At 39.9% G+C, this 144,179-nt stretch overlaps 1 protein-coding gene across 8 annotated transcripts; it reads right to left on the bottom strand.

Annotated features, from left to right (window-relative positions):
• Positions 1 to 31,725: 31,725 nt before the first annotated feature.
• Positions 31,726 to 138,197, bottom strand: ENPP2 (ectonucleotide pyrophosphatase/phosphodiesterase 2). Of its 8 annotated transcripts, none has more exons than XM_059901622.1 (27): positions 137,919 to 138,197; positions 106,149 to 106,251; positions 96,418 to 96,573; positions 92,117 to 92,242; positions 89,884 to 89,944; positions 87,714 to 87,811; positions 87,420 to 87,499; positions 86,550 to 86,669; positions 79,282 to 79,337; positions 74,341 to 74,406; positions 73,327 to 73,399; positions 68,775 to 68,930; positions 66,646 to 66,754; positions 63,276 to 63,401; positions 59,774 to 59,805; positions 58,936 to 59,063; positions 55,844 to 55,931; positions 55,592 to 55,679; positions 54,286 to 54,470; positions 51,679 to 51,730; positions 45,825 to 45,899; positions 44,374 to 44,510; positions 42,953 to 43,088; positions 42,187 to 42,264; positions 38,883 to 39,015; positions 36,863 to 37,019; positions 31,726 to 32,300 (listed from the first exon to the last, which is right to left on the bottom strand). In XM_059901622.1, the coding sequence occupies exons 1-27, from the start codon at positions 137,937 to 137,939 to the stop codon at positions 32,130 to 32,132; spliced, it is 2,811 nt and encodes a 936-aa protein (XP_059757605.1). In that variant the 5' UTR covers positions 137,940 to 138,197; the 3' UTR covers positions 31,726 to 32,129. The 8 variants fall into 8 exon arrangements, with proteins under 8 accessions (XP_059757605.1, XP_059757603.1, XP_059757604.1 ...); XM_059901620.1 differs by lacking the exon at positions 137,919 to 138,197 and adding an exon at positions 106,471 to 106,653; XM_059901621.1 differs by lacking the exon at positions 137,919 to 138,197 and adding an exon at positions 106,471 to 106,653 and having other exon boundaries at positions 54,298 to 54,470.
• Between the last annotated feature and the right edge of the window lie 5,982 nt (positions 138,198 to 144,179).

The following is a 144,179-nucleotide window of genomic DNA, read 5'->3' as shown; positions in this document are numbered from 1 at the left end:
AACGGACATTTATATTCTCATTAATATAACATGTCTGAGGGTATCTGAGGTCACAGACTTAGAATAAGCACATTCCTACAATGACAATTTTACTTGAGGATTTTGCAGGGCTGGGATTACAGGTTGGGGGAGGGTGCAAAGTGGAATATTTTAATTGGTTAGTATTTAAAATATTTTTTATGAAAGCAAGCACAGATGCATGTAAGATATGAATATTTATGACAAAATAAGCCATGTTGAAGAAATCACAAGCCACTTCGGGCAGATCCCTCTGAGATATGCATTCACATTACTCTGTCATTAAAGATATATTAATAGCAACTTTTATGAAACACTAGTTATGAGGTTAAGAATCCGCCTGCCAATGCAGGGGACACGGGTTCAAGCCTTGGTCCGGGAAGATCCCACATGCGACTGAGCAACTAAGCCCGCGAGCCACAGCTACTGAGCCCACGTGCCCTAGAGCCCATGCGCCACAACAAGAGAAGCCACCGCAGTGAGAAGCCCGCGCACCGCAATGAAGAGTAGCCTCCGCTCGCCACAACCAGAGAAAGCTCGCATGCAGAAATGAAGACCCAACACAGCCAAAAAAAAAAAAAAATTTTTTTTAAATAAATAATTTTTTTAAAAAATTAAAAAGAAACACTGGTTATGAGGAGAAGACCTGGGGGAAACTCGGTTAAGCTCACCACCACCTCCCAAGCCCACTCGTGTGCAAACAATCTCCGTGTTTCATGCTGGAGTTTCCCTATATTGGGAGAAGGTAAAGAGTTGATGACTGCCTGGAGAAGCCAAGGCACTGGGGAAACTCCCTGAGAGTGCCATGCCAGCCTCTGGAAAGAATGGAAACTGCTAGAAACAAAAGAATGAGTCAGAGGCCCATGAGTATAATGGAGGAATAATGAGATGAAATGCAGCAAAGGCAAGCTTTGGCTTGGGGTCAGGACAATTTCCAAGCAGTAAGAACAGTTAGGTGGCCAACTCATAGAGGAAGAAAATGAGATTCCCCCAACACTTAGCTCATCAAACCCAACAGGACTAACTCAGGCCGCCTTGTCTACAGGGAACCATCTGTACTGACTCCGGAAAGGCAGGATGGCCAAGCAGGTCATTTTCAGCTCCTATTTCTGTTACTCTATGGAACAGGGGTGATTCAAACCGTATGTCTTTAAAACCACTCTTCATTTTGGTGGTTTGGTTGTTTGGGTTCTTTTAAAGTACCACGTGACTAAGGCCCTTGTGACAAAACAAAGCACTTTCACAAACAAAGTTTGTTTCAAACCTAACTCACTTATCTTCTTTTCCCTGTGCATGTAAAGTAATGTGCTTTCTTTTAGAACTCGTTCCAGGCTAAACTGGATTGATGTTGTGCTTTATGTAAACCGTGAGGCCAAAGAACAGAAGAATATGAAAGATCCCACACTGGCTAGGATCAAATTTCAGGGCAGCCTGGGGTTCTGAATCTGTCAGTGGTACCCAGGGACATGTGGTTAAAAAAAAAAAAACAAAAAAAAAAAAACACGCTGGTTGTTGTTAACCTCAGAAAGACAGGGATGAGCCCTAAGCAGACAAACATGCCTATCTTGTGGGCAGATGTTTTATGACTGTCTTGTTCCAACTCTAGTCAAAACAGTAAAAACAGCCTGGCCTTCAGAATCAGACAAAACTGGATTCTGACATCATGGCACACAGAGAAAGGGACTTTGAAGGGTGACTTTATCTTCTCTGAGCCTCATCTGTAAAATGGACACAATAAAAACTACCGCAGAGTGGCTGAGAGAATAAAATGAGAAAATGTATGTGCCGTGGCTGGCTTATAGCAGGTGCTCAATAAATTTTAACAAGTAATATGATGGAGGTTCTGTCTAAAACTCTCTTAATACTATATGTTTTCTGAAACTGAGTTATTTGTAGTGAGGTGGATGGACCTAGAGTCTGTCATACAGAGTGAAGCAACTCAGAAAGAGAAAAACAAATACCGTATGCTAACACATATATATGGAATCTAAAAAAAAAAAAAAAAAAAATTGGTCATGAAGAACCTAGGGGCAGGACAGGAATAAAGACACAGACCTACTAGAGAATGGACTTGAGGACACAGGGAGGGGGAAAGGTAAGCTGGGACAAAGTGAGAGAGTGGCATGGACATATATACACTACCAAATGTAAAACCGATAGCTAGTGGGAAGCAGCTGCATAGCACAGGGAGATCAGCTCGGTGCTTTGTGACCACCTAGAGGGGTGGGATAGGGAGGGTGGGAGGGAGGGAGATGCAAGAGGGAGGGGATATGGGGACATATGTATACATATAGCTGATTCACTTTGTTATACAGCAGAAACTAACACACCATTGTAAAGCAATTATACTCCAATAAAAATGTTAAAAAAAAAAAAAGACTATATGTTTTCTCAATTTCTGGTGCATTAATACTATAGTTTAGTTGTATATGAGGCCCAAGCCATTCTTATAATTACATGCCTCTAATGAATGATTTCCTACCTCACCAAGAGATACCAGCTGTCTTCCTAGCTGGAAATTGTCTTACTCTTACTCTGCTCAGGCTGCTGTAACAGAATAACACAGACTGGGTGGTGTAATTAACAAACATTTATTTCTTATAGTTCTAGAGGCTAGAAAATCCAAGAGTGAGGTGCTGGCTAATTTGATTCCTGGTTAAAGCCCTTTTCCTGGTTTGCAGGTGGCCATCTTCTGGCTGTCTCCTTACATGGCAAAGAGAGCAAGGTCTCTCAAGTCTAGGGCACTAATCTCATTTGTAAGGGCTCCACCATCATGATCTAATTACCTTCCAAGTTTCCCACCTCCAAATACCATCACATTGGGGGTGAGGGTTTCAACATGGGAATCTGGAAAGGAGGGTGAAGGGGGCACAAACATTCAGTCCATCGCAGAAGGGAATGTTGGTATTTTGCTAACAGTGCCCCAAATTCAGACTACAAGGAGAGCTCTGCTCTGTTAATTCTTGGTCCCTAGGGTGGTCTTTACTGCTCAGACTTCCTTTCTCAATCCCTTCCTGAATCCTAAGGGATTAACCTCTGCCTTACTTTCCAGATGTTATGAGTTAACTTTCCCCTTTTATAGGTTTACCTAAACAAATATAACGCTCTCTAACATCTGCCATTTAAATAAGAGGAGATTTATTACTTACTTGTTGCCATGAGAATGTCATAAGAGTCAAGAAGAAATCTGTAACAGCTTGTGGTTGCCTTGCAGCTTCACCGGGTTTACCAAGCAACCTCTTTTCTTACCGTTGTTATGGTAGCCACAGATCAGGCATAGAGCTTTGAGAATGCATCTGAATGAATGAATTAGGGGACCACTCTGATGGGAGAAGGTCTACGGCTCTAAAGTTTCTGACTGCAGGATCCAACACATTTCTTTGTTCCTGCCAGTTTTTTAGGTGCTACACAACTAGAAAGGGGACTTTAAGATGGCCCTGGGCCACTTGCTCAGAGATCAGTCCAAGTCCATGAAACAGCTATTATTCAATTTGCTGGTAATCACTTATAAATAAATTCAGCATTTTGTTCATTTTTAGGCAGTGGGGGTATCTGAGATGTATCCCTGCCAATGCAAAATGCCCTAGTGTCATAGATAAACATGGAAAACAGAGAGCAAAGAGTACAAGGAACAGAGTCAAGGCCAGTAGGTCCCTCTTGCTTATATTTGCTGGGCTATCACAGAGTCATTTCCTTCAGTGTACAGACCCAGGCTGCTTAGGGCAAAGAACAGGAAGGTTGTTTCATCCAAGGATGTCAGTAGTGGAGACGTGCTTGTTTCCCCCTATTTCCATCTACTTTGCACTGATTTGCCCTGAAGTTCAAGTGTCTGAACTCCTCGACCCCATTAGGTATCTGTGCTCCTATGACTTATGAGTGCCCTGGGATATTCAGATACTAGTTAGAGTTTGGGATGCAAATTACAGAGACAGAGTCTGGCTAATTGACACAGAAAAGGAATTGATTGCACAGGTATTGGACACCTTACAGAAATGGCAAGAAGATGAGAGAACCAAGTATGGCAAGAACCAAGGGAAACAGCCTAGAGATGGTCTGCTATATTGCCACTGTTCTACATAGAATATCCCTCAGCCACCAAATTCTTGCTATAGTGACACTGGACTCATGAATCCGCCACAGCCTGCAGGAATAATTGTTAACTGACGATGTTACTTGCTTGCATAGTTTCTTCAGCATTCAAAGTTGGATGCTGGAGAATCTGATTGGCTACACATGGGTCACATAAAAATGCCCAGCTACTAGAGCAAAGCTAAGGAGAGAATAGCCCTCCCCTTTCAGTTCTGTGGGAGAATAACCTCCCACCTCTCTTAGGACTATCCCCAAAATACAAAGGACATTTTAAGTTCTGGGGAGCCAAAATGACTAACATCCATCACAATGCTCCACTCTGGCTAACATCTCCCTAGATCCTTTTTTGCTTCGTAACATTTTCAAAAGCAGTGCTCCTGTCTAAACACAATGAAATGCTCCCCAGGACAACCAAACTCTCAGTCTTCTGATGGGAGCAAAACAATGTCTCATCTGGTACTGTAGCGAGCCCGTTTCAGGATCTTTCTCCTTCCTGATATTCTTCCACTTTGACTAAACCAAAAGTCATTCCCCAGTAATACATGATATGTACGTACATATAAAATGGGAGAGAAAAAGCAGAAAAGGAAGGAAAGTATATGCACACACACACGGGCACACATATACCTATACACACACACCAAGGAACGAAATATGGGTTGAGACTATATTCCTCATTTTTGTAATTGAGGTGAGGCTATAGCTGATGTTTCAGATTGGGTTCTTTGGGAAGAAGACTCTGAGGTGGCGTTTAAATTTCAGGATATTTATTTAGGAGAGCCCTTGGGATCAACGCCTCTGGAAAGGTGGGGAAGGAAGCAGCGTAGACAAAGGGCAGAGTCAAGCTGCAATGCGGGCCGTTTGGAAGACCATGGTTAAGCAATGAGTGGGTGAGTCATACATAATTAATCCATTTCAACCCTCCTATCTCGAAAGTCTTTGGTTTCCGTCTCTACAATGAAATTGGCATCTTTTTCATGTAGGTCCAGATTTCAGTCAGCCAAGTGAAAAAACAATTAGAACCACTCCCAGATGTTCAAATGTGTACAATGTACAATGAATCCAAAATAACCTGAAAATAGACCAAAATCAATAAATTGGGCCTGAAATAAAATTATCTTCTTTCATCCTTAATCCAACACCCTCAGAATCCATTCCTGCACACATATCTCAGATTTTTGTTCACATGAATTAGTAAATTCTTGAAATATTTCTAGAGTATAAAATTTCTCTTCTCAGATTTAATTTTTTAAATGTCCCCAACCCACATTTTCCAGGAGCAAACTTTTTTTTATGGACAGAGAGTCAGTGAGGTTGGTGGAGAGAGGACAACGGGAGAATTGCCTTTCCCCTGCAAGAGTTAGGGAGTTGGTTACAAAGACTTCCAGCAATCTTGGAAAGAGGTGAGCTATTTCAACTGGCCATGGAGGCTCACTGCAGTTACAAGTGTAGATATTAAATTCTCTCACATGGTCCCATTCTAATTTATGGGGCCTCACCCTATTTCATTGTCTTTTTTTTTTTTTTTTCAACATCTTTATTGGAGTATAATTGCTCTACAATGGTGCGTTAGCTTCTGCTGTATAACAAAGTGAATCTGCCATACATATACACATATCCCCGTAACCCCTCCCTCTTGCCTCTCCCTCCCACCCTCCCTATCCCACCCCTCTAGGTGGTCACAAAGCACCGAGCTGACCTCCCTGTGCTATGCAGCTGCTTCCCACTAGCTATCTATTTTACATTTGGTAGAGTATATATGCCAATGCCACTCTCTCACTTCGTCCCAGCTTACCCTTCCCCCTCCCTGTGTCCTCAAGTCCATTCTCTACGTCTGCATCTTTATTCCTGTCCTGCCCCTTCATAGGTTCTTCATAGGTTCTTCATAACCATTTTTTTAAAAAATATATATTCCATGTATATATGCTAGCATACGGTATTTGTTTTTCTTTTTCTGACTTACTTCACTCTGTATGACAGTCTCTAGGTCCATCCACCTCACTACAAATAACTCAGTTTCGTTTCTTTTTATGGCTGAATAATATTCCATTGTATATATGTGCCACATCTTATTTATCCGTTCATCTGTCAATGGACCCTTAGGTTGCTTCCAGGTCCTGGCTATTGTAAATAGTGCTGCAATGAACATTGTGGTACGTGACTCTTTTTGAATTATGGTTTTCTCAGGGTATATGCCTAGTAGTGGGATTGCTGGGTCGTATGGTAGTTCTATTTTTAGTTTTTTAAGGAAGCTCCATACTGTTCTCCATAGTGGCTGTATCAGTTTACATTCCCACCAACAGTGCAAGAGGGTTTCCTTTCCTCCACACCCTCTCCAGCATTTATTGTTTGTAGATTTTTTGATGATGGCCATTCTGACTGGCGTGAGGTGATACCTCATTGTAGTTTTTTTTTTTTAAATATCTTATTGGAGTATAATTGTTTTACAATGTTGTGTTAGTTTCTGCTGTACAGCAAAGCGAATCAGCTATACATATACATATATCTCCTCCCTCTTGAGCCTCCCTCCCTCCCTCACTATCCCACCCCTCTAGGTCATCACAAAGCATAGAGCTGATCTCCCTGTGCTATGCGGCTGTTTCCCACTAGCCATCCATTTTACATGGGTAGTGTATATATGTCAGTGCTACTCTCTCACTTGGTCCCAGCTTCCTCCTCCCCGCTCCGTGTCCTCAAGTCCATTCTCTACATCTGTGTCTTTATTCCTGCCCTGCCACTAGGTTCATCAGTACCGTTTTTTAGATTCCATATATGTATGTTAGCAGACGGTATTTGTTTATCACTTTCTGACTCACTTCACTCTGTATGACAGACTCTAGGTCCATCCACCTCATTACAAATAACTCAATTTCGTTCCTTTTTATGGCTGAGTAATATTCAATCGTACATATGCGCCACATCTTCTGTATCCATTCATCTGTTGATGGACATTTAGATTACTTCCAAGTCCTGGCTATTGTAAATAGTGCTGCAATGAACATTATGGTACATGTCTCTTTTTGAATTATGGTTTTCTCAGGGTATCCTCACTGTAGTTTTGATTTGCATTTCTCTAATGATTAGTGATGTTGAGCATCCTTTCATGTGTTTGTTGGCAATCTGTATCTCTTCTTTGGAGAAATGTCTATGTAGGTCTTCTGCCCATTTTTGGATTGGGTTCTTTGTTTTTTTGATATTGAGCTGCATGGGCTGCTTGTATATTTTGGAGATTAATCCTTTGTCAGTTGCTTCATTTGCAAATATTTTCTCCCAATCTGAGAGTTGTCTTTTCATTTTGTTTATGGTTTCCTTTGCTGTGCAAAATCTTTTAAGTTTCATTAGGTCCCATTTGCTTATTTTTGTTCTTATTTCCCTTTCTCTAGGAGGTGGGTCAAAAAGGATCTTGCTGTGATTTATGTCATAGAGTGTGCTACCTATGTTTTCCTCTAAGAGTTTTATAGTGTCTGGCGTTACTTTTAGGTCTTTAATCCATTTTGAGTTTAGTTTTGTGTATGGTGTTAGGAAGTGTTCTAATTTCATTCTTTTACATGTAGCTGCCCAGTTTTCCCAGCACCACTTATTTCATTGTCTTAACTTTAGACAAAGTCTAATAAAACTTTGAATTGGACTGATTTTGTAATATGGCAAAGCCCAGAACCAAACTATTTGTTTGGTTTTGGGCCATCTCTGTCCTAAGCCTCCAAGAGATAAGATATTCTTTTTCCATAGTCATAGAAAATACCTCTCTTTCAGGCTGTTCCTTGAGCCAAGAATGTTGTAGGAATTTGAGTTGGTCAATCTCTTGAAAGCTATTTAGTGTCATTAGAAGTAGCTGCCCTGTGAAAAATAGTCTCCATTTGCCCACCCTGACCTACACTACATTATTTTTTTCCTTGCTTTTTGCCCCAAAAGAGTGATCTCCATGTACTGCATCGACATGTACTTCATCGACAAGGTGAAATTAACCTTCCAGCTTCAGGTTGAGTCCAGCCAATGGGATGCATGAGGGGGAGAACCAGATTGAAGAAGATAAGGGGAAATTTATTTCCTGGTCCCCAGACTGCCAGGCCATGAGATAACATTGGCTGGATTCTTTTACCAAAGTCCATAGTTCCTGTTGGAAAGCCTCATTATACAGCTACAGCTGCAACTACAGCTGTCTCTAGGTTCTGGTAACTGCTCCTTCCCCTTGCTCTTTCAGGCATAGCGGGCAGTAAGGGATCTTGCAGTTCAAATCCCTAAGCTGCTTCACCATCTTTTGTTGATTTCCCTTAGCCTTGCTCACAGTATTGTAAATAAACCCTTTGTTAAACTTTCCTCAAATACCCCATTTGAGTGTACCATCTCTTTCCTGCTGAGACCCCAAGTAATACACACCCCAGCCAATAGCTCTCAGATCCTAGGAGCCTTTATTCCATTCTAGGGTGTTAAACGACTCAGTCCACCAAATCCTTGCCTTATATATGCATTTTATTCCAGACTGACAGGGATGATAGCTTCATTAGCAGACTCTCAACTATGTGTCATGAGCTTCTGGATTCTCAAGACTGAAATTGAGCTGCACTTCCATTGCTTTTCATTCTAATTGATTCAAGTAGCCTCATATTTCTCACATTTTCCTGAGATACACCTGCATATACTACATGTACCAGTATCTGCACTAGTCAAGTTCTTGTTTACAAATGACAGAAAGTAACAGTGAATAACTTAAGCAAAAACAGTGATTTCTTGGAAGAAAATTAGCAGCTCACAGAATTAACAGGAGAGCTGGAAAATGATATTCCAGATGGAATAAAAGGAGATAAAATGTAATCAGAACACCACCACAGCTGTCACTGAGGTCAAAGCCATAGAATTCTCACTGCCATCCTTGATGGCACAAAAGCCACTGGACTTGAACCCCTCTGCCTTTGGCTACTCAACTCTACTGCAGCTGTTCCGATAACCTCTAACTTCATGGCAGTTCTTTCTTTAGTCCATTGGCTTCAACATTTTCACATCAGCCGCAGACCAACCCTGAAATTAGTGTCAGCATGTAGTTTGGCTTTTTTATCCTTCTTGGACTCAGAGCTCTGCCACCTCATCTTTGTCTGTTTCTCCCCCTATTATACATTCTAATATAAGACATTTTTCTCCCTTTCTCTGAAAATAAACTGAAATGTAGCTTGAGTAGAGATTCACAAGTCAGATGTTCATAAATTTATTATTCCTATGTAATTTCTTAGACTTCTTTCTTAGATCCATTCATTATTCAAATGTCAGGGCAAAGTCCTGTTTCCGTACAGAAGGCTTATCTAAATATTTGTATCACACAAGGCTTCAACTTTTTTAGTAGTCTGGGACACTTATATCAAGTTGCCTTGATAGGAAAACATGAATAAGTTCTTGGTTTTGCTATGTAAAATATGTTGCAGATATATCCTTTTGACTTCTTGGTTCCACAAAGAATCATTCAAAATGCCTCTCTTAAATATGTAAAGATAAGGCAAGAGTTAATTGGAATCATTTTGGGGTATTTACTGAAACCCCCTCCTGACACTCTTCGTTATGGCAAAGACATTCCTGTGATTAGATGGCAAAGTTTGCATAGAGGTTAAGGAACTTTTGGATACCTAGGTGGTAGAGGCTTCAACAACTTCCATTCTGATATTCAACATTAAACCCTCTCTGATAGATTGGGATGATGTCAACGTAAGTCCACCAAAGGCCTTCGAAAGGGGGCTCACAAAGATGGAGCATAGACAGAAGGTCTAGGTTCAAGGCCAAGGTCTACTGTTTACAGGAAGAGAACGGATTCTAGCTGAGCTGGCAGCTGATGTTGAAGTTCTTCCTGATCCAACAGCCATTGTGAGCACTTTGAGAATAATACCTTTACATGAGAAGAAACCAAAAAACTATAACAGTGGTAAGTTCTCTGGCAGCAGATAACAATGGGGAAGTCAGATTACTGTCCCTTGAAGAACCACTGTGGCAGGTGCAGAAATCTGGACCAGCAGTGTCTTCTACCAAAGCAACTTCAGATGCAATTAATTTGAATATCAAAAAAGTTAAAGAAGGATCTTCCTTTGTACCAATAAGCTGGTGAGGCAGATCGTCATAGTTAAATGGAATTTCTACCCACAAAAGATTCCTGTTATAATCTCCCCCTATTCTTTGTAGAGCCTTCTTTGTATGTCTCAGGAGGAGGTACTTGGTATATGTATGATGATTTGGACTAGTGAATCAGTAAGACCACCATTGTGTTGACACAAAGATGCATCAAAGTCCAAGCCTTGAAGAGCAAAGCTATGGTCTTTAGTACCTTTTCAATCTTCATTATGCCTGCCTACCTATACCTATGGTATGGACATTATCTGATGCAAAGACTGAATTGTCATTCATTCATTGAGCATATTTAAAAATCTTACCAAGTAAAACCACATTGTTAAGTATATTAAGCACTAGACTGGGAATGAGCAGACCAAGTTGATTCCCAGACCTCATAAACATTTAATTATCTGTGCAAATATGAACAAACAAGTTACTCTCTTTAAACCCAGTCCTCATCTGTAAAATCCATAAAATGGAAAAAGTAAGACTGCTCTTGACTACAACCCAGAGTTAAAATGAAGATCCAGTGAGATAAAGTATGTAACACTGCATTGCAAATTGGATTAAACAATGCATAAATGTGAGAGATGACTTAATTCATCTTCCAGTTTTAACTGGTAAATTTAGGATTGGCAAGTACTCATTTGAAACAACATTTCTAAGAGGAGTTCAGGGCCTCTCCATCATCAATTCTCCAAGGCTTTTAAAGAGAGTCACAAGACTGACTCTCCACTGCCACATTCAGAGTATGAAAAGCCCATTTAGCTGTCATCCCCTGCTCTTGGCAAACTCTCAGGGAATGCCAGCAAAACGTCTGAAATTGGAACGGCAACCCACGAAGTACATCCAAATCTTTCATCAAACTGGGCCTAGTTTAGAAGTAATATTATATTAACATTACCCCCACTGTGGATTATTTCTAATGAAACCAATCTGCCAAGGTGAAATGAGAGTATGTGTCACAGAGAAGCATAATTGGATTGAACTGAAAACTGCCTTGAAAAGTAAATATCCTTTCAATTAAAGATGAGCAAAGAGATTCCAGAAAATATCAAGATTTCTGACTCCTTTAAATCTGTGGCCTGTCCCTTAGACCAAAATATAATCAAATCTTTTAAAGTTTCTGAATGGAATTAGAATAGAAATTTGTAATTCTGTTTGTTGAGTCAGATTCTTCTGATGGCTAAACTCTCTTAATTGTAGCTTAGCAAACTTCAAAGGCAGAATCAGCTCTTTCAAGCTGACATGGCACCATCCAGGATGCAGAAGGTACCAAAACAGTCTTTAAGTTCAACCTCTGCGTGGTCATCATTTCCTTCTTCTCTTTCATTGCTTCATCATCGTCTACCTCCCTTTGCAGCCATCTCCTGCTACACCCCAGAATTCTGTGGTCGTTCTACTTTCTGGACACCATAATGGGCTCTAGGAATATAGAGATGAGTAAGACATGACCCTTGACATTGAATACTCTGTTTTCACCCCAATCACCTTCTTAGTTCATTCTTTCACTCTCAGATCAAAGACCTCCTTTATGATGTTTACTTATTCATCCAGGAAGACTTAAAAATTCTTTCTTTATGATTTCACTGCTCTTTGAACATAGGTCCATTCTAATTTATATGGTATTCTTTATAATTATTAATTTATATATTTCCTTGAAATCAATGATCAAGTCTTTTCATCTTTGTACCCCAATACCCCACATTGTATCTGGCACAAAATAAGTGTGAAAATATTTATTGAATAAGTGATTCCCCAACTCAATCATTCCCCAGACACCAAACACTTTCATTTCTACCCTCTTACTGGTTCTTCTCCCCAAGTCCCTTTTCTTCACTACTTTTATTGCCCAACTTCGGCCGTTCATCACCTTTTACTATATCTGTTTCAAATAAGTTTTTCATATATTATCCTTACACATCTCAGATGCATTTTATGTTCCTACCAAAGTTATCTAAAGTCTGTGTCCTACCATCTTACTCCATTCATCAAATATTCTCTCCTAGATATACAGTAAAAATATACTGTTCTAATTCTGCCCTCTCCCACCAAGTTCCTTTTGCTCCTAAATAATCTATGTACTTTTGATATCTCTGTGACTTTGCTCATGTGTCCCTTAAGCTTAGAGGGCCCTTCTACTCATGTCTTCCTATTGAAAACTTAACCTATCTTTAATGTTTTAGCTTAAAGATCACACAAAAAAATCACAAAATCACAGGCTAATAAGAATCTAGCCCTTCAAACCTACTAAGGTAACTTGCAACAATCACATCTAAAGGCAGAACTAAAACAAAAACCTAAACTCCTAATTCCAGGCCTCTTTACACTGGTCCTGCTGCGTCACCTGTAAACAGGATGTTCAGATCATGTATGGATCAATGTGGGACACTTCTGAGAGTTAAAGAGGGTACTAGTAATAATTGCACCATTCATAATTACACCTAGACAAAAAGTGTGAATGAGGACATATGGTCAGTCTGCGCAAATCGAATCCCCCTTAAACTATGGTCAAATTACATGGACCCCGTTCAACAAAGTGCTCAGCTAGATCTTTCTCCTAGTGACAGCTCATTAGATAATTAAGATGATTTGAGCCTTTAACAAGTGATTTTGCACTCTGGTTCCCTATTTTAAAACAATAGCAACAATAAACACACACACATGCAGTGTGACTTGTGTTCTTTCCTTAGTAATTGCACAGCTATTCTATACCAGGTATTTCTTGGATTCTAGAGTCAGACATACCTGTGAGAGCCACCCAACTCCATCCTTTATTGTGTAAGCCTCATAATGAAGACAAAATGAAGACAATGGGGCCTTTCTAATGGGATTTTTGGTTCATTCATTCAACAAATATTTGCTGAGTGCTTCCCAAGCCTGAGATATTGTGCTGGATACTGGGAATACCATGAGCAGATCACTAATCTCCATTACAGTCTAGTCAGCTAGGAAGATATTAAGCCCAAATGAACGTACTATCCCAAGCGAAGACGAGTGCTGTGATACTACACTACCACAAGAGAATCCGAACTACGTTGTGAAGTCATGAAATGCTTGAGGACATGATGTTTATCTTGATACCTTAAGAGTATGTGCAAGTTAACTAGGCAGAATAAGAAAGGAATTTTATTCCAGGAATAGGAAATAGCATGTGAAAAAGCCTTGTGTCCATGTAGAACCCGGCCTAATCAAGAAACCCAAGAAACGCCTGGGTGACAGGAGCAGACACAGTGAGGGAGAAAATGGTGGCAGATGAGCTGGAGAGGGAAGCAGGGACCAGGATAAGAAATGACTCCATCGGCTGTGTTAAGTAAGGGTTTCTGTTTCTTTGCAAAGAGCAATGGAGCGTTAAAAATTTTAAGTAGGTAGGTGACTGGTGGAAAAGATTGGTACCCACAATTAAATTTGCATTTGGAAAAGTCACTCATAGAATAAAGAGTGGATTACAAAGAGGGCCAGAACTCATGCAGGGAGAACAAACAGGAAGCTCTTACCTTGGTGAGAAGCAAGAGTGGTTTAGACCAGGATGAAGACAGACAAGGTGTGAGAAGAAAAAAAATAAAGAGGTGAAATTGACAGATTTAGTGATGGTAAAGCAAATTGAAGATAACGGCCAAAAATGACTGCTAAATTTCTGGCTGGATGGTGATGCCATTCACTGAAACAGAGAACACTAGAAAAAAAGTGGGTTTAGGGAAAGTTTTTACATTATCCTGGGTATGATGAGCCTGAGGTGGCCTTGAAACATGCAAGTGGTGATACTGAATAGAAATTTGGATATACAAGTGTGAGGCTCTCAGGGACAATCTGGACTAGAGATTGAGTTTAAAGTCATCCTTGACTTGGTGGTAATGACAGCCATGTGCATCAATGGGATTCCTGAGATAAAATACAGAAAGGAAGAAAATGGAAGAGAAGGGGGTCTAACACCAAGCCTTGAGAAACATTAATATTTAATGGCAGGTTAGGAGGAAAATAACATTGCAAAGAGAAAGAAAACTTAGCCAAAGATGGAGGAAGAAATCCAAGAAGGTGTGGCATTTTGGAGTGATCATGAAGGAGGCAGGTATCAGTGGTATAAAATACTGCTGAGAGGTCGAGAACTAAAAAGTGGCCTTTAGATTAAGTGGCATGAAGGTCATGAGTGATCTTAGTGAGCGACTTTGGAGGAGTGAGAATGCAGAAGCCAGATGGGGGTGGAGAGGAAATGGAGGCCCCACGTGTAGACAGGTCTTTTGAGAATTGGCTCTGAAAATTGGAAAGGATTAGAAGACTGTTTGGAAGAAAAATAGTTAGAAGCAGCTATAAGAGGATACAGGTATAATGTAGGGGAATTTTTTTCACAGACTGAAGAGAGTGAAGAGTGTTTAAATATTTATGGAAAGATCCAGTTGAGGGGAGTCATTGATAATGTAAGGTCCCTGTGAAGACAGAAAAATGTAGAAACTAGAGCACAAGGAAGGAGAGGTTGATCTTAGGAGGAGAGACCTGCCACCACCCCAATAATGTAACAGGAGGTAAAGATGGGTTTTACTATAGGGACAGGTATACACTTGCTAGTCTGCGTTTGAAGAACTTCTGGTCCAATGGTTTCAATTCCCTCTGCAAGAAAGAGGAGATGTCAGCTGCTCACAGCAAGGGGACACGAACCATGATCAGATGTCGGGACAGAGTGACGGTTGTTACTGTGGAGGGTGGTGAGACAGCTGATGGGCCATATGAGTGTGACCATGAACTAATTGTGATACCACTGTGTCCTATTGTGTGGCTTTCTCCAGTATCACCACGCTATTCAGATAAAAATCTAGAAAAGCAGAAAATAAGGTTAGGGTTTTGCCATATCAATGTCAGAACAAGAGAGGCGGACAAGCAAGTGGCAAGTAGAGACGAGCAGGTCTGAGGACTGACACCAAAGCTCTCTCTTTACAAGTAGGTGTTACAGGCTATGGAATGGCCCTTTTCCTGGCATCCCAGAGTTGCAACTGAGGCCAAAAGCTGAGGGCCGAGTTGCCACGTACAAGCCACATTCTAAAGGGAGCCTCCAATGCTGGTTGCCTACAATTAAAGCCTGTGCCCACTCCCTTTCCCTTACTTCTACCACCAGGATTTACTAAGATGTAGAACAGGCCTTCTGACCACAGAACTTCACTCCAAAACCCCCATCACTACCATCAACTGTACACAAGCATCTACAAACACCTCATTATCATTTTAAAAAAGAAAAGAAAAAAAATGACTGAACAGGAGGGGTATAGGCTTTCTGGAGGATGCAGAAGTGGTCAGCAAGATATGTTCTTTGCTCAAGACCCTAAAGGAAAGGAAAGAGGGAAAGAGTCACCATGTGTTTCTTGCCCTGCGTGTTATCTCCGCCTTACACATCAGTTACTTTCACCTCACAGGTGACCTGTGACATGTAGTTACCGTGAGTTCACACGGAGAAAGTGTTGTCTAAGGAACTGTGGTTTTTGCTGAACAGCTCCGTCTGTTGTTTTTTTTCCATCTCTGTGCTGGCATCCCTCTCTCATGCTTCTCAATCAATAATTGGGCTTTCTCACTGCCCAAACTCAGCAAGTGGAGGAGAGATAAGGGCCTAGGGTGGAAAAGTCTGACCAGATTCTCTCTGACAGCTGCTTTTCTGCTACAGCTCACATTTGCCCAGACTAATCAGGCGACAGACACTCCTCCCACCTCACCCTTGCCAACGTCCTGGGACAGAAGGCAAGGCTTGTCTCCTCTCTGTCCTCAGGGAATCGAGCCTTCACTTCAAGGGCACAGCACCTTGGTCCTTGGAGACACAGAAAGTGTTATCATGGGAAGGCTCAGGCTAAATGTTTTCTGACTGCAAGTGCGTCACCCTGCCCCTGAAATCTGGGAGACATGGCACCTCTCCCAGGCTCGGAAAAGAGCAAGGGATTCCTGCCAACGTTTCAGTCCCACTGGTGCAATGAGATCTTACCTTAGTGCAAATCCATTCCTGAGCTCCAAAGCAGTGACTTCCTCTCCCTTTTCCAAAACCAACACTTGACTGTTTGATGAGTCATTGGTTCCCTGACATTTGTAGAATATGCTTGAAATGCTCCCAGAGGGAGGAAAATTATACTGTAATCAAACCACATGCTCTCTCTCCTTTGCTCTCTCCAGCCTCTACAAGTGAAGAACCCACAAGCTTAACAGTGGAGGCCTCTGGAATTATGTCCCTTTCTCATCTAATTCAGCTGAATGAGCTGGTTTGTGGGTTTTCAAAAAAGAAATAAACTAGGTCTCCCCAGCCTCACACAGGAACAGGACACTTGAATTTATCCTTGTAACTGAGAAAGCTCAGAAGGGATAAGACAGGAGCAGCTGTGAGGTGAATATTGGTTATGTATTTGTTCTTTGCTGCACTTAAGAGGTGCTGGTAGCCAGCTTAGAGTCTGTCAAAGACCAGCAGACATTAACAAGGGAGACAGGCACTGGGAGGGAGCTAGTGAGGAGAGTGTGGGGACCAGGTGGGCAGGGAGGTTTGTGACCAGGTGGGACATAAAGGAGATGAATTAATGGAGGTGCTTGTGTGGCAAAAAGTTAGAAGTTGAAGCAAGACCTTTGAAACAACAAGGCTGATGATGGGAGGGGTGGGAGGGGTATGTGTGGCTAAGATTGTTTTCTAGGTTGTGAATGGGTTCATAGATCTTAATCTGCAGAAGGAAGAAATGACCAGCTCTTGTGCAAGTCAGCCTTCTGTCAATTATGTGCCAAATTCAAGGCCAAACTAACTGAAGCACAAAAGACATTTGCTGGCCCATGTTACTGGAAAGCTTGGCTGAAGTGTCTACCTACATGCTTGGCTGAGGCAGGGGACCCAATCTGTCTCTCTTTACCTTGTTCTGAGTCCACTGTAATACCCTGTACCTGGAGTAATCTTCCCTCCTGGAAGAAAGAAGAATATCGTTGTCCAACTTTACATCCTCCTGGGGTCCAGTCTAGTGGGAAGAAGCATCTCCTTTCGGGACATTCCAGCCAAAGTCCCACTGTATCTGGTTGGTCCTTATGAGGTCACATGCCATTCAGAGTCACTCACTACACCGAGGGAAAAGCAGGTCTATAATTGGTCAGATCTGAGTAACCCGCCTGTAAAACGGGGGTGGATCTATATCACTCAGATTGCATGAACTCAGAGAAGGGTAAAGAAAGGTGATTTTTTTTTTTTTTTAACTGAGCTGTGTGGCATGCGGGACCTAAGTTCCCCAACCAGAGATGGGGAACTTAGTTCCCCAACAATTTCCTGCAGTGGAAGCTCAGAGTCTTAACCACTGGATCCCCAAGGAAGTCCTGAAAGGTGATTTCTTAGAAGGAAACTGGAGTGCTGCTATCAAAAGAGGGGTGCAGTGAATCCCAGCAGCCAAACACACTGCAAATGTCCTTCACAGTTTACTGAGACTTCGTGATAATCTCTATAGTCTGATGGCTTCAAAGAAGATCAACAAACCAAATTAAGTCTGATTTATGTAACAGTGTGAATTTTTCTGCAATAAACATTGCTAACCTTCATGCCAGGTTTATCTGAATTATCTTATATTATTCTCACAATGATTCTGTGAAGTCCGTGCTTTATTACCATATTTTACAGACAAGAAAGTGAGACTCAGTGAAGTTATGTGACTTTTGCAAGGTGTCATTGCTAATCAGTGCGTGAGTCAATAGTCACAGCCAGGCAGACTTAAGCCAGAGAAGCTGCTTGAAAGTTTTAAAGTATCATAAAATCTGGCGGAGAGTTTTCACTTTAGAGATGATTAAGAAAAAAAAAAAAAAAATCCCTGAGGGACAAAATATCTTGCCCATAGTCAGCTAGGGAAGATGCTTATAAGAATTTATATAATTTTAAATCACATACAAGAGCTGTGGTGCCCAGCTCACTTCCAAGAAGGCCTTAAATTTATTTTCTTTTGAAGTTAAATGAAAGCAAAGTTAAATGATTGCAAAGGAAAATGTCACTGAGGTCTAGAATTCAGCCCATCTTGCTGGGTTCTTCAAGTCTCTTCAAACAGCTAACCAGGGAAGGAGAAAGGCCAGAAGAGTAGAGGTCAAGGGGAAGTGTGAAGAGAGACGGGTTTAGAAATGCCCAGCCATTGGCAATGGCCCTGGGCAGCATAAACCCAAAAGCCACTTATGTTATTTTTGGTTAAGTAAGGTAATTTGATGTTCCTTCCCTCCCTCTGAGAATCATTTAAAACTCCTTGTTCTTACATTCATCTAGTCCTCTGACATTATCAAGTTCTTGGTAGACACTAGGAATACACCAATGCATAACAGAGATTATGGGCCAAATAGTTTATAACCCAGCCAGAGAGGAACCAGTGGCAATCAACTAACTAAAGAATATAGAGATAAATGTTATCTCTTACTTGGTTAGACAGCAATGGGAGTACAAAGATGGGAGTAAATAATCTTGACTTTGGAACAAACTATTGGTGAAGGGCACAGGAAGAATTCTACATTTGAACTGAGTAGACAGATTTAGAAATTAGGAGTGGAGTGGGAGGGAAAGTTTAGAAACTCAAAATTACAAGATTCTAATCATTGTATTAATCCAGAGATCATCCAACTCACTCTCATTCTGCATGTGAGAAAGTTGAGGAACAAACTGAGCAAGGTCCCTCCAAAAATTATTGACAGTGTAAGACTAGAACCCTGATTTTCAAATTCATGATTTTACCTGGAGCTCGTCTTGCTGCTTTAGTCCAATACTACTCAATTAGTATGCTCTGAGTATCTACTGAGGTTCAAACATGGTGCTGAGACTTGACAGTGGAAGTCTAAGTCGACAGACTTAGAAGCGATATCATATGATATTTGTCTTTGTCTGGCTTACTTCACTTTGTATGATAATCTCTAGGTCTATCCATGTTGCTGCAAATGGCATTATTTCATTCTTTTTTATGGCTGAGTAATATTCTATTGTATATATATCACACACCAAAAAAATGAACTTATTTACAAAACAGAAATAGACCCACAGACATAGAAAACAAACTTATGGTTACCAAAGGGGAAGGTGCAAGGGGGAGGGATAAATTAGGAGGATGGGATTAAAATATACACACTACTATATATAAAATAGATAACCAACAAGGACCTACCATATAGCACAGGGAATTATACTCACTATTTTGTAATAACCTATAAGGGAAAAGAATCTGAAAAAGAATATATATATATATATATATATATATATATATATATATATATATATATATATAACTGAATCACTGCTGAATAACTCCTGTATACCTGAAACTAACAAGACATTGTAAACCAACTATACTTCAATTTTTTAAAAAAAGAACTTAAAAAAGAAACTTAAAAAAGAACTTAAAAAAAAAGAAATCGTTGACTAAAGCACAGTCCATTTTCCTGAGGAGCTTTAGAGTAGAGGCTACCCCAGAAAAAGATCAGTAAATAGAGCTACCAGGGGGTGAAGAGAACCTGAGAAAGGAGTAGCAGCCCCTCTTCTAGAGGAGGTGTTCCGTTGAAAATTAGCCTGGGAAAGAAGAGACATAAGGATACTCCATGGAGAGATCAAAGACACACCTTCATCGCTGGAAATTCTGCTCTATGTCCTCTGTTTGCCTCTGCATCTCCACTCTCCACTATTCTTCCTGTTTGGTTCAACAGGAGCTGTGGACTTATCAACCGGATCCCTTGTCCTCCAGTGTTCAGTAGGGTCTGACCAATGGGAGACACCAGCAGGAGAGATACAGATTCACTGCATTTATCTCTTGGGTCTCTCCCTTCCAGGCAATGGTTCGACATGGCTGCATCCCTCTTCTGAAGGTCACAGCTACCACTCGAGGACCATCTCTACAACCACAGCTCTTTCTCCAGGTTCCAATAAGCTCTTTCCTTGGCTCGTCAGACCAAAAGGCAGTAATTCCCCTTTGCTACCACAAGAGAGCTTCACTACCTCTAGCTGGTTTGCCTCAACCCTTGCAAACTATGCCTTCATTTAACTCTCTTCCATCACCCCCTTTGAATGTGCCTTCTGTTTCCTACCAGACGAATAACAGAAACGAGTAATCCCCTCCTCCTCCCCAGGGAGAAATCTCAAAAGAAGACCTCAAGAAGACAAGAAGAGAAAGAAAAAAAAATGCAAACCTGGAGGTGATTTTCTTCAGTTAAACAAAATGCTGGCTTCCCATTTAGAAGTCAGCAATGGTTTATTTTGACATGTAGAACGTAGTATGACAGCTCAGGTATCATAAAATAAAAACAGTCCTGAATCTTCCTCATACATTCTTGACTACAAAGATCTTACTGGTCACCCCAAGTAGAAATCCACCTTGGGTGAGACAGGAAGGAGTGTTATTGCCCCGTCACTTATGGAAACCAAGACCTAAACTAAACTAACCCAAGTCCAGCTCAGCTTGTGGAAGGATGGGTTAGTTGGAACAGAAGCAAGGATTTTCCTGTCAACACATTCTCAAACATAGTTTTTAATAATATTTTAAAGGTAATGAATTATAACAACAAGCATCTACTGTATAGTGCAGGGAACTGTACTCAATATCCTATGATAATCTATAGGGAAAAGATTCAGAAAAAGAATATATATATATATATAAATATATATATATATATATATGTATATATATGAATCACTTTGCTGTACACCTGAAATTAACACAACATTGTAAACCAACTATACTTCAATAAAAAAATTAATAAATTAAGGTAATGTATTGATGTAATTATTGGTAAAGACAACAGAAGAAGCAGTGTAAAAGCAAGACGTGGATACATACAGAAAATGTAATAGAAGGGAGCGTCTTTTTCATGAGAGATTTTACTTGATACCAAAATATAGGCCACTGTCCCCCACCCGGCCACACTCCCGGCTCCGGTTCCCAGGTGGCTTTGCTTTTTGGTACTCTGGAGAAAACGCCATAAAGATTCCATCTGCCTCCTGCTCCTCCAGATGCTGTAACTCTTTGGAGCTCTCTCCAAAGTCACTCTTGTTTGGCCTGTCTCAGGTCCAACACATGAATGAAAGGCACATCATATTAGGGAATCCCAAGTATTACCCACCCGTGGATCATCCCCATTCACGGGCCTATGACAGCTGCCTTTTCATTAGTATTATTGTTAATAAATATTGCTCAGGAACAAAATACTGTTGAATTCAGGAGGGTTCATTTTACCCTCAAATACCTGGACTTTTGTCACGATGAATGTGGATGTCACGTACACGTGTTGTCAGAGACAAACTGACATTTTTATATTCAGATCCTGTAAAACTATTTACATCTCTCTGGATAAGGACTTCTGACTTGTAAATGAAGAGAAAAGAATTCTTTCCCCAGATTTAGAGCAACAGAACTCCTCATTATGTCAGCAGATATATGTGATGTGGATTTGTACAAGCCACAGAGAGCTGTTTACTGTGACCTTGACAGAACTGAGCTTATTTTGCGCTTTTACTAAAAGTGTAAAAAAGAAGAGATCAGACTCCACCTCTGCTCTCATGCCCCACCCCCAGTTTAAAATGCTTTCCCACCAGGAAAAAAAATGTTTTCCTTCTGGTGTTAAATAAAGGATAGAACTCAAACCAGCCTTCCTTCAACTGCCCCCCACCCTCCCCCCCAAAAAAATCCCAGGCTTCTATGAAACTGAGTGCTCAGCCAAATTCCTACTGAGAACTGACAGCTTAACTCTCTTACATCCAGTAGAGCTGGAGGAAAGGAGAAAAAGCCTTGGGTCACGATGGAGAACTCTGGATCGGACCTTGTACAGCTGTGGCTCGGGATCCCAGCTCTGCCACAGATGTACCATCTTCGGCAAGTTCCTTAACCTCCTTAAACGTTAGCTTCCACATCTATAAAATGGGCCCAGTAATACACTTAACTGCTGGGCTTTTGGGTGACCGATTTGTCCCAGCCTGCCTGCGGCTGTTCCAAATGTTAGAGCTAAAAGTCCTGTGTGCCAGGAACACTGTCATTCCCAGGACAGTAGATCATGTTATTTTTGTAAGGATTAAATACAGTAACTCCTGTGAAGTGCTCACGCAATGTCTGAAACACGGTACGTTTTCAATATATTAATATGATTAGTATAGATCCCCATTGTCACACCTCTGGGTTTTTCCTTTTTTTCCCATGGAGATACTAAATGTTCATTGAACTAGGCATAATGCTAGGTGTTGCACATTCATTATGTGGATGAAGAATATCACCTGCCATATCAGTAGAAAAAGGATGTTGCAGCCATCAAGCCAGCAGTCGCTGTGGCGACCCCCAACTGTGCACTCTGAGGAAATCTCGGATGGAAAAAACCAAAACAAAACAGGATACCAGTCTTAGACTTAGATAGTTAAGGTGCATATCAAAGGAATGATTTCAATGAGCCAGACTCTTGAATCTTCCCATACATAGAAAAGCACTAAATTCCTTAACTTGAGATGCCTGGCTTTCTTTAATGAACAGTGATCTTTGATGTTCCCACTACCTGGTTTTTGTTGCAAAAACTCCTCTATATCCTGGCTCCTCCTGCCTCTTCGGAGCAGTCCCCCAGAGGGATCTGAGAGGCTGGCCTCTTGTCTTAAGTCCTCAGAAAATCTGCCGAATAACACATAATTCTCAACGTTGAGGTTGTGCATTTTTTTTCAGTCCACAATTATCTCTAATTTTCTTAAATATCCAAAGAGGTACGTACAAGCATTCCTATTTTACAAATGAGCTGGCCACAGGTGAGAAACATGACCAAGAACTAGTACGTGACAGAGCCCATGCTTGAACCTACATCTGATTTCAAAGCCCCAAGGTCTTTCCTCATGTTGCAGATTCAAGCTGTTTATGTGAAAGGGCACAGCAGAGGGATGGGGCTCATTTGACCAGGTGGGCAACTGAGTTTTAGCAACGTGGAAGAACAGGACAAAAACTGTAAGTCCCTGGCTGGGGTGTTATCATAGTGCAGAGTGAATGCTATCAACACACAGAAGAAGCACCGTTCTCATTTCAGGCGATGTGGGCCTCTGGATTACCATTGTATCTTCATCTCATCCTAGAGCTTTTCGGCCACAATGACATTATCTCAGAGGGTTGAAGAGAGAGGAAGCCCCATCAGTCACTCATCAATCGCTTAATGATAATCAAATCTATATGAGGCACTAGGCAAATGTCTCTGAATATAATGATGAACAAGACAAGATCCCCTACTTTTGAGGTAGAGGAGATAAATATATTAACGTACAACACTGGTTGGAGTTACTATTGAAATGGCAAGCAAAGCCCTAAGGGAGAAAGAGATAAAAGATTATTAAGATTTTTAAATCGGTTAAGGAAAATGACAATGCATTTTCTGTGGCAAAGTAGATAATAGAAATGTAAAGTAATGTAAACATAGGGACATTGTGACCAGCTCATCATGGTTTGCCCAAGACTTTCAGGTTTTAGCACTAAGTCTGTCAGTCCAAGGCATCTGGTCACCCTACATGGGGGTCAAAATCAAATGCCTAAAGACAAGCAAAGTAAATTAATGCAGTAGGATAAGTACCAGCACAATAAAACAAAAGTACCAGCACAATAAAAAAAAAATGGCAACTTGTACTTCACCTGGGGTGGAAAGAAGGACAGTAAGAGAGGTATTAAAGAAAGTAAAGCCCATTCGTTTATGTAGTGTCTATGGTTGCTTTCACTCTACAATGGCAGAATTGAGTAATTAGAGGCTGTATGGCAAAGCCTTTTACAGAAAACTTTGCCAACCCTGTTCTAGAGAATGCTTGCCCTGTCTAAAGGCAACCAAATAGGCTTCCGCTGATGGTTGACAAGAACTATAGCCTACAAACAATGACTAAGTAAAAAACGCTTAATGTTTTAAGAGAGGTCAAAAATCTGCAATCCGTTGATTCTAAATTTTGGCATCTAATGTATTTTTTAAATATCATGTGGGCACAACAAAGCAATCTGTGGTCTGTATCCAGCCTGTAGGCCACCATTTTGCAAAGTACAATGTACATCATATGTTCTATACTAACACTTACCCCAAGAGGAAATTATATTAGTTCCTTAATTTGAAGGCAAATCTATGACAGAGGACTCTATTCGTTCATTGCTTTCCATTTCAAATTTGTTTATAATTCAGTTGCTTTACCCATGAGGGCCTTTCCAGGGTTATCAAATCTTCTCAACAGCCTATAAAAGCTTTCTTCCACCCTAAATAGCATGAAGTCCTCCCTCAACTCTACCCACCTCTTGCAATTATTGTCTATTTCTCCTACTTCCTATCTTCAAAGGGCAGTCTCCACTCACTGCCTCTCGTGTGGTCTCCCATTCTCTCCTCGTCCCAGTACAGTTTGGCTGTTTCTCAGTGCATTCATTGAATGTGCTTCCAGGAAGGTCATGGATGACCACCTTATTGCAAAATCCAATGGATTCCTTCAAATTCCTGTCTAATTTAACTTCTTTCTGGCAGCTGACATCACTGACCACTCCCTCCATTTTGAAAGTGTCTCTATCCTTGCGTTTCACAATACTCACTCTTTCCCCGTTCTCTCCCTACCTCTCAAGCTGCTCTTTCCATTTAAAAGAAAATTTTTTTCCTGGCTCATTTTTATTTAGACAGTATTCTTGAACACCTGACATGTACCAAGCATGGTGCTAAGCATTTTCCAAATGTAGCTGGTATGTATCTCACTCCCTAACTTTATTTCCCTAAAATAAATTTCATTTCTAATCTAAGATCCCAGCTAACATGGCTTACATGATGCTTTAGTTCAGTCTTTATGGAGAGTTCCATCTTCCCCTCCAGGTTACACCAGAATCTAGTAAATGGAGAACAATGAGAGAAGGATTGGGTTGGCCAAACTGTTGGTTCGGGTTTATCTGTAGGATGTTATGGGAAAAAACAAACAAATTGTTTGGCTAAACCAATACAACAGGCATGGATATCTTCACTGTGCATATCCCCGGGTCCCTTGAGGTTTGCCCATCTTCTGTTTCCAAGCCACAGCCAGGACCTCCAGGACCTAGGGCTCCATCTCTCTAAAAGGATCATACAGCACATCCCAGAGTGTAACCACCGCTCAGATCCAGACTTCTCTCGTCCTGAATCCCAGGAATGTTCCCTTTCTCTCTTGGAACTCTAAAGACTATTTCTTTCCACCTCTTCAGTGGGTTTAGGTTTTCACAAAAGACAGGAAATCCATTAATTTCAGACTACTTCTGCTTCCCACACCCACTCTGCAAAAAGCCCCAAAGCCCAAAAAACACTTTAAAAGGGGATGCCTTCCTTGCTGGGAAGTGGACAGAAAAATGGAAGAAAAATGGATCAATTTGTATTTCAGCAAGGCTTCCTGCCATAATTCTTCTGCCAATGCTGAGAAGAGTTATTGTCACCATTTTATAGATGAGAAGCATTAGACGTAAAGTTGCCCAAAGCCGTATACCTGCAAATCTCCAGCATTTATCCCACTGCCTAATACGGCCTTGTCTTCTCTCCTCTGCCCTGAAATGCTGGCATCCTTCCTCTATCTTGGTTTTTCTCACTCTGTATACCTTACAAGGGTAGTGGGGCCCACACGTATTGTATTAACCAACACCTACATACCAGGTGTGCAGATTTTTCCTTATCTTGAGTCTCCTACTTCGCTTGCTTCCTGGTCACCTTCGCCAAGATGACTTGTTCACACTTCCATTTCAGCCCTAATAAATGAATGACTTAATTTATTGTCTCCTTGTTACTCCAGCATCTTTCCACCTGTTCCTTTTCCTAGAATTTTTGGGTAATGGCCCCATCATTTCCCCAACTGACCGAATTAAAAGCCTCTGAATTATGCTTATTTTCCCTCTTTCTGTCTATTGAACCTCCTATTTATCTGTCAAATCTCCCCCTGCTTTCCATCGCCAAAACTATTGAAACTGTCTGGGCCTCCATCCGTATACCCAGTAACAATAAGACTCTTTACTGGATGCTTACCCAAATTATGCTATGCATTGAAGGAAGATGGAGCTTCCTAAGTCACAATCTTGAGTGCATTGGTCTTCATAGTAAACAAGTTCCATCAGGATGAAGCCTAAATCCTTTCAGCAAGCTCCTTTGTTACTTGAACTCAGCCTTACCAGTCTAACTTTTAGTCTCCACACCCCAGTTCCAAAGCCAGCACGAGCATATGCTCCATGAAACTAATTTCCATTCCCTGACAGTGTTTCGAGCGATCTTTCAGAATTCCTACTTCTGCAAATGTTTGCTAGAACTGCCTTCTTTCATTTTCTCCCTGAAAGACATTTACTAATTCTTCAGGTGTCTTGCCGCTTGAATGTCATCACTTCTCAATGTCTTTTCTGATCTGCTCCTCCCCTCTTCCTACCTGAAAGGCATTTTGGCATGCAGGAATAGCATGGCTCTTGGAGTGAGAGAGGGATTCAAACACTGCCTTTCTCCTCTTTACCTATGTGGCCACAGACAACTCGTTTTTCAACAGTTAGCCTAATCTTTCTCAGCTATAAAATGTGGGGTTTTGTACGTACCTCAGGGCTGTTAATAGCAGTGAAAAACATAACATAGGTAAGATCACTAGCTCAGAGTCTGGCATATCGTAGGTGCTTAATAAATGCTACTTTCCACATCAAGGTAGAGTGATTCTTCCTTTCTGTTCTCACTAAATGTATGTTGCATTGTAACTATATTTTAACATAGATATGATCCACTATACTGTAAGACTTTTAAAGTTAAAACTATTTCTCATGCATTTTTGTATAAAGAACATTGTCAAGGGTCTCAAATGTTCAGCTGAACATTAATCAGCACCTGAGTTTCCACTGAAAGGCAGGAAAAGAACCACCTGAAGGAATTAGAGGGAGCAGAGTCCAGGGGGAATTAGAGGGAACAGGGATTGGAGTTTTGCCTGTTCCCAAGAACTAGAGTGCAAAATTTCATAGGACAGGGACACAATTTCCACTTTCATATTCCAGCCAAAACTGGACATCCCTGCCAGGAATGGGGGCAAGAGGGATCAAGGACATGCGCTTCCTAGAAGTGCAGCCCAAACAGGAACTACTGCCACTCTTGGCTGAGCCTCTAGCAGTGCTCTGTTTACCCCAGCCTACAAACTCAAACAGCTAAATCCTGTTCCTCACCATCCCAGACAATCCCTCTCCTCCTGGGAGAATTCCCGTTGCCTTTACCACTTCCCACCCGCAGGGCAGCCCCGTCCTGACTCAGCAAAGAGATAGGGAGAGACAGCTGAAGTCAGAGGAACACAAACAGGAGGGATCAAGACCTCATCCACAGCAACCCTCTCCCCAGCCACCGCAAGGAATAATGGGCACTGGAATCTGGGGCAAACCCAATTGACACCAAACACTGCTTTTGCTTAGATTTCTTTTTTTAAGTCAACACTCCTAAACACAATTCAGAATGTTTTTACCCTTGAGAAACTATGTGGCTGCTTTCTTGGTTTACTCTATTTACAATGAGCTCGTGTTAGAGAGTCACCTTCTGAATCCATCCACTAGAACAGGACCACCATGCTAGCAAGCAGTTGGCAACTTGCTCAATGAAAGCATGAATGGACCAAGGTCTCAATAAAACAAAAACAAAAACAAAAAAACACCCCAACTTAAAATAGTCTTCCAGACCTCATTTTAATAGGGCTCCTGTCCATTCAAAGACTTTCACGAATAACCCCACAATTAATGACATGTGTTTATCGGCAAAACCACTCACTTGAAATATACAGTGGTCGGTATGGAGTTTATTTATGAGAAAGAAAGACTTGACCTAAGGATTAAAAATAGAGTAACAGTTCTCAACTAAATTTGCAGCTGCTTTCCCCAAAAGCCTCAGGTATAACCTATTTTTAGAAGAGTTCAATCTGAGGTGATGTGCAAATCTAGCTAAGCAAGGAGCTTGCAAATATTTTTAAAAAGTAGAATTAACACTTCTCTCTTGTAATGCTACTTTTGGGAGTATTAGTGCAGAATTACTGCACCTAATAGGTGTACCCTCTCATATCAGATGTATTTTATGTGGAATTACATTTAGAGCATACTATGTAATTATTGAATATCCATGCCAATACACTGAAATCTTAGATTGAATGTTGTCATACCTTGGCTTGAAACTTCTCAATTATTTTCCTTTGCACTTAGAATAGAATCCTCAACCTAGAGTCTGTCATACAGAGTGAAGTAAGTCAGAAAGAGAAAAACAAATACCGTATGCTAACACATATATATAGAATCTAAGAGGAAAAAAAAAAGGTCATGAAGAACCTAGGGGTAAGACGGGAATAAAGACACAGACCTACTAGAGAATGGACTTGAGGATATGGGGAGGGGGAAGGGTAAGCTGTGACAAAGTGAGAGTGGCAAGGACATATATACACTACCAAACGTAAAATAGATAGCTAGTGGGAAGCAGCCGCATAGCTCAGGGAGATCAGCTCGGTGGTTTGTGACCACCTAGAGGGGTGGGATAGGGAGGGTGGGAGGGAGGGAGACGCAAGAGGGAGGAGATATGGGAACATATGTATATGTATAACTGATTCACTTTGTTATAAAGCAGAAACTAACACACCATTGTAAAGCAATTATACTCCAATAAAGATATTAAAAATAATAATAATAAAATTAAATTAAATTAAAAAAGAATAGAATCCTCAGCAAGGCCCATAAGGATCTGCTGACCTATTCCCAACCAACCCCACCTTTGTGTTTGGGCACATCTATTTTCTTTCTGACCATCACGCACCCCAAGATTTTTCCCCACCCCTAGCCCTCGGCTCTGCTCTTCCTTCTCATTCTTGTTCTTGAGGCCAATTCTTCTCATCCCTCAAGTGTTGGCTGTAGTGTCATCGAAGGCTCTTCTCTTTCCACCCCCTTGTCCCTCAGCACCTGTTCTCTCACAGCACACATCACAACTAAACCCTGGGGTCTTTTAAGGGGTCTCGTTCTCCCACTAAACTGCAAGTTCTGCGACAGCAGGAACCATGTTTATCTTATTGAGTTTTAACCTCAACAGCAAGTATAGGTACTGGCATGCAGTAGCTGGTCAATCAGTCATTACTGAATATTAAATAAATGATGAGTGATATCCCAATTCATTTCTATCATACTTTTGTTACCAAACCAGGTTTGTTTTGCCTGACGTGCAGCAGACCACAACACTGAGACACTGGGTTTTGCAGCAGAGAGAGAGGATTTATTTGAAAGGCAGCCAAGTGAGGAGGCATCTCAGATCCGCCTCCCAGAAGGCAAGGAGCTCGTGGTATTTATGGGATTAAAAAATAAAGAAGCAGGGTGGTCTGAGGCTTAGGGAGCACAAGAATTGTGTGGAAAGGTGACTGGAAATAGATGCAGTAGTCAGTCATCATTCTGTGCAGGGGTAACTAAGCCACAGGCCTCCGCACGTTAAAAAATGGAGGCACTTAGCACGATCTGAAGGTGGAGTTTTTGGTCCTGTGATGTCAGAAGGTCACCGAGAGTGGACACTCGCGCGTGCCCAGTTGGAGGGTTGGTGGTCCTATCCAGTCTTAACCAGCTCAGCTCAAACTAGACAAAGCTGACTCCAAGTTCCGGGAAAACAACTTGGGCAAGCGTCTTACTGTTTAGGCTACATGCCGCTTGGAGGACACGCAAGTATTTTTGATTCATGAAGGCAGGTGAAATGAATTTGACTAATGATTGCCCACGCTTTCGCTTCCACACTACCTACCCCAAACTACGAAACCCAATTCAGGCCTTCTCCATTCCCAGCTTCATGCTTCCTCTTTCCAGAAAATCTTCTCTGAGCTCCTCACTTTTCAATATTTACAGACAAAGCATATGAAGTGCCGGAGACGTGCCTGGACTATAGCAGCTGCTGGATAAATACAGATGTCAACAGTATTACTATGTTCACTTCTTCCAGTGTATTCCTGTAGCTGTGTTTCCCAAACATCGGTTTTTCTCATACCACCTTCATGATTTTTCGCATATCCCCACTACTGTCTGTCCTACTTTTGTTATTATGTATTTTTTATTTAACACAATGTCTTTCCTCTTTTTTTTAAAATAAAATTGTTTATTTATTTATTTATTTTTGGCTGTGTTGGGTCTTCGTTGCTGTGCACGGGCTTTTCTCTAGTTGCAGCGAGCAGGGGCTACTCTTCGTTGCCACGTGCAGGCTTCTCATTGCGGTGGCTTCTCTTGTTGAGGAGCATGGGCTCTAGGCACACGGGTTTCAGTAGTCGTGGCACACGGGCTCAGTAGTTGTGGCTTGTGGGCTCTAGAGCGCAGGCTCAGTAGTTGTGGCACACGGGCTTAATTGCTCCACGGCATGTGGGATCTTCCCAGACCAGGGCTCAAACCTGTGACCCCTACACTGGCAGGCAGATTCTCAACCACTGCGCCACCAGGGAAGTCCTCACAATGTCTTCCTTCTTAAGCAGATTTACTTTTCTTTTTTTAAAATTTTATTTATTTATTTATTTATTGTTGGCTGTGTTGGGTCTTCGTTTCTGTGCGAGGGCTTTTTCTAGTTGCGGCAAGCGGGGGCCACTCTTCATCGCGGTGTGCGGGCCTCTCACTGTCGCGGCCTCTCTTGTTGCGGAGCACAGGCTCCAGACGCGCAGGCTCAGTAGTTGTGGCTCACAGGCTTAGTTGCTCCGCGGCATGTGGGATCTTCCCAGACCAGGGCTCGAACCCGTGTCCCCTGCATTGGCAGGCAGATTCTCAACCACTGCGCCACCAGGGAAGCCCAGCAGATTTACTTTTAAAGGAGAATTTATAGAAATTAAAAACCCATTTCACTGACCATAAAAGGTGGCTACTGTAAAAATTAACATGATAAAAAAAACATGCTGATCTTTTTTTTTTTTATGGGAGATTACTAACTGTTAGAGACATGGCAATACTAAGATGCACCTTTCTCCCTGACACAATCAGAAGGACTGAAAATCTCTGAATGGTTCCTCGCTTTGTGCTTCATTATTACTTAAAGCCACAACTGGGTCCATCAAAAATCACCCCACCTATCATTCAGACCCTTCTGTCATATTGCATGATTACTAACACTTTTCACTTGGCATTTATTATTCTCAACTTTGATTGGTTAATTACACATTTATGTCTATATTTCATCCCAGTGTCTTATTTCTCTTTATATCCTCCCTGGTTCTTATGTTGATACTTATACAGAATATAGCCTTAATATAGTCTCTGTTGAGTCTAATAAAAGCTTTGAAACAACTTGATCAAAAGAACCTGTTCCTCCAAACTTCAAAATATTTTTAAAATAGATAGGTGAGAGAGGATATTCAGGAGTTCTTCTGGTTCCTCTTTTCCTCTGCCCTTCTGATTTCCCATAGATATGTACCTCGTCTATCTCATCCAGGCCACCACAGTTGAATATTAAGGATGTCCCTTTTTCTATGTGAACTACATCCAACTAGGAAGAGGGTCCAATACAAGAAATGTATACATTTTATGCATGAAATATACCAGAAGCAAACACTCTAATTTATGTGAAATAAAGACCAAATAAAACCAGAAAAAAACTGAATGTGTGATTTATTATATTTAAGATTGGTCTATAAGGCTTAAATATGTCTGTCATAATTAACAGTAAGTGAATGCAACTTTACAAAATCAGTATTTCAATACAGTACAGGACTAAATGTGGCAACTGTGCATTGAAAAATTGATATTTCCTCAATGCAAATATCAAATGTGCAGCACCATTTAGAAGCTTCCACTAAAAATGCAAGCTGCAGTAATTATTACAAGCTCTACTCAGAACACAAGACTACCTATATCAAGCGTTAGGGGAAAACAGTGGAGTCATTCAGGCGTAATATGTCAGATTTGGTACAGGATTAAAATACTAACATTTTTTTTTAATGTCCTGGTTTCAAATTAATAAATACAAAAATAATATAAAAATATACACCAGTTGATAAGACTGCACCGCAGAGGATCAGAAAGTTAAATCTCGCTCTCATATGTATGCAGGTATGTCTTTAGTGTCAGAATTTCTGGATAGCTGCGGCTGGTCTTGCGGAAGAAATCCAGACTGGTAAGATGTTCAATGTCCCGCACCCGAGCCGTGTGCATCTTTATAAGCTCTTCTACCCATTTCGACTCATCCTCTGAGCTCTGCAACGGAAAGGGAGTACAGAGTCAGAATTTTCCAAAGGAGTTTCTCTACACGGTCCATTTGCTTCAAGTCCACAAATGACCTCTACATACTCCTGCACCCAAAGCCAAGGCGTGTTATGCCTTCCTGGCCTCCCTGCCTCTCTCCCACAGTGCTGCTGGCAATGGGCCACAAATACTGGCCCTTGGCTGTGAACATTTTCAACAGCAACTAGCTGTACCAAATAAACGAGATGTGTGGTGCGAAACGGCATTTGATGCAATACGTTCTCCTAACATAAATCAAAATTGGGAAAACCAAAGGCCCTGGAGAATTCAGTGATTCGTTTCTTTCCCCTGCTGTCAAATTGCAATGAGAAGTACAGAGCATGAGGAATTAGGAATGCTCCTCTGCCTCCCAAGGAAAGGAAAGAGCTTGTGCCCATTGTACAAAATGATGTGTGTGCATTTCTAGTCCTTCAGAAGAATGTGCTAGGTCAACGACATCATCTATTAGATGGCAGTGAATTGATATTTGAATGAGTTCGACTCTAAGCAGCTCAGTTGATACACCTGGCACTTTGGGGCCCAAGAGGCCTGAGTTGGAATCGCAACTCTTCCACTTCCTGGCTGTGAGACCTTGCTGAAGCTGCTTGACCTCTCTAGGCCTCAGTTTCTTCACTGGTTCACAAGAATAATAATGCTTACTTCAGCTCCCTGGGAAGGAGGAAGGAGAGGAAGGAAGAAGGGGGAAAAAAAGAGTAAAGTAAGGAAACAACATCACGGGTTTTCCCATGATGGGAAGGAAGGAAATCTCTTTCTGTCTTAACTACTTGCCAAAAATTGCCTCACTGGCACAAATTCGAGATGAAAGACATTTAAATGTCCCACACTAAACAATTTATTTCACATCTAAGTAGACACAAAAAGGCAGTGCAGATAAAGCAGTCCTTTACATTTAAAAAATACCTTCTTTCACTTTTGAGGGAACTTGAGAGAAGGAACGAGATCTGAGAACCTTGAGAATATGGAGGAATGTCTACCTTCGTCAGTAGACATGGGGCAGGAGGGCCTTTGCCAATAATTTTATTCCCAAATGCCCCCGGAATTGCAATGGCTTCCAAAAGTCTTTCTACAAGTCGAAGGGTAGCTGTGCGTCCCAGGGCTGAGAATGTTCAGGCATGCCCTCGCCCAAGTCTTTGACTGCAAGTGGTCTCAATGAACTACCCACCAAAGCCCAAGAACCTGCACTGGGTTTTCTCAGAAAGCTCCGACCCACACGGACCTGGACACGGAGCCCCAGCAGCTTGTGCCAGTGCTAAATATGTACAGGAGGCTGTTGGTTCAGGAAACTGATGCCTAGCCATCCCAGGGAAAATGAAGAAACAGGAAGAAATTGCTTTGCAGGCTGGGGGAAATAAGGATTTTAACCCTCCACGCCCCACCCTCCTAACCCAAGCTAACCAAGATCTCTGAGAGTCATAGGAAAGAACAGGTCTAAATATAACTCTACCCACAACGGTACTGACCAATCCTCAGTGTGACCATATAATTAACGAAGTAGGAGGTCTCCAAATGGGTCGGGACCCCCTCAGAGTAAGCAGAGTAAGCATGAAGTGATATTTTCGGGAGAATTTTCATATTCAACTCATTTATTTTATTTTTCAATGGTCAGTAAGTCTAATGTTTCCTTTGTAAATGCAGTCATTTGAGTGAGTGGACATGAAGTAAAAAGGTTTTTCCTAATATAAATAATGGCTAGCTGGGATTATACGAATTTGGAGGAAAATCTGTCTTTTGCTATTTCTTTCCTTGGGAAGTGATTTGCCAATTTCATTTGAGAGGCATTCTCCTCTGGTTCTCACAGGCTAAAATCCAGCCTCCGATTAGTCAAAATACTGGGCTATGTTACACATGAAGAAAATGACTTCTGCCTCTTGCTAGCTAGCAATCCACCGAAGTATTTGCTGCAGGAAACTCTAGTACAAAATGCAAAACTAATAAAAGTCGAATAAAAGTTCATATGCACCAAGAGAGGAAAAGAAAAACTTTAAAAATAAATTTAAAAAATAAATAACTTTACACATTAATGCAAACGAAAGCACAGTCCAGGAACTTGCTTAGTGTTTTCCTTGCTATGGACATTTATCCTTCACCTGCCTTTTCTCCCTGACTTCCTCCCAAGTGAGTTTGTGAATTCAAGTCCCAGAAGTCTTAAGGTGGACTTTAAGGCAAGGACAGGTGTCTACGTAGGCAGGGGGTTCTTCAATAAGAGGCATGCTGGCCTTGAACGCTATAAGAAATACCTCTAAGCTCTGTGCAGAGAGGAAGATGTATGAGGACATCAGTGGATTTCATTTGTCAGATGTAACATCGGGGTGAATAAAGAACTGCCTCTGAGCTGAGTTCAGAACAATGTTTTACAAACTCCTGCATCACCAAATTCCCCTAATGACAGGGAAACGTGAACATACATCTCCCAGGAATTGAGGTGTCTCTTAAATGGCCTACTTTAAGTCTGAAATGTCTTTGTAGTCTCTGCCTTATCTTAAACATATATGGCAATTTTGAATTTAACTCCATAAAATATGTGTTTACTGTTTTGCAAAAATTTTACCTCCCCACAACAAGATTTTAGTAAAACTGAAGTTCAAAAAAGTACATCATGTTATCCAGAGGCATTACATCCCTCTGGTACACCATTACCTAGTCTCGTGGGCTGTGAACAATCAAAATTGAGAAAGTCAAGCCAATAAATTGAGGACAGCTTCTCTCTCACTTGAAGTTCCCTTGCTTCTCCACCTCCCATCCAATTATTTCTAAGATCTTATTTATCCTTCCAGTACAATATTGCTGCCTTCCACCTTCCTTTAGAAATTTCCAAGACCACACCCAGTTCAAGTTCTGTTCCCTCAATCCTAGGAATCTTGCCAAAACGTTTGAGGACCATGCTTGATCCCCTCCAATTCAAATTTATCTCCCCAAAACAGAGTCTGCAATGTTGCTTTTATGCCTAAACATTTTCTGTGGTTATCTAATGTCTGTGCGATGAGAAAAAAGTCTTAAGGCCCCAAGCTTCCACTATAGAAATCTGGTAAGTTTGAAAAAAGATGGGCTTTTGGAATCAGAGGCCTTGAATCTAAAGTTCTACTTTTCTACTGACTAACCAGTAACCATGTTACACACTTTTTCTTTATGAGCTACAGGTTTCTCAAGAGTTAATAAAAGGGGAGGGGGAGGAGCTCATATATACCTGCCTAATAGGGTAATGAGATGATTAGAAGTAATGAATGAGAGGACCTGCACAGTACTTGGATAGTAACATGGACTCAATCAATGGTAACTACTACTACTATGGCCGCTATGACTACTACCACGACTACTTTTATTTTAAATCTGATTCCATGCAAACTTTAAAACCTTATCTCCCACTATGATCCTCATTTCCAATATTCTAGCCAACTTAATTAGCTTTTTCAGCCATATTTCAACTTTCAATTTTTTGTCTGCATCTGTTATTTTGTTTTGGATGGTCATAGCTTCAATCTTCACCTGTAATTGAAGCCATAGCCCCAAAGCTGCCTTGTCCATGAAGCTGAAAATCTCTGTTGAAGCTATTCTTAAGGGTCTTTGCCTTTTAGTGAAGCAATTTCTGTGCTTGTTTCATTTATTTTCCCCCTTGAAGGTTGCCTGGCGTGTGACTATGTTAAACACACCATCATTTTTCCCAGGGTACCTTACATAATTAAGGAATTTGAGTACTGCTTTTTGACTAAAAATCTTCCTCTGTAGATTTTATCTCCTATTCTATTATATAAACAAAAGCATAAAGACTATTACTTCCAAAATCAACCTTGGAGCACAGGATTTCCATCACGTTAAAGAAACCTGGAGTAATCATGTGATTTGTCCCCGAGTGCAGCATTAGTACAGAGCCAGGAGCACAGAGCATGGATCCTGTCTGCCTTCCTGAGGCTTTTTCATCATGCCGTCCTCCTTTCACGTTGGAATAAGTGAATCAAGAGTCATCTGTGCTATTTAAGAATGGGGTGACCTGTTACATCTGCCCTCATAACTAGTAGCAAATGAAACTCTGATTTCTAAAGTATATATTCCTGTGTGTGTGTCTTTTTAAAAAAGTTTTTATTAATGAAATTTTCAAACATCCACAAAAGTAGAGCGAATGATATAATGAGCTCCTGAGAACTCTTCCCTCATTTCAGTAATTACCAAAATTGTGTTACTTTTCACTTTTTACAAAATATCTATGTCTTTTGCAAAATGGAAAGCATGTGGGCACTTCTATCATTTGCCAAAATCAAACACAGAAATAGAACAACATTAAATGCACACACATCCCACACACCCCTATGTTGAAAAATAAAAAGCCATTAGAGCACAAAGTTCCCAAGTGTTATGCAACGTTTCCTTTGGGTCCTTTCTAAAGACCCAATTTGTATACCCATTTGTGTAGTGCAAATGTTTTATGATAAGTATGTCCTAGTTCAAGGGTGGGAATATAAACTAAGACACAAAGATGAATTCTGTCAGCAAATCCTAAAGGACGCTGTTCTTGAACTCACATTGCAGCTTTCATCATTGTCCGGTCTGTGAGGAAGGATGAACGAGGACACGGAGAGGGGGCCGTCACACTTGTCGGCGGGCTGGGTGAAATCCAGGCAGCTGGTGAGGATGATGTAGTAGTGAGTTGGAACAGGAATGGAACTGCCTTCCACGTACCTGAGACAGGAAGGCAAAATCAAACTATAGCTGAGGTCGTAGCTTTCTTTTTTAAATGGTCGCCAGTGAATATTGCCCAAGTCACTAAAGTTAAATTTCACTCAGTGGAGTCATTTTTCACTTACAGGTGTTAACCCACTTCTATATCTTTGAATATCATGTTTTCAATGCCTGGAATCTCCTCTTTCTCTCAACCTGGTAGAGTGAAAAAGATACTCCAGACAAAGAAAACAGCTTGAACCAATTCTCAGAGGCGGGACATAATGCATAGGTCAATGGAGTAGAAATGTAAGTCTGGAAGAATCAATAAAAGCCAAAGTAAGGGGGGTTCTGAGTGCCAAAGTTGTCGAGTTTGGGCATTATTTTTCAGGCAGTAATGCTCCACGGAAGGTTTCTGTGCTAGGAAGTGCCATTATGAGATCCATGTTTCAGGAAAATAACTTTCATAGACTTGTATAAAATGGACCGGAGGCAGGAAACACAGGAGCTAGGAGAGTGATAGCTCTTCAAGCCACAGTGAGATCCTGAACTTGGTACAGTTGGTACAGAGAATTCATTTACTAAAGAAAATTCTAAGAACTGAGTGCTACTGATGAGTTACAAAAGTATAAAAAAATATTTTGAGTAGAGCATAGTATAGAAATTCATAATTCCTTACCTGGTTTTCTATTATCTTAATTTTAATCATTTCAAAATATTGAAATTATGATTGAACTAACAATATAATTTGGGCTGAAAACTATGACAATAATCAGCAATAAAATAAATGTACAAGTAGGATAAAATTTCTCTTATGGATGACTGTAAAGGGGGTAGGATAACACCTATTTTATTAGTTATATATATGAAAAAAATTAGCGTTTTGTGTCTGTCTGTCAATCACAATGAAACCCTCTCATATTTTGTGTTGCTCTCTAATTGTTTCATGCATGTATAAAATTAAATGAAGAGGGCTTCCCTGGTGGCGCAGTGGTTAAGAATCCGCCTGCCAATGCAGGGGACACGGGTTGGAGCCCTGGTCCGAGAAGATCCCACATGCCGCAGAGCAACTAAGCCCGTGCACCACAACTACTGAGCCTGCGCTCTAGAGCCCGCAGGCCACAACTACTGAAGCCCGCGTGCCTAGAGCCCGTGCTCTGCAACAAGAGAAGGCACCGCAATGAGAAGCCCTCACACCGAAACGAAGAGTAGCTCCCGCTTGCCACAACTAGAGAAAGCCTGCATGCAGCAACGAAGACCCAACGCAGCCAAAAATAAAATAAAATAAATTAAAAAAAAGAGTTCTTCAAATATTAGGTATATCAGCTCCTTAAAAAAAAAAAATTAAATGATGACCTATTATGAATTTGTTGTATTTATATCCTCTTACTTTCTCCACCAGACTGTAAGTTCCTTATGAACAGAGTATGCCTCATCCTTTTATATCCCTAATAGCACCACAGAGAAGGATAGAAATGAGATTTGACCAAAGTTTATATGTAATTTCCTATTGAAATGTACTGACTCAGAAAACCTAAGGAATTCTAAAAGTCCCCCCCCAAATAGTGAACACAAGTGAAAATTATCATCTTCCCACTAAAGAGTTGTTGAAGAATAAAGTTAAAAAAATTTCTAATCTTTTGATACATTTTCTTTCATGAAAATGAAAAGTGCATTTATTTACCACAAATCCTAATTCCTTTCCAACCACCAATGCCTCGTTTAATCACAGGTCCAAAAGAACTGAAGAAATCACACGGAGATTCAAAGAGCAACAGGTTTAAGAGGTACCAGCTCTTCTCTAGTACGTGAATATTTGAAAAATATTCTTGAGTGAGATCTTGGAATTTAAAAGCACACGTTGCGTGGAAATGAAAAGCTTACTGTTTGATTTTGTCTTGTGTGTCATGTAAGCCATCGTAGTCATAGTCAAAAATTGGTCCACTTATCACATTAACTCCATTTCTTTCTGAAGCATATTTCTTCACCAGAACTCTTTGGAAATAATTCCAGACTCCTGTACAAAAACAAAATCAGTTCTCCATGAACAAAACTCCTTGCTTTGGCCAAATTCTCTCTCGGATGCATTAAACAAGCCAAATGTCACAAGCCAAGAGACAGTAGAGCTGTTGTGATTCTTAAGAGCAATCCATCCTAAAGCATTAGCTGTGGGTGTGTCATTTATGAACCGGCCAAGAGAAAGATATGCAGACAATGGTAGAGGAGTTTAACGTAGCCCAACCAGTCAGGGAAGGATTTGCAGGTGAAGTGGCTACTAGGCTGAGATCTGAAGGACAAGTGGGTGTTTCTGAGACAAAGAGGTGGAGACAACATTCCAGGCAGAGAGAATAGTGTGTGCAACAGGGGAAGTATGGTGTTTGTGGGAAATTGGAAAAAAGGCTTTAATCTACTTTCTCTTCTTTCATACGTCGTAGATAGGCTAATTCCCAAGTTTATGTCTCTAGCCCTAACCTTTCCAGGCAACTCCAGACACGTTATCCAAACAGCCATCTCATGGTGCACCTAATAATCATATCTAACAAAAAATTATCCAAACAGAATTCTTGATTTTTCTTCCACTCCTGCTCCAACTCTTGGCTTCTCCATCATAGCCAGTGGCACTCGCACTCACCCAGATGTTCAGGTCAAAATCTTAGGATTCATCCCTGACTTCTCTCCTTACTTCGTGTGCATGTGAACAAGTCCTGTTAGCGCTACCTCCAAAACACATCCCAGTCTTCCAAATCTGACCACGCCTCACAATTTTCACTGCATCCACCCTGGTCTAAGTCACTATGCTCTTTGCAATGAACTACCACAAAAGACTACTTGGCACCTTGGGAGAAACTCTTCCTTCTCTGTAGCCCATTCTCTCTAGAGTAGCCAGATGGATCCTTTTACACTATAAATCAGATTGTATCACATTTCCGCAACACCCATCTCTAACACTCCAGATGATTGCTCACCGTAATTAGAATAAAATCCCAACTTTCCACCATGGCCCTTGCCTCCCTCCATGACTTTTCTTCCTATTCCTTTCCCCCTCAGGTACATGCCTTTCTTCCTGTCCCCCTACTCGCTAAACTTGTTTCCGAGTAAGATTTTGCATATGCTTTTCCCTTTATCTGGAAAACACGTCCCCTGACTAGGCATGCCTTGTTTCTCCTCCACTATTCATTTCTCACTTTCACGGTCATCCTCTAGAGAAGATTTCCTTGACCTCGCTAGCTCCAATTTACACGATGGTCAATCACAGGGGAAGGAGAGGGGCAGAATGGAAAAGGGAAAAGGCAAAAGAAGGGAATAACAGAAGAGGACAGGAAAGGCAACCCAAAGAAGTTGGCTCTAACATGTTAGATTTAACTTCCAATGCTCTATTCTACATGGGGGTTTTGAGGTTCAGGCTGTTATCATTTCTTACCTCCCCTTATTAAAAAATGCTTGGGCATTTTTCCCATGGTGCTTCAACTGCCGATTCTCTATTTGAAATGAGAAAGACAGAGCAGCCCACCAGAGCCAAAATACCATGGATAACTATTTGCAATAAAGAAAGGAGGACAGTGGGGAAGAAGTTCAAATGTTAACTTAAGCATAAAAATTGGAGAGGCATAGAGGGAAAGAAATAACAATGAGAACAGTCAAAAGGCCAAACCCGCAGAAATGTGGCATGTGAAAAACACCATTCCCCTAGTGAAGAAGAACAGCGGGCCCTCTGTGAAAGGCCTTTGGCCACACCAGCCTCAGGGTGGTACCGTGTGCTTCCTTTATTGCTGCTTGGTCAAAAAGGCATCAGTAAAGGATAAAGAAATCCAGGAAACCCTGATTTGTGGAAATTCAATGAAGCTGCATTCCATGTAATATTAGGACAAATGGATCTACGTGGGTTTATGAAACATTTCTCAACTGGGGCTGAGAAGAAACCAGGAACCCTCCTTCTAAAAGCACACTTTAATTTTTCACTCATATGCAAGAGATTCTACCTTTGAATAAGCCTTTATTTACTAGCTTAGGACATCAAATAAACATTTTTTTTTTCTCTAAACCGTGTTGGCCATTTCACCAATGTCAAGTTGAGGAGGCCCAGCCCTGTAGATGACATTCCACCATCTCGTGTCCTATTTTGAGACTTTATTTCAGCCCTGAGAGTCATGTAACACAGCCCAATACTCCTTTAGAAAGTGGAGTTATGTAGAAGTGTTTCCTTTTCCTACCTTTCCTATAAGCATATATGTCTGCTCACTGTAAATAAACTAAAGGGAGGTCAAAGCTACTCTATAATGCTTTCTCTGTCTTTGAATACATGGATGGCTGGATGGATGGGGGATGCATGGATGGATGGAAGATGGATGGATGGGCAAATGAACGAATTCTTTGTTAGCAGAAATAGGAAATGGATTGTTTCTGTCATTGGACAGTTAAGTTACAAATCCATATAAGCCATAGAAGTCATGCAATCAAATCTCATAATTTTATAAATGAGAGGCTAAATGGCATTTCTATGATCACATAGCCAGTGTTCACACTCCAGAGACCAGAACTCAGTTTTGGGGCTGGGGCTCACTGTGCCTATACCATTCATTTCATCACTATCATCCACAAATATTTATGTCATATACAAAGAAATTATGAGTGTATGTAATTTGCACAGCCCTAAAACCCACTGAACTTAATTCTCTGATGATTCAGAAGACCTTTTAAGCTCTTGCTGGTTTTCAGGGTCAATATTCAGAATACATCACCATCCCCCTAAAGGAAGAAGGTGTTAGTGGCTTTTACTGTAACATTCTATAAATAAATACAGACGCTGTTAAATGTCAGGTAGCCTCCAAAATACAGAGAAGACTCTTTTAAACCACTGAGCATTGAAATAGGGAGAACACTGGATTAGAAGGAAAGCACAAACTTGGTTTAGCTCAGCTTCTGCCATTCATGACCTGGGTCACTTCTTGTGACTTCAATTTCTTAATTATAAACAAGGGATAAAAAAACCTGCCAAGCTCCCTCACAGATTCATATTTTGGCTTAGCAGTAGAGAATTTACATTAAAGTTCTTCAAAAATTATAAAGGCTAAACACATGAAAGGTATTATTATTATTAAAATGAATAGAGAGGTAGGAAAGGTAAGTGGTAAATTTAGAAACATTTCTTTCCACAAATAATAGTCTACTAGGTAAATATTAGACTTACGCTTGAAAGCAGGATACATTGGAACCATATTGGTTACAAGGAATGCATCATATTTAGCTTCTGGTAAAGAGCTCAGATCTAAACATTGGGAAAACAAATAGTGACCATTACATAATAAAATCGACATCAATAAAAAAAAGGAATCTTCTAAAATGGTCCAAACAGCATGAAATGCATGGATCTACTCTTTTATTCCTACTTATCCCATTCTTTATATATCATTTCCTACTTCCCTTCCCACTCAATCTCTTTTCTTCACTCAATAGTTCTCCTTAAAAAAATTTTTATGATTCTTTTTCTTCCTACTTAGTCGTGGGTCTACTAAGTATTTTGTAAAAGAATTCCTTGATTTTACTAGCATAATTTGGACTTTTAAAAAAATGTCATCAAGGTAATGAGAGAGAATTAAAGGGCTTCATGTATTCTTAAGAGATCACCTCTATAGTATTATTTAAAAGATTTATGTCAATAATTTCCTATTTCACTTTCAGATGCTCAGTTAATGATGTCAGGTGACACACAGAATATTCCCTTGCATTTTAGAGTTCCCTGGGAATAGGATTTTTGAAAGCTGGTCTCTTTTCTGGCTGCTTTTGGAAGGCTCCCAGAGAAGTTCATCTCCTCAATCTCTTGAGCGCCCCTCTGGTTTTTAGGTTTTTTAGAAAACCTAAAAACCACTGAAATCCTAAATACCAAGTTGCACACGCCAGACTCCACAAAATAACATCCCTCTAGAATGGTCAGATCCTGCTATTCTGTAACTTACAAGGAGGAAAGAGGAATCCATAGGACATCTGTTTATCATTTTTGTAGGCCAAACAGCTCTGACTGAAACTCGGAGAAACACGGACATCAGGCCGGACGCAATTGGTCAGGTGTTCAGGGATGCCAGAGACCTCAGCCTGCATGATAGTCACAGGTAGTCAGCAATGCCATGGCAGAGACAACACCAAACCAACAGGGAAATACTGAAGCCAGATTGTTTGGTTCCAAACAGCCAGAATCAAAACCCCATTAGCTTTCACTATAGCTCATATTCTGATATTGACTCTTTTTTTTTTTTTTAAGGACCTCAGTTTTAAATGCACTAAGCTAGTAATTTTTTAACTCTTATTTTTTTAGTAGCAGGACTCTCTTATCAGTCTTAGGTAAAACAATAATACGTAAGGCAGAAATCTCACTGTTGATATAATGAATGAGATTCCACAGAAGACAGCTTAAAAAATAATATTCTGAGAAATAATATAGACATATCTCCTATTTTTAAAAGAAGACTATATATGTATTGTATGTGCCTGAGTACAAATTAATAAGAAGCTGTGTTTGGGGCAGTAGAAGTAGTCATTTGTATTCAGAGTTTAAAAACATACTTCAACTGCCAAATGAATTTTTCTAATTCCTGATATAAACTTTCCTACCTCATCTTTACCAAAACTGAAACCCCAACATAAAACCTTCATTAGAAAAGAACAGGGGCTTCCCTGGTGGCGCAGTGGTTGCGAATCTGCCTGCCAATGCGGGGGACACGGGTTCGAGCCCTGGTCTGGGAGGATCCCACATGCCGCGGAGCAACTGGGCCCGTGAGCCACGACTACTGTGCCTGCGCGTCTGGAGCCTGTGCTCCGCAACAAGAGAGGCCGCGACAGTGAGAGGCCCGCGCACCGCGATGAAGAGTGGCCCCCGCTCGCCGCAACTGGAGAAAGCCCTCGCACAGGAACTAAGACCCAACACAGGCAAAAATAAATAAATAAATAAATTTAAAAAAAAAAAAAAGAACAGGCTGTTGGTAGTGGGGCAGGCTATACATGTGTGGAGCCGTGGGTATATGGGAAATTTCTGTCCCTTCCATTCAGTTTTGCTGTGAACCTAAAACTGCTCTAGAAAGTAAAGTCTATTAAAACAAATGGCCAGACACTGGTGGCTTCTGTAGCTAGTGGGCCATGACAAGCAGAGTAAAAAAAAACTAAAAGAATTAGTATGCTATGCTATTTCACCTATTACCATGAAGTTTTTAGAACATTGCAGGAAGTCTAATTCAAAATATTTTACAACAGATCCAATATAGGATTTCTTTCATCAGGAAAACTTAAAATCTTTTCTAAGACAATTCTGTTCAGCAAACAATCATTATATTAAGGCAAGGAGCGTAATGACATGAAGAACATGAAACCCAGTTTTCTCAATGACCTGTTTGGAAACAGTGTACGATGTCCAGAGTGGCATTAGGAATATTTCACTATAACTGCTTTCAAAGTCAGTGTGATACAAGATATCATATCTAGTCCGATAAAGCACTGCAGGCCGTCCATAGAGGAGGTGTCTCTCTAGGAAAGAAAAAAATAAACTGTCTTAAACATGTATTAAACTGTACATCAAATGTTAAAGAAATATTGGAAGGGAGTCAAATTGTCCACAATTTGCTTGCTTACTTATTAATAATGTAGCTCCTTCTCCTTAATTTAATCAGGTTAGTTTTCCTAACACTTCTGTGGTTTATTTGATCACCTAAGCGTGGGTCAAGGCTTACAGATATCAAAACTGTAATGTAAATACCATATTTATTTTAATGATTTTTTTTCCAGTTATAAAGAATTTCAATCTGTATGGGAAAGAAAATTATTTATTAAATTTTGAAATGATTCAGCTGAATGGGAAGTCAAGACAATTAGATTTTATAGAATTAATTCATTTGACCCTGGAAAGGCTCATCAAATTAACCAATGATTTAATTAAGAGGAAGGTACTCTTTGATCATTATTTGTAAACTGCAACTCAAATATGTATTATTTCAGCATAAAAAGTGAGTACTAATGAGCATTTAAAGTAAGTAGCTTTGTGACATGGAGGAAAACTCTTTAGGTAAGAACTTAAAGGAACATGTATAGATAAAATAAGTGGCATTCAAGGGGGCCCTTTAAATACAAAAGGGAGGTCATCGTTACCAAAGAACTCAGTTAAGACCCCAGAATGTAGATTCAGACCCCTAAGAGAAAGAGGTGGTTTGAAGGTTTGAAACTTTACTCTTCTAAGAAGAAGACATGGGAGATTAATGTGCAAACCTTCATTCTACACCCACAATAAATGCCTCAAGCTTGATCTGCCCATTTTAGACAGGCTAAAGTCAGAACTGCCATAGATTCATAGAAATTGGGGTCCTGCAGACCAAAATATTTAGAGACTGAGGCTTTGGCAATTCACGATCCCCTAAATGATAATCAAAAAAAAATTTTTACTATTATTTCTATTAGAAAAAAGTCAGTTCTGGCAATCACTTATTAAATTATGTATACATGTTGCTTTAATTAAAGTATTACCATTCTACACAAGTAACAGAGAAAACCCTTTGTAGATTACTTTGCAAGACCCTCCCAAGTAGAACTGCTGATTTGAGGCAAAACAGCCCACACTGTTAACAGCACAAGCCTGTTCTGGGTAGTTGGGCTTTGTCAGCATTGCAGTAAATGTAGAAGTCTTGGTAAAGCTGCCAAATTTGGGGACCCACCCCTAAGAATTAGAACATAATATGCTAATATCATATAAATGAAATATAATGAACAAATAAAAAGCCAGCAAATCATAACAGTAGTACTTGGGGGCAGTTTACCAGGTCAGACTTTCCTTCAAAACTCAAACCAAACCTTTTCTAGGTTCAAAATTTCCATTAACGTTTTCCTTGATTTCATTTTTGCTGCCTCTGAATTTCCTGGTTTCAGCTGGAAGCAGAAGTATCAAGATTCTTTGAGAAGCTATTCTCTTTTTATCATTCAAGTTTTAATGCTTACCCAACACATTCCTCCAAGCTCAAATGCAAACCTGGCATATTATCCAATCTATCCCATTAAGAGGACAACGAAAGGGCAGCCATATTCCTCTATGCAACATTTAGAGCAGCCATCAATCAACACTCTTAGACAATCTATAGACTCCACCAACTCTGGTTCCTCCTTATTTCTCACCATTCCTCAACATAGCACTCCATTCCATGAAGGCTGATTGATTTGCAATACTGCTCATAATCATTGTCAACAACTCTATGCTATTATATATATATGACTCCTTTTCTCTACTGGGAATAACTTCTCCACCAGTCCTGTCACTTATCTCCCTCCAAATTTTTCATTAATGTATTCCCCCCTCATCAAACATATACTGAGTACCTTTTTTGTGCCAGGCCTTGGGCTATGGAATAGAGATACTTGGAAAAGACAATTAAGATAGAGCTCTTACCCTCAAGAAGCTCACAGTTCAATGGGAGAGACAAACATGGCATAAATAACTCAAATGCAATATGCTGCTCACTATATCAGAGATATCTACATAGTGGAACAGGAACACAGAGCATGAAGCATGCCACAGATGGGGATGAGGTGGCATCAGTACGGTCCTTAACAGAACTTATGAAGCTAAGCCAGAGTCACCCCACGTCCCATTTATGCCTGTTGCCCTGGCATAATTGTCCTTCTCACCTTCAAAAGAGGATGACAAATAATATGGTCACATAGTTCAGCTCCCATGAAAGAGACGTGGGGAGGAGAGGGAGAAAAGGACAAGAGGGGAAGAGACATCTTAAGAGTCACTTTCTCCTGAAAGATTTCTCCAGTTAAGCTTCTCCATCTCTACTCATGCTTCTGCTCTGCATGTAGAAACTCAATTTTCTTTTGAAATGTGGGTGTCATAGCTCCCAAGATATGCACAACTGCAGTTTTTGGCACACAGTTGGAGCCCAAATATATCATTATCTGACTAACTTTTTCTCAATTGTTAACTGAGCATGTATGACATGAAGAAAAAAAAATGTAGTGGCTTTGGCAGTCTCCTAATATCCAACCAAGTTCCCCAACTGACCCAAAGAATCTACTTGGGTCTTCCTGTTGCATAATAGTTTCATCTAAGAAAGAGGTGAAATCATCTTTGCAGTAAGAAACACTTTAAGGTCCAGAAACAAAATTTAGATTTCCCTTTTTCAGTTTATCAGGGTATCAAACAATCACACGTTCTTGGTCACAGCCTGCTACTCCATATGACATCTTAGACAAGTCACCCATTGCATTTCTGTTTAGCAAAAAGTCCCTTGTTGAGCCACAAAAGTGTACTTGAAGCTCAGTCTTTGGACACATAAGTGCTTCATCTAGAGACCAGCCACCCTGGAGATGAGCCTGCAAGCTTCTGCTTTTGAAATATGTTCCTCGTGATTTGTTGATACGGATCTAGTATAGCTTGTGTCTTCCCAGGCTGGGTTCCTACTCCATGAAATTCCAGACAGAGCCTCCATTCCACACCCCAGTTCCCTGTTTACAATAGTGGCTGGCATTTTTGGTACATGCCACGGTTCTCCTCCAGATACCACGTTGGCAAAATACTGTGAGGCAAATCTTTTTAAGTGGTGTGGACTTCCCCAGCGCTCATTCTTTTTGTCTTCCAAAACTTGGTCATCCAGACTTGAGTGTGTGTTTCTTTTCCCTCTTCAGCTTCCTGATTCATATTCCCACAGATTAGCTGGCTGACTTGAGAGCCACATGAAAATCTCTCCTCTTTTTTGTTTTTGTTTTAAACATCTACTCCCACAATAATATGCTCTTACATTTTACCACAAAATCTCTACCCAAGGTCTTTCCTTTTCCTACATCCTTTCTCTTCCTTTGCCTTAGAAGTGTCTACTAGCATTTACTGCCATGTCAACCTCCTCTGGGATTAGATTTGATGCCTCTGGTAGGGTCCTGTTCTTTCTTACCTCAACCCTTAAAACACTACGCTGTAATTCATCAACTGGCTAAATCTCACAATAAAATAATAACTTAATGAGGACACGGATTTTATCTATTTTGTTTACCATTGTATCTCTACCTCCAACAATGCCAAATATCTATGTGGATAAATAAATGATTGTTTTATTTTTTAAAAATACTGTTCTTTATGATTTTCAAGAACTGGCTTTCTAGGTATGACCTGCCTAATATTCCCTCTCTAGCTATTCAGGACTGCTTTAAAGTTAACAAGAATTACTAGTGTTTAAGTCGTTTTTCTAACCAAACTAATTTCTCATGGTGTGTGATAAGGAGCCAAACACATAGGTGTTAAAATGATGTTTAATTCCCTTTCTCACAAAGATGATAGTGAATGCCGACCTGACTAAGAAAATACAAAACATGGTTTAGCAACGCTAGTAGAGAAAAGACTAAAGTGAAAATAAATAGTGCAATTATTCTTACAGTAAAAATTACACCTGGCTCTAGTGCCAGAATTGCTTGCTGTGAGAAATTTAAATATTTCCATTTCATTCATTCATTTATCCATTGATTCATGGATTACAAAATGAAAATTCAATAAGTTTGCCAAGACATTACATACATGTGATCCAGAAAAGCAGCCATGCAATTAAGATCCGGAATTCACTACAAATGTAGAAATATTAAAGCTTTAGCAAGCATTTTAGATCACAATTTTTGAAGCTCATATTTATTCTTCCTCTTCATTTTAGTAAAGGACTTGATTCTGTAAGTTTAGTACTTATAATACTAAATCTTATAATAGCCTAAGATTAATTTAATATACCACTGTTTTGTTACCTCAAATTTACCCTGGGTTGTTTCACTGTTGGAATGCATAGCTTTTACATGTGTGTTTGGTACAGATGTATGAGTGGTTTTATGTCACATGACATTAAAACAGTTACATATGAATGTTACAAATGGAATGGGCAGGGCCTGTGGTTTATTCTGAAAAAATCAGCTACCTATAGGTGTATTTTTTTTAAAAACTAGGCAGGAAAATAATACAACTTTACATTTGTATAGAACTTGAGGTCTACAAAATGGTTTAAAAGCCTCAATATATATTAGAGATAGCCAGAAGGGGGAAATGATTACTCTGAGCATAACACACCTCGAATTCACGAGGTTCTACTCCAGCAGAGCAGACATTGACTATTTCCAGTGGGGGACTAGACTTATGACCCAGGACACACCATAAAGGCCTGAAAGAACTCAGACCAAGAAAATGTCACTTTGCAGTTGAAGAAATGACTGAGACAAGACCCTTAAGGAGACAGACACCAAGAGACAGAGAGAGAGAGAAAGAGACAGGAGAGAGAACACCGAGGCTTACCCTTATCCTAGAATCTAAACGAGCAAATGCTTTGCACATAATAAGACAATGATATATAATTATTTGAATTTCATGTAATAGTTTTAAAGTCTATCTTGTATCACTCCAGTTATTGGCAATTGCAAATAGCCATTATTGTGCACACATACAAAACAGTGCTGTATAAACTTAAACAACTTTACCAAAAGTGTATTGAATATTAAACTGTTAATTATAATAAAAGTAAATAAAGTCTCTCTTGTATCATTAGAGACTGTCCCATTAGGCCATGAGCAGACCAAGAAGGTGTGCTACCATGATCCTCCCCTAACATTTTATGTCACCGTTGTGAAGTCACATGCTGGAAACTATTGGTGACACAGCTGACAGAACCAGACGTCTCAGAGAAATCAGCTCCCAGCCCAGGGTAGGCGCTCAACAAATACACATGAGGGTCCGTTTCCATGAAAGTATATAAACTTTAAGCCTCGGTGACATAAAATCATCTAGAGATAAGACACATATTCACCTCTGAGCAGGTCAATAACTATGGCTCTTTCCAGCCCTGAGAGTCAGTGATTCACCTGGAAGATGCCTCTTATTTTCATGCTCAGAAGTTTGAGGCCACTGCTTATGCTGACTTGTGGGACTGGTTTTGTCCTATGAGCACACTGCCACGAAAAAACTAAATGAAAGATTTTTTTTCCCAGATGGAAATGTTTTAGGACCATGAATAGTCAGAGCTTGAATCAGCAAAAACATTAGAGTCCATTCAAAGTTATCATAATTAACTATTTCATTAGTGACTTTTAGAAGAGAAACATCTCAGTAATATTTCTCTGCCTTGGTGAGTGAATATTTGAAAAACTCAAATCATGAGACTCCATACTCCTTGATCCTGGCAGCATTGTAATTTTTCCAATTCTAATGACACCGCAGTCCACTAGAGGTTCGATGTCAAACATTTCAAATCACTTCTAGATTTGTGAAGGATTTGTGTACCTTCCATCAACTAAGTCCTATCTCGAAAGCCGTGTTCATCCAATTACATGCCAAAGAGTCTGTGTGTTCTATCGTCAAAGAGAGAAGAGGGAGGGTGGTGATGCAGAAAGAGAAGAAGAAAAAACATGAAGATCTTTATAAAGAGGGGAAATAAGTCAAGTAAATAAAATATTCCTCTGGTTTCCTCAACCTTTACTTAATCAGATTGGAAATGGCACGTATGATAAATAGAACCATATGTAAGCTAATAACTCAAGTAATGTTCTCAAGAGAATTTGACTACGTGCATCTTTACTGCGTGACTTGGGCTGCTGTGCTTGATTTCTGTCTTCTTTTTAATACACTTTTGGTCATTCCCTTGCTGTTACAAGATGCTATCCCATCTGCTGTAGTAACCTGTGTAGGAGCCTTTCCCTCTTCTTCTAATCTCTTCTAATTTTCCTTGGATTTCAAAACCAGAAGGAAGAGCTTATGTGGTAGATTGCATTATTGTTCCTAATTATTTACTGCTCTTTTGTAAAGGATTGTGTACTTCTACCCATTGCCAAGTGACTTGTAGGACAGTGTCCTTGTGGAAAGAATATACTTCCCTACTCCACCGGTTTCATGTGCCCTATTTTCACCAATGAACTGGGAATGGAAGTGACAGATGCCTCATCAAAGCAGAAGTGTTGAGACCCATTGCCTGGTTCTGCCATTCCTCTTTTCCCTCTGCCACGAGAAAGGCATGTCCCAGCTAGGGGCTGCTCCTTCAGCCTAGATTCCAGAATAAAAAGTACACATGGGGCAGAGCCATACTTGGCCTAGAGTCAGCATCCTGAAATATGAACGAGAAATGCACAGACCACTGAGATTCTCTTTTTCATCACAAGCTTGCAAAAGTTGACTAATACAAGAGGGTTATTATTGTACATAAAATAAGAAAATGAGTTAGAGCTCAAGATAATCCTTCTCTGAAGAGAGATTTCTGATTTGGTTCCTTCTGTGCATCCCTTCCCGTAACATACACACTGACTCTGCAGGTCGGTAAGCTTCAGTAGAGGTACCAGCTGTTACCATTTATAATTGTGACTTTCATTCCCTTCATTGAAGTCCCCATCAGCACCTTAACTTATGACCCATCAGATGCACAATGGTATATTTAAGCCCTCTGCTTTTCAGAGGGCTTAAAAGCTATTGAGGAAAAAAAAAGGTAATGGAACTTTTCTGACTTATTACACAGCTGGCATCCTGTGTACATAGAATAAACCAATACCTTTTGCCAGATGGTATAAAAATCACTTTGCAATCCAAATTCGAATTTTAAAAAAAATTGTGCTTACACTATGAAGTAAATAAGAAGTTTCTCCAATTTTTGGAAGCTAGAAAACAAAACTTATCTGGTTGTTTTTTCCATCAACTCCTTACCTTCTGTAGACCCTTTTATATGAAGGCGTTTGTTGAGTTCATCCAATTTGTTCTTCATGTGTGAAAACCAAAAAAAAAAAAAAAAAAGAAAAGAGAAGACAAAGCAAATCAGAAATGTTTTTTTCTTTCCAGCACCCTTCTCTCTATTTAGTACCCAGCTAAATTCAAAACAGGATCCTAAACTTCATTCTAAACTCTGTAGAGTATTACTACTTTATCTCAAAATGAAATTTTAGGCTCCACTTCCTAATGATCTATGGTCACGAATATGTTATTTAATTTCTCCATGATTTTGTTTCCTTTCCTTAAAAGTGTGGATAATCATGTTACCAACCTCCCATGTCGACAACAATGATTAGGGCACATATATGTAAATTAATTCGAATATTGCCTCAATATTTCGGATTAATCTCTAGGTACACTAAAGTGATTCCCAAACCAAGTTATGAAATTGCTTTTTCTAAAGCTGAAACATAACGACTCAGCAGTTCTGAAAAGTCACGGCTCAGCAACTCCATCTCCCACTATATATTCTAGAGACACTCTAGCGTACGTGTACAAAAAGACGTTTGCAGTAAAGTCTACTGCAGCGTTGTCTGGAAGAACTAACCATTGGAAATTACCAAATGTTCTCAGATAGGAAAATGAATAGAATCATGATGGTGTAATTATATAATTAAATATTAATTATTAGCGGTAAAAATGAATGAGCTAAAACTTCACATATTAACATGCATAAATCTCAAAAATACAAGGATGAACAAATAAATGCAGGATACATATAGTAAAACAGCATTTACATAAAAATATAAAATATCCAAAGCTATCCTATAGGTTATTTTAGGGAACTATATACTAAAAATTAGTTAATACATTATTTAAGAGATACATATGTATGGAGTGAAAGTATAGAGGCCTACATGGCAATTATATACACTATATTCAGGATATTAGTTACCTTTGGGGTAGAAGGGAAGTGGGATTGGGGTGTGGGATGTCACATGGAGCTTCCATTCGATCTGTAATGTTTTCTTTCTCACAATGTGTGTATTGAAGTATCCATTTTATTAATCTCTATACCTTTTCAGTATGTCTGTATTTTTTTTTTAAGAAAAGGAAAATAGTCTTTTGGAGAAACCCACTGACAAAATAAAGGTGATCTAGAATCCCTCTAAAATGGTTTAAGATAAAATAACCAAACTATTTCTTGCTTCCTAGAAGAAAGGTAATTCAGAAAACAAGATACAGTTAATAGATGCATCTAAAAATATAACTAGAATTCACTTCAAAGACCACTTCCTGTTGACTTTGGCAACTCAACTCCTCCAGGTGAGGTCTTAGAATTACCTACTTTATACTAATTAGCCCTGTTATTTCTTATCAGGAGCTAAAGTAGGAAGGATTAATAAAGGGAAGGAGGTAGGGAAGAAGAGCAAACTTCCTCCCATGGTGGGCCTCCCAAACTGTGGCTCCTAGGCCCCTAGGAATCCTAGAAGGTAGCAAATGGTAGGGGAGGGGGATAGACCAGTAGGAAAATTATTTTCTGAGGTCTAATAGAAAGATCACACATTTGCCTGTAATAAAACCACACATGCAAAAATAAAATTGCTTTGCTTTGTGTTGGAACCCTCTCAACCACTAACCAGTGTTAGTGGTAACACTGGTTGTATCTTCCTGTCAGAAGCACTGATGGGCAACTCTAAAAGGTCTTTGATCAATATAAAATTCAATAAGCAAATTATTACTGAACATGTGTAGTTTGCTTGTTTCAATAACTGTCCAAACACGAGGTGCTGGGTAGTCCCTATCAGCACCCCCAACGCCCGCCCTGCCACACCCTTCCTTACCCTGCTCTGTGCCCTGGGAGACTGATCTCTAGGGACTCATCAAAGAGCGAGCTTGCCCTCCAGCTGGGCTCCAACGATGAGAGGTACCAGCAGGGGATTGGGAGGGGTGGATTTACTCCCCCAGCTTCCCCTCTACCAGGTTGCAGTGCGTTTGCTGCACCCGTCTACCAAATTCCGTCGTTCCTTCCTATATAGCTCTTTCTCCATGTGCCAGTAACTGCTCCCTCCCTTTATTGTTGAGACCTAGGATTGGTACCCTATTAGCCCCAGGGTACTTCAGCATCCCTCATTGATTTCCCTCTACCCTGCCAGCCTTTGAAATAGTATTCTCATTAAATGTGATTGAAACAATCCCTTTCAACCTTCTTTAAAAACCTCTTCTGCATGGGCCATCTGTTTCTTATTGGGACCATGACTGATAGACATGTGACCCAGGTTGAGAAAAAAAAGAAAAAAAACCATTTCGGTTGGGAATTGTGACTCCACAGAATAGCATTATGAATTTTACTTTTTGTTCTTCATTATCTATCCCTGGGCTGTCCAATATGGTAGCCATGAGCCGCATACGGCTCTTTAAACTTAAAGTCACTAAACGAAATTAAAAACTTAGTTCCAAGTGTTCAAAAGCTACATCTGACCAGTGACTACCATTCTGGACAGTACAGATGTACCATTCACATCATCACAGAAAGTTCTATTGGACGGCACTGCTCTACACCCAAAAGGCTCCTCCATGATAAACATTAAAAATTATTTCTACCTTTGGCTCTACCTTATCATCACAGGTACAGCCCAGGTCAAAATCAGACTGAAGGTACATAATCCCTGGGTAATTGGGTCTGGTAACTTCCTCTGGCATGGTTGGTCTGAAAGTGTTAGTGCGCAGGAGATGGTTCAAACTTCCGTGAGTCCCATTATTAGGAGCTGGTTTCAATCCCAGGAGATCTGATGAGAAGAAAGAAAAGAGCCAGGTACTTTGTAAATATTTTTGATGAGGTATAGGGAGAGTCAAAACCATTCACCTTCCAAGGGCCTGAAAACTTGGAACACGAATTAGAATAGAATAAAACCAAATTCAGACTGTAGGCTCGCTTCTTACTTCCTAAATCATTCTTGCCTGATCATGTCTTGGCAACAACTTTCTGAAATAGTATGTTCATTGCTTGATTATAAAGAGAGACATTTCCAAAAAGAGAGAGTGAAGAAATAGGGCCTTACTTAGCTACTGCCTGTGTCTGTGATAGTTACAACCCAAGGACCATCAGCGTCAGTATCATTGCCCTTCTGCTTCTCTAAAAGTCTAAGGAGACTTTTTATCCCGAATTTTGAAGTGGGACTTATAATCAATAAATAACCTCTAGTCTGCCCTCTCATGCACTCCACAGAAGTACGGGGACAAGAAGAGGTTTTGGCCTTGGGCCCTAAAGTGCCGCTGTGAAATGAACAGGCTGATTTCACAGCAAGTGAAATGGTTGCCAAGCGAGCATACAGTGACTTGCCTAAGCTGAGAGGTGGGGCAGGGGAGAGCCAGCAGCCAAGATGGGAAAAGAACCCAGGAGACCCGACTTTCAGACTCCCCCTCTAACCACCAGACTGGCACTCCCTTACTAAATAGGAAAAGTTGTCCTCATTCAGCAACTAGAAACTCAAGGAAGAAAAATAATTAGGAGTACATAAATAGCTGGCCAGGATACAAGCTGGCGAAATTTTAACTGGACTGCAATGGGAGAGATGGAGGTGGGAGAAAGCTCTGTGCTGAACTCTTGCTTTACCCAGCCTCTGACCATTGGTGTCAAACTGTAATGCTATGTTAGATCAGCCAGAGACTGCCAACAGCAACACTATGAAAACTCCCCGTTAGTCAACTGTTGACGGAAGACAAAGAAGCCTTAGAAGGGGATGATATTCTGTCTCTTGAACCAATGGGCAAATTACCACATTTTTTGTGTGTGAAAAGATGAGGTGATCCCAGAAAACAGACACCTCATTTCTTTCTCTGACATTGAAAGAAGTTCATACGTTAACTCAAGATTGTTTTCTTGGTTTTGATGAAATAAGTGACTTACCACACATGACATTGTAAAGTTCAATGTTTTCAAATGGAGGCACTTTAGTCTTGTATTTAAATGTTGGGCCATAACCTACGAAAACAGTCTTCCAAAAGAAAAGAAAACAAACAAAACAATTAGGCATTGCTAATATCTAGTAGCAACCCTTCCTCAATTTCTAAATGTTTTGCAAGCTTCACTCACACCACCATTCCCATCCCTTCTTGGAGTCACTAAAACACACTTCGATTCACAGTTCCAGGAGCATACCTGCATACTGTTGACCTTGTTATCAAATCCATGGTCTCCCTGGAAAAAACATTTTCCCGATGGTTTCTTATAAACATCCAAAGGTTTCCTAGAGTGAAACAATTGTACAATCAGTCAGGATTTCTCATGAAATCATTCTGATTTTTAAAAAAAACAAAAAACAAAAACAAAAACAAAAAAAACCAGTGCACAAAAAATATCTCTAAGGAGTGGATCTTACAAGTATATTCTTCTCATTGTAATTGTATCATTCCTGTGGTGATGAAAACATGATGCTGTTCTTTTGCCCCAAGTGCTTTTGCTTTGACAATCAGCCCAGGACAAGTTGGGACCTGAAGTCCTGGTCCCCTCCTCATGCCTCGTGCTTGCAAAGCACGAGGTCACAGGTACAGACACACCTTGTAGATACTGCACGTTCGATTCCAGACCACCACAATAAAGAGAACATCGCAGTAAACTGAGTCACATGAAGTTTTTGTTTTCCCAGTGCATAGAAAAGGTATATTTACACTATACTATATTAAGTATGCAATAGCATTATGATGTCTAAAACAACAACACACATACCTTAATTTAAAAATAGTGCTGGGGGCTTCCCTGGTGGCGCAGTGGTTAAGAATCCACCTGCCAATGCAGGGGACGCGGGTTCGAGCCCTGGTCTGGGAGGATCCCACATGCCGCGGAGCAACTGGGCCCATGAGCCACAACTACTGAGCCTGCGCGTCTGGAGCCTGTGCTCCGCAACAAGAGAGGCCGCAATAGTGAGAGGCCCGCGCACCGCGATGAAGAGTGGCCCCCGCACCGTGATAAGAGTGGCCCCCGCTTGCTGCAACTGGAGAAAGCCCTCGCGCAGAAACGAAGACCCAGCACAGCCAAAAAATGAATAAATAAATAAATTTAAAAAAAAAATAGTGCTGTTGGAAAAATGTCACCTATAGACTCTCGATGCAGGGCTGCCACAAAGCTTCAACTGTCTGCCTATGTGCTTCACTAGCTCCAGGACTGTAAGACTCTCCACTCTGGGGCCGTGTTTGTCTGGTTCATTTCTACATACCCATCACTATGCTTCATGCTAAGCACACAGTTGGCACTTGAAAAATATGTGATGTTTAATCAATGAATGGAGATCTGTATTCTATAAAAATGTTTGCATACAAATTTACCTGTCAACAAATTTACCTAGTAATACCACTAGAGAACATAACTGAGTCATAAGCTTAACATATGTAATAGTGGCATAGCTAATAAGAGCGAAGCCTCACCTAGACAGTACCTCCATTTAGAAATAGAAAATGGAAACCTTGCTCTCTAGACATCAAAAGCATCTGAGCTTCTTTGTTGGGACAGGAAGATGCCTTTTGCTTAGAGTCATGCAGCACTTTTCCAAAACACTTTCATGTTTATTAAGACAAATATTTCCTAAGTACCTATAGGTACATTGCACTGAAGTAAAGTGCTTGGGGGAAAACAAAGAAATTAAACTTTGGGGTCTTTGCTCTTAGGAAAAGTACTTTCAGCTTGGGATAATAAGATATGTGCATATAATAACTCAACAGTGCAAGATATAAGTTGAAAAGATTTACTGCTAATTAAAATGCCTGGCTTTGGTCTACACTCATTTGCTCAACTATCTTCATCTTTTACTTAACTCCTACTCAACTCCCAAGTTTTCTTCGTTGAAACCTACAAACGGTACAAATTTGCTCTCTCTTCCAAGCCATCCCATACTCAGACATACTCAGCCAAGCCATTTTGGTCACATTTTTGTAACTTTTCCTTGAAGACTCCCCATGTCTGTTCTAAATGATCTCAATAATTTCTAGTTTACATACGTATCTCTTCACAATCCTACATATTTAACTCTATGTACCCCCTGACAATTACGGTAGGATACTTGTGTATTTGTCACATGTGTCTCTCTAGATGTTCCATACTGATGCAAGCTCTTAGAGGACACACATTTTCTTGTTATCTTCTCTCTCTTGTAAATTCATTCAAGTACCAAGCCAGAGTACATCTAGTAGTTGTTCAATTATTACTAAGTTAATTAAGACTGAGTCTCAGCACTTTTCTTAAGGAGAAAGTCAGAGCAAGACTGAGTGGGGGACTTCCCTGGTGGCACAGTGGTTAAGAATCCGCCTGCCAGTTCAGGGGACACAGGTTCGATCCCTGGTCCGGGAAGATCCCACATGCCACAGAGCAACTAAACCCGTGCACCACAACTACTGAGCCTGCACTCTAGAGCCTGCTAGCCACAACTACTGAAGTCCGCATGCCCTAGAGCCCGTGCCACAAATACTGAGCCCATGTGCTGCAACTACTGAAGACCCCGCCTAGAGCCCGTGCTCCGCAACAAGAGAAGCCACCGCAATGAGAAGCCCACACACTGCAACGAAGAGTAGCCCCTGCTTGTCTCAACTAGGGAAAGCCCATGCGCAGCAACGAAGACCCAACGCAGCCAAAAAAAAAAAAAAGATTGAGTAGGAAAGGGCTGCCCCCAGATCTGTGTGAAAGTGATTCAGCTTTGGATAATTAACTCTTTGGAACTGGTTAGAGCTTCCAGACACATCCTACATCAGATTCAAGAGCAAGGAATAGTCTCTTCCATATTGGAGAGTCTTGTAGTTCAAAACAAGGCAAACAACTGAAATACTTAAGGCAATGTAAAACACGCCTATAGTAACAGAGGTTTTAAGATTAACAACATTTTCTGAACTCTTCTATAAATGTCGCTACAAGCTAAGTCTCGTCAATGGAGGCCAGACCTGTCCAGTGTGGTAAGGCAATGTCCCAGGTATATGTTTGACTTACTCAAGTAATAAGAATAGAATGTAAATTTGAAAAACAGAACAGAGAGACAAACACACAAAGATGCACTGAGAGGCTACAAAGAGCCACCAAGATGCTGAGACCAGGAACACAGAGATGTATTGTCTCAGGGCTAATTGTTTATCCAGCACACAAACTCTTTGCAAATGATGAGATTTCCAACTGAGATTTCTTTTCATAATGGCTAAGGAACTTAAAGCACTCCAGCTGCCAAAGGGGTGGTTATGAAGATGAGGATCAGGGACAGCCTATCCCCAAGTTACCTTGCGACGTGCCATCTTCGGTCCACCAATAAATGGATGTCCTCAATTCTTCTGTTGTTGGCATAGTGCAAACGTTTGGGAAGGTGCTGTTTCATGTAAGGCTTAAAGTGCTGATCTGGTTTTTTACACTGAAATAGAAATGAATATTGAACTTTAGATGGGGTGTCTTCTAGAAAAGTCCAAGACATTCTCTCTAGAAAGAGGAAGGTTTTAAGTCAAACGAAAGGTTAATTACTGAATAAATGGCATTTGTTACCCCTATCAAATGATAAAAGCTGAAAACAAATAGATTCAAAGGGGATTAGATAATGTTGAAGAAGACATAGAAGGTTATCAGAGGGGAGTTAGAAATTTTTAAGATACATTCCTGACTCGTGAGACCATCACGAAGAGCAACTCAAACTCCAAGGCTTTTTCCCAAATGCTTCAAATCAAGGGATGGGGAGGTGGGGTGGGAAGGGAGGAGGAGGCATGTTCAGGACCATGTGATTACAGTCTCATGTGCCTTTAAGGTCCCTATCCCAGATGGGAAAACTATGGAACAGGGTGGTGGGCGGATCTGGTTCAGAAAGAGTAAGGATCTGTTTAATCATGAATGAATACTTGTCAGCCCTAATGTCAAGGTCAAATACTCTCATTTTGTATGGTTACCAAGACCATTAGGGAGCCTGCAGCTGTCCATGGGCCAGAAGTTTTGAAAGCTCTTAGGGAAACAAATATACAGGATGGCAGGGCAGTGAGGAAAATATTCCTGTCACCCTACAGGGGACTTGAATACAAGAGAAGAGTGTGTGGAAGCTACTCCAAGGGCAGAGGCCTGGTGACATGCAATACTTACCGTGAGATTAGCAATAATGACTTTAGGGTCATCTGTTCAAAGAGAGAAGGAGAAAGGTTTCAAAAGAGTTGACAGTATTCACTGAGAGAAATCATTTTTGCAGCGAGAGACTCAATTCTTTTTTTTTTTTTCCTCCTAGAAGACCTATCACTTTAGATTTTGTTTAAAATATATGTAAAACTGTGTGTGGATATTTAAAATTTCAGTAAAGTGGAATGTATCTAAATGAGAGGAACAATTCCTATGGTAAATGTCCCTGCTAGGTCCAAGTCAACCTTTCCGGAAGGGAATTCCTCCTTCCAGAGCACCGGGGTACTGCTGGGTAAATTGCTTTTTTAAAATTCTCCCAAATGGTCCCTCTGGAACCTGGATTGAGTTTATTTGAAATTTAACATCAGGAACTAAACTGGGCATTTGGGGCTTTTAATGTAACTTCCTATGTATCTGCAGATCTTTCAAACAAGCGATCATCCACTTTTAAGATGAATCTTCGAATCCATTATTTTTTCTAAAGGGAATTTTTTTCCTCAGTAATATCACAGGGCTAATTACATAGGTGGTTGCCCCTTTCCAGCTGCAGACACACACATGTATGCACCTCCTTTATTTTCACTACCAGCAAACAAAGGATATTTTAGTCAATACCCTGAACTAGCTAAAAGCAAAACTATGTAAGTGATGGCTGTGTATAAACTGTGGACAGGAATATATTATCTGAAGGTCCCCTTTTAGGGGGGTGGGTGTGGGGAGAAAGAGGAGATTGTAGGTTGGTTGGATTTTGTTTTGTTTTCCAAAAATTTGCTTCAGCATGTCATTATAGAATCAGCAGAAAAGGAAAGCAGCATTCAGAAGAGATACCGACAGTCATGAGGCAACCGTCCCTGGAATATAAACATCAGTAGAGCAGGTCATGTCTCTGTCATTTCCTGCTGCATCCCCAGGGCCTGGTAAGCACTCAATAAACATTTGTTAATAAATATAAATAAATATTTGTTCATGTTTGTTGCAAATGCATGAATAAGCTTGCCTTGCAGCGTAAATATACACTCTTCAAAGACAATGTTCAGAATCTTAGTTCTAAAGCTATGAAATTCGAAGATAAAAAAATGTGGATTCCCTTCTACTTAAATTGGGGTTAAAATTTAGTTGCATCTTTCAATGACAAGCAAATAAGTAATAATGGTAGCAATAATAATTAACCCAAATTGTGTCCATACCATGTTCGGTCTCTGTAAGGGCTTTGCAGGCACTGTCTCTCTGGTCATTCACAACTACTCTGCTGGAATGTAGGTGTCATCAGAATCCTCACTAAGCCAACTGGCATTTAGAAGGTGGAGGCGAGGGAAGAGGGGAACGTGCACACTGGGACCCTGCTGGCAATCTGACTGAGCAAGCCATGCTTTGAACCTCTACATTCAGTGACCTCATCAACCACAGTCCTCAAAGGGACCAAACAGAATGAGTTCATGTTCTTCGATAATGAAGAAAAATAAATAGCACAGGGCAGTCTTGTACTCAGATAAATCCCAGAGAACTTCTAGGAAATAACAAATGCCTGAGTCCATGTGTGGGACACCAATCCTTCAATTCTGAAATACTCAGCCCTCTCATGCTAACAGCTCCCAGAGAGCAGGGGAGGCCCCCAGTACAGGGTAGTGGTTAAGAGTCAGTTAAGCATCTGTGTTTAAATTCCCGCTCTGCCACTCACTAACTGCCGTCCTCTTAGCCAGTTACTTCACCTCTCTCTGAGCCTTGATTGCCACTGTTTATAAGAGGAGATGATAATACCTAACACACAGGCCATTGGAAGGATTCAATAAGGTGTGTGTACATCTGGCTGAAAGAGCGATGTGACGAAAATATCATCGTCATAACTACCATTTATATAGCTTTGACTATGTGCTAAACATTAATCTAAGTGATATGTAGAGAATCTCTCATTTAATCTTCCCAACAATCCTTATGTTACAGATGAGAAGACTAAGGCACAGAGTGTTAAAGTAGCTTGCCTTAAGTAGCTTAAGGTCACAGAGTGAAGCAGCTGGCAAAGATTTGAACCCACGCATCCTGCCACCATTGTTTTTGTCTTAAACACCCCGCTCTCCCATCTCTCATAAAATGTATGAACGTGTTTTTTAAAATACAAGACATTTCAATACTATGACATAGTATGAGTGTGTTTCATGTTTGGTAATTGCAATCATTGTTGCTTTTGTTGTGGTCATCCATGTACAATGCTTGGTGTCAGTCGATTTATCTCTTGTAAAAATAAAATACAGTGTGTGTGTGTGTGAAAAAAAAAAATAAATAAAAAAAAATAAATAAAATACAAGACATTTAATTATTGGTAGTTATCATTTCATTAGCCTTAGGCAAGTTTTCCTTCCACTCCTAAAACAACCTCCCCATTACTTTTACTGATGTTTTGAAATACCTTTCAGAATAGACAAAACCTTTCTTGCATAAGCCCTAGAATGCACATACTAAACCAAGAGGTACTGTAGTGACTCTGCAGGCCACTCTGGCGAGGGCCTGCCTAGCTCAAGTGAACAGAGAAGACAGGACATGGAGGATAGAAAAGGCATGGAAAAGAGAAGGCAGAGACACCAACGTTTTGTTTATTTCACAGCGTTGCCTGGAGCTGACCTTGGAACAGTTCCCATTTCTGTTGACTCAGTAACATCGTTTGGGAAAAACTTAATTTTCCAAAGCTTTATGCTTGGTGCCAATGGTTTCTTATTCCCAAGGCTAAAAATGCTAAAGGATTTTTTTCTTCCCCAAAATGCAGCATGCCTCCAATAAAACTATACACTTCTCCAAAGCTAGGCGGCTGGGCAGCATGTAAGACATCTTAGCCCATAAATCAAAGTTCTCGTCAGTGGCATATCATAACCCAAACGTGTAAAACAGAAGTGATAAGACTATTCCTGTTTATTTTATTTCTAATCTTTCAAAACAGCTGCCCCTTTGCAAGGGCTTAATAGTTTCTCCTGCTGGGTTCTGTCAATCACTTTTTCTAAAGGTGAAGATTTCCCTTCAACCAGGCTCCTAGGAAGGTTTAGGGTCCGAGGGCACTTTTGCCAACCCTGTCATGGACTCCCCCACTTGAGCTAAAGAGTAAACCTGAACCTCTTGTTGGAAAGTTTGTCTCTTGTAAGCAGAAGTTTATGGTTATACACATGCCTCAAATTAAGTGTATTTTCCACATGATAAAAACAAGAGCAAATATTTACATAATGCTACGAGGGGCCAGGAACTATTCTAAGTGATAAACATAGGTTCATTTTCACAACAACCCTATGAGCTAGTTGTTATTTATCATTCCTTTTTTCAGATGAAAAAAACTGAGGTTTAGAGAGAGTTTCAATGACTCATTCAAGTTCACTCAGCTAAGCAGCAAAGCTAGGATTTCCACCCAAGTAGTCCAGCTTCAGAGAATAAGCCCTTTCTCACTCCACTAAATTACCCTTCTAACAATTTAGTATTTTAAGAGTCAACTTACATTTAGCATTATTGCTAAATTTGGGTCGAATTCTTCCTAGAGTTCCTGGCACTAAAGTAATGTCATCCACATTAGTTAGGTAATTGCTCAAGAATTCGGTTCTATCACATGTGACATCTTCCATTCCTATGGGGAGGGAAAAGAAAGTATTTTCAGGCAACTGTAAAATTAAAATCTCCACACAGACACTAAAGGTAACATTCAGGCCTCTCCTTAATTCGTTTTTCACAACTTAACATGAGGAGCCCCCTCTTTTGAGGCTTCTTAACTTGACTTTGAATTTTTGAATGCTTCATTATATAATCTTTTCATCAGACATTGCTTGAGTCATATCATCTTGCAGCACGAGAAGGCTGAAAATGCATCATCTCAATTATATTTTAAGTCATTCAGCAAGACCAACAAGATAAAGGAAGTAACCGTGATCTTTTAGAAACAAATCTATTTACACTGTCATTATGAAAAAGATCTATTCTTTAAAAAAAAAAAATCCCAGATTGCTTTAAACTCTTCCCAGCTGGGGGTGGTGTAAATAGCTGTGTCTCTTTTACAAAATGTCATTTTCCAACTCTCTAATGTATCTCGCGACTTGAGTACAGAATCACCAGCCCTCACTCTGCCTTCACTGGTGGCCTTGGATGTTGCTGACAAAACAATACTGGCAACAAGAGAGAGAAAGAAAAATGTCAGCCCCAGTGACCACCCAAACTGAAAAACAAAATAACGCTGAAAACAAGCTGTAAACAATATAATCTGTTAAAACTGAAAGCTAGCAACTAGAATATAAAAAGGGTCTTGGGAGGGAATTTTTTCACCAACAAATATTGCCCCCTCCCACCCATGATTTGTTTCCTGCCTCCCATTAAGGAGAATTTCTTGATCAATATTAAAAAAATAAATAAAAACAAAAACAAACTCAGATCTTAGAATCACAAGTTATGGAGGCTGGAAGAGAACTTTATTGTCATTTCAGAATTTATGAGATGAGATGAAGCTATAAAGGTTTAATATATTGCTTTGTACAATCCAGTATCCAAATATTTTTTAAGTGGGGAAACTTAAATGATTCTGTAAAGGATTCCCTAAGGTTTTGGAATAAAGAAATATAACTCAGAGTGGCCCAGGTATGGTGAAATTCCAATTATCACCTTCTGGGATCCCAGATCCAGACCCCTCTTTTTTAAATACAAATTGGAAGGAAGAGAGAGAAAAACATATCCCAACATAGCACAAGGGTTATATATCTTGCCTTTTAACATTTAAAATCTCAGGAGGAAAAACTGAAACAATAAACAGCTATTATGTTCAAGTACAATGTTAATCCAGGAAGGGGAAGTCTCTAAATACATGTTAATGGAAGACTAGAAGGATCTTTCATTTGCTGCCTTCCTAAGTCACTTAAGCCACCCCAATGGTGAACCATCTCTCTTGCTTTCAAAGTGCTTCTCAAGCATCATCACCCTTCACCCTCCAGACTAACTCTGTGTCCGTGGTGTTAGTGTTCTCATTCTACAGATGAGGAGGCTGAAACTTGGAGAGGCTTTTAAGTGGCACAGTGCAATTTGAACTCCATTGCAACTCATTCTTACTCCAAAGCCCAGGCTCTGGAACGCTAGACAATACTACCTTTTAAGAAAGAGATGTTGTGCCATCTATTCATCTCAGAAGCCTGCACACTGGCCAGACCAGATTGTAATCTAGCCAAGACTTTTACAATGCTCCAGCATGTGATTCATTGGAGCCCATCTACTTCTTAGACATATGGCTCCACCATGTAAGCAAATGTTCTTGACACCTCTGGGCAACTTAAATCAAATCAGCTGTGTCACAGGCGCCAGATTCTCTGTCCTATCTGCAGCTCTCCACCAAGTCAAACTCATGGAACATGATTTTGCAGCTGGTTACATTTAGTCCCTGCAAAAGAGCATGTTAGTTCTAGGGTTTTTTTGTTTTTTTGTTTTAATTTCTCATAGATCTTCTAGAAAATTCTATAAAGAAAACTTCAGGCCCAGAGCAGAGTTTTGATTAGGGAGAGTTATCTGCCCTTCTTTTTTTTTTTTTTTTTAAATGAGTTTCAACATATTTCTTTAGCCCTGACAGTTGCATTTCCCAGTCTGCTGCTGCTTAAGAAATTCTTAATTGTTTTTTTTTTTTTTTTTTTTAAGTTTTAATATTTATTTATTTACGGCTGTGTTGGGTCTTCGTTTCTGTGCGAGGGCTTTCTCCAGTTGTGGCAAGTGGGGGCCACTCTTCATCGCAGTGCGCAGGCCTCTCATCATCGCGGCCTCTCTTGTTGCGGAGCACAGGCTCCAGACGCGCAGGCTCAGCAATTGTGGCTCACGGGCCTAGTTGCTCCGCAGCATGTGGGATCTTCCCAGACCAGGGCTCGAACCCGTGTCCCCTGCATTGGCAGGCAAATTCTCAACCACTGCGCCACCACGGAAGCCCCTATCTGCTCTTCTTAACAGAACTACCAAGTCAACTAATTTTCTTCTTCCAAACCCTCTCCTAGAAGGGAGCAGCCCCATATTCCAGAGTCATGATTTCAATTTGCTAGTTCTGGAATGCAGCAGGCACTCTCAGTCTGCACACCTGTGAAATAAGAATGTTCTCTGATGCACCCTCCCACCCCAGCTCTATAAACATATATGTTTATGATGCTCTTGACCCATAAATTTTTCTACTTTATACAGTGATTTAGAAAACTGCTTCCTAAACTGCTTCTTCCTCTCTTTAACAGTCTTCTCTACTGAAACAGGGTTCTCTGATTTGGGTCTTGAATTAGCTCAGTGAATGCATGGAAATCACTTTTCTCATATGCCACTTCTTTGACAAGAAGCCTATGTCTCCACCTTTTTTTAAATCATATTTAGATTTATTTTTTAGCCACATGAACTCTGTGGGGATGTGGCTAGCAGGGATATGTCACATTCACAGAGGAAGCTCTTAACATCACAAGGGAATTGTCTGCAATCTTTTTTTTTTTTTTTTTTTTTTTTGTCATGCTGCACAGTGTGAGGGATCTCCGTTCCCCGGCCAGGGATTGAGCCCAGGCCCCAGCAGTGAAAGCGCCGAATCCTAACCACTGGACCGCCAGGGAATTCCCTGCAACTTTTTAATATGGGACAGATTTTTGTAGGAAGGCTTTTCCTGCAAAGAATAGGAAGATACAGGAATTCCCTGGTTTTGATCAAAATGTATGCAGGGTCATCTCAGGTCGTCTCATAATTTTGAGTCACGGCTCGATTTCTTTCCCCATCCTGAAGAAAGGGGGATGGAGGAAGAAGAATACAACCTGGGATTCTGAGAGCAAGGGTTTCCCCAGCACATCAGAAACGTTATCTATCTGGATAAAGAAACAAAGCTTTACCGTGGTCTCCGACAAAGATGACATTTACACAGCGATGCAGCTTTAATTGTTTCAGTCCATCCATTAATTGCCCCACTGTTTTGTCAATATCCCTCAGAGGATTTGTCATCTGGAAAAAGGAGCAAATTAGTCCCTGAAGGTTTTTTTTTTTTCCTTTCAGTATCTCATAGATCTTCTACCCCTAGAACATTCTGGAAAGAAAACTTCAGGCCCAGAGGCAGAGCTTTGTCTAGGGAGATTTTCCTGCCTTTCTACATGGAAACATGGTCTAAGCATTTTTATTTGTATTCTTTTAGGAATGTAAAACCTCTCCTCATTCAATCCCTTTCAAGATTCTTTGATATAAAAATAGAAAAATTAAGGGCACTTCTTCTTTTAGAGATAAAATAGCCTTTCTAAAATGTAACAATGTTCTTTAAGTCCAAGAATTTTGAGAATGAGAAGAAAGTCAGATGGACAGTTTAAGCCTCTTGTTCCCTACGTGAAAACACCTAGGCTTTGAACCATGGCAAGAAGATGGAGGCTAAGTGAATCAAAAGCTGTTCTGAGGTTAAATGGTAACCTTCCACTGGATGCCAAATTAGAGCATCATTAATACAAAGAGATTCATCTAGTGTTCCAGAAAACTTAACTGTCAATTTCTGACAACAATAGATTCTTAATAGAAGGACCACTTCTAAGAAGCAAGCTACTACTTCCCAATGTAGTCCCTTTCAAGCTGATTTTGAGTAAAATAAAAATCTACAAGAGTTCAAACTTCAACAGAAGTGAATCATTGAGCTTGTTCTAGAAGGTTTCTTAGTTAGCCTAACGAAAAATGAAAACTCAGTTCTCTGAAGAACATTCCCAAAGCATAAGAATCATAATCCATCTCTCATGTTCTTGTTTCAAATGGAAGTTTCTGATAGCATGAATGCCACCACCTACTAGAGATTTCCCTCTCCCTCTCATCTCTGTGCAATGGAAAGATTTTCAAGAAACATCCCATCAGACAAACACTTGACAGAACTTTAGCTGAATTTGACAGCTTAGCTACAATCACACATATCCACTCAAAATGACAGATAAGAACGGAAGGGATCGGCATATCTTTTTTTCCTCAGACACATAATCTTATCTTCCATTAGCATCTTCTCAGATGACTCTTGACCTCTCCTCATATCATGTTATCAGTAAAATCAGGTATAAATTTGTTTTTCTTCATGACAGGAGTCAGTATTTCAAATTCTGTCCCAAGGAGTAAGTCACAAGTGAAAGTTTCATAATGACGTGTGCAGCATAATCTGAAGAGACTAACAGAGGGTAGACTTAGTGGTATTTGCTTCTGAGTAAACCGTGCTCTCCTCTAAGACCTTCACCTAGACAAAGAAATACCAAACGCACAACCTATCTCAACCCTTGGCAACAAATTCATTTTCTTTAGTCAGAAAGATGACTCAGGTTAAAATCCAGAACCTAGTTCTTAGTGATTAGTTCAAACAATCATAAATAAGATAGTGCCTTGGAGGTCTCTGGAGGTTTCAAGAAAAGTAACAACCTATAGGCTATTCTGAATGTAATGAAAAGAGTACACATTGCTCATATCTCTATAAGAAAACACACCCAACTCTATCTACCCATTGTTTTCTCTCTCCTTCTGTCTCAGCTCTTCCCTTGTCTGTCATCTAAGACCTCTTCTGAACTTGGAAGGTACAGACCACTAATCTAATCCAATATACTATTGAGCTCTAATCTATACCATCTCTCAGGATTTCCCCGACTACCTTGCTGGGTTGTTCTCAAGAACCAAGGCTACAAGAAACTGTGACAAATTCTGTGAAAAAGTGCAAGCAAAACCAATAGCTTTCTTAACACTCATTCAAGCCTAAATATTCATACTAGTTTGGGGCAACTAACTCTAAAGAAAGTAGAAGGTGTTTTTTTTTTTTTTTTTTCCTAGCTGAAAGATCAAGAAGTCTTCACATCAGTGTTAACCTCTGAAGGAGCAGATTCTTCTGGACTCAAAGCCAAGGAAGACACACCAGACTTTTTCTGAAACATATTCAGCTGATTTTCAAACCAAGGCACTGAAGGAAACCTTCAACTCAGACCTGCCCGCCACAAAGCTTTGGAACAATAGATAAACTTACTTTGTCCTGACGAGTTTCCGCAGCATAATGATCCATCCTATGTAATTTTCTTCTTCTTTTCTTTGGAGGAGTAACTGGTCTTTCCTGTCTCCTCTTAGGGGTAACCTTCCTCTTAGGTCTCTTAGCCGGAGTAAAAGGTGAGCCATAACTACTCTCCTGTACTGGCGGATAGAGATGTCTGGACTCAGAAGTCGTCTGTCCTTCTGGGTCAGATCATAAAGCTCACACTTTGCCATCTGGGGTCAGCAGAGTCTTAGTTAAAAAAAACTAAGACTCCTTAAGTGAGAAAAAGTTGGTATGAGGGATGATTCGGGGAACTCTACAGAGAGAAGCCTCCTAGATCAAACTTGATACTGCTGTTACGGCTTCTTCACTGAGAACAAGAATATAATTTAAGAGAATCTGGTCATGTGGGTCTCTTTTGGCTGAGGAGCCTACTGTGGATAGACCTGAAGGTGACACAGAATTCTGCATTCCATAACTCCTGCGTTACGGAGAGACTGGTCCTTGGCTATGAAAAGCTCTCCATTTATAAAGTATTAGCTGAAAACTAAATAGAATACTAGTCACTTGGTCATTTCAAGGTGCAAAAGGATTCATGGAGGTGGTTCCAATTCAGATCTAACAGGTATCTGTTCAGACCACCAACTATATCCAAGCAACTGTCACCTTCATTGGAAAGGATCAGGAAAAAAATTTTTAAACCAAGGATGGAATGAAACGTAAATACCAAGCAGTCCTCCTTGGTCATGAATGTACTTCCACACATCAGCAGAGAGAACTTCCCACTGATAATTTAGGTTTCTGGTAGAGAAGAACTCTGAGCCAAGAGGTAACCATAAATAGAACTGTCTTTTTAAAAATCCTCTTGTAAAATTAGGTGAAACGTAAAAAGTCATCGAGATCTCTTCATCTTGGTATACATATATGTATCAAGAAAGAGTCTACTTATACTCTTTCTGTTAGACATTCCCCTTTTAGTGGTGGTTGGGGGGTAGTGGCTGTACTATGCATTTGTTTTGAAAATCTAGCGAGCAGTAAAGGCTGACACGTAAACTGTAGATAAGGAAGATAACCTTTTGGGACTTCCAAATGCTGGAGAAAAACAGGCCCCTGATTTGCTGATGGTGCAAAGGTGAATTAAAGCAGCAAGCCCTGCTGTCTACCTAGCTGATTTCTCTCGGTGGGACTGTTCGAGACTCATTCAGATGCAAGAAGGGCCAGGAGGAGGAACGATGTTAGTGTATCCAAAAAGGAGGCCACTGCCATGCGATTTCACTGTTTCCAGAGCAAGCCACTGCAAAGGCATCGCCACAGCTGTCTCATCCTCTCTCTCCAGCAGAGCGATGGAAGGACACAGCCCCACGGACTCTGGTTTGGTTTGGTTTTTTTTTTTTTTAATGCCTCTAGTTTTAGCCAATTCCCCATGAGATGAGAAGCAAAAGGAAAAAGAGGGTTTACCATTTCATGGTCACCAAATTCATTCAGCTAGCGCTCAAGTCTGCCCATCAGACACTCGGCCATTTGCAAGAGACCTCAACATTCCGAAGGCTCCAAAGGCGAGCCCTTCTGATTGCAGCAGGTTAGAGGAGTAGCAGGAGAAACAGCATTTTAGTCAAAATGAGTTTTCATCCAGGGATTATATCGCACGGGTCTCCTTCTTCGAATGTTAGAGGTTGACAATAGCTAAGTTTTCACTGACCAGCCATACTTTAGTCTGACTTTAGAAGATTTAGCCTGAGGTTATTAAAAGGATGGGAAGGAGAGGGGCAAATTTCCCTGCTTTTCAGAAGGATACTTTGCCGTCTGAAGGTAGTAACTAGCCAGCCAAAGCTCTGCCTCTAGGCCTGAAGAGCAGCCGAACGGAGAGTCACAGGGAAAGCATAGAAGCTCAAAGAGAAAAAGGTTGCGCCAGTAACCAAAAGCAAGCATATTTTCTGAACATTCACCGTTACACTATGAAACCAGGAGCAATACGCCATTTCTTGAAGCTATTAGCCCAATGTTTGCGAATCGTCCTGCAAAAAGTATACTCAGGTATTAAGCGAATAAAGCACAAACTTCAAGTGTGTTGGAGCACACAACATTTTGCCAGATTGAATCCTTTCGATTAAATTTCAAATGCAAGGTGTAAAAGAGAACATGTTACTGATTTTAAATATAATATTTCAGCTACATGCACAATAAGTGTAGATGAGGGATATATAGGTAGATAAACCAATTCATCTACCACTAAAAAGAGGTTTTGCTGGCTTTGGTTTCATGTTTTAAACTGTTTTGTTTTTCTTTCAGTAAAAAATAAGATTCCTAGAACCAAATGAGAAATAGTTGAAATCTGAAAACACCCCTTGCTTTTTTGGGAGAAAGTGACCAAGTTCTCAGGTTATCATAACTGAAGATACATCGTAAGTGTTTTACCCCGTAGATATACGAGAATATCCCAGTTATAAGAAGCATTAATACTAAAAAGAACTAGCATGAATACTTCCAACTCTTAATTCAAAAATACTCAGGAAAAAATGTTTGTATATTTATGAGAATCCTGAACATAGAACCATCATTACAGCAAATTAAAGCATCCTATATTATGCTTCATTTATCACTGCTCAGGACTTAAAAAAAACCTTTTAGTTTATTTCTCGATCAAAAACACACTTTCAAGTAAGTAATTATAACTGAACTACACATATTAGAAATCCAGAGATGTTAATGAATAAAGAACATTCATTGCTAAGCCATATAACTTTTAAGGAAATGAAAATTATAAGAATTATACCTCCTCTGTGTTGTAAAAAGCCAACTTTTGACATAAAGAAAACGTTCTGTGTGGTTTGAACATAGTTATTAATGGACCACTTTGCTTATCTCCTGGACTAAAGGAGAGTTAAATTATTTCCTAGTCTGGGAGTCAGAAGTTCTGTCTCCAAGTTCACTTACCAGCTGAGCAATTGGAGTAGCTCCTAACCTCTTAAAGTACCAGCCTCTGGCTTTTTAAAGAACGGCTATACCAATCGCTGTTTGCCTATGCCACAGGGTCTTTTAGGGGATACTATTATCCAAGCAAAATTGAACCTTTAAATAGGGTACATGGAACTGCTTAGGGTTTGGGTTTTTTTTTTTAACATCTTAATAAAATAAGGTTCCTATTGTTCACTTTAGATTAATCTCAAAGAAAATCATCCTAAAGACAAAATAGTCATGCTTGCTCTGGCAAGAATAAGATTTGTGTTTCATGTATGCAGATGTTTATCTCATTTTATCATTTGTGTTTCATAGTCATGCACCAGTGGTTAAACATCAAAGGAATAGGAAAAAGAGCATCAGACTTATATGACTTCAATGATTTAAGGCAAACTAGGAATGGGTTCGCACAGCATCTAGTTTCCAGTGCTTAAGGAAATCATCACTGAATTGATGTTAAAGCAATCAGAAGTATTTATGGCTCCTTAGTATTTACTGTCTTTGTTTAAACATGCTGCATTTTGATCAGAAATACTTAAACCAAGACACACTTATCTGTATTTCCTTAGTCATCCTTATGCTGAACATAACAAACTTAATTATAGCCAACAGTGTTGCCATCGGCTATCAGAGAATAAGAGGTAGTTCCCATCATCAAAGAGTTTATGAAACAATTTCTCATCCAAAATCAAGTTTTATTATGTTGATGTAGACCTCACCACCCTAGTAAGAAAGAGAGGTGGAAAACATTTAAAATATTAAAAGATTTAGATTTGCAAATCCCAGCATATTTTAAAATGATCTATGCTGAAGCACTGGGAAAATTTCCATCTCTCGATAAAAGAGGAACATAATAAAATATCCCCATCCCTTTCCCACCTCCTGAATTTGAAGTTATACTGGATACTACTACCTTATAGACAGATTGTCTTCTACTAAGAGCCCTGAGTGATACAAGGGTGTCACGTTGCTCTGCTAAACAGATTCATTCAACAGTGTATTTCTCCCAGTTAAGAATTTGTTTCACTTAGGGGGGTGATGGATATATTCATACTCTTGATCGTGGTGATGGTCTCACAGGTATATACCTATGTCAAGATTTATCAAATAAAAAATGTCCAATGCTATCAAATTTTCCAGGTTGCTTGTACCTGCTAAGGCTAGTGAGCTGACCTATCCTCTCTGAACAGCATAACCATTTTAAGGGAGTTGAAATTCAGTTGCAATGCTTCATATTGCAGGTTTCATCTCCAGATTCTTTTCTACTCCTTTCCCAGTGATGGCAAATGCCAACCCTTCCCGATCCTTCATCTTTTGACTGATGCCTGCAGGGCTGGAATACATCCCTTCCTATGAACACCAAGTTTAGGATACGTTTGAATAGCAAATCAATCTGAAATGAAGTTCCTGTAAGAAAACCAGGTATGTTTAAGATTCTTTTCAATGTTTTTACTCTTGTAGTTCTTTGACTCTGTATCCACTTTGCACATACAAACACCCTAAGAGACTTGGTACAAATCCTGAAATAAGGTCAGTAGATTAGGTGGCCCAGGGACACAGGTTCTCCTCAGGCAGAAGATAAGCTACTAACCTCAGGGCCAAAAGGGCCATATTTGTGTCCAGAGAAATCAGGTTGTTCGGAATAGAAGGCATAGACTGAAGGCCTACGGGAAAATTGGAAGGTTCAGAATCTCCCCCAAACCACACATGACAAAGAATATCAAATATCCCTACACATTACCAAAAAATCCTCTCAAATCAAGTTAATGAATCGCCCAACCACTGTTAGTCTTAGCGTGAAAAAAGTCTCTTTCTTGTTTTTTTTCTACAGGAAAAAAACCACCCACCACCCCCTACACCATCCCCGCTGGGGTAACTGCCTGATTACTACCTTCAGGAATAAAAAGTCATGAGGAAAATCTGAACGCAAACTTTGGTCTTGGATCCTCAAGATAATAGAGCCCAGTGATCATTCACAGGGGCCAAGCAATCTGCAGCCTGAAAGAACAACTCCATTCAAGTGACAAGTCAGTCTTCTGGACTGAGAGCTTGGGATTAGCAGATGCAAACTATTATATATTGAATGGATAAACAATAAGGTCCTACTGTATAGCACAGGGAACTATATTCCACATCCTGTGATAAACCATAATGGAAAAGAATATGAAAAAGAATGTATATATATGCATAACTGAATCACTTTGCTGTACAGTAGAAACTAACACAACATCGTAAATCAACTGTACTCCAATAAAATAAAATCTATTTTAAAAGTCAGTCTTCATGCTTCCCCAATCCTTGGGATGCTGCTGGTTTATTTATCAAAGCCGGGAACTCCCTCGAGCTCTGTTGTGGTGACCAGGATTAATAGCTGGAGTAATTCATATAATTAAATGGTCCTCAATAACCTACGTCCATTGTAACCTAAGTCCTCCTTAGGGAAGCCACGTTTCAGGCTCAGAACCACAAAACTTGTAATAATACCAAACCATGGCTGTGCTTCTATTGCATAGTCCATCTGGTTATTCACCCAGTTCCAACCTAAAATGGAAATGTACTAAAGAAAGAAGAGGGAGAGCCAGGTGGGATGGGGGGAAGCAAATACCTTTCGTCGTCCGGCAGGGTGAGCCACTGCAGGATGGTTAATATCCTCCGCTCATGAGGGATCATCCTGTAGGGTAGCAACCGGCAAAGCGTCAGGTTAGGTTGCATTTCTACCATCTCCAGCCTGATGAGCTCTTGCTCCTGCACCCAGGCCAGGGGCTCTCTATTTACCACCATCTGTTTTCACGTTGTCGTAGTAAAAGATCCCCTTTCCAATTAGTGTTTAAACGTCCATTTCTATTTGCAACATGTCATGCTGCTCAGCCTCTGCTACAGAAGACAACACTGGAAACTCCGATTCACAGTCAAATGAAGAATCTGCCATGCTTATCAGAGGCTCAGCTACAGGCAGAAAGGACCCCAGACTCAGAATCATTGCTGTTTAGTGGGTAAAGCCATTAGTTGTAGCCACCGAGGGGCCAGGACTTATATCCCCCATCTGCCTCTTGCTGGTGTGACCTCTCTTGACCTCTATGCCTCTCGACCTCTCTCAGCTTCAGTTTGCTCATCAGTAAAATAAAGATGATAGCAAAGCACACTGAACAGCTTGGTTGTAAGGAGGAAATGAGACAAGAAAGGCAAAAGGCATGTACAGTGCCTAGCACATAGTGAGTGCTAAAAATAATCCCTATTTTCATTAATGATCATGATTAGTTATCATTCTATCTCTAAATAGCTATATGACTTGAGAAACATTATTTAATCTGAAACTTTAAGTTCCTCGGGTATAAAATCAGGGTTTAGGAAAGGTATTCTTGAAATTCTCTTCTAGCTCTATAAAAATCTATCAAGAATAGGCACATATAATTATGAGACTGACAAAAAGGGTATAATCTTCATCCACAATGACTTTTGTGTTTAAGTCTCATTCCTCTGTTGAAATATAATTACCCTCAATCTGGCACTCATTTCAAGAGCTCTTGGCTAACGTGATAGCTTTGTATCATGGGCTGAGTTACATTAAGATGTTCACAAGCTGAGTGATGTCTTTATTTGTGGGGAAATTTGCTTATTTTTTCCTAACAAGGAACACAACATACTTTTCTGCTTCCCCATCCAAGACCAGGCATTAGAGCATGTTTATGATGAATTTAAACCGAAGCCTAAGTTTAATGGTAGATAGTAAAAATTACTGTGGCCAAGAGTGAACCCTAATATAAACTACGGTCTCTGAGTGATAATGATGTGTCAATGGAGGGTCATCATTTGTAACAAAGGTACCACTCTGGTGAGGGGTGTTGATACTGGGAGAGGTTGTGCATGTGTGGGTGCAGGGGGTAGATGGGAAATCTCTGTATCCACTGCTCAATTTTGCTGTGAACCTAAAACTGCTCTAAAAAAATAAACTATTAAAAATGTATTGTGGGATGTTGGGTGAGCCATTTCAGCTTTTACTTTTGGTAGACATGAGCATGAGAGAGCTAGGAGGAAAGACAAACCTTCAGAGCCATGGTAGATGGCTAGAGTTGGCAGGGACCCTAATCAAGCAGCCTCCCCCTATTTCCAATCAGTAGGGGATTTGTCATTCTTCTCTCTGGCCCCTTCTCTGTCTAGAACTATCCTACCAGCCCAAAAAAAGTCATGTTTACCATAAAACAAGGTCTCATTTAAACAAATTCCAATGCTATTGAATAAATGCGATCCTGTTTATTATATCCTATAATTGAATTTGAAGTAGGCATAGCAAAGCCAGGTTAATCGCTGAAGGTATTTAATTCTTCAGCCTTAGAAATCCCCTGTATCTGAACAAAATAATTACATATTTTGAATTCTTTCCTAACTTAAAAAAAAGTGAATGTTGTAGCCTTTTCATTTTACCTTACTTCACTACCTACCTACAAGCTGCTCTATTTTATGTAATTGGTGTTAAGTCACAAAAATGGATTCTGATGGACTCACTTGATGCTAATGGAAAAATACAAATTAATAGAATTTGTTTCAAGCTCCAAATGTTCACCCTTTAACGCCTTCTTTGGATGGGGTACTTGACAAGTAGGGAGCAGGGGAAAAAAGCGTCAGCTCTGAGGCCAGAATGCCTGGGTTTGTGTTGGATGAGACTTTGACAAGTGACTTAACCTTTTAGTGCCTCTATAAAATGAGGAGAATAATAGTCCCTATCTTATAAGGTTGTTGTATGGATTAAAAAAGTTAATACTTAGAATAGTGCCTGGCACATTGAAAAATGTTAGCTTTATGGGAGTTCCCTGGTGGCCTAGTGGTTAGGATTCCGGGCTTTCACTGCTGTGGCCAGGGTTCAATTCCTGGTAAGGGAACTGCGATTCTGCAAGCTACGTGGCATCCCCACCCCCCAAAAAAGTTAGCTTTTATCATTATGTACTGGACGCACAGGCCCACAGATATGGTACACTCATTCACGAAATATTTGTTAAAAGCGTATGACGTTCAAGGCATTTCTGTGAATATAAAAAAAGATACAAGATACTCCTACCAAAAAAAAAAAAGCTATTACGGGAAAGTCACCATTCTCTGCTTGGAACGAGAAGCAGGTGATTGCCGTTTTCTGGGCAGGGGCTGAATACGTGTGTGTGGTAAGAGCATGAGTACGTTGGAGGTCTGAGTATCCACTGTAACTGTGGCCTTGGGTACATTTTACCTCTCTAAGCCTTGGCACTCTGATCTCAAACATGAGGAGTCAGACACAGTGGTCTCTAAGTTTCCTAGTCGTTTTAGATTATCCTTATGAAATAACCTCAGAGACCAAAAAAGACATGGCCCTTAGCCATTAATGTTTAAAATTTGAAGCAGACACGGCACAAACAGATCTGACAAAGGAAGAGTGTATTCCAAACAGAGAGGGAAATGGGATTCATGCTGTTGCCTTTACCATCATTGATTGATATAGAATTTCTCAGGACACCAAGTACATTAGACATGTTTAGAAAAAGAAAAGGAAGTAGGAAAAATGGAAAATAACCTAGATGAGTTATTTAGTGCTAAAGGGGAACAAATTACCTTAGGTCATATATAGCCATTGTCTGGTCATTGTTGAAAGAGGTAATGTGAATAAGAAAACAGATACCATTTATTGGCTGTTCTCTATGTACTAAGTACCCTACTAAGCACTTTAAATAAGTTAACTCATTCTATCTTCACGATGCCCTATGATGAAGATGCCCTATGATGAAGACTATCATTCCTATTTGAAGATGAGGACATTGATTTATCGAGAGATTAAATCACCTGTCCGAGGTCAGCAATCTATTACGTGACAGAGCTGGGATTGGAATCAATCTAGACACCCATACATAAGGGGAATTACTGCCTTTGAACATGAATTGACATAAAAGAATGTAATGGAGACTCAGCTGAGGATGATTTTGAAAGGAAATGCTATCCCTTGAAAAGCTAGACTAATTCTAGATTGCAATATGGAACCAGGTTAAAAAGATGACCTTTAAATCTAAGTCTATGGTTGAATCTGGTTTTAAATTTTAAAATTTTCAGAATCTATGACGTGTAGATTTCCTTGACCTATATTCCATTAAATACCTGGAAGTATGACAATTTTTTTTAAGTTCTAAAGAGATTTTTAAAAAAGAAAGAAAGAAAATGAATCCAAGTCACTTCCAGGATATAGAGATAAAAGAATAGTCTGAGAAGCAAAGCAAACTACAGACATCTTTGGAGCAAAAAAGCTACCTTCTTATAAGATTTGAAATGGGTGGAAAAAATTGCCATTCAAAACCAAAACACTAAGCCTTTTCAATGAAGCTCTGCAGCAGTTTCGGGGGGTAAGGGTGGGGACTAAGTATTAATTATGCTGTTGGCACCTCTCCGTTCTGCCAGCCAAATATGTTGTGGAGCAGAAGAAATCACTTCTATAAGTATCAATGGCAACCAAGGGTTAAAAAATGTAATGCATAAGATTAAATTGGTAAATCTACATGTCATTTCTAACATATACTTATTTCTCAACAGAGAAAATCTCTTTTTAAAAAGGGGGGGAGACTTTTAAGGGACACTCTGTGTGAGCTTCAAATCACCAAACCCAATTTCAATTTAGCCCTTCAAATCTGAAAAAGCTACCTTTATTCCTGAATTTGGAGAATATAGATGGTACCATTCTGCATTAATGTGAACCTGTGATTGCTCTCAGCGCACTACTATTACAGAATAGTCAGATTTTTGTTACGGCATAAGAGGCAAATATGGAAACAGCTTTAGGTGGTTAAAAAAAAAAAAAAAGATGGAAAGAACATCTCAGTGGGAACAAAATCCCCATGAAAGTTGAAACAGATTCCTTTTCTTACTAAGGAGCCTCAAAAATAATCAACATGTTGACACTTGTATTAGGTAAGTTTCATCTTAAGGCTATTTTATGAACATTAACTACTAATCCCCCCATCACCTCTGCGGGGAAGAGAAGTAGTTCCTTTTTTCTTATTAGGGAAATCCTGGAGCTCAGTGGAAAAATGGGGTGGAAACAAAGACTTCCTCTTGTCTCCTGTCTGGAGTTTCCAGTCTCTAGACCACTACATCAGCTGTCTGAGACCATATTCGATTTTTAAAGTTGTGAACCAAAATAAATATAGAATGTTGTAATATATTTATAGAAAATGATCATTCAAATCACAGCAATAAATAGCCTGAGAAATATATATTCCCTAGGTGCCAAGTTACCAAAAACCTATAAACAGGGACAGAAAAATGTAAAGGGTGACTAGATGTAGGAGAGAAAATCTTCCTTACATTCTATTAAGAAAAGATGGGGGAAAAGAGAGAGAGAAGAGGAAAAGAGAATGGAGATGGAAAAAGACAGAGAGGATCTCTTAAAAAAAAAAATGGAGGGTTATTTTGAATCCGAAAATATTCATACGTTGGAGTATGTTAACATTTAACTGAAGTGAAATCAAATTGAATGAATGTTTCTTAAATTGAATCATAATTGTAATTTTACATTGACAAAATAGAGGTAACTTACACAGACCAGAAGAATGTCCCAGCTTTCACCCCTTGCTTGGTGGCTGTAATCCATAGCTAATGAGGAAAATATAAGAGGCTTAGAACATATTCTGGGTTTGGGTCAAAGAAGAAAAAGGTTTTAAAATATATTAGCTCAGATATGTTATACTTTACTATACCCCACCATAAATTTCCCAATATTTGCAACCTTTTTTTTTTTTCACATCTGGAAGTCAGAATTATTCTTTCCATAAATGTTATTCAATACATTCTCTGCAAAAGCTTTCAAGCTCTGCTATGATTATAGTGGCTTTTTTAAAAAAAAACTTTCATTTCATCTCAAGAGTCTCTTCTGTACCTGTCTTTTCTGATCATTGTTTTGAACATTTCACTTACATGGCAGAATTCTGCTCATCAAAGGACCCCGAGTGACCATATGTTTCCTTGACTGTTGAAAGCCTACAGAGGAAAACCCCAATTTGGCACACAGATGCCAGGATCTCAGAACCTAGCTTTGTCTTGTTTTGTTTTAAATGAGGTGAATGAAATGGGGAAAAGGGGCTATTTTTTATTCTGGTTTTCTCCTTGTACCTTTTACTTAGCCTTTTAGTAAGTGGAATTTTAGGAGTAAACTCCTGGGATAAGTTAGGTGAACCAGGCATGTCATTAAGGCTTTTAAAATATTCTTTCCAGGGACTTCCCTGGCGGTCCAGTGGTTAAGACTCTGCGTTTCCACTGCAAGGGGCATGGGTTCGATCCCTGGTTGGGGAACTAAGATCCCCCATGCCCCGTGGAGTGGCCAATATATGTATATTCTTTCCAGCTCATGCTGTTGGGAGGTAGAAGATACGGCAATTAAGAACCTGAGCCCAGCGACCAGCTAGCTGCATTTTAAGCCTTGCCTCTGTCACTTACCAGCCGTGTGATCCTTCAGTTAGTTATTTAAGGTCTCTACATTCCTTTAAAATATAGATAATGTTACCTAGCGCATAGGATTATTCTGAGCTTTAATGAGTTAATACATGTAAAGTCCTTAAAAACAGTGTTTTAGCATTTGGTAAACACTAGATCAATTTTCATCTTAATTATTATGCATTAATGGAAATAAATATAATCCAGTTATTTTCAGGACACTAAAAACAACTTAGAATGGCCAGTGTCCCATTGAATAGAAGTCTGTGAGAAGAAACCCCTTAGCTTTAGGAGGCAAACAGGAAAAAGAAGTGTAGCTTGGTTTTTTATAAGACCAAAACAAAAATGGTCTACGAGTTGCAACCAACCTCCTTTCTGGTTTCTTTGTCTCCAGAATTTGATAGTGTTTTACTTACTCCAGTTAAAATCTTTGTTTTTTGAGGAAAGGGGTAATTTGGAGGTGTGGGGCATTCAGGAGCTTGGCCATGGCCTCAGAAAGGTCTGGAACGCCTGGCCTGGGAGAATTCTGTAAGGATTCCCAGGCCCCTGGGGAGGACTGGAAACTCCCAGCTCCAAAATCACAGCTGCTGCAGCTGGCAAGTGAGGGACGGGGCAGGAGAGCATACAGCACCCTCCCAGATTCCTGGACGTCTGAGCTGCCAGCGGATGTCATTAGCATGGGAAAGGTGGAGTCCTCGTCCCATTGGGATGGACCAGAGACAGAGAGATCAGGATCTCAGATTGCTCTGAGCATCCTACCGGGGTTTAGTCCAAAGTATCCTTCTGCTTTACAGATGAACTCTGGCATTTCTGGGTATCCTCACACCAAGGAGGACTCAGATGGGTCCCGGAGTTTCATTCATTCTTGTGTCAGCGCCTCCTCTAGCAAGAAGGTGAACTCAAACTGAGTCCTGGACACCCTGCACGTGCCTCAAAACCACCTCAGATCCCAGAGAGATCAGTTTCTTATATTAAGTGATCTATTTGCATACTTATTTTAGTTTCAGAGACACAACCTTGGTGCACGCATAGCCAAACAACTTCCTAGAAAATGTGGTGCCTTGACATTTCCAAGGAAGCTGTATTAGGCAATATTTGGCAGATATGAAATGTAAAATCAATCTGCGGTTTTCTAATGGAAATTTTTTAAATACAGTTTTGCCAAATGATGACCCTACATTTTCAAAAGTTATATTGTGGAATACACGCTGATGTTGGCATTATCAGAGCAACAGGAAGCCCTATAAGTAACTTTTAGCTTACTAACCCTCAGGGGGAAAGATCACCAAAGGAGTCTTTGCAATAGTATAAGGAAAGAGCACTAGGAGAGACGACAGATGTGAGGGTGCTAAAATTATCCCAGTGGCAAAATCAGAATCATTGGTTCTTTGTACTTGTCTGTACTTCCCAAAAATTTTGTAGTGACAATTAACATCTTGGTAATCAGAAAGAAAAAAAAAAATTAAGCAGTTGTAAAAAGCAGTGTGAACTATGAAGACAAACTAAAGGTAAAAATTTTTTATTTCTTTCTTTATTTCTTCCAAAAAAGAAGCAAAAAATTCCTCCCTGCTTCTTGGTACAAGTCGTGTTGGCCTCATTTTCTAAAAGAAAATTGGGAGCATGGTCAGAAAAGTGCAAAGAATGAACAAATAAGAGAGAATACTTGGAATTAAAAAAACATTTTAAAATCTCAAAGGAAAGGACCCTAGCAGTAATGAAGCTGGTCGGTCAAAGGTTTGGCAAATGGTATGAGACTGAAGCATGAAGAAAGTTTCTTAAGTTAAATCAGATCATGAGCAGCTATAAAAGTTCCTTTGCAAGTTATACATATATATTATATTTCAGAACTCTAAAGTTAAATCTAGTAATTACAGAGAAAAAAATGCAGTAAAATGTTGGTCCAAAGGAAGATGAATGAAAAGGAGCCTCTTGGTCTATAAAGTGGAGGAGGGGCAGGGGAGGGAGAATCGTAAAACAGAAATCATAAAACTAGTTTCTTGTTAATTCAGAGAAATAGGAATTATAATTTCCCATTTCCCATTCTGAATTTGAATGTAATCTATATTTCCTCAGAGATGGGCCAAACAACACAGCTAAAAAAAAATTAGCTAAGAAGACACTGAGTCTGGCCTTCCCACCTTTAATCCCAGTATCTCTTCCATTGCTTTCCTTTATCTAGAGGCAGAGTTTTCAACATTTGTGTCCTAGATGCTACATTTTGAAAAGGGGACAAATGGAAATAATATTGTACCTTCTTGATATGTTATCAGGAATAAAAAAAAGAAAAGAAAACTCCCACTGGGACCAGGAGCATTTAAATGCGAAATCCAACACTTTCTCAAATTCAGGAGAATATGCAGCTGTGGGAGAAGGGGAGATGTTTTAAAAAGGAAAACAAGCAAAAAAACATTTTTGAAAACCATGAACTACTATTGCAGTCTTCCTAGCAGTTCTTTGCAGGGAAATTATTCCTTTGCATTCTAAAGCACAGAGGCAGAAGAAATAGAATTCTGGGAGACCAGAGGAATGGGCGGGGCCCTAGTATCAACAGGAGTAAATCAATCACTGAGATTCAAGAGTAGGAACAAATTAAAGCTGTGAGGGTTCGGGGATGCAGCAGAATAGACTGTGGACTAGTGTGGCTCTTTCCAGGTGATTAGGGCCAGAAGAAGGTGAGTGATGAAATACAGGAAGAAGTACAGGCAAACACGCCTCAGATGGGGCTGTAGAACAGTTCAATCCAAAACATAATAAATGGACACCTAAATGTGTTAGGCTATGGGTTAGGTCCTGAGAATAAAGAGATAAATAAATCAAGTCTCTACCCTCATGGGGCTCATAGACTAAAGCAGATTATGTGAATAATTTCAAATGATATGGTCACAGTTATGATAGAAATAACAAGAAAACCCAAAAGAGGGTCCCTGAGCTTAGTGAGGGCTGAGGGAGCTTAGTGAAATCTACTTAGAAAAGGATGCTTAAAGTGAAATTTGAAAGAGAAATGAGCCTGGCAGCAAAGGGACCAGGAGAGTAGAGTCTATCCTAAGTACATTATGATACAGTAAAATGAGAAAAATATAGATCTATTACAGTATATGGAAAAGAAACAGCATAAAGAAAAGGTAAAATTTTCCTGGAAAAAAAAAAAGAAAGTCACCTGTTAGACAAAGCGGTAAGCAAAGACTAACATTTTCCATCAAGCCAATCCCTTTGGCCTGGAAGTTCACTCCTACTCTAATGTCATTCTTCTTCTCTTTGCTGTCTCTTTCTTGAACCTGCCATCTTTCTTGTGTTCTTACACTACAGTAATTCACAAGGACGGTCTCAGGACCAACTCATTGCATCACCAATACTGGCCGAAAACCACCATAGGCCCAGCAACTTGAGAAGTAATAGGAATGCAACAAACTAGTAAATAAAACAAAAAAGAAGCTGACTCACAGATATAAAGAACAAACTAGTGGTTACCAGTGAGGAGAGAGAAGGGGGAGGGGGCGATATAAAGGTAGGGGGGAAAAGGGGGGTTATTATGGGATTATCTAATATCATGTGTGTGAAACTTTTGAAAATTGTAAAGCACTATAGAGTTTAAAGAATCTTTCATTCAATTAAAAAATTTTTTTTAACTTTTAAAAAGAATCCTCCTTCCTCCAGAAACTGTGCCTTCAGAGGACTTGCACCATGGAAGGGTGCTGGACTCATCTCTCAGCTCGCCACACATAGTGGGCCCTGTGGAATCTCATTCACTCTCCACCTCTCTGAGTCCAGCTTTGAACGGAACAGGCAATTTCCCCACTGAGTTATCTTAGTATTAGAAATTGCAGGATTAGAATGGAGAGATTTTTCAAAGAAACAAACACACTTATGGCACTCTGTTAAGAGTATGGAACATACTTTTGAAATGAGAATAAAGTAAATAGTTTCAAAACAACAACATAAAAAGGAATCCTCTTATAATATGTAGGAGAAATGTAGGGTCGTACAGTGAATGACAACTTTTAATAGTGCATTCTGAAGATTAACAAATTAAAAGCAGACTCAAGTTTGCTAAAGTGGCTATATCAGGGTTTTAAAAATAAAATTAAATTATAGAAATTATTTTTGGAAGTCGAATGGTGCGATTCAAATTGAATGGACACTACAAATGCCTCATGTCATATATAAAATTTCAAACTAGAATAAGAGTGGTTCTTATTCACCATTTAATCTGACTCATATATTATTTAGCCAAACGTCTTTCATGGTTTAATCACTCAGTAAAAAATAAGTTGAGTTTGACTTAATTACCTGTTTAAGATTTTTATAAATATTTTCTCTACTCCAATTATTTTTTCACTGTGAAATATACAAGCCTCTGAGAGGATGGTATAAATGCTTAAGGAGTATTTATTAAGGCTCATCTTTTCTTATAGCACTTATAATTTCTTATACTCATACTGTAGTTTCTTATAGTTCCTGCCCATATATTCTTCCTATGTGCCAAGTTTCTATAAAACATGTTTTTAAATGATATCTACTGTGCTCCTTGGATTTCTTATGGTGGCATCTTGTTCAAGAAGATAGAAACACAAATCAGTTTCACTGCAAATCTCCGTCAGCACTAGGGAACTACTAAACTTGGTGAAATGTGTCGACTTAGAGAGTTAGTGAGGGAACAGGCAAACAGAGTTAAAACAGACTTCACTTCATTGAGCAGGTTCACAGCTTTCCGTCTGCTCTGTTTCTGCAGAAGTTAATGAATATGTGGACTCATCTTCTGAGTCATGCCAACCCAGAGGAAGCCTAATATCCACACTCAGTGGAAGTTGATCCAATTTGATAAAATTACTATTTATATCCTTTGCGGTTCTTCAAGCAAGTTTGCTTCATGACAAAATTAATATAAAAGACCAACTAGCAACAGCTCTTGACAGAACTCAAATTTCAATTATTTTATTTACACCTAAAATGTTCCTCTATCATAAACTTTGGGAAATCCACACTGTAAACAAATTTCACTTTGCTTACAACGTAGGACATCATAGACTTCTGGGAGTCTAGCCTAAATAAAGACAGCAGAATCAGAACCTCTGCTAGAAAGAAACACCTCTACAGATATACAAGTCTTCCAACTTTTTTTTTAATGAAAAGCCCATATTTAACCATGCATACTGATTATGCAATATGAATATTTTTATCACAGATGACCTTTTCTCAAAGAGCAATACCATTTTTTTCATACTTTATATTCTCTATTTAGCCCATAGACTGAAGCAAACATTTCCAGGAAGGAGATCATTTGGGGATGGTAGGTACGTGGGTATTTGCAGACTGCCCGCTCTTCATGCCACGGCAGATTGCACAAAAGCCTCCCAGCCCTCCTGCCCGCCAGTGTTCCAGGGAGCCGTGGCCCGCAGTCAGAGTAGACATGAGATGGAACCATTTGCCATCCTTCTTCTACGTGTTTCTGATTGACTGTGTGTACTGGGATGTGTTCCTACGGGGATTCGGATCCTTCTACCCAGGGTCGCACGCACTTAGTTCAATTCTGCACATTAAACAGCTGTGGATTTATGTTGCTGCTTTGCTCACCTCTGACCAAAGCAAGCTGCCTGACCGTACACATACACATAGTCACAGGAAAAATATTGTGCAGAAAGCCACCTACATCCCTTTTTACTTTCTGCCCAGCCATTTGATCTGAAGTAAATAGGATGATTTCTTTCAAAGTATCTATCAATTTGCTGGTCCAGAACCAAGGTGGATTCCACTTATATGTAACTTCCAAGATTTTTTAAAAAATGGATTAAACAGAAGAATTCATAAACTTACTGTGGGTTTCATTGAGATTTTTTTTTCCCAGCAAGTTTCCCTGTTCCTGATCATATGGCGCTTGGGCTAAAATTTTGTGGCAGTCATGTCATTCACTTCTTTTTCATTGTGCCCACAAATCTAGTAAATCAATAAGATCTGAGTATTCCTTCTTCAAAATATTTCTGGAAGTCACCCCTATGTCACCATTTCTACCACTGTCACCCTAATGAAGATCCTTATCATCGCACACTTTTATCATCATAACCTCACATACACATACACACATGTATAAACATAGACACATAAACATATGTATATCAGTATACATACATTGTATATGCACATATGTATACGCATACATATATAAATATATATACATAATACACATGCACATACATATTATATGCACATATATATACACATATATTATGTACACGCATACACACACATATATATACAATATCAAAAGACAGAAACATTACCAAGTATGAGGAAATGAAATGCATCTTTTCAACAGGTAACAAATTTGGGGGTGGGTGAAATGTTTCAAGGCACAGACACACAAAAAAATGCAAAACTCACCGGTTGACCTCCCCACCACCTATGATTAAATTTCTCTCGCCCTCGAAGATGGAAAGTGGCATCAAATACAGGATCATACATTGAATTGCCAACAATTCCATGTGATTCTGGATATAGCCCCTTTGTGGAAAAGCAAATTTATTGTCAAAATAATCCACACATAATAGTTCTATCATAAATTTTCTTATCATAGAAGGTTTTATAACAATATTTAATTTCCAATTTTATATAAGACATATATAACCTTTATACGTGTCTGTCTTAGCAAACAGAAATATTATCTATGGGCTAATTATAAGCCATCCATGAAACTTGACATGATTATAAGAAATTTAATATTGGGATTTTTTTAACTGTTGCATTTAATAAGATGACAATAATTTTTATTACAATAAATTATCCTTTAGAATGAAATTTACTTATGTGCCTCCAAAGTTTCTAAATACACTATTCCTTTTTCCTAGGTTCTATTTCTACTCCAAACCAAAAATAAATAAATAAATGATATTTTTTAAAGAAGAAAGCAAGGTAGAATTGGGAGTGTCTGAAAATTTAAACATAGCAGCTCTGAAGTCAACATTTTTCATTTGAAAATTCAGAAAATAAAGAACAGCTCCTGTGGTATTTGAGAGGTTGAATGTATGTATGCAGACAGAACTGCAGCTGAAAAAAAAAGGTTTTAAAGTTGCAATGAAGTTCAGTCATCCACAAAGTTGTAAAAGGCATTTACTATGAACAACTGATACAGGTAAGATGAAAAATAGAAAGATTTTCTTTCAACACTAAGGAACATGTTTTTTAAATCTCTCTTTAAGTCATTTCAGGATGAAATCAGCGCTTTGAATCTACACCACTTGAAAAAATACTTACAGTGGCCAGAGTGTATAAGTTAGGGAAAGTTTTTGTCGGGTACACGGGCCTCATGTAGGGAGAGTGAGTGCCACAAGACCCTGGAAACAGAATTCAGGTATTAGAGCAAGAGAACAACCAGGGATCACCTCATGCATGCAAATCCATTCTATAAATGATCTCAGACATGTGCTACCTTCACTTCTGAATTTCAAATAGTGAAGTCATGGGTCCATACATCTCATAACCGACAGCTAAGTGGTTACTGGGCAGAACATGGATTACAGATAAGAACACAGTATGAAAATGACTTACTTAGTTTTTCAATGTTAGGCATGACCTTGCTGCCTTTCTTCATGTATGATGCACGGAAACCATCCACAGAGAAGATGATTAATGGAGGGCGAACAAACCTTAAACAGTAACACATTAAGCTTTAGAAAAATTATTGTCACAGGTTTGCTTTATGCCTAGCCATTCTCAATAATTGGAACCGAGGGTTTCCAAGATGAAACTTCAAGGGAGGATATCTGTACAAGCCTGGGCTTCTAGCCACATAACATTTGTGGCAACTTAAGTGCAGAGTTAAATGACCAGGGAAGGGCCTGGACTCCAGATTTCCCCTAATGTACTTTCTCCACTGCTGCCTCTTGCACTGCAAACAAAGTTTTTCACAATGTAAAAAGCTGCTATATTTGCCTGGAATATTGATTCTCCCATTTGCTACCTGAAAAACTCCTATTCATTCTTTAAAATTCAGCTCAAGATTTCCTCTTTCATAGTATTGGGTGTCATGCTTCTGAATCCCTTTAAGATATTAATTAATACCTCTTTTATCATTCATATATACATTATACTATATTATATTGCTATATTAACATGTTTACCTTCTTCACTCGTTTCAAAGCACAGTTTGTGTCTTATTCATCTTTTTATTTTGTGGACCCATAGTAGGGCTTCAATAAATATTTATCAACTACAAGAAAAAAGGAAGGAAGGAAGGAAGGAAGGAAGGGAGATGAAATTAATAGCAGTAGTATTCCTGTCACTAGAACTAAATACTTACACAAAAATTATTTTAGGTTTAATTACAAAATAATTTCAAAAATAATTAAAATTGTTGAAGATCTAAAAATCAATCAATAAAGAACTAGACTATCCACCTAACTAGGGCAGGACTGATGAAATAGGACTTTTGTTATATTCTAAAGATACAGTTGTTCGATCAGACTTGAGAACGCTAAACTATGTGCAAAACTGTTTCTAATAGTTTGAAGATAATTCAGCAAGCACGGGCTTGAATTTATTTGAAGCTACATTTATGATGAGGCATTTTTAAAAATATTTATTTATTTATTTGGCTGCGCTGGATCTTCATTGCGGCATGCGGGATCTTTTTAGTTGCGGCATGCGGAATCTTTAGTTGCAGCATGCGGGATCCAGTTCCCTGACCAGGGATCGAACCTGGGCCCCCTGCACTGGGGTCATAGAATCTTAACCACTGGACCACCAGGGAAGTCCCAAATGAGGCATATTTTAAATGACTCACTTAAAATAGAGTCACATATAAAGAACTTAGAACAATACTATATGAGTTCATTATTATCATAACTATTATAATTTAACGCTTCTACCATGTAGACTGCTTTCACCTCCAAAATAACTGAACACATTTTAAACATTCAGAAACTATTGCCATCCCATTCTAAAAGTCCAAAGAAGTTCAAGTAGCTCATGAAAGTTAAAAAGGAGACAAAAATAAAAATATTTAAATTCTTGGATTTTGTGTCCCAGGCTGTGCTGCCTAAAACAAAAAGACACTCGATCAAATATATTCATGAAAACACATTTGTAGAACATTTTATTTTCTGCCAGGCATTTTAAGGGTCCATGAATTTGCAACAGTTTCCTGGAAGGCGTAATAAGTGCCTTATGCTGGTCCCACTTGAGCTGTGGGGTGTCACTCAAGTTTGGCTGTATCCCAGCAAAGCAGGGCTGTAGTGGTTTGTCAAGTTTCTGTAGCATCTGGTAGGAGTTACCATCTTGGATAATATTTTCGAGACATTCTGTAGTCCTCCCTTCAGCCACCCCACCACCACTACCGTCACCAAAAAAAAAAAAAAAAAAGCAAAAGCAGCACTTCAGGAAAAAACACAGGAAAAAAAACCAAATCACTGCCGGAAATGTTTCTTTTCTTCTTCAGTATTACTTACATATACTTCGTAAAATCTTCAGCTAAGGTGAGATACAGAGGATATTCAGTCTCTGATATGTGCAGGTGATAGGAGAAAAACAATTTTTTAATTCCCTACTTCAAGATGTACATTCCAGCATTCGACTGGTAAATTACTCAGAAGTACTCATAAGTTTGCCTATATAAGAGGATTTCAGTTTTACATTGTTTTTAACCATTTACCCATCCATAGCCTTTGATATTTTATCAATAAATATATAAAACTGTATAATATTCATAAAATGCACTCACCCTGCAGGACATTCTGGGGCCTTTATTTCCTCACAGTCATCATCAACCCAATGTGACTCTCCTGTAAGGAAAAATGGGTAGACTTTTTGGTGAATCTAATTATAAATACCATCCAGAGCCTTGAAGTGTATAATTGCAGGACCTGTGTCCCGTTTGATACTCATTGTTTATGGGACGCCATCTAAAAAGAACTTCTGAAATAAAGCCTAGTGTCTGTTTTGGCTTACTAAACTACACCCATACATGATGGGAAAGTCTAGATTTAATAACCCCAAGTGGTGTTTATTTGAGCCTTCCGAGTCTAAATGGTTTGTAGATAAAAACACCAGTGGTGTCAGTGAACAAAATTCCGTGTTTGTTTCCCTCCAGAAATAAACTGTTTGGTCATTAGACAGAACATTTTTTCCTAGGCCACCAAACATCTCATAGCCATAGAAAACATGGCACAACTTCCCTTTAGTTGGGGAAAAAGATTTAGACTACTCAGAGATGATGGATGGAATATTGCAATAGAGAGGTTATCTGCCAATGGATCTGTGTACAGCCCTTGCACTTAGGAATAAAAACCAATGCTATCTTTCGCTTTTATCTTCCGCTAAGATCTGCAAGCATAAACCTATGTCTTTCTTGAGTTACTCCCATCAAGAATAGACAACAGAAAAGAGCTTAGATACAAAATGAAGCTTACTTTGGAGAAAATGAAAATTATCAAAAAGTATTTGCTTTAAGTTCTCCTTGAACATAAGTAACATTTGTGACCAAGACTTTGGAGAAATGGCTCCCATGTAAAGAGCACTGGATATCTCCCTGGTCAATAAGAATCTAACTACTGACAATTGTGTAAGTACCATGCTCCTTAAAATAGGGAAGTTTTACCACACGTGTAATGACCCAGGCGTGCATATGGGCCCTACAAAAGTACTGCAACTAGAATTTTAAACCAGCAAAAGCCAGCGTTTCATGATTCAACGACCAGTGATACTTAGGACTTTATTTTCTCTTCTAATAGCCTTTGTGGCTTATTGGTACATTTACTAGGGAAATAAAAGGGAAAAGGAAATAAATTCTCAATGAGTTTTATGCTTTATCAACAGTTCCAATAATCATCTGGGTAGGAAAAATTTTCAAACTCAGCATTCAAGCAGTATGTCTTGCCATAAATAAACACTGTGCATATTTCAGAACTGATTTGCTTTTCCCCCAAAATATTTTTTTTTCTTTTTTTTTTAAACATCTTTATTGGAGTATAATTGCTTTACAATGGTGTGTTAGTTTCTGCTTTATAACAAAGTGAATCAGTTATACATATACATATGTTCCCATATCTCTTCCCTCTTGCATCTCCCTCCCTCCCCCAAAATATTTTAACAGAAACTCTATTTAAATGTTCCATGTCACAGCTAGGAAGAGGACTTAATTCAGACACTAAAAAATGACTTGCAAACTTTACACAAAGATCCTTGGATCCTTCCATTAACTTTAGAAGTGGGTGCCATGGTGACTTAAAAATCCTTAAAGACAGAAACTGCATATTTTTATATGTTCAGCAGTCCATTGAGTAGTATTTATTATTGGAATAAAACCATCGTATTTGACAATCAGCCACACAAAGTCAGCACACATGCATGTATGGCTTTGGGGTATAGCAGGAGCTATTGGTGTCCCATCCCCTTTAGCAGCTAGTACCCCCATTCCCATGCTGCTGCTGGTGCTTCAGCTTACAACTTACAGCTAGTGAGTACAAAAGCCATGCCTTTTGCCTCAAAGGTAAGAACTCTGGGATTTACTTTCCAGAGCCCGCAGTAGAGCAGACCAAGGTGAGACTTCCCCTGACGCCACATCCTTGCTTGCTTTCCCCTCTCCCACATCCCCTGCTCCCTTATATGGTTTTCCTGCAGAGCACTCTTCCAATAAATTCCATACACAGAATTCCTGTCTCAGGCTCTGCTTCTAGGAAACCTGACCTAGGACCAAGACAGGAACTCTTTTAGAAATCTCCTCATTATTCTGGCTGTATGTAATTATAGAACTTGGGGTTATTTCCTCGTTATTTCAGATCAGTGAAATGCAGAGAAGCAAAACTAAGAAAGAAGCATGAGAAATTAGGAAGGACAACTCATTCCTGCCTCCCAAGCCCATATCCAAAGTGATATATCCACAATATCCAAGGTCTCTTCGAACATCTCCAGTTTTTATTCTTTTAAAGATCAAGCCAACCCAAGGAAACATGTACCTTTGCAAACCACTTGGTAATTAGTACAGCAGTCTCCCCTGGCCAAGCAGTCCTCTGAGCAGTGACAAGCATTGTCTTCATTTCTTACTTCTCCGCATCTGTCCTTAGTACACTCCCAGCCGCCAGCTGAAATCGGCACAACAGAACACTCACTGCTTCACACAAACCAAATAAAAGAGGCCACAATTGCTTACAACGTTTGCCAAGAAAAAGAGCTAAAATCCCACATCATTTAATCTGCTTGTGAAATTAGAGTTGGCCTGAGGCCTAGATGATATTTGGAGGACTTACAAATAGGATGGATTTTTAATTTTTCAAATCAGAGTACAAAGCCAAATGCCACTGGGCTCCTTTGGAAAAATGAAACCCTTAACCATTTGCCAACTGTCCTAAAAGACCCAATACAATGTATAGTGTGTAAGGTTTGTGATAGAGATACCTACCATTGTAGGCATAGTTGCTATAGCTGGACTCTTTTATTTTCCCAAGTAGCTTTATTTAAACTTTAATCAGCTTGATTTAAATACAAATGATAGTGCAACAAGGACCTACTGTACAGCACAGGGAACTCTGCTCAAATTATGTGACAACCTAAATGGGAAAAGAATTTGAAAAAGAATAGATACATGTATATGTATAGTTGAATCACTTTGCTGTACACCTGAAACCAACACAATATTGTAAATCAACTATACTCCAATATAAAATAAAAAGTTTAAAAAACAATAATAGTGCAACTAAATGGCCTCTACCTGCTATAAGATTCACTTGGGGGTTAAAGTCCTAAACAGATATGAAGAGTATAAAGGTATACTAAAAACATTCACAGTTCTAAGCGTTGACCAAACTGTGGCCCAACCCACAATCAGAGGTCAGAGTCCCTATTTTCAAGGAGGTCAATCGCTAGGTTACAGATTTCTATCTGAGCATACTTGATTGGGAGCTCACACTCAACTCTACCAAGAAAATATCTTCAGAAAAGTAATATTTTTATTTTAAAGAGTGTGCTGTACTTTTTGTGTGACTTTTCATCTGCTAGACTGTAAGCTCCATGGAAGGAAAAATCACATCTCTCCTCTCACCGCTATATCTCCAGTACCTGAGTCTATCTGCCTGGCACATGCCAGGTAGTCCATGAACACTTATTACATCTAATTGAGAATTACCATGAAAATAAAGTACGACTCTTTAAATTTGGGGTTGCTGTATTGAGAAACTTCATAGTTAATTCATTTATTCAATAAATACATCTACTATATTTTCCATGTTCTAGGTGCTGGGGAGGTAGTGAAGAACAAGGAAGACAAGGTCCTGTCTTCATGGAGCTTACATTCCAATTGGGAAAGACAGACCATAAGCAAGTAAACTAGTCAATGAGATCATTTCAGCTTGTGCTAAGTGCTGTGAAGGAAATAACAGGATGGCATGGATAGTGAGTGACAGGGGTGGGCCCGGTCTACTTGACATAGAATGGTCAAGAAACGCTTCTCTGAGCTAAAGGACACTTCAGGTCTTCACCTCTTAAAACATGTCATAAGTGGAAAGCAATGATTTTAGAAATCAGTGCTGATTGACATATATACACTAATATGTATAAAATAGATAACTAATAAGAACCTGCTGTATAAAAAATAAATTAAATAAAATTTAAAAAAAAAAAAGAGAAAGAAGTGCTGCTCCTTAATAATATTCTACCTAGAGATACTACTGCTATGTGAATAAATGGATAAGGAGATAATAGCTGCCATACTAGAAAACAATGCAACTACTGTCTAATTTCCATTCTTTTAGAATTACCTTTGCACCCTGATTCCATTCTCTGATTTTTTTTAATATCCCCTATTTCCACTGCCTTCTCTTCCCAAGCAGAATAAATGCTTGGAATTCTTTTGTCCAGGGTATGCTATTCCCAATGGTTAGCAGTTTTCCAAGGTTACTTTGACTGATAGAGGTCATGTGAGTCTTTTTTCCTCAATTCAAAGATAACTCTATCAACCAGTATTCCTCTCCTAGTTTATTCCTCCCCTAGTTCCATAAGGAAATCCCTTTGCTTACAAAAGGGCATCACTATTAACAAGCTAAGTTTATTGAGAAATTACAAACTTTGCATAAGAATGAAATTTTTAAAAATTCAGTGAACTACAAGTAAGGTATGATTCAGTCAGCTGTATAATTTTCAAAGCAAATATGGGAATAAACATAAAAAACATTGAACTTTATTGGATAACAAGAAAGTTACCTATCAGAAAAATATTTTTAAAAATGAGAACATGCTGAAAAGGGAGTGCTGAAAAGCTCTTGTGCCCTTTGAGAGAAATATCAACTTTGAGAAGTGTAATTCTGTGATATATATTTAAATTTTAAAAATGCATATACGCTTTGATCCCCAAATCCCATTCCTCAGAATTTATCTCAAGGAAAATAGGCAAAAATATGAATATGCATGAAAAATATTCATTGATACATTGTTCATAATAGCAAAAATTACCGAAACATAAATGCTGATCAGTTACTCAATTAAGTAGGCTGCATCTGTTCAATGGAATACAATGCAGGCATTCGAAAGGGGGATGTGTATAAAGGTACATAAATACAGATACACCTCACACAGGCATAAATACACACAGGTATAAATGTGTACACACATTCTAAACACACACCCAATCTCAGAGTTTATACTGAAACATTGATTGTGCTTATCTCTAGAGAGTGCTGTGTCAGCATAGTAGAATCTCAGAGATTTCTGTTTGCTCCTTCAACCTTTTGTTATTATTTTAGGTTTTATTCTTCCACATTTGGCCTTGTTCATTTCCACAGGGAAACAAACTACTTTAAAGTGTTATTATAGCCTATATTTATAAAACTTGGGAAGAAAGGCATGAGCTACATTCAGAGAGAGCTAAGCTAAAGTCAGGAGATCCATTAAACTTTGCAAGGAGCTCTAAGATCAGGAATCTGGAGGGCTGAGATGACGTGTCAGGGACAAGATACTCAAGGTAGAGAGGAAACATACAACATAAGTTAGTTCCTCAGTGCCAAGCAAATACAGACCGCTGGTTTGAAATAACACTTTAGAGCCAAAATCTCTCCTGGAACATCTGTTCCATCCATATATTCAGGTTACAAGGTTCTCAGCATTTAAGTTTACAAACCCACAACTAAGGAAGCTGGGGGAAGTTCCAAAGGAAAGTAACAAAAAAAATGGCCAAATGTTTGGAAAATGTATTATGCAAAAAAACAGCCTAATAAAATTCTTCTTATCTGGGATGGAAAACAAACAAATCAGAACTAGTAAGGGGGTTGACATAGGTTTTCATATAAATCAGCGGCTATTTCTTTAGTAAAGGAGAGTAATGTCTCTGTTTCTAATGATGTCATTAGAAAAATCAGACTAATGTTAATGATAATATAAGTCAGATTTTTGAAAGAATCATCTAAGCATAAATGTCTGAAAACAGGTAATAATTTATCGAGAGAGCTGTAGAATCTTTGCATCTAATGGTGTTAAGAGCAGGGTTGCTCATCACCTTTCCCAGAAAGTTTGAACGTGATGTTGCCCAGAGGCATGATGGATAACCTACAAGGTATCTCAAAAGTCCCATCTAAAGTGTTAGGCTTTGGAAACAGAGCAGGTAGAATGGCAGGAGTCTCCAAAGTGCTTCTTCTCAACTCATGTACATTCACTCAGAGGCCTGTATATTCTACTGACTCTTCCAATAGGGAAGAAATGTAAAGAAAGGTCAGGAACCTGTAGAGGAAGATCTGAGAGCTGCCTTGAGCATGCGACCCCAAGTAGAATTCCATAACAATTTTCTACTTGCACTGAGAACAGGGAATGACATCAAAGTAGTATAGTAGTAGACTATAAGATGAAATAAAACAAACGTTAGAAACTGGGCAGGCAAACAAAAAAATTAAAGTTGAAACAACAACAACAAAAAAACCCCAACACTTTAAGAATGTGCACAATTTCAGCCCAGGTATCCTAGCAGTGAATGAGGGAATTGACAGCAAGAGACAGAAATGATAAAGATGAAAAAAAAAAAAAAAAGGCTGGCCACAAATACTTCCAAAACTAGCAAATAATGACAGCAGCTGCAAAGAACCATCTTTGGGTGGGCGTTATGTGGACACAACAGTCACATAGGGTGTCCTCATAATAAAACTGATAATCATTCAAGAAACAAAACTAAAACTCACGGTTTGGTTTGGCCAAAGTAGAATGGCAATGGCAGGGTGTACAACAGCAGGGGGTCTTAAGCCATCTAATCAAGGCTAGAGAAGACTCAAAAGTTACACACCTGTCTTCAAACAAAGCTCATCGAAGTCATGGCAGCAACTGCTGTAGCTCTTACACAGGTTGTCACACCGACAATCAGGGGGTCCGACCTCTTGAAGTTCAAAGCATCTGCCCTTGCAAGATCCGGAGGTGTTGGTCCAGGGGGAGTCTGATAACACTACAAGATACAAGAGACAAAGGTAATGGGATTAGGGAATGGGTTATGTTGCTATGGAGGGGTGACCCTGTGTAGCAATACAATGCGGTGATGCAGTCAGACTCTGGCTGAGCAGCCGGATCCATCACCCGCCGGCTATGTACCTTCAGCAGGTTCCTTGTTCCAGTTTCTTCATCTGTAGAGTGGAGGATTAATAGAAGCAACTCGAGGTTACAGTGAGAATTAAATGAAACAAACCATGCAAAACATTGAGCAGGGCGTCAGACATATAGAAAGTAACAAATGTTGGCTATTGGTTTTACTACTGTTTACAATGATTATTACTACAAACGTGAGGGTTAGTTTCTCTGTGGATGCTGTGATTCCAACAGAGAAGAGAACTTTGAAGTATATACTTAGAAAGAAGAGTTCGTTCCCCTATTCAAATACCCATAGCTTTTGTAAGGAAAATTGAGCCTAAATGTTCTGAGAACAGTCTGAACAGATGGGATTGGAATAGAAGACTGTTAAGATCTCTTCCAGCCATAAAATCTACACCTATAACTAGGGTTACACAAACACGAACTCTACGATCTCGGCTTTTCAAACATAAATCCTCCTACATTATCTTCATATGATATGATTGTATATCTAGAAATCTCAAGAACCAACCAAAAATTTTAGGAAAAAATAATTCAATGAGATAAAAATTCCACAAATTTGTAAAATACAGGCAATATAAGTTCAAAAATTAAATGGAAGTTCCATTCATCATAGTACCTAAAAGGTAAAATATCTAGGTATAAATTTAATAGGATGTTTAGAACCTACATGAAGAACACAGTAAAACTCTACAAAAAAAAGATATTTTAAAAGATTTAATTAAGTGGTAAAACATACCATCTTGGAGGTAAAAATATCAATATTACAAAAATGTTGGGAATTCCCTGGTGGTCCAGTGGTTAGGACTCTGTGCTTTCACTGCTGAGGACCCAGGTTCAATTCCTGGTCAGGGAACTAAGATCCCAGAAGCCACGGCACAGCCGAAAAAAACAAAAACAAAAAACCAAAACAACAACAACAACAAAATGCCAGTTCTTCCTAAATAAACTTAAAGATTCAATGCAATCACAATAAAAATACAAAAAGGAATTCTTGAAACTTGAGAGGATATTAAATGCTTATCAAAAATAAATATATGAAAACAAAAAACACTGAAAAGGAAGTAAAATATATTCTGAAGTTAAATAATTAACACAGATTGGTTATAGAAAATAAGTAGATCAGTGCTGGGCATGAGGATGAGAAATAGGACCAAATATAAGAGAAGTGAGTTTATAATGAAAATAACATTTTAAATCAGAGAAAGAAAGAAGGATTAATCAAGAAGTGAAAAAAAGATTTATCAGTAAGTAGTGCTGGGGTAACTGGCTGACTGGAAAAATTAATCTGGATCCTCATCCTAGCTTACAAAATAATTTGTGATGAATGGAAAGTATAAGCAGTGTCATACCTGTTGCTAGGAATTAAAATTTTTATAAAAAATTTTATACAATTTGAAAGTATCTATCAACATTATTAAAGGCATATGAATCTTTCACCCAGAAATTCCACTACTAGGAATTTATCTCTCACATATATTTGCAAAAGTTTGCCAAGATACATGTACAAGAAAGAATCACTATCTCCATAAATGGAATATTGCCCAGCCCTTAAGAAGAACGAGTCAGATCTGCATAGGCTAATATGGAAAGATCTACAAAATTGATAAACACATTTTTTTAACCAGCAAAGTACAGAAAACTGTTATAGTAGTAAATAGTACATATAATTGATATATTTTGTGTTAAAAATAGAGACAAAGCAATAAGAATAAAGATGAATATAAAATAAAAACAGAGGCCAGAGCTAGAGATGAAAGAGAGGGTGAGAACAGAGGCATTGAAACAAGGTGCCAGTATGAATAACCATTTTTTTTCACTGTAAGAAACTCCTTACAGGAATTACATTTGGGGAAAATGAGAAAGAGAGAAGCAAGGAGACTTCTTACTTTTCTGCAGTTTGAAACGTCTAACATTTTACAAATGTCTTTTTGGGTTTTTGCCTGCTTACTTCTCTCTCTCATGTATATATGTATACATGCATGTGAACATATGTGTTTAAAGTATATGTTATATAATATTGATATATAAATATCCTAACAAATGTTATTTAAAACATGCTATTTGTAATTTTATTTCCTTATTTACATTTACAAATTTTTCATTTTTTTTATGATTAGTATTCATTACTTATAAAATCAAGAAAACACCAGAGGCAGGGAGAGAACAGATGTTAAATGATATTTCCAGGTTCACCGAAGCCATTTATCTGAACATCCTGTTCATCCCTTAGTTCTTTGTCCTCTTTAAAGTCAGGTCAGAGTCACCCAATCCTCACCCATATGGCATTAGATCAGTTCAACTAAAGCAAACAGATTCACTAGACCATGAGATGTGAAACGCTTTTGCATGGTTCATTCTGGGATCTTGAAATACATACAAAGCACACCAGTTCAGTTTAAGAAATAATGTCAGGTTTCCAATGCAATGCCTTACCTCTGGTTCTTAAACCACACTTTTCTATTGACTTTGGCCAACCAATCAACAGTGCATGCTGGACCCTAAGAAACTATGAGGGGAGGAGGGTTGAGAAGTGGAAAAAGGAAAAATAGAGAAATCCTATAGTAGAGATAAGAAAAAAGATAAAGATTAGAAAAATGCTTATAATTGAATTATTCCTTTTTTAAAGGTACTGCTTAGACAGACTCATTCTAACAGCCATCTAATAAATTCTGAGTAGTATTCATGCCTATGAGCTACATACATAAATATGCTTGTCTACACTTATAGCTGAGATAATCAGAAGAGATCCAAAGGCACATTGTTTGTAGTTGTTTACTGGCTCCTCTTCTTCATAACATCCCAGCCTGCATGTGAAATTTTCCTCCATTCATGCCCTTTGCTTTCCCCTCATCATAATCTCTTCTTTCTTTCTTTCCTTTCAAAATATCTGTACAAAATTTTAGCCATTTTAAACCTTTCTTCATCCATTCTATCAACATGAATTTTACTCTTTTCTTACAAAGTTGGTTATTCTCTAAGTTGATCCCTTACTTTGTCTTTGAAAATAATTGAATTTCCCTCAATAGCTTGCCCCTATCAATTATAATCTTCCTTGCCAACACTTAAACTGAAGACAGCTTTGTTAAGAAAGATTTGCCCTTAACACTCATAATGCAAAGATATATCTCATAAAAAGTACTCAAGATTGGGTTACCAACAGCTTTCAAATGAGAGTGAATTCCTGGGCCTATGTGGATTAGGGATACACATGACAAAATTCATTCTTGGCTGACTTGGATTCAGCTGACAATGGCAGGAAGAGAAATAGGAAGATAAACAATTGAGCCATATACTTCTTCAAGTCCGATGAGCCCAAGAACTGAACTGCTGCACCTTTTTTAAGAAAATAAAGTGATAGAGTAGAACAAAGTTCACTTTGCCTTTCCAGGGCCTATTCCATCCCTGCCATCTTCTTTCACAACAAGTTCTAGCCCTGCTTCTTTCTGTAGTTCTGTAATTCATCCCCATGTGCTGGCTTTTTCATTTCATGCCCAGGTCCCATGTCCTTCTCCCCACACCAGGCTAAGCACAGATTTTAGGACTTCTCTTTTTATTATACCTGATTGAATGATCAAATATGGAAAGATTCTCTGACTTATTATGCCTGAATTATAAAATCTGTAAAGCCTTCCTTTTCCAGACCTAATAAGCTCAGAACTAACAAGAAAGAAAAAGACAAAGACAAAACGAAACAAACAAACAAACAAAAAACTTCAAAAGGATCAAGTCAGAAATCTGTGCTAGGTGCAATGGGGGTTTGAAATTTTGTATGAGACATTTGCCAATTTAATTACATACTTAAATGGTGTTATTTTACTTCAAAGAAACTAGTCTGTTGCAGAATCTTAAAAAATAAATGTTACAGATCTACACAGACGGAAGTTTTTTGAAAATAGGAACTTCAAATTTTAAAATATGTGTGTATGTACATGTATGATACGCATAAAACAATGTTATACATTTCTTTTTTTTCACAGAAGCATAATTTCATGATTTAGAAAAAAAAAACCAACGTAAAACCTGATTTATTTCATTCAAATTCATAATTCTGATAGAAACAAGTGAAATTATTTTTATTTCTTTAAGTAAAACCTTACTTCTAAAACATTCCATCTTAGCATATCGACACAGAGGTAGCGTTGTGGAATTCTGGTGTCATTTATATACGGAAGAAATACTATTGATAATTTAATTAGACTATTGGAAAGAACCTAATTCATGACAAGAGTTGTGACCTAAACATTACTTCATCCTGGAGTCCCAATCATATTTCCCTCCAACTCTCTCTGCAAAATGGAAATTTTCAGATTTGGATGATGGCCAGTGAAGGAGGCTGTATTTAAGTTTGAAAACATTTAGCTCAGCATAAAGCTGGATGATTCTTCTAAGTTTTGTCTGGTCCTGCATTCAGAGTTTGCGATATGACACCCTCTCTGTTCCTCCCATTCTCCATGGTTCCCAGCCCTAGTATTTCCTGACAGTGAGAGTAAAGGCTTGAAATGAAACAGACTGTGGTTATGTCGCCTCCTTTTCAAGAGCATTGAAACAGATCTGGTTCTCCTGTGTCTTCCTGCCCTGTCTGAAGTATAAAATGCAAGGAAAGGAGGCAGACAACGTGAATGACACTCAAGATACCGCCCAACTCGAGGATTTAATACTGTCTGATGCCTCTTCTGGAGTATATGATTCGTTCTTTCTGGTCATACCTTCTTGTACTGAAGTCATTTTTTCTTTTTGTTGTTTGTTTGTTTTTCTTTTTTTTTTTAATTTTTATTGGAGTATAGTTGCTTTACAATGTTGTGTTAGTTTCTGCCGTACAGCAAAGTGAACCAGCTATATTATACATATATCCCCTCCTTTTTGTATTTCCTTCCCATTTAAGTCACCACAGAGCAGTGAGTAGAGTTCCCTGTGCTATACAGTAGGTTTTCATTAGTTATCTATTTTATATGTAATAGTGTATATCGGTCAATCCCAATCTCCCAGTTCATCCCACCCCCCTTTTCCCCCCTTGGTGTCCATACATTTTGACCTCATCCCTTAGAAAGCAGCACTTACATACAGGCCTGCATGTCTGTATCTCTGCTTCCTAAATACATCATTTTCTATAAATACCTATTACTTAGGCATCACTATTATCTCCTCTTCACAGCTTCCGAACCAGATTTCATAGACAATTTTTTTAATAAATAGGTCCACCTGGGAAGTTTTCAAACACCTGTACTTTCAATGTGTTTTTAAATACAACATCCTCATGTAGAAAGACCTCATAAACTACAAGAAAACAGATTTCTAGATGACTTGAATGAAATTTAAGACTTTAATTTCACTTATAAACCACTCAAATAGCATTTATGAGCGTAGTCAGTAGTGTAAGTCTGAACGATTTACAAATCTGCTACCAAACAATGAAACATCATTTTATATAGCAGGTATTGTCAACTTGATAGGGTAAAAATTTAGACACTGACCTTCAAACAAAATTGGAGGTAAATTAAGTGTATCATCATATACTTAACACTTTATATTCTCATCAGTCTTAGCATGGCATTTTGTTTTAAAAAATCTTTTCGGATAAAGAGGCAACATTACCCCCATTTTCCTGGTTGGAAGAGCAGAGCTCTAGGCCTAACTTGAGTTAGCAAAGGCCTAGCTGCAATCTCAGATCATCTGACTATAACTACAATACCATTTTCGTTAACAAAGGAATTTTCAAATTATGTACATAAGCTCTGAATTTTAGATGTTCTTTTTAAGACATGATCTTGGAAGATATATTCTATTTGAACTCTATTGAAGACGGAGATTTCTGGTTAATGCAACAAGATAGAAGATTCTGTATCGTTTTTAAGATAAATGAAAAACCACTGCACCAAAGCACCAATTAACAATGAACTGAAAAATCCATGCCCTCCTTAAATTCTAATTCAAATTATTTCATTCCATTGACTTAAACTCCCTCTGATTTCTACACTAGATTTAACATAAAATCCCATGACGTGATAGTCCCCTTAATTTTCCTTGCAGAGTAATGACTGATATATCTGTCAGCTTTGCAGTTCTTACATGCTGCTACCCTATCATTGAAGTGACTTTTCATTGTAGAATGAGATGCCCGAAGTTATCGAATGAACGTGAACCTTCTCGCTCCCATCACCGTTGTCTGCTTTCTCCAGGATTCACAAAGAAAAGCTTTACTCATAAAGTTGTTAGAGACACTCTTCATTTCACATTTCCCCATGAATTTCGTTCACATTCACATAGTTTTAAACTTTCAAGCCACTAAAAACGGTGATGACTTGGACTGAGCTTTCCAGTCCGTATTAGCCAGTTATTCACAAGCTTATAAATTTCCCTTTGTCTTTCAAGTATTAACTTGCTTCTCTCAGAGGATATCCCATTTCCACCTGGGGGCTGGAAGAGTATGTATCACCAACTTCAGTGAAATAGACTCCACCATCACAGCACAAACATACACATATGCACGTTACATGAGTGCACACACACTCGTATACACATAAATTCGCTTGCAATTTTAAAGGTAGATCAAGCCGGCTACATCAGGTGTATGGGACAAGGATGTCAAACTGAATTGCACATATGCTTTACATTCTCTTTGAAAGGTTATTCCAGCCATCTCATTTACCTGATGGCCCATTACATTTACCCAACAGAATTATAATTAGCTCTGCTCATTTCGTATCTTCTAATAAATCTATAGATCTTCTATGATCTGGTAGAGGAAATCCTATTCTACCATGATTTCCAATAGATCACAACATCCTAACAAAAAATCCAGCTAACAAGTGTGCTAGTTAATTAATTATAACAGTTTGCACTGCCACAGCCTTGAAACTTAACACCTCAGTCTGTAGTACAGCAGCAAGCGTCTGCGTGAATACAGAACGTTCTCAGCTACAGTTGAGGACTCTGACGAACTACATTTGCTAAACAAGAAACTGAGTGCTTGTGAATGAGAGGTCTTGCTCCGGTCAGTCTGAAGCTGGCCGTATGTCAATACCCTTTATGTTCCTTCTATTTGGTGGAAAGATCTCAAAGCATCTAGCTTCCCAGGATTTCTCTGGAACATGAAAGCGTTGTTGAAAATAAGCATAGCAGCCTTTCCTCCTAGTTCCTTGTTCTAATACATAAGTAATAGTTCACCCAGTGTTTTCCGATGTGTAGGCTTTGCTGACAGAATAACCAACTATATGTGTCATTTCAGGCACATATAACATTTAAAAAGATGAAAATGCTTAAATTCTCTGCACTATGCTCTCACCCAGTTTCCAAAGTACATCTTGGTCTGTATTCAGGAGAAATCATCCACAGTGCCTAGACAGCCGGTAAGCTATATCAACAGAAAATTTAAAGTAAAAAGTGTCAGGTATACCAAAATCCCAAAACTCAGACTTAAATGGCGTTGTGTCCCAAGACTAATACTTCTTAGCGGTAGAATTTTCACTAATAAATTATTTTAGAAGATACCATAAAGGCTGAAAATAATCAATGATTTAATTAAATAATTCAAGAAGCAAATATTTTGTAGTATGTTTAAGATCACTTAGATTTATAGATGATAATTTAGATTATATTATTTTTCCAGAAGTAGCATTGATTCATTAGTTCTTATAGTTGTTCTTAATAACGTATGGAAATAATTTATGATACACAAAATATATTCAAGGATTAGTAAATCTGGTCTATATTTTTCAAGTTCTCCTGAAGAGAGCACACACATTCAAAAGACAATGAAACAGAGTGGACAGAATCATGGGCTTTTTTTTTTCAAATCCAGAATGAAAATTAAAAATCATCTAGGCCTGTTCCTTGTCGTACAACTAAGGAAGCAGAATTCACAAGTGACTTCCCCAAGATGGCCCGGCAAGTGATACAGATCCAGGGTGCCAATCCAGGGCTTTCATGACCATTTTCCAAAGAAGCCAACTTTGAAAATCATGGGCGACTTGATTTTACAACATTCATCAGGGAAATCACTTTTAATATCAGTTTTAGCCAAAGTAATATATTAATACAAAACAGGAAAAAAGTTCCTTTAGGGTCCATTGGAAAGAACCAGCAGTGGGCTCTCAAGATGCTAGCTTGCCCACGTGACCAAACTAAGGATCCAATTCCCCCCCTTCCAGTCTGAACAGTTACAGTCAGTGTGAATGGGAGTTATACTTGTCTGGAACAAGAAAAAGAAGTCTTTGAAGAGAGCATTTGTTACCAATAAAAACAGGATTCTCCAGTTTAGTGATCTACTTTCCCCCCCTTCCCCAACAGAAGACAACTCATTCTGTCCATTTGGCTCCCTGGGGGTGCAATTTTTATGATCTATTTTCTCACTTTTCACCCCAAGCACACCCCACTTGGATGCACTAAACTACTTCTAATATAATTTTTTCACCCTTACTCAAAAGTTACTTGCTTGATGTAAGGAAGACTCAGTATTCCATCCATGTATGGCTTATAACTTGGCTAATAAGTGCTCATGCTGGCTAAACAGAGACAGGTGAGAGTCTCTTATGAGTCAGGTCAAGAAATACAGTGCAGAGAAATACAAAATGCACAGGAAGGCAGACAAACCTGCTGAGATGTCAGGAAAAGTCAAGAAAAGATTGCCCCATAGAGTACCCATTACTTAATGTGTAATTTTTGTTTATAAAAGCATCAGCAGCTCCAATTTCCGGGAAATTAACCAACTCATTACTTAAGACCTGGTCAGTTAAGCCCCTCCATCTGCACAAGGAGCTCCTTCATAAGAATTCCCACACTGCTTATGGCACAGTGTATTGTAAAAGGAAACTCTTTCACTTCAGTTCTATTAGTTAAGTCAAGGCACACTATTAAAACTTACCCCTCCTCAGTCCAAAAGAAAAATCAATGAGTGCAACTCAACCTTGTAAGCTCTTCTAAGCACCTCGTCTCTTTTATATTTTTCCTGTTCTAGGTAAATCTTAATCTCATAGCCCTGAAGTTTCACAAAGAGAGTTCCCTGCCTTTTGTACTTCCATTCCTATTTTTCTCTAGGTCAGAACTTTCTGAAAACAAATACTACATCTCATACCACATGACAATAAATCAAATTCATGGATCTTTAATATTAAGCCAGCACCTGTTCTCACCATTTCTGTTTCAGCCTTGTCAATTCACAAGAGCTTTAATATTATCTTAACATTTAGAAATCTCAGAGGACAGAGATTTAAATAGCCAGTTATCTAGCATGAAGAGATCATAAATGTTCTCTCATTAAACCACATTATCCTATCTGAATTATACACAGAGCTGCTTTTATTCCAGAGACATCTAGGACTAAAGTAGTTACACTGCAAGATTAGCTTAAAGATGAATTTCTTAATGAGCTGACATTGATTACCCAATGCATAAAATTTTTAAAAGATTGAAAATGGGAATAGTTGCTACACTTACCTGTAGGAGGGCCTTCATCCCATCCTTCTGCCCTCTTAATTCGATTTGCTGTGAATCCTAAGCAGATATTGACCCCAACAGCAAAAGTGAACAGGGATATTACCTAAGGGAATAAAGAGCTCAAATTGTCAATGCAGCCAGACAAGCCTAAATCAAATTCCAGGAAGGCAATGCAAATGACTTCAACATCTCCCCCCAATCTTACAACTTCCCAAAGGCACCATACAGCGCTGTCTTCATTTTAGAAACAAAAAGAAAATTCAGAATCAGGAAGCAGCTCTGAAGACCAAGGCTTTCCCCTGGCATTCTGTCATTCTCCTACCTGATACAGCTGGCAGGAGTTTCTCCTGGCCATGGCAGAGGGTTCTTGGAAAGCCTTTTGCAGTGTGTTCTGTTTGCCTACACTGAATGCACTGCTTTTTGGGGCTCTGAGTCCAGTCTATTAACTACAAGTAATCCCACCTGGGAGGTTGACAGGCCCCTCTGATTTGTCCACAGCTTGATTTCATCACAGTTTGTTCACGAATCGCAGCTCTGCGCATAAGAAGCTTGAAATATCCCTCTCCTTCTCTCCACCCCCTATCTGTCCCTCCCCTGACACACAGATACTTTCATGTGGTTTCCTCTGGTAACATAAGGGTTTCTTATGTCGCTGTAGCCAATAACACTGCATGTTCATTTTTCTTCCCTCCTAAAAACATGGTTTTAAAAAAAGAAACCAAATGCATTTTATCCGATAAAAATGAAACAGAGCCATAAAAGGGTTTCTACCCGCTCTAAGCTTTTAAGGTTTACAATGTAGTTATTCAATGTAGTCAACCTCACGACTTTATTTTTTCTAAAAGGAAAGTTTTATAATTTATAAACCTAATAACTTTCTCTGTCTTGCGTATTTATTTACTTTTCTGGCAGTTTAAACGACCCTGTCCCTTTTGCCACATTCTCAGCTACTCCCGACTCCTCAAATATTTCTCACGATGAAATCTCCCACGATTGTAACTAAACACAAGAGAGAGCATTATGTTTCCCCATGTTGTTGTTAGAGTTTAGAGAAGTAACTTTTATCAAAATACTGGGAATGCCAACTAAGCAACACAGAGTTCTTCTGCCCGGTGAGGAGGGACAATATAACTTCACGTCTCTCTGCCTCTTCCTCCCGAAAAAACTGTCAGCTTGGGTTTTGGGTTTTTTGGGTTTTTTTGCTTTTGTTTTTGTTTTTTGGGAGGGGTGCGGGAGCAGCAGGGGTGCGATGGGAAAGCTTTATTAATGATTGAATTGAGGAAGGAAATCTCAATGACAGCAAGAATTTAGCTTTAAAGAATTGCTTCCCTAGGTTTTTCCCAGATAAATTATCATCTAGCCACCAAACACTGTGCCCTTTGATGCTATCGTGAGCATTAAAGTCTCTTTACTAACCTAGTTGGCAATCAGGAGACTTCTAAAAAATATCAAGGCCTCAAAAGCTGAGAGGTCTTTAAATACTGTACACTTTTAGGATTCAAATGAGGGAGGAAAGCTTATCTTTGGATTTTCTCCGGCCGGACCCGGTGACCATGGTTCTTACACACAGCATATGTGTGTATGTAAACAAATACGGCGCTTACCACGCAACAAATTACTGAGGAAGCAGTGGCTCAGCTCAAATAAAACCTGATAGCACAAAAGCCAGAACTTGTTTATGGTGGATTGCACATTAGTCCTGGGTTTCATTAGATATTCTAGAATTTAGTAACAGCTAATTGAACAAAAGAAAAAAAACACTGTGCCAAACTTTTAGCTGCCTTTCTAACGTCCTTTTCATTTCGCAGTCTTGCAGAGATGGCAGGCTTATGAATTTTTCTATAGAAGTCTCTTGCTTTAGTCTGTGTGCCATACTGAAATGATTTGGGGTCCTGCATTTAGCAAGGCTTATGAAAGATGTTAACCCCACGTAAGATTTTTTTACTCTTTATGTTCAATTTCAAGATGCAGGCTTGCTTTTACAGAGGACAACTATCAAGCTAAAAGGAAAATATCAAGGCAATCCTGTGACTGCACCGTATGCCCTCGCCAGCTTCCCCAGCCCTCACCGGAGTCCAGCAGATTTAGAATCTGTCTGACATTTGATGGTAGAAATCCAGCATGAGGACAGTGAAGGCTCCCCTTGAAAAAAAATTAGACTCAGAAGCTGAACATTATCCATTAATTTTTTTTGACATGCAGAGTAGCTGTGCAGGGGGAAAAAGTCTGAAGTGTAATAGCCAGGTTGATCCAGAATTGGCTTCTGTACAGCACTTGTTACCAATTATCTAAGAGGATTGAAGTCAGCCACTATTTCTGTTAACCATCTGCCAAAGAACTTTATCTTCTACCAGGTCATTGTGTGCACGGAACACATTCACACAAACACACACACACACACACACACACACACGTACACACACACACCCCATCTAACACAGTTACACAGGATTTTACTAAAAGACATCATTATAAATTAACTGTCAGGAGGATGACCAAAGTCCCCATCTTGGGCATCAAATCAAACACAAAATAAAATTACCCCTCGTTATCTAAAATTGAGAAAACCAAAAAGCCTGATAACGCATACCGCACGTCCAGAAACTCAACTAAAATGACTGAAATATAGTCTAAAACCTTCTATAACAAAACCGAATCAAGAAAGTTCACCTGCTCTGGTATTTAAGATTTTTGGTATAAGGTCAACCATGGCTGGGGTCAGGAAACAAGAAAGTGTATGAGAAAGACTAAAATTAACTTTCCGCTTGGTTTATTAATCCAGCCATATTTCAGAGAACACCGCCCCCTGGCAGGAGAGAACCCAAACAAATCTGACAAGTCTCAGGCCCTAAAAATCATTCTGTGGTTCTCAAGTTTTATTGGGCATAAGAATGACCCTGGGCAGTTGTTTAAAATGTTGATGCTTATGGTCTAAACCCCAAGATTCTGATTCATTAGCTCCAGGAGGTGAGGAGAAGAAAGGGGGAGTTTAGGAGCCAGACAAGAACTGACACAATAGGCTATTCTGATGCAAGCAATGTAAGGACCACATTCTCATACAAATAATGTAAGAACAACAGAGCATTAGAATAAATTACTCTGAATCAATTAATTTCTGCCCTGAATGTTGACTTGCTTGATCTAATTCATAATGTACTTTTAATATACCATTAATAGCATTCACTACTAATTGGACATTAAAGTTTCAATCTCAATGACAAACCGTGGCTATTCCTCCATGGGGATCATCTCCAAACTGTAAGAAGCAGAATAGTATTTTATTTACTTTGCTGGTGGTACGAAGCAGCAGTGTGTGTATTGCTTAATAGCAATACAGTAGTTGCATTTATACAAATGCACAGTCCATCTTTTCATGAAATGCTTCTGTGAATCCTTGTTCCCAAGCCCTGATTAAGGTAAGAGGGCTTGAGGTTAACAGTGAGATTTGAAAGATCTGTAATTGAGGGTTGTCATTCTTGCCTCCTGCAGTAATTATGAAGCGTTCATGAACGGATTCAAACTTTATCAATGTCCAGCTTCTCATTGTGCAAAATTAACTGCAATCATGGTGCCTTGACTTGACTTAATTCTAGTCCCAGGATACTTCTAAGACTATGGTGTTAGACAGCCACTGACCACCTGATTTTCAGGGGTACCACTTAGCAGTCACTGCAGCACATACACCAGGAAAGTGAGAAAACCGCACCCATGTGTATTCTTCCTATCCTATTTTACAACTCTTTAAGTCTTGTTTTTCAATTCTGCTGTGGTTGAGGACTATCAGAAAATTCAGAATAAAAACCGGACAACAGTCTCTGCGAAAGGGATTTGCCAATCTAAATGGAGCAAAAAATCATGACAGCTAATAGAAAACCAAGCAGGCTCAATCGCTCCCACAACCCAGGACTGCCTGTGTGTATAAAGTAGACACCACTTAAGAGTTTAAACCACAGAGGCAAAGTTTTACGGGTAATCTATGGTCCCGGGGGTTTCTCCAGTGGAGAAATAGCATACGCCTATTCAAATGAAAACAGTACTTGTGTTATTACTTATTACACAATTGAAAGCTGAAATCAACACTGTCACCTCTTTCAATGACATCAACTTATATCATAAACTTCTATGCATTACACTTACTCCCAATGGAATCGAAGCATGAGCCCCTGACTGGAACACTCTCTAAGAATATGCATTCATTGCACAAATGTTCATTAGCTCCTACTGTGTACCAAGCACTCTTCTGGGCACTAGTTCTATACAAGGAGCCAAACTAAACATGGTCCCCTGGCTGCATATCAATCAAATAGACACAGAAATAAATGTAAAATTGCAGCTGTGGCAAGCATAGACGTAAAGAAGTCAATGATGCTATGAGAACAAGTAATTCAGGTTTGATGTGGTCAAGAAGGTCACGGAAGGGCTTCCCTGGTGGTGCAGTGGTTGAGAGTCTGCCTGCCGGTGCGGGGGACACGGGTTCGAGCCCTGGTCTGGGAAGATCCCACATGCCGCGTAGCAACTGGGCCCATGAGCCACAATTTCTGAGCCTGCGCGTCTGGAGCCTGTGCTCTGCAACAGGGGAGGCCGCGACAGTGAGAGGCCCGCGCACCGCGATGAAGAGTGGCCCCCGCTTGCCGCAGATAGAGAGAGCCCTCGCACAGAAAAGAAGACCCAACACAGCTATAAATAATAAAATAAATAAATAAATAAATAAATAAATAAATAACATTCCCTTTAAAAAAAAAAAAAAAAAGGAGAAGGTCACGGAAGACTCTGAAAAGTGTCAGATGAGACGTGATTTGAGGGATAGAGGGGAGTAACTAGATAAGAGAGGAGAAAAGGATTCTAGACGGAGCAAACAGGATCCGCAAAGGTTGTAGGCTGGAGACACCAGGCATCCACCAGAAGAGAAGACAGCCCGTTTGACTAGTTCAGGGAGACAAAAGGGAGCCTGGAGTGAAATAAGACTGGAGAGGTTAGTAGAGGTCGGTCCATGTGGGGCCTCATCAGTCTTGTAGGGTGGTATAGTCTTTATCCTAAAAGCTTTGGAAAGCCTTTAAAGGGCTTAAGTCGGTGGAAGCTTAATTAGATATGAAGCATTAATCTCTGTACGGTGTGGTTATGAATTGGAGGGAGTCAAAATGGATACAGTAGATTAGTTTGGAAATGACAGCAGTAATCCAGACAAAAGACACTGAGTGATATTTTGCACCAAGAAAATTATGGTGTTGGTGGAGAGGCAGAAAACTGGGAGAGTTATAGGAAAAGGACTTGTTAATGCACTGGGTATGGAGGTTGAGGGGCAGGAAGGTGTGAAATGTGATGACTCCTGAGTGAATGAATACGCAATGATCGTGATGACCAGTAAAGTCACTTCTTAAATTTTAATGGGATTATAAGAAAGACTTAGAGACATGTATCCATTTGCTAACACTCTAGAATTAAATAGTTAACATAAGGGATCTCGCTAATAGCTTTAAAACGTGTCAGTAGTCTTAAAAATCTTCTAAGGCAGTGGATTTAAAGTAAAGTTATAGTAGACTTGAAACACTTGAAAATACGTTTATTCATAATTGAGGTTAAGAAGAATTACCCCACACAGTAAATAACTCAGCTTTGTTCCTAACCCTAGCTTATAATAAAACATTTTAAAACTCAAACTCAATTTAAGTCTTTTTTTTTTTTCTTGGTTACTCTGAAACGTGCATGTAAAAGTCCAGGTGAATGAAAGACGTTTGAGTCTACTTTGCCATGTGGACTGTGTAACATCTGAGCACGAATCAGTGGGTATGTGACTAGAGAAAATTGTTTTACTAAAAGTATCAACACAAGGTTGGAAACGCTCAGCCTTTACCCTCTAGTCTCACATAAGCAGGCTGAGAAGCTGTTACCAACGCCACTTGTAGATAAAGAAATGGAGGTAGGTGACATCTCAAAATGGTAGAATGAGTGATTGAGTTTCTAGAAACCAGGCCTTCTAAGCCAGTTTGGTCCTCTTCCCACTATAGCGTGATGTCTCTCTATGAGGCCACACAAGGGCCTCAACTCAACACGTTCAAAACACAGCTACCTCAACAGCCACCCTGCTCTCCAACTTCTTTTCATGGAAACCTTAAAGCCACTTTTTGTTCTACAATCCTTTCATCTCTTGTTTCTAATCAGAAACCATGTCCGCAGAGTCTCATTATTAATTACAATTATTACTATCTTTTATCAGAGCCTGCTGAGTGTCATTAATACCTAAATTATCTTTCTGTGTGATTACTTTTAGATTCATCTCTTCATCTTCATTCTTCTGGACACACATTAGAAGTTCATCTCATAACTATTCTTCCTGTTTGCATTCTCTTCCCCCTTCAAACACCATTTCACTGAGGTCTCTCATCCAACTTGTAATTCATTTCCATTCCTTACCCAGAGAGCACTGCATAAAATACAGGCAAATCTGATGATTTTCACCCCAAACTGAAAACCTTCCAGTAGCTTCCTATCACAGCAGTTCTCAAAGTGTGATCCCCAGGAGGGCCAGAATCACCTGGAAACTTGTTAGAAATGCAAATCCTTGGGTCTTACCTAAGAAACTCACGGGTAGAGCCCAGAATCTATGTTTTAACAAGCCCATCCGGTGATTCTGCGGCAAATTTGAGAACCACTGACCTAGAGGATAAAATCCAAACTGCTTAGCAAGGTGCACAGGACTCTAAATCCAAAATTAAGCTCCCCGGATTCAGATCCCAGCTCTACCACTGTTTAACTGTGAGACCTTACATGACCCTTAGGTGAATTACTTCTCCACCTTAAGACTCAGTTTTCTCATCTGTATCCAGCTCATAGGATTCTTAAGAACATTACATGAAATAATCCATGTAAATTGTCAGGCACAATGCCTGACACAGGAGAATGCTAAATAAAGGGTAAGTTTTCTTAATTTGAGAACTATTTGCTATTCCCTGATTAAGCTGTGCTTTCCTACGTCTTCGTTCTTTAATATATCTTGTTGTTTTAGCCTAGAATGCTCTTCTCCACCTACCCTCCCTGGCAAACTCCAACATATTCGTGAAGATTCAGGTCAGGTGTCACTCCTCTGTGAAGCACCCCCTGATTTTGCCCTTCCCGTGCAGAGCAATGGGCCTCCCATACTGTCTATAATCTCTTTTTAGGCATCTCTATCCCTTGTGGTCCTTCAAATGCAGGGACCAGTCATCCTTGCACTCCACAGAGCTTTGAATCTTTCCTGGGATATAACAAACAGACAATAAATGTTTGTCTAATGAAGGACTTGGCATCAAGAAGTTTAAATTGGAACTTGAATTGAACTTGAATTCTTGCTCTCTTACTAACTAGCTGTGTCCCTTTAAGCCCATATTTATTCATCTGTAAAGCAGGATTATTGGGCTAACTCAGTGGTTTGAAACACTTTTTTAAGCATTAAAACCTTATTTTCAAATAAAATCTCAAAATGAATACCAACATCTAAATTTGGAGCTGCTCTAGTGGGAGTGGGAAGCCAGGATCCCATCTAAGCAGCCACCTCCCTTCTCTCTCTGGCACTTTCTCAGAAATGTGGAAATTCAAGGAGTACAGTTTGTAAAAACAAACAAAAACAATCAATAAGTAAGTTAATTCCACTACTTAAATACTTTTCTAAACCTTACCCTTTGTTGTAGTATTCATATAGCTACACACACACCAAAATATGACCCAAATTACCCTCAAACCAGATCTTTCATTGATAAATGACAGAAACTCTCACTCTAGTCAGACTATTCCCCCCAGAAGTCCAAGCTAATTTCCACACTTCTCCTTATGCTATTTCTCAGCCCTGCTCCTCTTTCCATTGTGCTCATACAAATCTTAGTCCAGCCATTCCTTTCCCCAAGGCTCAGCATCTTAACAAGAACCCTCCTCACAACTGGAATACCCACTGTGCTATACTCAAGAACCTATAGATTCTACCCAAAACATTTATCTCTTGTTCTTTAGTGTTGCCTGTTCTATTTAAGTATTTCCTGTCTCAGCAATAAGAATATAAATCCCCAGAGAGCAGGGGAAAGAAACAACATGGTATAGAGACTCAGAGTCTGGATTCTGGAGTCCAACCAACCTAGGTCTGCCCCTTTTAAGGGTGAGACCTTGCTTAACTTCTCTAAAACTCAGATTTCTTTTAATAAAAAAAATAATAGTTCTCATCACACAGGGTTGATATGAAGACCAAATGATATAATGCATGTTAAGCAGGTAGCTCAGTACTTGAACATAGGAATCATACAAATATTAGCCATTATTAAATACAGGAGGATAAAGACTGCATCATCTGCTATCGTGTTCATGTAACTGAAAGTGGGGTCCGGCTGCTTGCTGCTCAAAAACCAATAAAGAGGCAAGGCTGGTGGAAAGGAAAGTTTGCTTTATTTTGGATGCGGGCACCGGGGGGTGGGGGGAGGGCAGATGCCGGTCCAAAGGCTTACTCCCCCCCCCCCCCACTCCCCGACAATCAGGGGGCAAGAGCTTTTATAGACAGAGGGAGGGGGCTACATGCAGAAACAGCACAGTTAGCTCTGACAGTCATCTTGAAATTGGTCACTGGTGGTCTGACCAGCCTCATCTTGATGGTTTTAGGTATAGTTAATCTTCAGTTCCAGGGTCGGTTTGTTTCCATTTCTTTGAGGTCAATCCTCAGAATTGTGGCAGCTCATGTCATTGCTATAGTCATGTCATAATGGTCATCCTGTAGTTAACTTCTTCCACCTGGCGGGGGTTTCAGTATCTATAAGACAGCTCACAGGATATGGCTCAGAATATTATCTATAGCCCTTGAGAAGGAACTAAAGGTCCTTGACTATGCTTAATGACTAAACTATTATTATTTGGTCTCCTTTGACTGTTTTCCTCTGTTTCTGCACTTTCTCACCTCTCTGATTAAACTTATTCTTTGGATGAAATCTTTCCACAGACAAAAGGCAGGCTGAGGATATGGGGGAAATAGACCATAGGGCCCTGCTCCGTTTCATTCTCAATAGGTAGCAAAAGGCTGGGCACATAATAGGTGCTTAGTAGTGACAAAGGTTCTAGGAGAATTCCCTTTACTTATGGAGAGATTACATGTAGGTTTAAGTTAGATATGTTATGAACCACTTTTTTTCACATTCTCTCTAACCTCAAGAGAAAATGGGCAGCACTTATTTGGAAAAGGGTGCAGTGACTCTGGAGACAGCTTTGAAGGCACAGGTTTTAACTACAATAATAAAGACCTTCTATTTGAATTGGAAAGTCCCAAGAATTTGAGCTTCAACTCAAGAAAGTTGTTGAACTCAAACCTAAAAGGAAGTTTATACTTGCTACTGGAATGGCATCATCACATGCTTAGAGCACAATGGTACCCTCTCAGGGAGGAAGCAAAACTGCCATTTCTGTGATTCCCCTTGAAATCAAACAACAATTAGTGACATTCAGCAAAGTAGGAATAGAAAGAAACTTCTTCTGCCTGATAAAAGATTTCTTCGAAAAACTCACAGCTAACATCATACTTAACAGTGAAAGACTGAATCCTTTCCCCCTAAGATCAGGAGCAAGACAAGGATGTCTTCTCTCGCCAGTTCTATTCTGCACTTCTAGCCAAAGCAATTAGGCAAGAAAAACAAACAAAAGGTATTTAACTTGGAAAGGAACAAATAAAACTATCTCTATTCACAAATGACATAAACTTGTACATAGAAAATCCTAATGAATCTGTTTAAAAAATATTAGAACTAATAAATGAATTCAGGAAGATGGCATGATACAAGCTAAATGTTAAAAATCAGTTGTATATTTGTACACTAGCAATGGGCAATCTAAAATGAAATTGAGAAAGCAGTTGCATTTACAATAGTATCAAGAAGTCTAAAGTACTTGGTAATCAATTTAACAAAGGAAGTGTGAGACTTGTATTCTGAAAACCAGACAGCATAATTTTAATATATTATAGAAGACCTAAATAAATGGGAAGACAATCATGTTCATGGATTGAAAAACATTATTGTCAAGATGGCAAGAAAGTGAAAAGATGGCCACAGAACGGGGGAAAAATTGCAAATTATATAGCCGACAAGGGTCTAGTATCCAGAATATGTAAAGAATTCTTACAACTCAGCAATAAAAAGACACATAGCCCAATTTTTTAAATGTTCAGAGGATTAGAATAGACATTTCTAGAAAGAAGATATATAAATGGACAATAAGGGCATGAAAAGATGCTCAATATCATTAGTCATTTGGGAAATGCAAATCAAAACTACAATGAAATATATACTACTTCACACCCACCAGGATGGCTAAAATTAAAAAGACAGAAAATAATAAGTATTAGGAAGGATGTGGAAAAATTGGAACCCTCATATATTATTGATAGGATTATAAAGTGGTGCAGCAGCTTTGGAAAACAATTTGGCAGGTCCTCAAAGTGTTAAACACTATGTTAAACATAGTGTTACCATATGACCCAGTAATTCCACTCTTAGGTATATACCCAGGAGAATTGAAAACATAGTCCACACATAACCTTGTACACAAATGTTCATAGCAGAATTCTCAACTGATGAGTGGACAAACAAAATTTGGTATATCTATACAATTAAATGTTATTCAGCTATGAAAAAGAGTGAAGTCCTGATACATGCTAAAACATGGATGAACCTTGGAAACATCATGCTAAGTGAAAAAAGCCAGACACAGAGGCCACATACTGTATGATTCCATTTATATGAACTACCTAGAATAGGCAAATCCATAGAGAAAGAAAGTAGATTAGTGGTTGTCAGGTGATGTGGAAGTGACTACTTTTGGATATGAAGTTTTGTTTTGGAGTGTTGAAAATGTTCTAAAATTACATTATGGTGGTGTTTGCACATCTCTGTGAGTGTATTAAAAACCACCAAAATGTTCAGTTTAAAAGGATGGATTTTATGGTTTATAAATTATATCTCAAAAAATGCTGCTAAAATAAAAGAGAGCTAGTGAGATTATTCCCACAGTGAAGCAAATTCCAAAGCATCTGGACCCAGAGAAAAGGAATATTAATCCTGATCTGCAGCTTGGGTCAGTGCCTTCAAAGCTGTCTCCAGAGTCACCTCAGTTACCCTCCAAACCTGATAATTAACAGGAAAACTGAAGCGTTTTGAGTTGTGGTGTGGACCTATTTTAACTAGCCCCGATGTGTGATGAAACCCTCTACTTCCCTAAAAATAGGAGGATTTCCTGGGACGCCTTTAGAGCACTTCAGGGTCTCTGCCATTCTTCTTCATCAGTTTCCTGCTTCATTTTACTTTCAAATAAAGTAGCCTAAGAAGAAAACCTAGGGCATTGTAGCCCTGTCATTTCACCTACAGATCTCAAGCGGCTTGAATTTAATGGCAACAAACTGTAACCAGAGTCTGTGAGACAGTTGTGGGGATTTAAGAACAATGACTTGGAACAACATGGATGGTCCTTGAGGGCATTATGCTAAGTGAAATAAAGTCAGACAGAGAAAGACATATACTGTATGTTCTCACTTATAGGAGGAACCTAAAAAAAAAAAAAAAAGAGCTCAAAGATACAGAGAACAGATTGATGGTTTCCAGAGGCAGGGGGTTGGGAAGGGCAAAATGGGTGAAGGGGGGTTAAAAGGTACAAGCTTCCTGTTATAAAGTAAATAAGTCATGGGGATGTAACATACAGCATGGTGACTGTAGTTAATAATACTGCATTGCAGATTTGAAAGTTGCTAAGAGAGTAGACCTTAAAAGTTTTCATTATGAGAAAAAAATGTTTGTAACTATGTGTGGTGATGGATCTTAACTAGAGTTACTATGGTGATTATTTCTCAATATATACAAATATCAAATCATTGTTATACACCTGAAATGACTATAATGTGATATGTTGATTATACCTCATTTAAAAAAAAATGTCTTAACATTTGAAGAACATTTCTTTAAAAAAAAAAAAAAAGAGGGCTATGAGTTAGAAGAATTAAGCCTCACTCACTCTTCCCACTTTGCAATCAATAAAACTGAAATGCTGCTTGTAGGCAAGGTCACAGAGCTAAAGTAGCTCTGGTTGGGAGATCAGGACAGCTCAGGACTGGGTGAAGGAAAAGGGAAAAGCAAGTATGCATGAGTGGTACAATACCTGGCATGGAGCAGACACCCCCTAAGTGCTAGTATTTAGTAAGTGCCTGCCTTTTGCCCAGCAACATAACTAGAGATATTTTTATATATTGCCTTATTTAACCTCATAAAGCCCTTCAGAGTATTATCACTGTCAACAAGCTCAAATTGGGCAACTTGCCCAAGTTCAAGTACATATTAAGTGGGGGAGTTCTCTTTTCTCCATGATTTCCCAGTGAAAATTACAAAACTAGCAAGATCTAAAAGGAATGGGAATTTCAACTATTTTCTAGAAGAAACATGATTCTATTAAAAGCAGAGAATCTGATAAATGTTTGATAAGTCTTGATGCTTGATAATGTTTCCTATTTCAGAACATATCAGAAGCCACAGATTAACTTCTATTCTAGACTGACCCCAAAAAAAGAATCAGTTGGTAATGAGGAAGTGATCAGAGCCATGGGCATCATAACCGTGCCATTTCAAAGTTCCTAAGGGATCAGAGAGAATGCAGGTCATTGTCAGACAATGGCTCTAAATTTTGGAGTGTGAGAGTTTTACAAATTCGTATAGTGTTGATTCAACACAGATTTAGTAAGCGTTCCCTATAATATAAGCTAATGCTTAGTGAAAGCTTACTCTGTGCCAAGTACCACGTAGTATCAGGGATACTGAGGTAAAAAGCATGTTTTAATCGGAAGAAATGGAAGGCAACTGTTTGTTAAACACACTCCGGTGAGTTCCATCGTAGAGGTATGCAAGGGTTATGTGTGGAAGAGACTGAGCACTGGCTCCTTCAATCTCTACTCCACCCCACTTCCAGGGACCCCTCCTGTCTTGCAGGCTTTTTGTAGGATGAGTTATAGATACAGTTTATAGACTCTGCCAGTTTTGCTGCTGAGATTGTCTTTATGTACATGTGATTTGGACAGCAGAATTAAGACAGGATCTCTCTTCCAGCCTCTTTCAGCTCTTTCTCTGTGCAAATAAGACTGTGGAAGTGGAAGGTTTTCTGAAACATTATTTCAGTGTCCATTCTCCAGCTTCCTATGCCCTAGGAGACATCTGCGGGGGTGACAGAGATGGTAGCTTCTTGATTCCTGAATCATGGATACAGGGTATGTTCTTGAACACAATATTCCAGCAACAGCTAGCTGCCACGTACTACGTACCATGGACTGAATCGAAATTCAAAACTATCTGGACAGGTTGAAGTCAAAAGATTTTAGAAAAAATAGAGAGGGAGCCAGATCAATCTGTCTGGGGTAAGATTCTTGAAATAGAATACAAAATTCAGTTATAAAACTTCACACTAGGAGAGACCAGAACTGAAAACAATCCTTGTAAAAGAAAGCTGGGAATTTGTGTTACCTGCAAGTTCTATAGGAGCCTATGCTTGACCACAACTCTAAATGACCTCATTTTACCTTAGGCTCCTCTAATAGACAATTACCGCTCAGATCCAGGAGAGAAAAGTTCAGCTGAGCCTGGCACCGCATGGACTGCGTCTGGACTGTTTTCACTTCTGGGTGTCTCATTTAAGTGACCACTTGTTTTAGGTCACTACAAAAGCAGACAGCACTGAGAGAGGCATGACCAAGATGACGAGCAGTCCCTATTACCCAATCCATTTATTAATTCATTCATCTATTTGTTTATTTATTCAACAAACTTTTATCGAGCACTTTGAATGTATCTAGCACTGGAAATGCAAAGTGAACAAAACAAAACTTCTGCCTCATGGATCTCACATGCTAGTGGGAGAGAAATATAATAATGTCAGGTAATTAATAAATGATCAGGAAAACAAAGCAGAGCAGAGAACAGAGAGTAATGGGAGGAGTTATTTTCAATTGGGTGGTAACAAAGGTCTCTCTGGAGAGATGACCTCTGAACAAAAATCTGGATGGAGTGAGGGAAGAACCAGGTGTCTCTTAGGAGAAATAGCAGGTGGGAAGGCTCTGAGATAGGGACAGCTCAGTGTGCTCAGGAAGGCCCGTGTGGCTGGAGTGGAGTGAAAGATGGGGCAGCAATTTCAGAGGACATCAGAGACTGGATCAGGTGCTGGTTTATGTAGGACCACCCAGGTCACAGTGAGCCTCTATGTTTCATTTTGGGTGTGCTGAGAAGCTACTGGAGAGATCTGAGTCAGGCAGTGACATGATCCGATTTCTGTTTCAGAAGGCTCACTCTGACTAATATTTAGGGAATGGATATCTAATGGGCTCCCCTCATGGCCCATGGTTGAGGAACCTGCGACCATGCCTCCCGGGTGCCTTGCATGGATGATGGGAGAAGGTGGGTGTGGTTGTCTTCCTCAGATATTTGAAGGGCATTGCACTTCCTTGAGCAAAACTAGAAGGTACAGAGAAGCATGTTTCATCTCATAATAAAACGAACTTTCTAGTCAGCCGTGCTGCCAGAGTTCTCTTATAAAAGATGAACTCATGGTTACTATTCAAGAAAAGGCTGGTCTTATAAAGTATCTAAATTCAAAGGAAGATGGGCTATACAACATTTATGGTCCTTTCCAACTCTAGGCATCTATTATTTTTCTCTCTTCTTAAAACTCTCTTAGGGAGCTGAGTTCTCTCTCTCTCTATAATGACCAGCCAAGAGCTACTCAATTAAATTAAATAACCAGAACTTGGTTTTATTTTTCCTGAGTAAATCCAAAGGAACGGTAAGGATCCTATACACACCTTGTTCTTACTATTTCATTTCCTGAAGGAAATATACATATAGATATAGATAGGTATAGATAGATATATAATACCTATGGCATGCGCAATGTAATTTATGCTAATTAAAGGGAACATTGTCAGGAGTGGGCTAAGAAAAGGAGGAACACCTTTCACAGAATCATTTGATGGACTTAAGAGCTGAAGCAATCTACTTCTGGATGGATCTAGAAGACAGGCATAAGACAAGCTGACCTTATAGCGCCTCTAGCAGCCTTATAGGTCTCTTACAATCCTTTGTAAACAGGGAGCCACTGAAAAGTTGAAATCCGATAACCCCAGCTTGCCACTAGAGTATTATGCAAGAGAATGCATAAGTCCTGGACCTTCCGTTGTCCCTCTAAGCTTCTGTTACTCTTATGAGAGATGTTATACAACTTGCTAATTACGAAAATCCTGGGCTCTCAGGCTTGGTTAGAGTCATGACTCTAGCTCGCTAGCTGTGTGGCTTTGACTAAGTTAGAAAACCTCCCTAGACCTCCACCTCCTCATATGTAAAATGGGAAGAATCCCCGTACCTTCTCATAGGGTTACTGCAGAATTAAGCAAAATCATCCACGTAATGTTCATTGTTAATAATAACAGCTACCATCTATTGAGCCCCTAGAATTGCCGGACATTGTACAGGAATGAACTCACTGAATTCTCTCAGTCGTGCAAAGTACATATTGGTTTCTCTCTTTGACAGAGGCTCACAGAAGTTTGAGTAATTTGCCCAAGTTCACACAAGTTCATTCAAACTCGGGTCTGCCTAACCAGAATCCAGCTTCTAAGTATTTCTTGCTATATAGTCCACTAAGTTATATTTTGTTTTATTTTTTTTAAAAGAAATTCCTCTAGTCTCACACTTGAAGGGCAGTTGAGAGTTTCTTTTCCTAGTGCCTTTAACAATTCAGAAACAGAACAGAATTTGTCAAGGACAGATTCTCACTTTGGCACCAACTACAGGTTGGGGCCATTTACCAGTGTACTATTTTTGTGTCATCTGACTGAAGCAGCTGCTTTTACATGCCTTCTAGGTTTGGAGCTGGGTAAGTCTCAGTCAGAGACTTATAGCCTATGGTCCCATGTGACAAAACATTTTGCTAAAGATGCTATTTTCTCCTTTTCCCAGACTTTCCTCCCTTTCTGCAGCTGTTTCCCCTTCTTCTTGAGAATTGATAAAAATTCTGAAACTCTTATTTTTACAGTTAATCTCATGTGACCTTACTATTGACAATGACCCAGTTGTTTCTCCCAGCTACAACACAGTTGATAAGATGCCAGTGTTAAGAACAAAGATCACCACCTGACGGAGCCGGGAGCAATCTTTCTGTATTGGGTCCTGGCACGCACCATATTCTACCCCTAGTAACGACACTAAGCACAAGGACAGCTCCCGTCTGCTGGGAGCCTACGACTTGCTAAATATTTAACCTAGGAGTTAGCATTCATTCACTTGCTCATCCATTTACACAGTAAATATTTTATTGAGAGCATATTATGTTCCAGGCATTGTATTTAGGCACAAACAACACCAGCAATTAACAGAAGAACCCAGATTCTTGCTGGAGCTTACATTTTTTTGGATGGAAAAAGACATAAAATATACAAATATGTCAACGAGTGATAAGAGCTATGAAAAAAGAGAATAAAAAAGGATGGTAAGAGTGATGAGAGAATGCAGTTAGCTCTTGAACTACACACATAAGGCCATTAGAATTATCCTATTTTACAGACGAAGATTTGAATAGTTTGCCCAAAGTCACTCAATGTTAGAACAGAATTTGCCATGTTCTGATACTAACAGTAATAAATACAGCAACAGTGATTAATAGTCACCGTCTATTAAGGTAGTTATACAATGGCATGAAGTAGTTATAAAATCCCATTTTATGAGTGAAGAAACCAAGACTCAGAAAGATTAAATAATTTCCTCAAGACTACATGGTAATGATGGAGAAAACCCAGACTGAATGGTTCAAATTCCTGATTTTGTCACCACACCTTGCCTCCTGGGTTGAGTTTGTTTTGTCAGAATTTCTTCCTACTAAACTGAGAGTTCCTTGAGGACAGGGATTGCCTCTCCATCATCTCCTGAAAGTTCCACAACATCTGGCATAGAAAGTGTTGAACTTTCTCCATCTGGACCAGCCGCATTCCCCAAACAGACAGAACTCTAAATACCCAAGAAATATGGCTGCCAATTCTAACATTCAGACGTCCTCAACCTCCCTTGGCAGTGAGTTGCAGTGTGTAATTAGCACTGCAGGCAATATTACCCTTGAACCCCAGAGTGCCAAATGACATTCAGAGTTCACAGTGCAATGGCAACCTGCTAGCATTAGCCTAACCTCCCCAAAATACCCATCTTCCCAAGTGGACTTATGACCTGGACACACTTGTTTGCCTCTTTATTAGACTTGTGTTTGTCTAGGAATGAAAGGAATAAACAAGTGGGATGCACATGCCTCGCATTTTAATGAGGGCCAGGATCCTTTGGAGCAAAGAGGGCATTGTGATGCATTTGAAGAGCATGCGGACTCTGGCCGCATCACCCCAAGTCCGGGCTAACAATGCTTTCCTCAACATTCCTTGGCGTTGGTCACAGCTGTGCTTTGCACTCGCATACACATCGTGGCTAACCCATGGTAAATGATCAGATTGGGTGAAGGATGAATGATCTCTCTCCTTACTGTTGTTCAAGTTGCTTCATGGGAGGACAACGCAGCTAAATGTAAGCATTTTGGGAGCAAGTATAATTCTTTCTGGGTTAAGATTTAGTGAAGAGTGGAGAATTCTCAAAGTCAGGCAAATCTAGGTTCAAACTTCAGGGCTGCCGCTCACTAGCTGGTTGAGTCTGGAGACGACTCATCAGACTTTTCTGCTCTCACCGAGCCTTCAGTTCTCAGCTCAGAGAGAGGCCTTCCTGACCCCAGCCACACCCCTCACACACACACACACACACGTCATTATTCTCTTCCTCCCCAATCTTTATGCCTTGCAATACTTACTCTGTAATAGGTCAGAACCTTCGTATTCTATTACAAGTTAATCACTAAAGGGATGTTGCCTATAAGCTTTAATTATACATAATGGCCCATCGCTGGGAACCCTGCTTCCCAGGTAATGAGCATTAAGCTAAAATACCTTTGTTTAACTCACAGGAAACATCCTGACCGGGCCCACCTGTGCACGATTGCAGGCAGGAAGAAATGAACACATCCCCTCTGGAGGCTGATGGGAACCAGTAAGTGTTTGACTTTAGTCCCTCCCCTTTTAGTATAAAAGGAACCTGAATTCTAACTCAGGTAAGATGGTTCTTTGGGGCACGAGCTCACCACCTTCTTGGTTTGCTGGCTTTCTGAATAAAGTCATTCTTCCTTGCCCCAGCAACTCGTCTCTCAATTATCGGCCTGTTGTGTGGCGAGCGGTATGAGCTTAGACTCGGTAACAACTTCTGGCATGTGTGCCTCTCCCACTAGACTGTAAACTCCACGAGATTAGAAACCAAGTCTTTGCCTCTTCTCATTTATCCCCAGAGTCTGGCACAGTGCCTGGCACACAGAGACATTCAATTAATGTTGGTTCAATGAATTAACAAAGGAAGAAGATTGTGAAGAGAGAGGAAGGGAAATGTAACCAGAGTGTGGAGGATTGAGACAGAGGAGAAAAGGGATGAGGCAACTGTCCTGCAGCTTTGTTCTCTGTAAAATGGCAGCAGGGTTGCTGGAGTCTTCTCCCTCCACCTCCAAGGCCAGAGTTCTCAAGAATTTTCTAGATCCTAGAGGATGGCTAAGCCAACCCTAGAAAAATAATGCTACTTTCTTTGCTCCTGTTTCCATGCACCCCAGGCATGCTAGGAAATTGCAAAACCCTGCTGATAATGGCTATGCATGCTCATGCCACTTCACTTTTGCAACGCAAAGTCTCCAGGAGTCTTGGCCATGTTTTTAATTACTACATATTGACTTAGCCCTTGAATGGTTTATACACAATATCGCAAATTTTTCCAGTCTTTTCAAGTCTTCCAATTCCATCACTCTCAGGGAACAACTTTTATCTCCTTATCTCATCAAAAGATCAAGGCTATTCTAATATAGTTAACAGGCTCTACATACAGATTTTATTCATAGTGACTCCATACACAAAATATGCTTTGGAGGGTGAGGAATACTGGTAAAAACTGATTTTTTTTTTCTAGTTTTTGCCTAAGGATTAAATTATAGATTGAGGTGTTTCTGAGGACAATTGCCTGTCTTGTGCTATTTAAGAAGGTCATTCTCTGGCAGCCTGGCTATATTTTTGGTCAATTTGGAGCCACTGGGGGTGGATATTAGGGCTATAAATATCAGAGGTAATAGTAATAAGGGGTTTAAGGTCCAGTGAGTACTGGATGAACATCCTGTAACATCTCACAGCACGGCTTCCCAAGGCAAACACGGCCAACCAAGGACTAAAAGACACTCTCAGAACAAAGACATCTCTTACAAGCTCACCTCAGAGATATTACGGGTTTGGTTCCAGACCACCGCAATAAATCAAATACCGCAATAAAGCAAGTCACGCAAAAGTTTTAGTTTCCCAGTGCATATAAAAATGATATTTACACTATCTTGTAGTCTATTAAGTGTGCAATAGCATTGTGTCTAAAAAATCAGTGTACATAACTTAATTTAAAAATACATTATCGCTAATAAATGCTAACTGTTGTCTGAGCCATCAGCAAGTCGCAATCTTTTTGCAACAGTCGCATCAAAGATCACTGATCACAGATCACACAACAAATATAATAATAATGAAAAAGTCTGAACTATTGCAAGAATTACCAAAATGTGACAGAGACACAAAGTGAGCCAATGCTGCTAGAGAAGTGGTGCCCATTGACTTGTTTCACGCAGGGTTGCTACAAACATTTCGTCTGTAAAGAAAAACGGAGGACAGTATCTGCGAAGCACAGTGAAGCAAACAAAATGAGATATGCCTGTATAAAGAAGCCAGACAAGCATCTTTCCTTGCGGTGATCTGACAAGCAGGGGCCACTGTGCTCTCTGAGCTTCCTGCCTGAGCTGTTCTGTCAACCAACCACGGCAGATGTTCCCAACTTTTCCAAACTCTTTATTTTACCCTTGCTTTGAAATAGTCATTTGAAATAAAAATAATAAATGCCTAGTGGACCATTAGGCAAATGCTCTTCCCGTTTTTTTAGACATCTCATCTCACTTAACCCCAGTAACAATCACACATACAGGAATTATCATCATCTGTAATTCACGAGGGTGGAAACTGAGATACAGAGAAATTAAGTGGTGGAGCTGGGGCTTAAGCAGTGTGGCTCCAGCGCCTGGGTGCCTAACCACGACCCCATTCCTTCTGCCTTATCTTTGGGATGGACAGTATTTAATCAGAAATCAGAAATCAGTTTCTCCATTATTAAACCCATTTAGGATAAATGTAATTGACCATCAGCCTTAGGGGCAGCTGTAGTCAGAAGTTTGGGAATTCAACAGACCTTAGTTTGAACTCTAAGAACTGCGAGAACTTACCCAGTTTTTTAAATTCTGTGGGCCTTCATGTTTTCATTCTAAAAATGGGAATATAGGTAACTCCTTCAAAGGGTGGTTTTGAGCAAGTGTAGGCAAACTTTTCTTGCAAGGGGCCAAATAATAAGTATTTTAGGTCTTGTGGGCCATACAACAATCTCCTATCACAGCTACACAACTTGCTGTTGGAGCATGAAAGCAGCCACAAGCTATACAGAAACAAACGAGGTGGCTGTGTTTCAACAAAACTTTATTTACAAAATAGGCAGTGACCGGATCTGGCCTGCAGGCTACAGTCCTCCGACCTCTGATTTTGAGGATTACATGAGATAATGCATGTGCTTTGCATGATCCCTGGAATACAAGTCATCAAAAATGGTAATAAAATTATGGTTTCAGCATGAGATGACAGTGCTTTCAAGTTGGGTCAAAAAAATCCCAACCAGGGCTTCCCTGGTGGCGCAGTGGTTGAGAATCTGCCTGCCAATGCAGGGGACACGGGTTCGAACCCTGGTCTGGGAAGATCCCACACGCCGCGGAGCAACTAGGCCTGTGAGCCACAACTACTGAGCCTGCGCGTCTGGAGCCTGTGCTCTGCAACGGGAGAGGCCGCGACAGTGAGAGGCCCGCGCACCGCGATGAAGAGTGGCCCCTGCTTGCCGCAGCTAGAGGAAGCCCTCGCACAGAAACGATGACCCAGCACAGCCAAAAAAATAAATTAAAAAAAAAAAAAAAAATTGACATACCGTATGATACCATTTATACAACGTTGTTTAAAAAAAAAAAAAAAAAAAAATCCCAACCAAAATCAAGGAAATTTAACATTTTCAGGAACCTCTGAAGTCTTACTTGTGTAAATGTATAACTTTCATAACTTCTGAAATATTGACAAATTATCAACACTCTACCCCCAATATAACCTTATAGGTAGGGTTGCCAGAGACAATACTTTCTTAGTATTTTCAATATCGGGGACATAATTATACTAAAAAAGTATTTCTTGTTTATTTGCAATTGAATTAAACTGGGGCATCCTGGAGGTTTTATTGTTGTTGTCTATCTTGGTTCCTTTGCCTGTTTTTCCCTAAATCTGATAACCCTACCTACAGACCTCTGTGATTCCACAATTTGGGAACCACTGGTTTTATCACATAACAAGAATAGCCCAACACAAGCAACATTTTGTTCTTTCAGGGAGGGAAAGAATTACATTCTTATGGAATTATCCCTAAGGTTCAAAAACTAATAAGTCCCCTGGGTAGAAGCCACTGAAACACTATGAGACAACCAGTGCTCTGTGTTCACGGGTGCCAAGAACAAGCTTAGGTCACCCAAGGAAAAAGTGCAATAATCTTGCATTTGTTCCTGCTGATTAAAGTCAAGCAGCTTCCTGGAAGTTGCTTGGCGGCTCTCATGTCACTATGTTGAATTAATATCTGAGCAGAATTAATGATGGAAAAACTCAACTATATCCAACACATCCAAAGTTTTGCAGTTGGATTTGTCAGTAATCAAACTGTATCCTGAGAAAGCCCATTTTGTCAGTAAACAAAGCTTCTGTGTGGAGAAGAAATATTCTGTGCACATAAACACGGGTGCCTAAATTCCTGATAAATATTTGATAATGAGGACGTGGATGGAGTAGGTGCCTTCAGCCATCAGAGATCTTCCAACAAGTGGGATTATAAAATCATTCTCAGGGGATTTAGGGGAAAAGAAAAAAAACGAGAAATCTGGCTCAGCATGCCACAAACATGTCTTTCAAATTTTAAAGAAGGAAGATGATATTTGACATGTCCATGAAGGTGAAAAGCATTGTGTTTTCATTAAAGTAGTGTGGCATTTAGTATCCAAAAGCGAATATTTGAGTTTCAGGTCTACCTCTTCCAAGCTTTGCAACTTTGAATAATTCACTTAGTCTCTCTGAGCCTCTGTTTCCTATCTCTAATGGGCATTCTTACAGAGACGTAAGAATGCCCATCTCTTAGGCTTTGATCAGTGTCAAAGGAGATCATGGTAATGAAAATGTTTGCTAACTGAAACAGCAATATATCGTCAGCTGTCATTCCTAGGGACACCATAATCTCTGGTGACCAAAGAGCAAAATAATGTTGTATTGCTACCAGCTGAAGTCACGCTAAGGGAATTATGCTCTCATGAAATCTGTATTAATTCAAATCTGTATTAAGCCATAAGAAAGTATCACAAACTGGATGGCTTAAATAACAGAAATGTATTGTCTCTCAGTGCTGGAGGCTTAGATGTCCAAAATCAAAGTGTCAGAAGGGTTGGTTCCTTCTGAGGGCTGTGAGGGAGGGAACTGTTCCAGGCCCCTTTTCTTGGCTTCGTAGATGGCTGTCTTCTCTCTGTGTCTCTTCCCATCATCTTCCTCCACGTCTCTGTGTCAAATTTCCCCTTTTTATAAGGACACCAGTCATATTGGATTAAGGCCCACCCTGATGACCTCATTCTACTTTGATTACCTCTGTAAAGACCCTATGATGGTTAATTGTTACGTGTTGATGTATTTGGGCTAAGGGATGCCCCTATAGCTGCCAAAACATTTCTGGGGGTGTCTGAGGGGTGTTTCTGGAAGTGACTAGCATTTGAATTGATTGAGTAAAGAAGATCACCCTCGGGACTTCCCTGGTGGTCAAGTGGTAAACAATCCGCCTTCCCATGCAGAGGATGTGTGTTCCATCCCTGGTCGGGGAACTGAGATTCCACATGCCGCGGGGCAACTAAGCCTGCCCGTCACAACTATTGAGCTCACACACCTCAGTGAAACAGCCCACGTGCCGCAAACTACAAGCCGGGACGCTCTGGCACCCTCCCGCCACAACTAGAGAGAGAAAACCCGCACGCCACTAGAGAGAAGCCTGTGCACCGCAACGAAGAGACTGTGAGCCGTAACGAAAGATCCCACACGCCTCAACAAAGATCCCGTGTGCCACAACTAAGTCCCGAAGCATCCAAAAAAATAAGGAAAGTAAATAAAATAAATAAATTTTTTTAAAAATCACCCTCAACAAGGCTGGTGAGCACCATCCAATCCCCTGAGGGCTTGAATCGAACAAAAAGATGGAGGAAGAGTGAATTTTCTCTTTTTGCTTGAGTTGGGACATCCATCTCCTTCTGCCCTCAATATCAGTGCTCCTGATTCTCAAACCTTTGGACTCAGACTGGGACTTACACCACTAACCCTACAATTCTCTGGACTCAAAGTGAATTACACCACCAGTTTTCCTGGTTCTCCAGCTTGCAGACAACACATCAATGGTCTTCTCAGCCTCCATACTCGTGTGAGCCAATTCCTATTATAAATCTCTCTCTCTCTCTCTTTCTCTCTCTCCATATACATATACCTATTTATAGATACATGTATATAGTTGGCCCTTGAACAACTCAAGGGTTGGGTGCTGACACTCAGAGCAGTCGAAAACCTGTGTATAACTTTATAGTCGGCCTTCTGTACCCACAGTTCCGCACCTATGGATTCAACCAGCCTCAGATTGAGTAGAAATGTAGTACATATTTATTGAAAAAAATCCACATATAAGTGTGGACCCATACAGTTCAAACCTGTGTTGTTCAAGGGTCAACTGTATATCCTATTGATCCTGTTTCTCTGGAGAACCCTGACTAATATGGAACTTATCTCCAAATAAGATCGCATTTAAAGGTATTGGGGGTTAGGACTTCAAGGAGTGGGGGATAGACACAAATCAACCCATGACAAGATCTTTCATTTATTTTGTTAAAAAGTCACCAAACTGATTCACAGTGTTTCCCAACCAAGGCCTGCTTCTCAGATGAAACATTTCACTCTACAATGGAGACCTACCTGTTCCTTGAGTGTCTAAGAAGATTAATTATTTACTTTAGAATAAAGATCTAAGGCCATGGCCACGTATCTCCTCCAGACACCAGAATATTAGGCAGTGTCTCTCTTTTCAGAGAATTCTCTTTATCCTGCAACATACATGTCATCACTTTTCCTTATATTTAGCTTGGAAACAAAAACTTGTCACCCTGATAGAGTCACTGAAGTTTTTAGATTTCAAACTCAATTCATTGTTCAAGAAATGTATTCACTTGTTATCTCTCACTTCTGCATTAGCCCACAGATTGTTGATACATTTTCAAATCAGATACCTTCATAAAATTAGAAAATTAATAAGCGGAGACACACACACACATGCACACAAGTAATATCTCATGTATAATAGATTTATATAACATAGAATAATAGTGAAGTTTTTAAAGTAAAATTAGACCTTTTTTAAACTCATGCTTTCTTAGCAACTCAATATCAGTTTTTGGTCAACTATCTTGCAATTTTAGAAAATGTAAATGTCCCATACAGATGGATATATGGGTACATGGCTGTATGTCTCAGAGGGTCATCAAAGCATTATTTGTAACATCAAAAGATAGAAACAACCTGATGTCCACCAGAAGTTAGTTAAACAAAGCATGAGACAGCCACAGAATGGAACACAATTCACCACCCCCCAGAGACCATGTTTTTGAAAAATATATAATGACATGGGGTAACACACTTGATATGTTTTAGTGAAAAGCAGGTTACAGAAGGATACGCATGATTCCAATTTTAAGACTACATGTGCATAAAAGAATATAGAAGGGATATTCACTGACATGTTAACATGCTTATCTATAGGTGCTACGATTGTAGACAATTTTTTGTTTCTTCCTGGTACTTTCCTTAAATTTTTTCAACAAAATGCATGAATCACTTTAAAAATGAATATATGACTTTTTCTAATAAATGGGAATTTCCTTCTGAAACGTTATTGCCTTACACATTGTACCATTCATACCATTGGGTGACTATTTTTCACAGATCTTAGTACTGGACTTCTAGGGGATAATAGAGGGAGATCAAATATTTATAAAAATAATTATGTACTTAGCACTTTAATGCAACCTACGATGTTATAAGAAGGCCTTGATGAAAAAGTATATTCTCAACGAAGTATACAGAATGCACAGAGGAGGAGTATTCCTGACATAGGAAATGGCGTAAGTAAACAAACATGCAGCAAAACGCCAGGTTTCCTCTGGGAGTAACAAAAACTTCAGTATGAGTTGTTTGTAAGGTTTCTAACAGAATGCCAGGGGATGAGGCAGGAATATTAAGTCAAGGGATGGATGATCATAAAATTTATTGTTCAAACTAGGGCCTTTTGAGAGTGAACGTTGAGTGCTCATAATAGCTACTAGGAGACACCAGGCATGCACTAGGAATATACAGGGAAACCAGGACATAAGACTTCCCTACAAAGGGCTGGGTCACAGTGGGCCTTAAATGCCAGCCTAAGTAAGATATTTGAACTTCATACACACAATCTTGGAATCCTGGGGTTGGAAGGAAATGTCAATGCCCTCCAGCTTGGCCACCCCATCCCTGCCTCTCCAAATTTCCCAAGAATATTTAGCAAGCCTTTGTTTAAATATCTCTGTGACAAAGAATGCATTGCCTTGGAACAGCTCTGTTAGAAAATTCTTCATTGTATTGAGCTGAAATTTATCTCCCTGTATCTCCCACCCCTTTGGCTCAGCACTGCCATCTCAGAGAGAAAAGCACAATACTAATCTCTCTTCCCATGGAGAGTGAAAGATGTAAAGACAGATAATATGGCTCTCTAGACTTTCTCCTTTGCAGGTTAAATGTCCTACAGACATCCTTCCTACAGCATCCCTGAAGTTTGTCACTATTTGCTTTGTATCTCCTAATTAGCTTTTAAAATGTTCCTCTCTTGTCATCTCCCTGCTACCATCTTCGTTGGAGCCACCAACCCTTCTTGCTTATACTATAATAACTCCTCCTATGTCGTTTCTCTCCCTCTCTCTCTCTCATTGACCATCCCTCCAACCCATTTTCCATATTGACCTTTCCAAAACACAAAACTGATTGTGACACTGCTTTGCTTACAACCTTCAATGGCTCCCTATTCTCCTCAGGATCAATTACAGCTTCAGAGCATGAAGTTCTAGCCCCGACCACCACTCTAGTCTCATCTCCCTCATCCCCTCTCCTCTGTGTGTGTATCCCTTCTCTCAGTTCCTTGCACAGGACTTTTGCCCTATGGAAGTTACTGTCACCTGCACTTGGAACCCTCTTCCCTATACCACCTGCGCCTTGATAACCCCTCCTCAGCTTTTGGGTTTCAATTTAAACATCACTGCCTCCAGAAAGTCTACCCCAATTCCATTAAGTCTGGATTAAAAACCCCTTCTTAAGTGGTCCCTCAGGGACCTAAGCTTCCCCTATTATACAAGTAAAACATTTAATTAAAATCACCTGCTTATTCATCTAACACCTTTGCTATATTGTGAACTCTGTGAGAGCAGGTCTGCTCTTTTCAGCACTGTTGTCATAAGTATGTAGCACAGTGATTGGCAAATAGTATGTATGTGTGTGTGTGTGTGTGTGTGTGTGTGTGTGTGTGTGTGTATATATATATAATATATGTATGTGCTCAAAAAATGTGTTAATGTGTAGCACCCAGAACCAGATACAATTGTTCTAAATGTGGTCCGCATAATATAGATTAGAATGTCTATTGCCTTCCATGTGCTATACTCCACACCTCTTTTAATAAAACCTAACATTATTTTAGAAGAAACATCTCATGGTTGATTTTATTGTCAGTTTAAATCCCTAAACCTTAACTATATGAAGCCACCACTTCTGTCTTTAACTTTCCCTCTCTGTCTTTTCTCCCTCTCTCTCTCTCTCTCTCTCTCTCTCTCTGTCTCTGTCACACACAACCAATAATTTGCAATTGATTTTTGGCAGCCATACATGATATATTTTATATCTATTTTTGCACACTGCTTCTAAAAATAAAAAGTCAAAGTATGCTACAACTTATTGATAACTTCTGGACTCCTAATCCTTATGCCTTTTGTCTGAGCAAATGTGATCAGTGTGCTATGCCTTCATGGATGTTAAGAATATTGAATAAAACAGGAATGAAGACGGACCCCAGTAGCATACCATCCTAAAGACGTCCATCTGTCAATCAGCTATTCTTTAGTAAATGCATTCAGTCATTAATCCGGCCCACATGCATGCTTCTAATCCAGAAGAATATCACAAGATCTGGGCCCTTCCTAAAATCAAGGTTTTTGAATTGATTAATGTTAAGTGAGTATCACCATGTTCCAGGTATTTTCACAAACTTTATTTTAGTCACCATTTCCAACACCTGTTATCCTTTTTAATAGATGATAAAACTGTCACTCAGGAAGAAAGTCACACAACTAGCAAGTGCCAAAGCAGGGACATGAGCCCAAGTCCTGTGACTCCAAATTCAATACCACACATTACACTGAGATCCTCTAAAAGAGAAAATATGCATTATTGGACTTATGTGGGCTCCTATTAATCACCACCTACTCTCCCAAATATCTGTTGAATGAATGAATTCTTTGATTCAAGATTCTTAACCCGAGGTTCATGACAACACAAGGGGGGCCAAGAGTAGGCTTGTATGAACCTCCTGAAAGTTTATGAAAAGTGCCATGTGTGTATATTGTGCATTTTTTCTGAGAAGAGTAATGTACATTTGAGTCTCAAAAGGACTGTGGCTCCAAGCAAGAATAATCTGCAGTTTACATAACTCTTCATCATCATTCACCTCTGTCTAGAGTTTCAAATGCACAAATTTCTTCAGAAAATCAAACTGAATTTTTTCATCTGTAGTCTCCAAAGCCTCCATCACTCTCTAGCAGCTCTTAGAGATCTCACTTGTTGGTCCCTTCTGAGCCTTCCTTCTGGTGTCAAAAGATGCCAGCTTGTATCTTTGATATCAGCTTATCAAAAGGCTCTCTTAAAAGTCCACCTAGCTTGGTCTTCAACCTCTTCCCAGGCCAGGTACTATCCTGAAAATGATTCCTTCGCTTTCGCAAAGCCAAAGCAAAATTGCAAAAGGCTTTTCATGCAGCTTTTCCCAGCCTTGGGCAAGGTTGGGATAGATGTGGACAGCAAGAGGAGAAATCCACTGAGATGTGGATGGGAGAGGGAGCTGGTAGATCTGGAGACTTGGGGGATTATCTTAAGTACCCAGGAAGTCTAAAACCTTCTTTTGTTAAATAATTGGAAGACTACGCCTTTCCCTGATAATCAGGGTTGACTTTCATTCTTCATTCTTTACCATATTGTATTATACATTGTATCTCTGTCATCTTATTCAGTGCCTGAAGATCATAGTCATTGACAAGAATTGTACAAGAATTCACACAAACTTACTGAGCATCCTCATTGGGTCCAGGCTGTAGGCTCGAAGGATGCTCAGACAAACAGAGCTGATGCCTGCCCTCGAGGATTCTACAGACCAGTGGCGGACAGACAAGTAAATAGATACTTGCAATAAAGAATGGTAAATGCTCTGCTAGAAGGAATAGAGAAAGCTCTGGGAGAAAAGGGGAGAGCCACCCACCCATTCTGGAGGAAGAGGAGCAGTCTCCAGGAGAAAGTGGCTCTCAGCTGAGTCTTTAGGGAAAAATAGAAGTTAGACCTAAGAGAAGGACAAAGAGGAAAGTCATGTTTAGTAAATAGTTTAATGTGCCTAAATTTGCATACAACATGCATAAAGTGTGTATTAAAATGTGCATAAGATGGGAATAAAGACACAGACCTACTAGAGAATGGACTTGAGGATATGGGGAGGGGGAGGGGTGAGATGTGACAGGGTGAGAGAGTGTCATGGACATATATACACTACCAAATGTAAAATAGATAGCTAGTGGGAAGCAGCAGCATAGCACAGGGAGATCAGCTCGGTGCTTTGTGACCACATAGAGGGGTGGGATAGGGAGGGTGGGAGGGAGATGCAAGAGGGAAGAGATATGGGAACATATGTATATGTATAACTGATTCACTTTGTTATAAAGCAGAAACTAACACACCATTGTAAAGCAATTATACTCCAATAAAGGTGTTTAAAAAAAAAATCTCAAAAAAAAAATGTGCATAATATGTGGAGAGGGAGTGACTGATGAGAGATAAAATGGAAGAGAAAGGCAAGTCCCAGAGAACCTGTGTACATCAACATTATTCTCAAAAGGAAAAAAATAGGAATCCACTGTAGACTTTTCAAAAAAGATCTGCATGATCATATTGCATTTTAGAAAGACCATTTGATACAGTATGGTGACAAGACAGGGGGCATGGGGATGGGTAGTACTGGCCTAAAATGAGACTAACAGAAAGTTGTGACCAGAATCAAATTTGGGGTGGTACTGACTTACACTAAAACAGTGGAAGCTGAGCTGGAGACACAGGTATGTGTATGAAATGCATTAAGCAGGGAGAGCAGATAGGACTAGGTGTCATGAATGAAAGAGAGGAGTGATGATTCTGTCTAGGATGATTCTGTCATGTCTGGCTTGGACAACTAGGGATGCCATTTGAGCAGTGAGAATAGAAAAGGAGGAGCAGGCCTGGGAGAGAAAGGGAGAAGACAAATTCAGTTTGAACATGTTAATTTTAAGGTGCTCCATGGAGATGCACCTTGAAGTGGAGATGCTCTATAGAAAAGGTTGGTATTTAGGAGAAAGATCTGGATAGGCTATAGATTTGTCTGTAGTGGGTGAACCCATGGGGGTGGAAGAGGTTTCCTAGGGAGACTACTGGATGGAAGGGGAAGAGAGTCAAGGAACAGAGGGACACACCAACGCTGATGAAGGGAAGACCTTTAGAGGCATTAAATGAAACTCAAAAGGTCAGAGGGAAACCAGGGAAGCATGGTATCAAAGAATCCAGGATGGAGTTTTAAAAAAAAGAAAGAAAGAAAGAAAGAGAGGGATGGGGGGGATGACCAACAGTTCAAAATGACACAGAGAAGACTTGGGGAAGGTTGAACGCAACACACTCTCTGGTTTAACTCCCAAGAGGTCTCTGGTGGCCCTGGCCAAGGTTTGTCTTCAGAAGGGAGGGCAGAAGCCATTGACTGTGGGTGAGCAATTTACTGGGTAGTGAGGGCATTGAGATGGTGAATGTCACCCACTCATTCCAGAAGTTTGGTGGGGCCGACTTCCCTGGTGGCTCAGTGGTTAAGAATCTGCCTGCCAATGCAGGGGACACCGGTTCAAGCCCTGGTCCGGGAAGACCCCACATGCCGCAGAGCAACTATTGAGCCTGTGGTCTAGAGCCTAAGAACCACAACTGCTGAAGCCCGCATCGCGAGCACCGCAACGAAGAGTAGCCCCGGCTCGCTGCAACTAGAGAAAGCCCGAGTGCAGCAACCAAGACCCAATGCGGCCAAAAATTAAATAAATTTATTTCTTTAAATAAAAAACGTTTGGTGGGACGGTAAAGGAGAAACATTATTTTCAGCTAGAGAGGAAGTGCAGAAACTCAACACAAACATCGATTGACTGAAGTGAGGAAAACGTCCTATTCCCGGCAGACCCGGCTGGGTGAAAAATTCATAAACAAATGCCAGAACCGGCTTCCCTCTCTGCGTCCTGCTGAGCGCTAGAAAGGCTTTTGTTTTCATTGTCTTTATCAGTGAGAAACGGCTCGGTTCGGGGCTGAACCTGTTAAAATGAAACCAGAGTGTGTGGCAGGACAGCCATCGAAAGCCTTTGACCCACCGCTCGCACCTGAACGCCGGCTCTGCCCACTGCCCCTTCCGACCCTCCCCACCTGCCGTGTCTGCCCTGCGAGATTTCCAAGTCCGGAGCAGAAAGCACCCCTGCTCAGCTGAGACTCCGGGCTCCCTCAACTCTTCTCCAAAAACGAGCCAGATTCATCCGAAAGTCAGCTTGTTCAAATAGTGAAGTACAAAGGGCCGAGGGGACCCGGCCATGTGGAACGGGCTCCCTCCGTCAGCGAGATGTCTGCTGCCTTTGGAGTCAAGTGTAGGATCCCACAGCACGTTACTGAAGCAGATGGCTTGAAAAATCCCTATCCTCCCTGCAAAGCCCTGGTCCAACAGGTAATCAGCCAAACGCCGAGCCCTCTCGCGGCCCCGGAGGACCGAGCTCCCCGAACCCCGCGACCCGCTGCGCCCAGGGGAGCTCCCACTTGGCACAGGTTCCAGCCGCGGTGATCGGAGACTCGTCCACGGCCCCCTCTCTGCAGGGACTACCGGCTGGGTTTCCAGAAACGAGATACGTATTTACAAACCCAAACATTCCCTGGCAACCAAAGCTCGAAATGAGTTCCGCTCTGCATCTCGCGCGCCTGGAAATCGCTGCAGCTGAGTGCACGGGAACGCAGCCCAACGGGGACCGCTTTCCGGCACATCCGGAGGCCCTTTGCAAGGTTTCTCGGCTGACAGAACAGCAGCTGGGACCCGGGAGCCCGAGCAATGGAGGACGGGGAGAGGGAGGCGCCTACCGTACCCGCTCGGCGCGGCGGCTCATCGCTGCGGCCGTCTGGGCGCCTGCTCCGGCCCGGGCGCTGCGGACGCGGCCTCTGCTGTGAGCTCTGCCCCGGGACGGCTGCCTCGGGCTGCTCTTGTTTGCACTGGGCCGTTTGCTTTTGGGATTTCTCCAATGCAGATGTAGTCAGGGGGCCGCTGTCCCGGGGGACAATGATTCCATTGGAAGCTGGCCTTTGACAAGACTCACACATGACCTTTGACTAAAATGGCTTTGGGGAAGGAAAGTGACCGGAGGCTGAAGACCGGCCATCCAGGGCAGCCGTCCGCATTCCCACCCCCAACAGTGCCAAGTTAATTTTTCATCCCGTAATCTTTCAAGGAGAGTCTCTGTGAGGTTTGATTTGCCATTTCTCCCTCATTCTGCCGGATCCTTTATCCGGGGTTTCCGAAAGGGTTTTGCTGCCGAAGTTTCCTGCCGTGTTGTTGATGAGTTCCTTGAATTAGCATTCCCAGGTTAAACGTGAGCACTATATCGTATAAAGTCCTCTAACACTCTGGAAAATAATACCCCCATTTTTTTCCCCTAAAGCATGCTACAATTGACAGAGGGCTTGTGACAATCATGCTGTCACTTGGCCTCCCAAACAATGCCAGGAAGACTCTCCTATTACTGCCATTTTACACGTAAAGAAAAAGAAGCTCCAGAAAAATAAGATATTTGCCCAATTACCCAACCAGAAAGTGAAATCTGAGTCTTCTCAATCACATTCTGTCCACATCCACAAACCACCCACCTCCCTGCTGGGTGACCCACCCCTGTAACTTAATTATAACACATAAGCACATGTTATAATGCATAATATACAGCAAGAGTAACTATAGAACATTTTAGTATTTGAATTATAAAAGCGTTAGAAAGTGTTTTAAAATAATAGCTGTTTTGGTTAAGGATATCCACAGATACCTTGAGTTCATTGACTACGTTTTTTTTATTGTCTAATTTTTTCTCTTTACCAGCTGCTAAAAGAATGCTATAGGAACCAGACTGGCAACCCTGAGGTGCTGGTACAAGCCTAGGGATTCCTGAGGCTGCTACGAGAGTCTGTCACTAGTCATGATCAGAGCCTTTTTCCCTCCTTTTTCTGGGTCCTTCCAGATGGCAAAATGCTAAATAGAAGGGGAAGCGACTGTGGGATTGTAAAGAAAGCCGCTGTGAACAAGGAGGCAGCGTCCCAGAATTTTAGTGTGATGAGGAGAGCTGTGACGGGGGTCTGCGGAGATGCTCTAGAGATGCCTGGTCTGGCAAATGGCATCACTCTCATTTTTCTGCTTAGAGAAGGGGAAAGGGGGTGATACACTCAGTCTGGGAGGATTGGAAGGAGTCGGCCAGGAGGCGAAGAGGAAGAAGGACATCACTGCCTCATACAACATCATGTCCAAAAGCTGTCCTGATGCCTTTGGCAAACTGAAAATAGTTCCTGCAGACAAGAGCAGAGGGTGTGGGAGGCTGTGTCTAGAGAGGAGGGTGTGGGTTTGGACTCTGACCAGCCTCCTGTGTCACCTGAGGGAATTTGGACTTCATGCTGCGGAACCCAATGGGTTAATATAACTGGCTCCAGGTTACCAGCTCACAAGAAAAGGATGCAGGAGTCATATTCTGTTCTACAACAAGAAAAATATATCTATCAACCTGGCTTGGTGGTTATGGGCATTGGCTTCACCAGACAGATGCAGTTTCTTCTTCTTCTTCCTAGCTACAAAAATGCGAGCAATATATTTAACCTCACTAAGCCTCAGTTTTCTCGTCTGTAAAATGGGGATTATGGTACACGCTATGAGAATTAAATGAAATTATGTGGGTAAAACCCCTTGCCTTTCTTCTGACATACAGTCGTGCTCAGCAACAGGTAGCTACTGTTATCTTTTAAAGTATTGATGCTTTAATGTGTGCAGCAGCTACCATGGAATAGGAACTCCCTTCCTTCCAGCTCATTCCCTTCTCCCCATTATACTTTCTTGGCTTTCGACTCATTAGAGTTTGTCCTCTGTTCTTTCCACTTTGTTCCTCCTTCTCGACATTACTTCCTTCCTTTATGTCCCAGTCTAGACTTTAATGTCGGTTTCGATCTTACTCTCCTTCCACCTCAGTTTGTTCATTTCCTGGTCCAACCACTGCCATACCATCTGCAAAACCTTCAGCCACGATGTAACGGTCTGCTAGAGCTACACAGCATCACGCACCGTGTCCACTGGCACCACCACCTATGTGCGCTCTGCAGCCTAGGTGCCGTGTCCAGCACCACTGTATTCCTTATGAGTGTCCCTGGTCAGACCACCTCTTCACTTCCACAAAGTCATTCCTCCCACCCCTGCAGAACCCGGACCCCACTCCCAGCTGACTTTCAGCAAATGACCTCCTCTCCCCCAGCAAAGGGCACAAGGGCTATCTGGAGGGAACTCTGCTTCCTGGCCTTGCACCAGAAAACTTATTTCCAGTCTCCACACCTTGCCTCCCACTTTCAAAGTGGCCCTCCTTCTGTGTGCTATGGAATCCCTCTCTTCCCATGTCTTCTGGAACATTCTTTCATCAGCCATCCTTCTATCTTTCAGTTTCTTCTTTACTGATTTCACTAGTTCATTTATTCATCAGACATTTATACATTACATGTATAAATTACATGACAGTCAGCATCTTTGATTCTGGGAATACAAGAATAAATAAAATATCACAGTCGTTAAACATATTCAACTGTCTCTCATACAATGTACTCCATTTTTCCTAATATGGTCTGAATACATGCCTGTTCGTTTTAACAACAATAACAACAACACACACACACACCACATGTGTCCACTGTCTAGAACATACTTCCTGTGGATCTTCCAAGGTCAGTTCCTTCCTTTAGAACCAGGCTTAAAGTCACCTCCTCAAAGAGACCTTCCCTGACAGCCAATCTAGGGAACCATCCTCTCCCTCATTATCAGCTATCTGTTAGCTTTCTTTATTTCCGTCACATCATTTATCCCATGTTGTAATGAGAGATTCCCTTGTTCCCTTACTTGCCTATTTCCTGCTGCTTCCACTAGTCTGAACCTTCATGAGGGCGTGGACCCATCTTTTAGTCACTGCTGTATCCCCAGTGCCCAGGGTGTACTTAATAGGCTCTCAGAAAACATTTGTTGATTGTTAAACCCCCAAGTGCCACAACCATCTTTGCCTTAATCTTTTTTTATTTTTTATCTCCATCAGACATCCTACTGGTTTTCAACATTGACTACAATTAGAATTCCCTGAGGAGTTTTGAAAAATCCTGATGCCCAGAGCACCCTCTGGGGTGAGACCTTGCTACCAGTTTTTGTAAGCTTTCCAGGCAATTGTAAAAGCCAAGCTTGAGACCACTGACCTAACCTCTGCCTGACATGTGGGTGATGCTTGAGAAGGAAATGAATGGATGAATGAATGATTCAAGGGATGCGGTCATTTAGCTCCTGCTTATCCTTCAATCCTCTTCCGCTGAGTCCTCCCACTCATCATGTTATCCAGGCATGCAAACCGCAAAACAAGCCCTGCACTATCCTTGCTCCAAGCTTTCACATAATATCAGCTCTACCAAGAGCACCCATAGAGCATCTCAGCTGTCTAAGGAGTTTCCTTGCCTCTGGACTTGCCGGTAAAATCTGGATTTGGGCTCAATACCATCTCCTCTGCCAGATCTTTCCCAGTGTCCCCAAAGGGCTCACCTTTCTCTTTGCACATGTCCCCGTTAGAGCCATTGTGCTGCCGCCAGCAGCTGTGTCATGATTAGTTTTGACCCGGTGATCCTTTCTCCTTGTACCCCCATGTCTCGCAGACCGCCCTACCAAAGATAAATTAATGGATTATCACATTAAACAAATTTTTTGAGAGATGCTCTATGTTTATTTTTTGTTTGGGGATTTTTAACAGCCTAACTGAGCTATAAATCACGTAACATACAATTCCTCAATTTAAATGGTACAAGTCACAGTTTTTAGGATATTCACAGGGTTAACTATCACCACAATCAATTCTAGAACATTTTCCTCACTCGAAAAAGAAACATCGTACCCATTAATTATCACTCCCCATGACTCCTCAGCCTCCCAGCCCTAGATAACCACTAATCTACTTTCTGTCTCTATAGATTTGTCTATTCTGGACATTTCATATAAATGGAATCATACAATACTTGTTTTTTGTGTGTGTGTGATAGGCATTTACTTCCACATTTGAAGACTTATTTGGCCGCAGGATCCCTCTCACATGGAGTCGATGTGGCAGAATATGGACTCTGTAGAGAGAGCTTGGAGGACAAACCAAAGCAGTATTTCTTGGACCACATTACACAGCAACCTGGTAAATTACCAAATTCCTGAGCTGGGGGAAGGAGGATACAGCGATTAGCTACACCTGCTATCGCAGAAGAAAGGGAGAGGGGATGGATTCCCGGACGGCTCAGCTCTGCCTCACCAGTCCCGTCACAGCCAGGCCACTGGGACAGGACCTCCTGCACCACAAGGACCCCACATTGAGGACAAACTGCCTGGATCAGATTCTAGTTTTGCCACATGTTAGCTGTTACTCTTCATTCCCAGCTACCTCATTTCTAAAAAGAGGATAAAAACAACCCTACCTTATAAGCACCACATCATAGGATCGTGATAAAGATTGAATGAGGGGACGCACAGCAAGTGCACAGCACAGCACTTGGGCCATTATGAGGGCCTGAGAAATATTTATGGTGTTGTACTCGTCGATGTTTGACCACAGCTGTTTTCATATTGTTCTTCTAAGTAAAATTTAATATGGAAAGAGGGTTCTGCTGCTTTACAGAATAATTCAAACCGTTATTCTAGGAAAACTCCACACACCATGCAGATATACCCACTGCCAGACGGTCATCTGTGTTTTGCTTGATGAAAGTAGGGACAGTGGCAAGATTTAGCTGAAGCCAAAGAGTACTTGTTAATGGAAAGTTGGAGGGAGGAGATGGATTAGGTCCATTCCTGGCATAAAAAGCTGATGGAGAGAACCTAGTTCTTCCCACCAAATGCACATCAGTGCCATTAGCAGGCAGCGGATGTAGGCTAAATGGACCCTGTGTCTTGTCTTGTTTATCTGCACTCCTCTCCAGCAATTTCTTTACTTTCCTTTTACTATTCTTATGTGTCAGCCCTGCCTCTGGCATCCTCTGCTAAGCCCTCCTACGGTGTCTCTTAGGTACCTCTGAATTCAACATGTAGGTAGCTACAAACAACAAATGCTGGAGAGGGTGTGGAGAAAAGGGAACCCTCTTGCACTGTTGGTGGGAATGTAAATTGACACAGCCACTATGGAGAACAGTATGGAGGTGTCTTAAAAAACTAAAAATAGAACTACCAATGACCCAGCAATCCCACTACTGGGCATATACCCTGAGAAAACCATAATTCAAAAAGACACAGGCACCCCAATGTTCACTGAAGCTCTATTTACAATAGCCAGGTCATGGAAGCAACCTAAATGCCCATTGACAGACGAATGGACAAAGAAGATGTGGCACATATATACAGTGGAATATTACTCAGCCATAAAAAGGAAGGAAATTGGGTCATTTGTAGTGAGGTGGATGGACCTAGAGACTGTCATACAGAGTGAAGTCAGAAAGAGAAAAACAAATACTGTATATTAATATATGTGGAATATATGTGGAATCTAGAAAAATGGTACAGATGAACTGGTTTACAAGGCAGAAATAGAGACACAGATGTAGAGAACAAACGTATGGACACCAAGGCGGGAAGCGGAGTTGGGGGGTGGTGATGGTGGGATGAACTGGGAGATTGGGATTGACATATATATACACTAATATGTATAAAATAGATAACTAATCAGAACCTGCTGTATAAAAAATAAGTTAAATTAAATTTAAAAAAAATCACGTAGGTGGCTGAGCCTTGGTAGGCAATCCAATGGTCAGACACAACCACCTGTAGCAAGTGGGCACAGGATCTACCCACTTTGCTCTCAAGTGGCCAATCACCCTGCCAGCTCCAGGGGAGCTGCTCTTGCGTGTAAACATCCAGTGTCTATTTCGAGTTACAGAGGGTAATTCGCGGACCTTCATCTGACTTCCGCTGCTTTGAATGGCCTTTCCTGCACATCTGGCAAACCTCTGTACAGATTCAGCTCAACTGTCTCTCTTTCCTGACTTCCTCCCCTCTGCGATCTCACAGCCCCTGTACACGCCTGTGGGGCGGCGCCTAGACAGTGCCCACTCAT

This window comes from Balaenoptera ricei, chromosome 17 (genome assembly GCF_028023285.1).
Source record: "Balaenoptera ricei isolate mBalRic1 chromosome 17, mBalRic1.hap2, whole genome shotgun sequence".
Taxonomy (NCBI): Eukaryota; Metazoa; Chordata; class Mammalia; order Artiodactyla; family Balaenopteridae; genus Balaenoptera; species Balaenoptera ricei.
The sequence above is the reverse complement of the archived record's forward strand: the minus strand, read 5'-3'. Positions and strand labels throughout refer to the sequence as shown.

Coding starts and splice junctions, on each gene's coding strand:
- ENPP2 (XM_059901620.1), bottom strand. CDS start 106,503: ATGGCCAGGAGAAACTCCTGCCAGCTGTATCAG. Junction 68,931..73,326: donor ATGGCCCTTTTGGCCCTGAG/GTTAGTAGCTTA, acceptor CCGCCAGTACAG/GAGAGTAGTTATGGCTCACC. Junction 55,932..58,935: donor CGAAGATGGCACGTCGCAAG/GTAACTTGGGGA, acceptor GTTTCACTCTAG/GAAACCTTTGGATGTTTATA.